The 143766-nt window shown below is 41.7% G+C and overlaps 3 protein-coding genes across 9 annotated transcripts; 1 reads left to right on the forward strand and 2 right to left on the reverse strand.

The window, feature by feature from the left end:
• Positions 1-608: 608 nt before the first annotated feature.
• Positions 609-76571, reverse strand: HECTD4 (HECT domain E3 ubiquitin protein ligase 4). 4 transcript variants are annotated; one of them, XM_074606488.1, is made up of 76 exons: positions 76081-76571; positions 63698-64215; positions 61069-61158; positions 60591-60721; positions 58201-58309; positions 57416-57554; positions 56287-56457; positions 54824-55016; positions 53295-53456; positions 53086-53199; positions 52097-52237; positions 51479-51711; positions 50898-51043; positions 48830-48900; positions 48050-48155; positions 47296-47416; positions 46293-46415; positions 44952-45076; positions 44120-44273; positions 43714-43814; positions 42468-42666; positions 40964-41083; positions 39668-39772; positions 38696-38859; positions 38089-38322; positions 37646-37838; positions 37370-37474; positions 37195-37283; positions 36421-36596; positions 35828-35963; positions 35533-35674; positions 35252-35418; positions 34530-34676; positions 34028-34212; positions 33342-33495; positions 32734-33014; positions 32314-32503; positions 31120-31201; positions 30223-30425; positions 29911-30046; positions 29050-29232; positions 28606-28776; positions 28027-28196; positions 27479-27594; positions 26635-26738; positions 26196-26357; positions 25924-26072; positions 25574-25653; positions 25293-25456; positions 24519-24756; positions 23938-24074; positions 23638-23764; positions 22888-23025; positions 22622-22758; positions 22288-22448; positions 21547-21728; positions 19879-20084; positions 19441-19571; positions 19004-19209; positions 17816-17995; positions 16195-17498; positions 14261-14468; positions 13184-13407; positions 12951-13102; positions 12629-12735; positions 11628-11751; positions 10636-10826; positions 9862-10008; positions 8579-8698; positions 8280-8435; positions 6271-6374; positions 5092-5313; positions 4471-4637; positions 3794-3989; positions 2804-3026; positions 609-2353 (listed from the first exon to the last, which is right to left on the reverse strand). In XM_074606488.1, exons 1-76 carry the CDS (start codon positions 76249-76251, stop codon positions 2217-2219), a joined length of 13251 nt encoding a protein of 4416 aa, XP_074462589.1. In that variant the 5' UTR covers positions 76252-76571; the 3' UTR covers positions 609-2216. The 4 variants fall into 4 exon arrangements, with proteins under 4 accessions (XP_074462589.1, XP_074462587.1, XP_074462588.1 ...); XM_074606486.1 differs by having other exon boundaries at positions 40964-41110; XM_074606487.1 differs by having other exon boundaries at positions 46287-46415.
• Positions 76572-94613: 18042 nt separating this feature from the next.
• Positions 94614-99576, reverse strand: RPL6 (ribosomal protein L6). 3 transcript variants are annotated; one of them, XM_074605865.1, is made up of 7 exons: positions 99168-99576; positions 98188-98454; positions 97972-98070; positions 97002-97145; positions 95921-95969; positions 95315-95499; positions 94614-94809 (listed from the first exon to the last, which is right to left on the reverse strand). In XM_074605865.1, the coding sequence occupies exons 2-7, from the start codon at positions 98452-98454 to the stop codon at positions 94657-94659; spliced, it is 897 nt and encodes a 298-aa protein (XP_074461966.1). In that variant the 5' UTR covers positions 99168-99576; the 3' UTR covers positions 94614-94656. The 3 variants fall into 3 exon arrangements, with proteins under 3 accessions (XP_074461966.1, XP_074461968.1, XP_074461967.1); XM_074605867.1 differs by having other exon boundaries at positions 98578-99172; XM_074605866.1 differs by having other exon boundaries at positions 98554-99172.
• PTPN11 (protein tyrosine phosphatase non-receptor type 11) lies at positions 99567-128395 on the forward strand. Of its 2 annotated transcripts, none has more exons than XM_074605863.1 (16): positions 99567-99787; positions 104353-104475; positions 105623-105817; positions 106999-107191; positions 108412-108528; positions 109043-109156; positions 112970-113066; positions 113663-113742; positions 113869-114027; positions 117244-117375; positions 118238-118392; positions 118643-118710; positions 119369-119520; positions 123201-123313; positions 123542-123643; positions 124682-128395. In XM_074605863.1, the coding sequence occupies exons 1-15, from the start codon at positions 99774-99776 to the stop codon at positions 123609-123611; spliced, it is 1782 nt and encodes a 593-aa protein (XP_074461964.1). In that variant the 5' UTR covers positions 99567-99773; the 3' UTR covers positions 123612-123643; positions 124682-128395. The 2 variants fall into 2 exon arrangements, with proteins under 2 accessions (XP_074461964.1, XP_074461965.1); XM_074605864.1 differs by having other exon boundaries at positions 123542-123639; positions 124682-124936.
• The last annotated feature ends 15371 nt before the right edge of the window (positions 128396-143766 follow it).

Genomic DNA, 143766 nt, shown 5'->3' on the forward strand with positions numbered 1-143766 from the left:
GATACGCTCCACCGGGCCGCGCTCTCTGGAAGGAGCAGACAGACATTAGCAGCAGTTCCGTGCTCACAGCTGTAGTGGGAGCCCTGGAAGCAGCCGGCCACCGAGCCCCCGGCCCCGGCCAGCGAGAGACACGACTGCGCCGCGACTCCACCCAAAGCACCAAGGGCTCAGAACGGGCCATTTAAACCCAACACAAACCCCCCATCCCATGGCCAGGCAGAAACCCCAAACAGAGCATTGCCAGCAACAACCGTTCTGCCATGAAATTCCTCACGTTTCCTTGTGGCATCTGTTTGGGAACGAACCCGCACCAAGCCATTCCTTCCGCTTCGTTTTCCCCTCAGTCTTGGTGACCTCCAGCTGTGTTTGCGCTTTCTCCCCGTGGTCTCTCAGCTCCACCCATGCTTCTACCAGGAGACGGACAAGAGTCGAGTAAATATTCTTCCCAGATGGATCTGTTCCTTTGAAAGGGCGATACGCAAGGGAAGGGGAACACGGCTTTCCTAACCACGGGATTTGGAGACTCTGAATGCCAACAACTACCTCTACAGCTGTTGCGCACACGTTTTCCCATTCGCTCACAGAAGAACAAGAATATACACACTTGGTTAGGCTTTTCTCTCTTACTCACATTTTATCTTCCACGTACCACACACTCATCGTTCCCAATATTCACAATAATATACAATAAATACAGCTTTTGCAATTCCCATTACACGGAGACAAGCCAAATTAGCGTATGCCGTCTTCTCAAAAGAGACACCAACCTTCAAGTACAGTAACACGCACGCCATCGCAGACCCCTCGTGCGGCTGACGTGCGCTGAGCACGCAGGAAGGAAAGTAACGAGCTGTAGCTCGGTACTGGCCCTTCCCTCACAGATCGTGCCGAGCCGAGCAGCACAGCAGCGACCTCGGCGTGTTCTCTCGGGTTCTTCAGCACGCAACGCAGGGGACTCTCGCTCGTGCCGGGTTCTGAGCGATGAATGCAGCATCGCCGTATTTTCAAACGCCCCCGCTGCAGGGCAACCGCTTTCATACGAGTAAAGGAAGATACAACGCGGTGACGTGTCGTTCGGGAACCACCCCAGAACGCATTTCACAACGTACAAAAGTTAAACCTGGAGGATTGTGCTCTCTCCGTAGTCTGCTATTGTCTTTCTGTAGAAAACAGAAGCTTTATCTTCAGAGGCGTAACTTTGCGCCTTCCCCCCACCTCATCCTCCTCTCGGGTGTCACATTTCCAGGATAATTTTTGCTCTTAGATCAAAGATCATTTTTGAGTACAAAAACGAGTTACAGGTGTTCAATCACACGCTGAGTATTCTGAAAGCTTGTTCGGAACTAGGATACAGTCACAGATGAGAAGCTTGAACTGTGGTATCTTACACCATACAGAGAGAAGCCATTTTGTTTCCGCTAACATTTTAATTACAATAAATTATTTTGTTACTAAGCAAAGCAGACATTCAAGAACATCTAGGGCAAGAACCCAAGTGAATTACGGCCCTTTCACTGTTCTTTCAGTTATAAATCTTCCTGATCAAAAGTGTCGAGCTGAAACCCCAAATGAACGGTGGCGGCTCCCTGTGTGCTTGCTTCTAGTTTAAAAAGTTACAAGAAAATGGTGGAAACGTAAACATGCAGTTTGGCAGCGTATCTCCTGCTCCAAGACTCAAGCAAGTGCTAGAAATCCTGCACGATCCCTGCCTGCGCCGGACGAGGCAGCACGCTCTGGTCCTGCGGGTGCCCGGCGGCGATTCCCTCCCCGCACACAATTCCTTCCATTTTTGTACTCAAAAACGTTCCAGGGGAGAGCGATCTACGAGCCTTCACCTCCGAGTGCTCCCGAACTCCCAACGCCCGCTCTTTTTGTTGTGTTCGCATGGGTAATACCGTTCTAAATTACAAAATTAGAAATGTACATGTTTAAAGGTTTTTCAAAATTAAATTATACACAAACTGGTCTTTACTAAACTATCCTACAAATATTCCACAAACAAGGCAGCAAAAGAACCAGTCCACCACAAAGTCTACAAATACAAAATGTAAGTCTTCCAGTAATTATTGTAACGGGAACAAAAGTTCAGAAAATAAATTAACCTCCAGCTCGTCACACAGTGTTACAGGAGGTATCGTTATGTGAGTTGAAGGGTTTCCATCGTTAGCAGAGTCACCGAACAATCCGGTCCCCTCTCGGCGTCCCCGTCGCCCAGCTCAGCCGCTGAGCGGATCCTCCCGGTAGTGGATGGCGTAGCGGAGCTTTTCCAGCATGATGTCCAGCGAGGAGTACTGGGGAAGCTTGATCATGAACATGCACGTTTCCACGCGGATGTACCGAGAGTCTGGAGAACCTGCGGGGAAGAAGCGCCAGATGGGGCTTGAACACACCCTCCGCCTTTCACCTCATTCTCCAGAAGCGTCTCCTCACCAAGAAGCATCAAAATAAAGAGATTCCCGCCTGTGTCTCCCGAAGCTCAGATACTGCTGTGCTTCCCAGTCGCTCCTCAGGCCTGTATTTTTCTGATAGTCAATCGTTTTAAAAGCATACGAGACAAATATTATACGAAGATTCTTTTTGTCTCTAGAGGGTAATGTTTTAAATACTTAAAGTTTATTTTAAGTCTTAATTTTTTACATGGTTTGAAACAAGGTCTGCTCGCTTCTTATTTACAGCCATAACTACCTGCCTCTCCTTTGTCGTTCCTCCTGCATTAAATGCATGTTCAAGTTAAAAACCAGGGGAACTGAAAGCTCGAGCAGAGCTGCTTTTCTTTGCCGTAGCAGACAGAGGGGGAACATACCTGCAGCTCCGTCGGGGGGGGCTATTTTCATGGGGTACGGCGGGACGTGGGCGGTGTCAGGGCCCCCGTCTTTGCAAGGACAGGTGAAGGGGATCCGCTCCTGGTTACAGGCGAACTTTATGAACTTGCAGAGCTCCTCCTGAGTGAACATCTCCAATGCGCTCCAGAAAAACTCGATGTGCTGATCGGTCTCCATCAGCCCCACCTGGTACATGGTGTGTGCCTAGGAGAGAAAAGAAAGCCGGGTGTCCACCGCTGCTTTCCTCCCCCACTTAGAGGACAGAAGGGGAGGGTAATTACACCTCTCTCCCCAGTTCTCCTGCCTTTTCAAAATCATTAGGAAATTCAGCCATGGCAGAGTGTTAATACGCGTGGGTCTGTATCTTTTCAGCCGATGAGCTTCTGTAACAGGGCTGTCTCGGTGTTTCCCCCGCAGTGCGGGTACTGTACACTGCTGTTTTGTGCAATATGCAGGGCTGGGGCCGTTCAGCACTGCTGCTGTTTAAGGAAAACACAAAACAACACTAACACCCATGGCTGAGAATATTCTACAACTTCTGACACAAGAGAACAGTTCTTCTTACGGCATAATTCTTATGGTAATGAGATTAAAGCATTTAGGAGCAGAAGATGCCTGTTACAGATAAACTTCAGATCTTCAGAAGTTATTTGCAATTCAAAATAGGGGTGGTGGCTCTTTCAGCCCTTAGCTCAAGTGGCAAATATTAAATAAATATCAATAAAATGGAGATAGATTTAAAATGTCATGTTAAAAAGTAAATTCATTATTCCTCTCTGGAACAAGCCCCACTCCTAGAATTTCCTCAACCCAGTGAAATCTTAAGTTTCCTTGGGGCCAGTGCTCCCTACGGATTGTCCTGGCTGTATCGCACGCAGAAGGTTCTCCCCTAACACCTTCCACGTGGGAGGCTCCTCTCCGCCACGTGTCAGAGGGGTGAGTTTTGCCAAAGCAGCTGCAGTTCTTCACACCTTGAGAAACTCCAGGTTAATGTATGGAAGCCCACATGTCCTCAGCTCCATCTCTAGAGGGGTCAGCGTAGTCAGAAGCTGGAGGGGAATGATCGACCCAAGCCCAGCACGCACTGCAGTCATGCACTCCGGAGTCTGCAGCTCACGCATCCTCAAGCTCCGGATCGCTGTTGCGTACACGTCCTTGTTCTCCCATCTGCAAGGACAGAGATTCAGGACGAGAAAGGAGAGCGCGTAAGAACCTTCTTTCCCCAACCCTGACCGTTACATACAGGAGGGATTCATGGGGAGATTCCACTTTTGAACAATCAAGAGTGAGCACTAAGCTATTTGCATTCTGATGCTTCACAATTTAATTCCACTTTCCTGAGCTTCCTCTCCCTCCCTCATGCTTGTCCATCTCTCTCACGCCTCCTACCTGTGGGTGTTTACTGAAGGCAGCGAGCAGCTGATGAGCGCTACTCCTCCACTGTCTCTTTCTTACAGAACAAGGGGCAGTAAATAGCATGAGTGATTCCAAGCTCCTGCCAACAAGTGTAAAGCTTTCCCAGATCGTTCCAGCCTTCAGCTTGTTACAAAAGCATCACTGGAGAGCCCGGTGCTTGGAAAGTTATTCCAGAGACGCTTCTTCCCCATGTAACCCAGTGCAACGTCCTGCCAAGAAAGCTGTTGCTTACCCCACCGGGATGTGCCTGCCCCTGGGACAGAGCTCCACCTCTTCCCCCGTCATGGTCAGGTAGGTGAATTTGCAGCACGGCTTGTTGGGACAGTCGGGGCTCTCTGTTGCCAGATGCTGAGAAGCAATTTCTGCACACAGAGCTTCCAGTTCTGTCTCATCGTTTATCTGTCACGAAACACAAGAATAGTACCTGATGACCACCATGTTCGCAGCACGCTATTCTTGTGACTCGCTAAAGGTATCACCACAGTGTACAGAGCGCGCTCGTTATATCATCTGGAGACAGCACAGACAGCGAAAGCCGGTAATTGCTTTGGCGGGTTATTTTCTGGTTTAGTACTGCCAAGTTCCAGTAAACATTTCAGAAGCCTTAATTCCACTGTGCCTGGCAGCAGAAGAGACTCAGCAGCTTTTTCAAGCCATCAGGAGGTAGAGTCCTGCACCCGTACGATGAGTCAAGACACTTCACGACCCTGCTCACACGAACAACATCTGCCAGCAGTGAAGCCAGCCACCACCGCGTAGGGCAGGCAGCGAAGCGAGCAGCTATTAGAACCGTGTGCTTATGGGGGTTACCCTGAAAAAAAAAAGCAGGAGGGAAAAGAAAGAAGTTACTTACATTTTCAAATTTTTTGACGTAGTTGTAGGTGAGGATGTCAGCTTCCTGGAGATCAACGTCCGGATCCAGTGGTTCTCCTACCAGCGTCTTCCAGAAGGAGGGCAGGAGGTCAAGCGGCAGAGGAACATCCGCCCGAATTGCAATACCCAAGAGCTGCCCAAAGAAATGGAATAACTGCTCCTCTGCATAGGTTATAGGGCTCGGCGTCAAAATGTACTTCCCCTTCAGAAGAAAAAACAGAACAGAGCACACAAACCAGTATTTAACGACTGATGCACACGCTGCAGGTCCACAAATTAACAGGCTTGTGCAAATACCGACTTGAACATGACGAATACTGATTAGTTGGCTACAAAAGGATTGGCTCAAGTGTGGCATGGAGTCTGTATAATATGCACTGATGTTCTATCACATTATCCTAACGATCAAAAGCAACACCATTAAGACGGTTTCCTTGGGAGCCCCTGCTTTTACAAGCTCTGTTAATCAGCATTCACAAGACTTTTCTGTATTTGTGTTACCAGTTCGATATCTAAACCTTGCAAGTTGTGGGATGTTTCTGAAATACAGTCTGGATATGCAAAGTCAGGTTCGCTACGTAGCTGGTCTTGAAGGAAATGAGCTCTTCCTACCTTGTGGACATTGCTAGGAAGGAACTACCTCAACTGCTGTAAATCCTTTGGGCCATAAGCTTTATCTTGTTTCTATAATAGATCTACTGCACAAAATAGGAGGACGCTAAACACGCACTAAATAGCATGGATGGTGCGTCTTATTCTACTATCAATGCAACTGACTCTCCTGGTGACACTCCTTGAGTAATACCAACAGAATGACTTCACTAGTTTGGGACTGACAATCTCTAAATCAGACAACTGCACCACATTCACTCGGAGGGAACTTTGACCAGGAGTCTTAGTTCTGCTGTATTTTGCAGTCTTGACTACTTGGCTACTTCATCGAGTACCTGTAGTGCCACTTGAAGTGCAACAGGGGATTCATCAACAGGCATTTTCAGTTTTATCAGGCACGTGAGACCTCTCTGGTGAGATGTGCTAACAGGGGCTGTTGGGCTGAAGCTTCTCTCTGTAGCGCTAACTGACTGTGTCCTACTCCTGCTCAAACACATGCATTCAACACGAGAAAAGCAACTTCGTTTCTTGCATTGAGATATCACACCTTATTCTTATTCACTGCAGAGCTCGGGCACAACAGGAGAAGGGAGAGCGAGGAGCTCTGTAACTCTTTACAAACTTGCCAAAGGAAGTGACGGAAGGATCCACCTGAAAAAGAGAGGGGCACAACAATGAAATGCCCTCTGAGGCTGGTTACCACTGCCTTCTCATCCAGAATTTGTCGTTCTCCTTGAAATCGCATTTCGAGCCTTGGAGTACACACTTCACCCGACTGCACAGATACACGGCTTAAACAAGGGTGGGGTAGATGCCAGACTACTATTTACACGCGAGTTCACATTTAAGTAGTTAAATTACATGCAAAAAATAAGTCACTGAGTTGCTGCCTGCTGAATTCCTAAGTGCTGCTTTGTCTTCCATCACTCTATGGGTAAGACTAGCACAAACGCTTGTTACACCAGTTGGCTTGCAAATGGAATTCGTTACTTGATTAGAAGATGAATGGTGCTGTCTTCGTAACAACAGGCCGTTCCCACAGCCAAAAGCAGTGAGACAATGCCTCAAAAATCATTACAGATGCTGAGCTGTGGCCATAACATTTATCTCTTTATAGATACCGTCAATAACCACCGCAGACCTTAAAAAGAAAGGAATTCCCCTTGAGAGAAGGCATCAAGGAGCCCTTTGTTCAGCTAACAGGTGCACCCTTACAAGAATTTTCCTTTACGTGATTTGATGGATGACACTCGTAGGCAAGACGTGAAGTGCACTTTGGGCTTTTCTGCTCTAACTCCACATAACCCCATGAATCTCCAAAAAGGACCTATTCCGACCAGCACAGACTGCATTCATTTAGACAGCAGCAATCAATTCTCTTCTTTGACACGCAGTTGATATTTGCCTTGATGCCCTATCAATTATTCAACAGACCTGCAAAGTAAGATTTTTCCCGGCTCTTACTTAAGTCCGGTCTCTTCCTGGCGTACGTGACCCCAGGCACCACCCACGGGAGCCAGCACCCCCAAAGAAACTAAACGCCCAATGGGGCTGGACTGCGGCCACATAAAAAAGATCTTACAAAATGAAACCACACAAATTAAAATATAGCATCAAGAGAAGGCATAATGCTCTTGTTTAATAAAGTAAGATTATCGTTTAACGCTTTCTGGTGAAAAGTGGTACTCCTGTGTCCCGAGCAGTCTGTCTGTACTGGTTAGGTGAAGTCAGGGCAGTTAAATGTCTATTCCTTTCTGAGGCTTATTCTTTTAACGAGTCACATGAAAGTTATTAAAATGATTACAAGAAATACTGTACGCTCCTCTCAAAAGTGAGGAAGATGCAATTTTGATACTGTTTACTGCAAAAATTAGGGACAGTTTTTAAGGCAACAAAGCCCTTACCATACTCACTATCTCTTCAGCTTGGCTGGGACAAGCTGGAGTTCATGCTTCTGATGTCAAGTTGAAAACAATTCTCAAAAACCCCTTGCTTGGGCATGACCATTTTTAATTGTTAACACTCGCACATTCCTTGACAACTACGTTTGATAATGTATCCTATACCACTATCTTAATCTATTGGCTGTGCAATTGCGCATCACTTTATCAATAAAAACCACTGTAGCATTTACCCAGCTCATTACTAATAAGAACGAACTTAAAAAATTAAAAGCCTTTGTTATCAGCACAGTCTGAGTTTACCACAGCTGAGCATCAAAACAACCTCAAGTGACATTCTTACTAAATGCTCTCCCCATGCTTCAAACAACTTATTATAACTTTATTTACTTGTTCTAGGTAAGAGAGTCGCATGCCCAGGCACTCATACTTCCTGCTGTATTACCTACAATGTGAAAATTAACTATCTGGTTTGCTTAATTCTTGGAACCTTCATTCTCTTCCACCTGCAGGACTACAAACACCACAGAGGTAACGCTGCTCCTTACAGTTAGCAGCAGCCACATCGTGGTGAGAACTTGGATTCCAGCTGGAGTAAGCTCTCACAACTGTACCCGAGGTCCCCCCCGCTGGTAACTCCGTAATCCCGACTTACTTGTGCCATGAACCTCCTCCCCCGTGAAGCGGATGTTGAACGCATACGTAGGGTCTCCACCACTGGCAAGTTTAACACAGAGCTGCGAGGAGGGCACGCAGGCCAGCTGTCTTGCTGCCTGACAGAAATAGGAGTTCTCTGAAGAACGGATCTCCCCTATTTAAAAGCAAATGAAAAAAGAATAAAATCCCCATACTCAGAGTATTTTGCGTTAATAAGCATCTGAGCTTGGTTAAAACAGATCTGACTAGTTGCAACGGATTAAAGTGAATTTTGAAAAGGATCAGTGTGTCCTGTACCTCCAACTATTTCCAGGGGATCCAGGGTGATTTCTGGGGCTGCGTGATCAGCAGTTCTTTGGACAGTGGCATTCAGCACTCTGTTCATGACAGTCACTTTTGTGTCATAAAAGATTAAACCTAAATAAACACACACATATTTCAGTATAGTTAACCTATCCTTCTACAACCCTATTTTCTGAAATTCTCTAACGGACAACGGTAGAGTAATAATTTCATCTTCATTAGGTAGCTAAAATATGGCTAATCCACCTTTTTCTTTTTTTTTTTAAGTATTGTTTCTAATGTTTACTGGAAGAAGCACACTGGGTTAGAACACTGATGAACGCAATTCTAATGTTACATAAATAGATCCTAGCAACTCCACCAGAATCTCTGTAAATCAGAAACACTTTGCCAAATAGCTTTCAGAAATCTGAGATGTTTTGACAGTAATCCTAGAAGCAAGAAAACATGATAAAAAAATAGGGCTGTCACATTGCACCATAAATACGGGCTCTATAAGAGACAAAATCTGAACATTCCTCCCTTCTCCACACTGGGTTTAGGTGGTGGATTTATCTTTTTTTTAGCTGGGAAATCCAAAAGCCTACTCACACACAGACACCTTTGGTGACTTTTGTATCTTCTCCTTCTTCAGAAGGACACAAGTTTGGGAAACATAATGACCTAAATCTTGGTTTTGTTTGTTGTCTAACAAAGGCTTGTAAAAACTATTTTAAATGCTGATGCACGATAAGTATTTTCTTGATCTCTCTAATTCTACAACTTCAAGGACAATGAGGATGCCAACATGTCTTGGAACTTTCACCTGAACTGCTGCTTGTTGACTAACAAAGAATTTTAATTTACGGATACCCCTGAGAAGATAAAGGCGCATTTGAACACCCACAGACAGAAAAGATGGGCCAGCTCCCTCCATGGTCAAGAGAGGTGCACAGTGTCTATTAACTACTTGCAGGAATAATCCCCCTCGCCTTTAAAAAACAAGCCAAGAAAAAAAACCACAACTCCCTCACTGAGAAGTGCCCTTGGGTTAAAGCCAGGTTTTGGCTGCCACCTCAGAGAGACCGTATGCCAGCTTATCGGGTGGAGAATGAAGCCAATAAGCCTATGTTAGCACACTGAAACCACCCACTATCTCGCTTCCCCTCTCCCCTCCATGTTCTCCTTTCTGTCACACGTATACACGCACTAAAATCTTCTGCAAAATATGCTAAGAAATTGAGTGTGTTGCAGGGTGCACCCTCTCAGGCCACAACCATGTTCCCCAAGAAGCTGACCTTTGGCCTCTTGCAGTAATGCAGCAATACTATTAGTGTACATCTCCGTCTGCCGAAGCTCCACCAGTGGCAAGAAGAAGGTCTCCAACGTTGTATTGAGAGACTGAAGCAGTGCAAACCGTAGGCGTAGACTTTCAACAGGAACATCTGAGGTGGGAAACATCCAGTCAGAGAGAGAAAGAGATTCCCTACCTACTGCAAAGTCTATCTTCCCAGCAGATTCAGGCCAGGAACCACAGAAGCTTCCTTCTAAAGCAGTCCCTCCTGATCTCTGTACATCAAGAGGGCTGAAGATGCAAGAACATCCGAGATCTGTGATGTTCCTTACTGGATCTCGAGTCCCTGGGTGTCTGAGTCCAGTATCTTTCATTATCACTGAATTTGCATTATCTGAAGATCCTCTTAAAGGAACTTAGTGCTTAGAACAGGATTTAGGTGACTGAAGCCGGCCTAGGTCCAGAACTGAAATCCAACCTCCCTTCACCCTGCAAGCTAAACTCACCGGATATCTGCCTGCTCCAGCCTGATCTAGGAAGTACGCTTGGAGAGCGGAGAACAGTTGCAGTGCCTTTCTAACAACCCTGCCAAAGGCACTGTGGTGCCCAAGCACACCCAAGGAGAGAGAAGACCTAGACTCAGTGCTCGGCCCACAGAGGCTCCAATTTGCAACCTCCAAAACAATGTCCCAACTACCCGGGAGACAGCCAGGTTGTTCAGGAGCCCGACCCAGCTCCTCCACTCGAGCAAGCCTCTATGCAAACAATCTATACATACTCAACAAACAGGAAATTCTGGGATCTGCTGCATCAGCTGGATCCAAATAAACTTCGTGGGGATGGAGTCGTGCTGGTGTAATTGCAAGGTGACGACAAAGCCTGTTGATGTACTGGACAAGGGCTACATCCATTTCCAGTGTCCATTTCCGGGACGCTTTTTGAGCATGTCTTGCATCAATGCAGGCACACCTGAAACGGAAAAGGCATAGAACCTGTTGAAACCCAAGTGCAATACTGCTTACTAAGAGCAAGTACTGCTTACTAAGAGCATGTTGAGCTTGTTCTACTTCGTTCCCCTTTTCTTAAGCAGAGCTGTTTCATTACAAAAATTCCAGTTTGAGAATAAAAACTGATTTATCCCTTACCTTGCCTCACTATTATTAAGTAATAAGAAAAAAGGAACTGTCCTATTAATCTTACTGCACCGTCTTCTTTACACTCCGAAGCAGATAACAGGGGAAGGAGATGTGGCAATTAGCTTGTGGCTTGACACAGGGAAATATGGAGGATTCATTTAAGGGACTTTCTTCCTGTACTACATTAACAAGGAAGTAACTGCTCCCTCTTCTACATTACTACTGACTCAGGAATAGTACTGCCAGTATAAACAAACACCCAGCGCGCAGAATAGAAAGCTGTTGTGGGATTAAACCAGAGACAACCAGATGGATCTACAATTCTCGTCAGGCCAGTTTATTATACAGCCTGGAAGCTACAAAGGACAGTACGGCACATAATTTTGTCAGCTATGCTATGTACAAGAAAGTCAGGAACCTGCATTTTGACAGCATAGCGACTCTTTTAAAGCACTTTTTAAGAGAATAATCAACAGTTTTGTCTACAGGCCTTGCAGCCACGGGTAGAAGTTTGCACGTTACTAATACACTGGTTAAAGCTACTTGGAGCAGGAACGCTTGGGATCAAGTTTTTTTCTTTAAAGCGAGCACAATCAATCAGTATCACCTTTACAAAGAGATCTGCAAAATTTACCTTTCAAAATGTAGATCATATCCACAGGACAGAATAGCTCTCCACACACTACGGATATCCTGTTTAGATCGGTCAACCACAAATCTGTGAAATCCATCCAGCGTCAAATACTTCTCCTCAGGAACTGGCAGCAAAGATACGACCATCAAATAGTTAACGACTTACTAAGAAGTCTACACACCACACAGGAAAACGGCTGGTGTACGAGGTGGCTCCCTGCCAGCTTTCTCCTGGTTCACATCCCACCATGGCTCACTTCTTGAGTAGCTCTAAACGTAATGCTGTTCAGGTCCAATCTGGCCTCATTCTTTCCTCTCAAGGATGCAAATCCCCCAGCTGCCCTCTGGAATAGCTCCACCAATGTATCTAACCAGGTCTTAAGGATCCAGACTCGGCTGAATGCTGGATTCCCCTCTTCTGAGCTAATCTGGCATTTCCTACAGTGAAGAACAGAGTCCAAGCTCATGTCTATTCACTCTTCCACCTGACTAGAAAAAGAAATATCAAGCAAGGCCCTGGAACTAAGCTCTGTTATAGCATGGCTGTGCTGTCTCCTCCGTGGGGAGACTAGTTATGAGGCATCTGAAGCTTCTCTTTCATCCTATTTTCCTCTTGTAACTTAGCAATTTTCCTATAAAAGTTCAGAAACAATTTAAAACCATCTAGTTCAACCCCATGAACCTCCCACTGTACAAGAAAAAGCCTTGAAACTATACCTCTTAGGAAGCCAGTTCTCTACCCAAGGTATTCACGTGGCCTGCGCACACTGCTGCGTGAATTGCATGAACACAGTTTGCTCTCACTTACATTGATGAGTCCAGATTTACAGATATACAAATAAAAGCAGCATTTTAAATCACTATTTAAAAAAGTTAAGTTAGCTTCATTAAAAACAAAGTCAACCAAATCTATCAAGGCATCATGTAAGCATGCCAATATAAAAAAAAACGTATTTCTTTTCTATGACGTAATACTATAGAAAAATTCTATACAGTTACTACCTTCCTGTTTCTTTGTGGGGGACTTTTCAGGGTCCTTCTCTTCAGGTTTGCTCTTCTCAGGAGATTTTGGCTTTACAGTAGGTTTTTTCTCACTTAAGGCTGTTCGGCTAAGGGACAAAGTGAATGTTAGGATTAAAGTTTTCTTTTGTCTGTTCAAGAAACCAAGACATTCCTTGAGGGACTTTTATAATATCGAAGTTGCATTTCCCTCTTCCAATCAGCACACAGAAATATGGGAGGAGGCGTGGAATAAAAAAAAAAATCTAGATTGTTAAAGAGAAATCAAATGTTTTACAACTGTCACAAGGCTGAAGACACCAACCTGACACTATTGAGCATAGACTTTTCCTTTGTAGGTGGTTTTGTAACCGGGCGCTTGGTGCTCACAACTTTCACTGGATGCTGTTCTTTGCCTGCTTTGTTGTACTTGCTCTTGTCAAATTTCGGCTTGGGCACACCGTATTTCCTTAAAATCTTGCAACACAGAAAGTGAATAATTACCCAGTGCTTTCAAGTTACACAAAAAGATGCTGTAAATAGTTTTCAAAGCATTACCTGAGTAAGCTGATCCTCTAGCACCTTCTTCGGAGGACGGACGTTTGTGAAGAACACATGAAGGAGGTTGCCAGGAGTCTGAGAATTTATCTGCTCTTTACTAAGATAGATATCAGCAACCTTAATGGGTTTTGCTGGAGTTAAGCTCAGCATTTGCTCAGAATGGACGCAGCTTTTAAATATTTCTGTGAGGACTTCCCGAGCACCCGGGACCAATTTTTCACCTAATAAAAAAATAAAAAATAATGCAATACAGTAGAAAATACCATGACAAGCATTTACAATTTGAAACATGAAAAAACCATTCTGCATTCAGCTAAAATACTGTATGACATGCCACTTGCTCCAAGATAAAAATCACTTAGAAAAATTCTACTGGCAGACCTGACCTTTCTGCACCCTAATACCCCATTTATGATAGAAAATGGAATGCCTTCTCCTGTTCCGGCCACATACTGTAATGATTGAGTGACTGTAGTGGTGGTGAAAAAGTAGATTATTTATGATGCCAGTATAAAAATTACATCACATAGGTACACGCCAACACCTACCAACTGAACTAGTAGTCAACTGAACTTCCTCCAAGTATTATCCTCCCCTCTCCCCTGATTCAGGATTCTGGCCCATTCCAGGTGTATCAGGGTGTGTACAGCTTTCATGTTGTTAGAGAATATAAACTACCAGCTCTTCTACTTGGACAGTTTCTACTCTAAAATTATACTGTGTCTAACAGTGGTAAATTTTGAGAAAATAGCCACTGTAATAAAAGTCACTGAACAACTCAGTTTTTTCAGTTGGTGGGAAGTTTTTTTTGTGGTTTTGCGTTGTTTTCCTTTTTGATTAGCTGTGATGGCAGTTAAGCAATATTCAGATTGCAAATAGCTGCTTGCCAACTGATGAGAGCGAGGAAACTTGATCTGAAATTACTCCCTGGCTCCCCCTCATTGTCACCCATCAATTAGCGAGTCATACTGAATTTACAAGCAGAATCTGACCCCTGTATGTGTCCTCCCTTCTCCCCCCCTCAAAAAAAAGCACACTAGAAGTGAGATGTTTGCCAATATGAAAACCACATACCTTTTATTGATTTATCATTGAAATAATCTTCTAGTGCTGGGCTCCCTTGTGTATCAAATAAACTCTGATTTACAGTAGAAACAGTTAAAATTTCTTCGGTTGACATTTCCATCAGTTCATCTTCACCATCCAGACTTGACAAACCAATGAGATCACTACTATTAAATAGACTGGCTCGGATTTTCTCTATTTTAGCTCTTGACCTTATCTGTACAAATAACGAAATTAGTTAACAGGAATTCTGACAAAAATCAACTTCCATTTATATGAATTTGGGTATTAAGCTTTCCCCCCTCCCCATGTACATAATCACTATTGCATCTCTTCTACCTTTCTTCTACACCAATTATTTGATACCAGAATTCAAGTTCAGCCTAGAAAACATCCTTTCTAAGAACATCTGGCCACTGAAATCACCATGCTGTGAGTTAATCAGGCACAGCTCTGAACAAGCTATTCCATTTCCTGGTCTGGAGACAACCCTTAGAAATATCAGATAAGAAGCCGAAGTTTCAGATAGGTAACCGGTCATTATTTGCAACTCTGCGGTCCTTGCTTCAGTTCTCTATTTAGAAAAAAATGGCTGAATTAGCACAGGCCTTGAAGTCTCAGTTACACAAGCTGGGAACAGGAACAATAACTTCCTTTCATTCCAACAATAATCCCCAGGCATCATTATCAAAGCAGCTACAGACCTGGAGTAGGTTTCAATGTGAACACGCTGACAGCTTTCTGTACTCACTTTATGGTTTATTTCAACTCTGGTGTCTTCATGTCAATTAATAGCTTAAGAATAGCAACTGAAGATTTTCTATCTAAATAAGCTATTTTTCTTCTAAAAGGGAAAGTGAAACAATCCCAGACTATGCAAAAACGTCTCTCTACACTCACAAGCTATCAGAAATGGCTGGGCTTTTGCAAGCTTCTGATAAGTCTGCAGCATGCAGTTGGTGTAACAACAGCAAGGAAGGGTTCTTGTGCACAGCTGAAAACCTGGAGTGATCCGGCATCAACGACAGCCACCTACAATGTCTTTAAGAATTAATTTGGAACTAGATATCAACAAAATTTATCATCTCTTTAAAGTAACTTTACAGAGAAATCTGTAGATGGTTTAAAATATGTGAAAATGTAGTCATTAAACATTAAATAATTGCCTTGTGGGTCAAATCAAAGGGCCGCTTATCTCTAAATTAGTCTCCAGCAGTGGCCAGTAGCAAGTCTTTGAAGAAAGTTACATGAAAGAGGAAATGAATAGGCCTTTTCCTTTACATATTCTCTCAGTCTCCAGATATCAGCAGTTTAAAGATTTCCTAACTTGAAGGCTGCATTGACTGCTGTGCTTAATAGTTACCAATTTGCACATCCTCCACGAAGTTAATTTCTTATGAATTAATTTATACTCTTGGCTTCTGCAACCCTCGCAAGCCATGAGCTCTACAGCTTGCAACATGCAAGGAGACTTCCAATTTAAAATTGCCACTTGATAACTCCACTACTAGGTCTGCTCCGTCCTTTGACAGACAGTGAATCCTTCCAAGCCTGAATGATACAGAGAAAGTCAATGGGGAATAAAGCTCCATGTTCCTCAGCCATCCTGTCCAAGCTGAGAACTCCTAGTCTCCTTAGTCTTGTGTGCACATTGATATACATTTATTCTGCACCCATGAGTTATGCTGAGCTACACCTTGCTGACAGTACCTTTAACTCTCCATCATTCAAGTTGTGGCCTCTGTCAAGCAGAATCTTTACAGAAGAAAACATACAGCACACCTTCTCCTTAAGAGTCAGATCACGGTGTTACACACAAACCACAAAAAGTGCAGTATTTCTCAAAGCCAGAGGTTAAAAAAAGAGTTACTAGAATCAGATCTCATTCTTTTAGAAAAAAAACTGACCCCAAAGGCACCCTTCTCCTAAATGAAGGCTATTACCTCCACTACAGCAAAACCTTTGATTGGCCGTGACAGAAGCGGCTGGTTGTCCAGAGATGTGACTGTGTACATTGATCCAACATCAGACACAGACGCTGTTTCTACATTGTCAAGCGGTTCCCCGAGGCTCCCGAGGCTGCCGAGGCTTCCAGTACTGCAGTGTGAAAGATCCAGGCTCTCCTGGCTGGAAACAACATGTGGTTCTAGCAATCCTGGTGGGATGGCCAGTTCCAGTCCAGCTTGAAACTGGTCAACTGAGATATCACTAACGGTCCGAGATATACCCTGCGAACTGCAGAGGGAAGCCTGGCTCGTAGATGCTGAAGCACTAACACTCATGGCAGGTGTGACACTGCTGGAGCTGCTGATATCCAAACTGTCTGCACTACTTGAAACAGTTGGTTTTTCCAGTTCAGTTCTGCATTCTCCTCCTTCTGCTTTGTCCTTGACTTTTTTGGGATCCTCTTCCTGCAAAGGGATGAAGATCTCATCTTTGAAGACTCCACCATGTGCATTACATGCCTTTCTGATTGCATTTCTGACAGTACTCTCCTCCAGGTGAGTTGGTATTCCAGAAATGACAAGCAAACGGCTATGAGCTGTGGGACCTACTAGTGCTTGACACGCATCTGCTACAGCATCATTTGTCACACCCAACCCTTGTGGATCCTTTTTAGTCAGGTGCCTGAGAATTATAAGCAGAGTCAGTGCTCTATGAAACCATAACATGTCCTCAGGCTTGCTTCCTCCTATACTGAGGATTGCAGCATCTGTTTCAGCTGCTCTGGATGAAGACCGTTTGCCTGAAGATGATGTCTTTTCCCGCTTCATTTTGACTTTTTTCCTCTTTGACAGCAAGCTTGGACTCTGTGGTGTCTGTCCTGGAGACGATGAAGACGAGGATGAAGAGTCACTAAGATTTGGGGCGCTTGTTGAAGACATCACATTAGCCGTTACACTCATGTTGATAGGTAACGTTACTTCTGCTACAGCAAGGCAGACTTCCATCAGAGCGTGAAAGTATGTTGAAAATCTTCCTTGGTCAGCCGCTCCAACGCCAGACCCACCGCACGCATTTCCTGACACCCAGTTTTGCGTTTCTTCATCGTACAACTTGTGGAGTTCTGACTGCAGGGCCATAAGCATAGCTAGACAGGGATTTAGCTGAAGGGCAATAGAAGACGACAATCCTGCTGGATTTTTTTTCTGCTCCAGATTGTGAATTTTGCGAAGCAATTCAGCCAAGAGATGAAATATTAATTCCTTCACACATGCTGCCATGTCAGTTGTCCAGAGAAAGTTCCCTGTGTGTGGAAGGCAAGACATGGGAGTCAGCAGTATGTCACTGTTAGTAGCTTTATTACATGAGTTGCAACAGTAACATTAAAAAAAGCACAAGAAAAGGTTGTTTCAGTGGCTGTATGCCATCAGTAAGACAGACAGGAAGGCTAGTTCAAGAAGTGCGCATCAACAGGAAATTTCTGGAGTTTGAAGAAAATTTCAATATAATAGAAGAGCTCAGAAATACTTTGTGATTGTAATTTTTCTTTTTTTCCTAGAGCTCTCCATCTGAGCCAGCACATTATTGGTGCACGTTACTAAGTAAATACTGCACACTCACCTAAAAATTCCACTACTTGCAAGAGAACTGAAGCAGGAATAGTATCCAGTTCATCTTCTGATTTTCCATCCCCGTCTTCCAGTTTCCAAGTTAACAGCTGTTCTGTGAATGCCATCGCCAGGGGGAATTCAAGGGGAAGAGAATGCAAGACCAACACAGCTCCAGGAGGAGGAGATACTCCTAAAGCAAAAAGGTCAAAGAAAATACTTATCATGACTCTAGGCATTTGTAAAATAAAAGTAGTAACATATTTTTTAGGATTTTTTTGAGGCTAAATTTATGCCAAATGAGAATTTTCTCTATTAAATACCTTGTAATAAACAAATAGAAATGCTTATCTATAATGGTAAGTTGATGCAATCTATAGTTATAAATGTACAGATAACACCTCGGTTACATGACATGAAACAGAACTATTTTTAGCCTGTACTTATCTAAATACATATAGGACTTCCACAAAACCATTTATTGGTAGTATGATGTGCCTGATCAGTATTGAGGAAAACATCAGAGATGCTGTAGTTCAGCAAGAGAACTTGAAGACCTCCAACGGGAAGTTTTAAGAGCTCACTGCAGCTCAGTCACCTTCGCTGCTCTAAATAAATCACACCGTCTCTCCCTTAGGCTGGAAGGGTAAAAAGAATATTAATGATTGCTCTTGCTTGAGGAGCTGGGATGACTTATGTGTTACTATACTGTATATATATTACTTTGTGTATTAAAGGACCCTATAATCACCTACAAAAGAAAAAAAAATTAATCTCCAATCTCCATCTGCAACACAGCACTTCAAATAGCAATAGCACCAACTTGAACACCGCAGTAACATTCAAAAACACAGCTTTGTCAACTCCTGGAAGACAAAATCAGGAAACAATACAGATCCTGATGGATTTAACAGAACTAACAAAATAATAGTCAGATGGTTTCAATGTTTATTAAACCATGTCTGTTCAGTTAAGAACAATGGCATATTTCTTTTAGGACACGTTTCTTAATACCTTGTACAAAAATACTGTCAAAAACAGTGGTAGGACTGGAGACGATATAGGAATTTCCTACAGAGGCGATGATGACACATGTCTGACTTCTGAGAATACAGTTAAAAAGTTTTGGGGTTTTTTTTGTTTGGTTTTTGGTGGTGGTGGCTTGGGTTTTTTTTGTTCTTTGGGTTTGGGTTTTCTTTACCTAGTTTGATGTGGACCTTGTCCGTAGGGGTGATCACTGAAGGGTATTGATTGGTTGTTGGGGGAGGCGTTAGGCCTGTGTTGGTTGGAGAGGCATCTCGAGGATAGCACACTGCTTCAATTAGGTTTAACTGACCATTCCTTTTAACTTTATGCCCAAGCCCGTAGACAAGCACTCGAGCCCAAGGAGCTTTATACAGGGATGAACTAAGAAGAAAGCAAGAACAATTTGGTTAGATTGTAGCTGGCTACTAAAAATCCCAACCCAATCACAGAAAGATTAAACACTCTGCAGTATTTACCCCACCACCCACAAAATGAGTCTCTGAGAAGAGAAAAATCTAAAAAAAAAAAAATGAGCACCTACATACTCAGGGCTCACAGAGGCTCAGAAGCACATCTTCAATCTTTGTCACCCTTGGATACTCAATTACTTACTCTTTGCGGAATCCAGACTGACTTTCCTTACAGGACACAATTACAAATGCAGCCCCAGGAAAATTAACATCCATATTGACTTTGGATTCTGAAATTGGGAATTCTTCAGCAGGGAACTGTTCTGGTGCCGTCTGTAACATAGCATTTCATAATGAAAGTCCCCAAGCAGCAGCAGCAAAACACCTCCCTCTTCTTTTCCAAATAAAACATAGCATTGTAAATAACATAGTGTGAGGCCACTTCATTTTAACACAATCCAGAGTATTGCTATCGCTTGTGTTTTCAGCGTGCCCACTATGATCAGAATAGGAATACAAGCCAACCAGAGGAACAATTCAGTGTGATGGACAGTATGATGGCAGCTAGAATCACACACAAAGCAAGGGCTCCTTAGAAAGAAACCCAACACTGCTCATAAAACATGACTAAATATTTTACCTGTAAAAAGGAGCAGATCTGTTTAGTGAGGTCTAACAGACTCTCCTCTCCTTGATGCAGTGTCCGAGTAATGGCAACAGTAAGCCACTCTCGGATGGCTTGTGAATTGCCCTGGTAGAAGAGGTCTGTGGCAGCACAGTTCTGGGAATGGACACAGTGTTGCAGGGACTGGGCCAAAAGAATAGAACTTGAACTGATTGTTCCATCTGTAATAACAAGTAAGGTAAGACAAATTTGGAGATCACTTCAGCATGTTTATGTAGCCTGTGAAACAGACAGTGGAAGGAGAAGTTTGAAAACACTTGGAAGATTACAAGCCTCTACTTTCACTGCTGAGCAAGTGCAAACCTCCTCCCAAAGGGAGGATCCTTTCTACTGCTGACCAAGACCAAACCTGCACCCCTGACACGGTGGTTGCAGATGGGATGGGGCTCTAAATGCCAGCTGTACTCTTCACCCGCCTTAAGCCAACCCTTAAGGAGGCCTGCCGTACATACAGAGCTGTGCATTCACAGCTGCCTCATTTTGTCCCATGTACGAAGGCCGGCGTATTTCAATTTAAGTACCATGAGAACAAGTGACCAGAAATGCTCTCCTCCCCACTCGTTCTAGAGGAGGTGAAAGCAGCTTTATCCGTTCTCAGGCTTTCTCCAGATACAAACTATATAGCTTTTGGGTGGCCCCAAGTGAGTCACAAACCTCGACATGTCATGGATGTCATTCTGGAGCTAATGGGAGAAGTCAAAGAAAGACAAAGTGTAGTACACAAAGGAGAGGGCAATTCACCAAAACGTCAGTTTGGAAACTGTATGTATTAGCAGGACTTGAATTAGACACGTTTTAAAGAGGGAAAAAAATAAATAAAAGCTTGTAAAATTATCTTAAAGCCATGCAAAGTAGTGCTGTACTCTGCAAGAGGACCATTTACAATGCGGCATCTGTTAGAGGTAGCCAAGTTCCAGAGTAATTGGAGGAGGGAACAGGACTCTTTCCAATGGTAAATAATTACTTTCAGTTATTATTAGCCTATATTGAGCACTTCCTATTTCCTCCTGACGCTCCAGCCACATTACACACATTTCTTTGCATGCAGAATAGCTTTGTCACGATAATTGTCTTTGTTAACACTCACTTGAATTAGCCAAAGATTCTTTTCCATGATTCAGCACATACTTTCTCTAATCAGATCTGTGATTCCAGTAGGAAAAGGACAAACCACTTTGTGAAACGAAGAAGAGTTGAATTTTGAAAACTAAGACCCAACTGGCATTTAGTTTTACTACCCTGGATTCAAACTATAAGACATTCTCAACTCCTTACAAGTATCCCATATGGATACTTCCCTGCCCGACCCCCGCCCCAAAAAAAATCCAAACCCAGAAGACCACTGATGACAAAGGGACAGAAACACACTGAATGCAGCCTTAGAAGGGCCTCTGAACTCTCTTGAACACTTAACTAGATCATTAGCAAGAATTTCAGTTTAGTACCCTATCACCAAGGTCAGGAGTCCACTGAGACATTTTTTCAAATCCCATCATTATTAACCAACTAATCAACAAGTGCCAAATTGATTAATTTATTTTTTTTTTGTCCCCAGAAAACTACTGTACCAGAAAAGAGCTGTGATAAAAAAAAAATAATTAAAAAAAAAAAATCAGTGTTTACCAGGAAGAGGTGGTGCAAGAAGTTGGTTGGATAGCAACTGCAGGTGCTCCAGAGTGATATCACGGATAGCAGGAATATGAAACAGACGAGTAAACATATGTGGAGATTTGGGGGCAAAAATGTTGAGGAGAGCCATGCGGCAGTATAGCTTGGCCAGAGAAGCTTCACTTCGCAAAAGTTCTCTAGAAAACACAAACATCAAAACATAAAATTGCTTCACCATGCTTAAAATAAGCCATGTCCAGCAACCTGCCCCTGAATCCAAACATATATGCCTAATTTATTCTTATTTAAAAGGTTCAGGTAGACCAAAATCTTTCTTATTCACTTAAGGTAGCACTCAGCCCACTTAATTCTGGTACCAAATTAAGGTACCTGAATTAGAAGCCAACACTCCACAAAGTCAGTCAAGAGTTCTTGAGCTTTTAGATAGAAACTAATGGTACAAGAAACCTCAGCTTCAAGGAAACCTGTTAGACCAGCATATATAAAAACACTGTTGCATGACTAAGTAAAATCCTTCCAAGACGACAGTTACAACCAAAGAAAAAATATATCAAAACCCTACTACCCATTAAAACAAAGATTCAATGAGTCTTTGTCAGCTTTAATCCAACAACTACAATAAGATTCAGAAGTTTACTACTACTCAGAACAAGGTTGCAGAAAATAATCGTACTATAAGAAATGCTATAGATCAAATCAGATAATACAAACGCCTTCTAACATCTCTGGTTTTACCTGTGAATTTGGATATTGGTGTTATCCAGGGTAACCAATCCATTTGTTGCAGTCCTCCTATAACCAGCAGGTGGCCTTTCTAACATGTCAATAGGATACCAGTATCTTACCAGGACTCCTTCACTTCTGAGATATGTCTCCACTTGTACCAATTCATTTACCTGGAACACCAAAACCAAGACTGTCAATAAACATAGTAATGATGACGATAGTTTGAGTCTCCTTTTGAAGGAAAAGAGCTAGCATTCTAAGCAGGGTAGTGCACTTAAAACGTATTGCTCACAGATGTGCGATGCTGATGCATTAAAAGCCCTCCCAATGTATCTCTACTCACTGAATCAACATCCAGGACCACACCATGAAGACCAAACGTCTTCAGCATCCCACGAATGGCAAACTTGGGCAAAGCTGTTCCAACAGCACTACTGGTAACGTTGTTACTGTCCGGAGAACGAGTCACCACTGTGAGACCTGGGCAAAAAAGGGACAACAGCTTTAAGATACAGCACTTCTCTCAGACTGACGTTTATACAGTAGATCCCAAACACTAGAGCCCCTTAGCTCTTATTTTCCCCTCAAGATCCTTTTTTCTGACCTTACCTTTTCGTACTTTATCAATTGTAAATTTGTTTGCTTCATCTTTGATATCCTCAATAGTAGGAAGGTAGAGGTCTCTTGGGATGCCACCATTTTCCTCATAGAGGAATTCTACAGTTTGTCGTGCTATATCAACCATTCCTGGCAGACAGAAGGGAGTGCTAGTTATTTTCCCCAGCCACTTGAAATAAGCTCCTATTCTCAGTAACGTCAAAAGCAGATGAGCTAATTACTTAAATATTCTTTCAGTCAGGCTGATAGATAGGGAGTAGAGCTTTCCTGAGACACGCTTGTACGCTTCTCATTATGGCTCAGAATTCTTACTTTGCTCTTACCGTGACTTTCCCACAAACAGGTCATTTTGCCAGAACTGTATTAATTTACAAACAAGCCCCTCCTTATTAAACTGTTCCTCAAAAGTTTTGCATTGATACAGTCACAGACAGAAAACGCACATAGATAATTTCTTCCCAAACTGTTATTCCAAAGTATTTCTGTATCCACAGCACAACAAATTCTACCGCTATTTCTAAAACCATTTTCCCCTATTTAAATGGTCCAACTTAAAGTGTTAAAGAAAAATCATGACGACAAAACAAATTTTAAGTACTTAACGAAAACAGAAAGTGAATTATTTTTTTTTAATTTAAATTTTCCAGCCTTGAATACGGTAAAACTTAAGAAACACAGGTGTTATCTGAACACTTACTGCACATCATAAAACAAGACGCGTGGAAATGAACATAGCCATACCTAACTGTAAAGCTCCTTTAATCTGATCCAAGCCAGACTTCCTCTCAGCCTCATTACGGAATCTTCTTCTAATTGTAGGGAAAACTTTAGTTTCCCAGGCTTTAACCAACAGGGCATAGTGATCCTCCTACAAAGACAAAAGTCATTTAGAACACCAAGGAGAAAGAAGAGTTAACGATAGCTATATTTTCCTTAAGGAAGCAAGGAAAAACCTTGTGCGGCAAAACTTAAAAATCTGAATTACAAGATCTGTTATTTAGACTGCAAGTTACAGCAGGCAGAGCTTGCCATGTTCCTCACCCGGGGAATATCATCATCGTCATCATCATCGCTTTCATCATCTGCAATAGGAGGGGGATGGGGATCGGGGCCTGATGTGATGAAGTTCTCATAGCTCAGTTCCATTTTATAGTGGCAAGATGTGTCACTGTCATACTCTGCAAAACGCACATGGAAATAGTGAGATCCTAACGCACGAAACGGCATGCAAAAATATTCCATGAGGTTTTTGAAATATATTGCATTCCATGGTCTCCAATCAGTCTGTGGAAATGTAATGCATTCTAACATAGCATAACCAAATGGTTGATTCCATCAACTATAATATCTTATTGTATTCAAGGCCCTAATAAAATAATCTCTCATTGCAGTTGCATTAATTGAGAATAATTTGTGCATCCATATAAACGAAGACTAGGGTAAGGGGTTTTTTAATTACCTTGTCTAAAAATCAAATAAGCATGTATTTGACAATGCTTGTTGTACTGCTTCACCTAAATAGGCAGTACCCAAGGACTGCAGCCAGGATGTGCTTAAATCCTATTTAATTGATTACAATTTCTCCTGAAAGATTTTTAAAAAAATGTTAGTCATCACTTTACGTTGTTGAGCTGTAGCAACAGCAGCAATTCTACAGGGAGGTCCATGGGTCCCAGGATCAGAAGCTATGCTGGTGCCAGCATCGTTATCACTATCAGAAGCCATGGCAAAAGGCAAAGCTTCAAAGTTGGCACTTATTTCTTCAGCTAGGTCAATACACAGATCAGCAGCATTCCTGTGAGCCTGTCCTTCAGCATAGGCAAATTGGCGAGATCCAAAGTTAGCACGGACTTTTGTGTTCTGAAAGAAGATACACATAAAAGCATTAAGATGAGTTGTGGATTGTTTTGATCCTTCTCTTTGCTCTTTTTAAAAAACCTCAGCCAAAAGGGATAAGCTGATCTCATCTCCATGCCATACAGTTTTCCCAGCATCACTAGCCATAAAACTAGCTGCAGCAGGGAAAGCATTAAGCTTCTAAACATAAACTTTGAACTTGCCTTTTTTCTAGCTTCAAGATAAAGCATACTTAGCTAGTACACTTTGAAGCAAGGTCACTGCTGAGAAGGAATACTAATAGAAGGGCTACTAGCACAGAATAATGCCATCTCATGGAGCCAGCTACACATCAGTGTCCTAATGGGCAGAAAAAGTTCAAAATAATGACAAAACATATGCACCCGGGAAGGGTAACGGAATACCTCAACCTACCTCAATAAAGATAAAAACTATCGCTCTTTATCATACATAGGTAAGCAGGCTCAATACCTTCTATACAGTTTTTAATGCTTCTGAAATAATATACATCAAGCAAAATATTTCTGTTAAAAACTTGCCTTTTTCTGAATATGGACAACCGGCCACATCCCACCAGAGACATCTTCCAGATACGGCCCAAGTCGCTGCCCACAATACGTAAAATAAACTCTGCCTTTAGCTGGCTGCCCTGGAGGGGGCGGAGTTCCTTCTGTTCTTTCCCATCCAATTCCTGCCACATCACCTGTGGAAATATAAAATCATCAAGAGAAGAATATGGATTTAATCTGTTTTCTCACCCACTGTTTCCCTTACATTTTCCGATTTACCAGGTAAGCAAGTTAGCTGTACTCTTACATACCAGGAGAAAGAGTCACATCCAATCTAACACTCTTCCACTGTAGCAAGCTGGAGCCGTTGTAATGCACTGCTCGCCCATTGCTGAGAAGTAACACAAGAAGAAAATTAGAAAGAGCACTGAAACAAATAAGGATACAACTCACTACCAGCTGAAGTCTAGGTAGCTGCAATACTAACAAAAGGCAACTCAACTCTCCGTATTTTGATAAGGAGATATTCTAGTTCATCATTTTAACATGTCAATTAAAATGTACGTGTTGCCTACTACAATGCGTTCACAATACTCCTCCCTAAGAAGCTTACAAGGGTACTGAGCAAGGCCATGATTTTTGATGTACACCTCCAACGTACTTGTGAAAAAGACAGGTGCCCACTGGGTTTGTCCAAGCACCATCCCGTTTTTCCGCTTCTGTAGCAAACCCAAATGAAACTATTGGCCCAGTGTCATCATCTGTATCTCCATAAGAAACTATTTCAATTTCCCAGTAGAATGATGGTGCCTAGAAATAAAATTTAAAAATTATTTACAAACATAGGTAAAATAGAATATTTTCTTTCCTCTCCTTTTCACGGACTATTGCATATTAAATGACACAAACCGTCATACAGTTGCAAGTTCTTACCTGTACTGGAACTGGTGAAGTAGCATAGATAAACGTGCCCCGAGGAAGCCCCCCACCTGCGCTAGGATCAGCCAAAAAGGTCACAGCTGTGAGATGCGATGAAAACATGCATGCTCGCACAGGGGGAAACACTCTTGATGGACTCCAAGTGATTTCTTTGGGCTACAAACAGGAACAGAGCATTTTATTCTACCAATTACAGTTGAAGCCATCTACTGAAATCCAATGATACATTCTTTTATGAACTGCACATTTAATACAACACATATAACTACCACAATCACAACAAATCACAGCCCATTACAGAAATTCACAGTCAATGAAAGGTTTAAACAAGAATCCAACCAGTTTGGCTCCAAGACCACAGGCAGACCCTCTGCACTCAGTGGCTGGCTTCATTTGCAAGGGGCAGAGGACTCAGCACTGTTTCTGTGCTCACCTGCCTTCTGTCTGCTTGGAGTGGAGGAGGGGGAGGTCGAGCACAGTCACGATACAACATTCGTAACCTTTCACACTGCATTTCTACAACAAGGAGCCTCTCCCCTGTAACAACAAACCAAACCAAGCCATGAGATCCCAAGTAAATCTAGTTACTCAAGTCCAATAATACAGTCTTAATATGGGTAAATAGAAACAAACCTGACATTTGCATTTTAAGATATCTGATCTAATAGTCTCACTTACCTGATCAACAAAATTAAGGACAAAATCTAAATGTACACAAGCAATTGTTTTCCTCATGTTTAATTTATATGTGGTTAGCAAAGACATTGTTATGTTAATTAAGATATACTGAAAGGCTCTGACATATTCCTAAAACTTGCCCTTGAACTAAGACTGGGCCTACTGCTTAAACAAGAGGGAAGGAAATCAAGAGCTCAATGATAAGGAAGAAAGCATTGTAAAAAACAGCAAAAAGGTCATAAAAAGAAAACATACAAGCAATAACATCAAACAATACACTAGGTTACAGTGGAAGGAAGAAAAGTGGAGAGGGTTCAGAAGCACAGTAGTAGAGAGCCAGCCTCAGGACTCGCATCTTCTGTGATGCACAGTGTAATTGTGTTCTGGCCTAAGCTTCATGCCTAATGTTTAAAATGATTTAGTCTGGTTATTAGTTACTCTTACGTTAACAGCTCTGCAGCTATGACAAGACATGCTCTACTGTGCTAGCTATCAAACTCTAAGTAGCTGGAGGACAAAACACTGGAAAGATTTTAAGAGCTGTTATGTCTCCAAACTGAATATGACAATGAAGCTGCAAGAATACGTTGAACACCTACCAGGGCTGCACTCCTGTGCTACCAAATTAAGAACTTCTACAGCAGCTGGACACTGTTGAATGAATTCTTCACAGAATGAGCTGTCTTCTAACAGCTGAGCCATCACCAGGCATGCTCTTAATGGAAAAATAATACGTTTAAAGCATTACAAAAGTGCATGCTGAATTCAAAGTTGTCTTTACATGTATTGAATTCAAGACTATTGTTAAGAGACAGCACACTGGCTGATCTATTTCTTTGTCTGATTGCTTAGCTATCCATGGGAGCTTCTGCAATGACAGCTTCCCCTGTTTCATAACATTTACTTACAAGAAGCATTTGCTCAATGCATTGTCAGTGTTACAGGGGGCACTTTATTTTTGGTGCTCATTTTAACAACATCTAGACACCAAATGTACTTAAGGAAGCAAACAAGAATTTTTGCATTGTCCCCTGCTGTTGCATGTCAAACCCACAGAGGAAGAAAACAAGAACCCATGCAATTTTCTTGAACATTTGTGTAGGGTATCAGAACAGACTGAGGTGGTGCACAAAAACCGACGACTCACCTGGTTCTTATTTCAGCAAGAAGACGGACCACTGCCATTACTGGAGTTGAGCCATCTCCTGTTGCAGGAAGTGAGGTGTGAATAGATAGACTTCCCTCCTGAGGAAGCAACATGGACTGGACTGCCTGTACTACCTTCTCAGTAATGGACAGTTTATGAAGAGGCAATGCCTGATGGTGGGGGGGCACGGTAAAAAGTTAAATTCAAGTAGTTAGTTTCTAAGAAATGAGGGTGTTTTATTACCTGGAGTTAATTCTTATTTTGTACTATCACAAACCCAGCACCAAACATCGGTCAAAAAAAAAAAAAAAAGAACAGAAACAAAACGAAAAAACCCCCGAACAGTATGCAATGGAACATCCTTAAGCACCAAAAGATGAATATCCATGTTATTTGAATGAGAACTTAAATATATATATTGTTAAGATATGTTTAAAACAATGAGGCAAACTTTACAAATAATTAGTCAAAGACGAAACAAGACTTTTTACATGCTGCAGATTAATTGCAGGTATGCTGTGACAGAAAAAATAAATAATTGATATTATACTTAATATTGGATTCTTAAAATTACCGTACCTCAGATCTTGGAACACAGAGCCTAGATAATGGAATAGTTAATATGTCTGATGCTTGTGAGGTCTTTCTACTGTCTATACTGGTAGGTGGAAATTTGACCGTTGCTATACCTTCCTGTTCATTAATAGATGCCACAACTCCAATGCTTCCTGCTATTCCTTTACCTAAAACCTACAACCAAAGAAGGTCTGTGTAAGATTTAAGGCTTTACAAACAAGAAACACTGAGTGTTTAACATCACACACCAACTCAACACACAATTAGAGCTGGGTATTTCAGGAAACAGGAGTAACATACAATAGCAGTCTCCACAAGTGACACTGCAACTGCTTCACAATCACAGGCAGTCTGCACACTGCTCCACAAGGATTCCAATGCAGGTAAAACATCGACGAAAGCACCAATTCTCGTTTAAGACATAAAATGTGAAAAGCGCTGAATTACCTGAACTTCAGAACCTATTTTGATAGTCTCCTTAAAGCCACCCAGAGCACAAAGGGCAGCTACTGCTTGCCGAGCAATTCTTTGAAGTTTGGCAAGTTTCCTTCCGCTGCTACTCCCATTCTCCAAAATACTCTCTGCATATTTCCCGAGTTGTGGAATGTACATCAGAGCCCGAGACAGAACCTGAAGACAGAAGCAAAAATACCAGAGAATGACTTCAAAGCACAATTCAAACAAAAACCAACGCCCCAAGCCTCCAGCCCACACACAGTCTCAGAAGAATTATTTTTGTTCTTGAAGAGAATTACATAACTCCGAATATTCTAAGTTCTCTGAAGTGTGAACACCATCAAAGCCAGCTCCATTCCCTAATAACTTTTAGAATCACAGTTACATATAAAATCTTAGCAAGAGTCTTCACTCAAGGATTTAGCCTAAGCAATAGATTAGGAGCTACAGGATTCAGAGGAACATAAAAGCAATGCGCTATATTTTCCAGCCAACACTTCAGACCCTCAGAGGGTCTAAACGCCAAAGAGGACTGAATAGCAAAGGTAGAATAACTACCTGGCAAAGGCAAGATAAGTCCCTAAAAAAACCAACGTTATTAATTACTGAAAAGAATGACAGGTTAATTATAGAATGACAACACATTCTCTAGTGCTGGGTAATTTTTGATTATTTATTCCACCCTAAGACATCAGAAAGGGCTGCTTCTGTGCAGTTACACATCCCTGTTTGAAGTGCTGGAAGTGGTAAATTGGAAGGGAATAGCTTAGGAATTTGCTAATAATTAAGTCATCTTAACTACTCAATACATGCTTGGTGTAGAACTTGATGCTTTATCTTCTGTTTGCTTACTTTTTCAGCAGTTGTTGTCCATATCTGAGCTGCATTTGATTCTGGTGCCATCAACAAGCTATGTAGCAAAGCGATCACCTCTGCTGCCATGCTGTTTGCAACATGACCACTAATGAACGGCCTCACAGGATCCGTCCTATACAGAAGAAAGCGATTTGCCCGTTCATTTCAGAACAAGAAAAGGAGAAAAAGCTTCAATTGTCAACAACAATATACAGCACAAAAAAGGGATGTTTATGAAAACCGAGATATTTTTTCTAGAGCGCTACAAATACTGGTATACTGTCTAAGTACAGAGTTGTAGTGACCTACCTGGCAAGCTCAGAATTCCTCTCTCTGCAAATAGATGTTTGGGCAGTCTTCTTTTTGTCCCCAGTAGACAACCCACTGGTAGTTTCTGGATTGACAGTTTCTATGGGTGGCCCAACACTAACTATTAGACCAGACTGCGCCCACTTAGTTGCCTTTCGAAGGGCTGCAGCAGCTTCTTCTGTAATAACTTCACAGCAGCCGCTCTGAAAATAAAATTGCCATAGAAGACAAATACTAATGATAGCTCTATTTGGCCACACTATGTGACGCATTTAACTCTCCTCCCTCTGCGTATGTAAAAGTACCGAGAACACATCAAAACATCCTCCCGTATATGTATTAGTCACAGTCATAAGACAAATTCTTTCTGTTGCTTTTTCTCATCTACAAAAAGATCAGGGATCAATGTGGATTCATTGCCTTTAATATTCTGTTCTTAGCTTAACAGTATAGTTTCTATTCTCTGATCAAAAAGCCACACATGAGTATTACTGGTGCAAACACTCAAGAACATGTCTGAAAATATACAAGAAAATTCAATTTAAATATGTGGTTTAAAATTCGTACTATTAATATGCATTAAACACTTCAGGAAAGAGACTAAAGTGGCTTAAACATGAGCTACAATGGTTGGAAGAAGCCTTAGCTGAAATTATTTTTTATTATTTATCCTTGTATTTACATCAATAACTATATAATGCTAACATTACATATAAAGTTATCTTTCTGAACAGTTCTGTAAATTAAGCAACATTTAAATCCCATTTGTTAATGGGATTTAAATCCTATGTTAAATCCCATTTGTTAATGGGATTTAACATCAGTAAAAAACAAGAATTTTGACTGCCCACTGATTTTAACGATGCTGAATAATTCTTTAGTTATTCCTTTTCTTACTTTTGTCATGTCTCGATCCATTTTCACTACTTTCTCCATATTGGCTCCAGTTCCTAGGCGGAATGGACGACCTTCTGAGCTACTATTACAGTGAAAATAAACCACATTAGCTTTGTTTTCATTGGTGGAAAAAACTATCTGAACTATACAGTCCAATTTAATATTATGCATGTTTCTAAATTATTTGAAAGCAACCCTTGCAACCTAATTGCTTAACAATAATAGAAATACTTGATAGTTAAGGACATACACAATTGCACTGTACAAGAGGAATTTAATACTATTGAATGTAGTTATTTGCATAGCAATTTAACCATTCCCCCCTCAAAAAGTAGTATCACGAAACTGGCTTTTACTGAACACAAATGCCTGAGGGCTCCGAGTTAACCTTTCACCGAAGAACACCCAACAGCTCTACTTTTTAACATCATTTCTGGGGCATGGGTTCAAAACCAACTTGGAGTGGGGGAAGATTAAATAAATAGTACAAAATGCAAGAGGCAATAACGTTTGTTGTTTGACATTCAGCGATCACAAAGTCCAGATGGGTACTAATACTAAAGAAGCTGTAATAGCAAATTATTATCCAGTGTACGCATTATTAAAAGCTAAGCTTTTAAAGCCATTTTGCTTTGATAGTTCTATTTGTTAGTCGTACATAGTCTGTAATACCATAACAAGATACATTCAGTTTTTTATGATGGAGTATCATGAAGTAGCTAATTTTTCATGTGATTGTTTTCAGACAGATTAAGATGTTTTTAAGTTCCTTTGCTAATGTCTTACATGGACGCCAGAACCAAAACATCACACTACATATCCTTTTATATATCTGTATGCTCCATTTCATCTTCGCTGCTCTCATCATTGCTAAGTTGTCTTCTACAAAACAGCCAAGTCAAGGAAGCATTGAGATTTAGATTCTTTCTGCTGCTGCCTCACCATGAATTCAGTATAGTGGTATGCATTTTTATCAAGGTAACAGTATGCTAAGCATCAGCCCTATATGCTATTTTTGCATTATCTTATTATTTTGCAAGTAAACACAACAAACTGGGAAGACGTTTTGCTTTCCCATTTACTAGTATGTCTAGGATGCATTTTTCTACAGCTGTAGCACTAAAAAAAAAAAAAAAAGAAGAAAGGGTACTGGCGAAATTGGTTGCTAATTCCAATCCGGTGAGTTAAGATTACCTTAGTAATGGCTGAAGGACTTCATGGGATGACTGGTCTTCCCGTTTATGAATAAAAATAGAAAGTTTACCATCCACTGCCTCGCTTTCTTCTCCAGGATCTTTATCACCTTTTATGGAGTTTTTAGGGCTGGCTTTTGCTAAAGTAGTATCCGGCTCAGAGGCAGTTGGAGAAAGAACCGTCTGGCATCCTTGAAGTAGAAAAGAGAAAAAACAAACCACAGAGCTGTGACAAGCACCTTAGTCTGAAAACAGTTAAATTAAGAGGAGGATGGAAAGTCAGACATATCCCATCTTTCAACACTGACATATCATATACCTTTTCCTACTTGAGCTTGCTAAAAATACTAAAGCTCCTTGCAGAAACATGACTTGCTTGGCAATTTCTCAAATTAGCACGACGCCAAAAAGATGCTGGTACCTGGTACTACATAATCCGCCAGTTTTGCCAGCAACAGAGAAGCAATCTTGGAGGCTGGGTCACTGGGATCATCCTGTTCACTGTTCAGAGAGGGGACCGAGTAACTCCAGGGAGGCAATTCCACATTTCCACAGTCCTCAACGCTCATGAGAGGCAACGCAGCACGACACAACTGGAGGATTATAAGGACCAACTTTGGAGAAGGACGCTGATCCAAGAGAAGTGACAGAAGCTTGGACACGCAGGCTGGCTGACTCAGGATTGCTTTACCTATGTGACTCCTGAAAGGGAAAAAAACAGGTAACTTCCATTAGAAAATAAAAAAAATCGATTGTTCCATGATGTTTTTTGAATTAAAAACAAATTAAGTTATTGTTGACAAGATGTAATTTAAAAAAAATTTCAATGTCTGACAAAACCTTATCTGTAAGAATTCTTACATAACCTGATAGCTCTGATTAAACACTAAGATTGAGTAATGGTCAGTTTACAATCAAATTTTAGAATGGCTTTCGAAATTATCTTACCTTCAACACTGTAAAGAAAATTCCCACCCCCATCTGCTTTCATACATAGAAAAAAATACTCCAGAGATAAAGGCCTAGTACCTTGAGAGGTCATTAAGAAGACTGAGAACATCCTGAAGTGCGTCATTTCCTGCAGCTTGATTGCCACAACACTCCGTAGCTCGTGCGAGATGGTTGGTAAGAAGGCTGGAGACCTGGCGAGCCAGACCAGAGTGAACAGCTTCTGTTGAACCACCTTTAAAAGTAATGCAAGAATACACAACTGTAATTAACAAAACCAAATGTACACATCTACAAATTCCTTACCCATAAGTTGCAAACGGTAAAAGTTTTGCTATAGCAAAACAAAAATATTTTTTATATATAAAATGTCTTTTATTAAAAATAAAATCTAATACAACATCTATGCCTCATTAGCCAATAGCAACGTGTCTGCAAGTTTATGTATGTCATGGGTGAGTCCTATCACAGCAGAAATGCGGGTCTTTGAATTCTCTGGTTATATCTAGACAGAACCAAGTGGCAGACTTGAAGTTATCTGCGACATAAACACCCCCATGAGGATGAAAAAAGTTACAATTAAAAATAAATAAAAAACCAAGACGAAAATCAACTTATTTTTGTATCTACTTGTGTGTTCTTTAGAACCCACACAGTATTGAAGCCATGGTGAGTGAATGCCCTATTTTAGATCCATTTAAACCACTTCTCAGGCACTTGAGCAATTCTAAAGCACGCACTGGAAATACATCTGGCAGTGTTCCTACCTTCTTCTTTCTCCCATTCAACACAGCGATTGGCTAGCACCTGGAAGGCAGCCCAAGCCATGGTGGCCACCTTCTGTTTCTTAGTCTGTTTTTCATTCGAACTGGATTCTGTCTGGCTGCTTAAACTGCAAAGCCGGTCCATAAGTTGCACCAGGCCACTACGTACCAAACACTTCTCTTCGCTCCTGTACAGGAAGAGAAATTCAGATTTTACTTCAGCAACTTTTCAGTTGATAACAAAAGACAGAATGAAAATCCAGGACTTGCTGTTAACTCAGCAATTAATTACTTCAATCTGCAGAAAGATGGTTCTGTCTCTCCCTTGCCCTCCCCAGATGAAATTCTGTATTCTGAGAAAATTTAACAGAATGTTCTGTGATGCTTCTTGTTATGAATAAAGGGAGTATTATTTATACTATTATAATGCTTTCCCTTAAGGCAAAACCTACTAAGGACAGCTGTGGATGCCCTCCTTCCCTTTCTGAAAGAAATACTTTCATACCTTGTGTAAGGTATAGTGCACAAGAGGCCAATGCTATTTGCACAAGCAATGGGGTAGCGAGCACACAGCGAGACCACAGACGTCATCGTCTCTCCAAAAGCTTCCTGGACTTGTTCCACCATCCCGCCACACGTGAGCTCTTCAATTCTGTTGACAGTTAGATATTTGAAACGGTAGGCTTTCTAGGTTAAATAAAATGAACAAACTTCCAAATATAGCTTAAAAAAAAAATCAGCACATATTAAGAATTACTCAAGGAAGATTTAGAAGCAAAACTGCAAGTCACTTAATGCTTTAACATGAAACATACTTAAACAAGATAGTATGGTAGTTTTACCTCAGACATGGTAAACTGAAATTTAACTACAAACAAAGTACTTACAAAATATTTATCAAAATTTAGATGACACTATTACTATCAGCGAAATGAACCACTAATACCTAATTAACATGAATTCAGAATTAAGTCAGGAAAGTAAGATACATATTTGTGGACACGTCATCCCAGTACAAAAAGGAAAGCTGATCTACTGCAAAATAGAAGCATTTCTTAGAAGTTTCTGCCTTTTTATCCCACAAGGGCCAAACTGGTTCTTGCAAGCTTTGTCCTGCAAACTTGAGCCCTCACAGCTAGTCACTTCTCAGTTTTTCTTTGCACAAAGCAATTTACTATCTTCTACAGAGAGCAAAACATTTAATTGTTTTCAGAGAAATATACAAACCTTGGTCCTCCCTGAAGTACCATGGTCACCGGGCCTACAAGATGCGTCACACCGCCAACCCGAACAGCTGCCGTCAGCAACTCTCTCATATGCACCAGGGCTTGCTTCCTTGTATTCCCACGACGCCACCTTGTCTGAGCTGCCAGCAGAAAACTGCTGCTGGATACCTAGGAGATTTTGTTTGGTTGGTTTTGTTAATGAGACACAAGCAAGGCACTTCCCTTCTTTGTGGAAGTTTGAACTTGAAGACATAATTATTTAGCACGTTTCAAGTGACATACCGCTTGGTCAGGATTTGTTCCGATGAAAGCGAATAGTTGCCCCAGTAAGACGCTGTATGTGGGTTTATCTCTGCTGTCCTCAATGGTCAGAGACTGGAGAAGAGTGAAAGAGCTACTTCTGTGGCTGGTAACATGACGGCGCCTACGAGAATACAGGATAATTACACCTGGCAGCTCTAACCTCATCCCATGGAAAAAACCCAAACAAAGTCCTATGCTTGCAAAGTTTATGATGATTTTAACAACACAGGCCACATTATTGTAAAACAGCTTAGTGGAATAAACCCTTGTGTACCTTTGACTTGATCTAGCAAACTCGATATCTTCGTTACCAATCATTTCTAAGTCAGATGGTGCTGACATACTGCGAAGGAAGACAGGCTGGCGGACTGCGTGAGATATCACTTTTGTTTCGGATGCTGATTTGCAGGCTGCAACGTTATACAATATGAAAGAATGTCACTCCTGGTGTAGGAGGTTATTTACAAACTGTTTTTAAAATCACTGTGGACATTTCAATGAAAGCTATAACACAGGGTGGGGAAAACACAGTCTAAGCAAGAACTTGCAACTCAATTCTGAGGACTTTACTGTTTTCAGGTATTGTTTCAAGTTAGTTTTGTTTTGACTGCGCTAAGCATATTTTCCCCCCACTAATTCAGGAGACTAAAGTTTAAATTACACATATTATTACTCAGACCTTAATCTACCATCATTATGCCTACCAGAAAACATAGACTCAACTTCATTTACTGTAAGAGAATTTATTTAATTTGAAAAAGTAAAAAAAAAAGTTTCATTTTAATTGAAGTGAAAGAGGGAAAATAAGAGACAGGGAATAAATTCTACCTTTAGGAAAAAGAACAATGCTGGTAATGAGATATATACCTGGCGTCTCTGCAGGGGTACCAGATATACTTCTTGTGATACCAGACTGTGCTGCAATGGTGACATGTAATAACAGCTCTGCTCTGTTCATCAAGCTCTTAACTAATGTTTTTGTTTTTGCTAGGGGATGAGAGGTCTTCTGTATCAGTGAATTCACCTCTTGAAAAAACTTCTCCCTAAGATTATGAAAGAAAAATAAAAGAAGCAAACTCAATTATGTTTTAATGCCTTCTGAAATAAAGTGTTACTGTGAGAAAGGTTATTTTAAAGAAGACATATAGCATCAATCTATTCTATGCCAACAAGGTAGAAAGCAGAAAAAAATTAAAGAAATAAACAAGTGATTTTTTAGTAAGTACTCGTAACTGTAAGTACTAATATTAATATATTTAGCACAAATGTTTCTAATGCTTTAATCAGATATTGCTAGACAGATGGGAAAATTAAGTTTTAAAGTATTTGCATCCCTCATTAGAAGTTGATCTGAATGTTCCTGCCCCTGAAGATCGTTTTCTTTCTATAGGTCTATTAACCTTTAATGGAATTAGACATAAAACTTTTTCAAACATTTAGTGCCAGCTTCTATTTCACATCATTAAGCATCACAGGGTACAATGAGATTCAAGTACCTGCTTCAATAAGCTTTTATGTACGTATGCAACTTTAACCCCGCATACCTACTTTTGGAACTCAGTGGAATTCCACAGCTGCTTAAAACTTCCCTGTCTTTTAAGTACCTTGCCTAAATGATACCCTCCACAGCCAGCTACTAACCTTAATGCCAGGACCACATTCTCAAGATCACTTCCGTCAAAAGAAACTTCTTTCATTGAACACAGAAGTTCTAGTTCTTTCATCTTGCTCTAAACAAAGTGAAGGAAAAGGATGAACATGTTTGATTGAGAGAGCAGCATGAAGCAGGAGCACCCACAGCAGCCACAACGCTTACCTCATTGAAGTGATAATCATAAAAGAATGGGACATTGTTCTCCAGCTTCCCATGCATGGCGTCATCTACCTCATTCTGCCATTTCTGTTCCAGCTCAGCCACACTCTAATAAAGAGACAAAAAAATAACACTTATTGCAGTTATTCGTCTTAAGGAGTAGATGAGATCTTAAAAGAAGAAATCTGAGTACATTTTGTATTTCTATGTTTCTAAAATGTTGATAATACACCTTTATTCCCAAAAAGGACCTTCTATTTTGTGTAATTTTAGTTTTACCTGCAATTGTCTCTCCATGGCATTTAGCTTCTTAAAGGTCTCTCCCATAATTTTACAAAGTAAATCATATTCTTCGGCATGTTCTTCCTGATATTGGAAATTTATCAGGGACTGGAGTGCATCAACCAAATTCAAATGTTTAATCACACATGAAACTACCATCTCCTCCATTACTTCTGGCTGAATCACTTCCCTAGGGTTATAGGTAAAGCCAAACTGATTAAGCAAGAATAATGGACAAACTTTGACAATTCATATTTACAATTTGCTAGGATGCTGCATTCACAAACAAGTATTTACAGAATATTAAATGCATACCATTGTAGATGACACACATGCCGCACCCTTATTCATTGCTTTTTTAGCTTGCTCACTTTGGCACCAAACATTACAAAAATTAAAAGTCAAATTGGAAAAATAGAGCAAAAACAACAACTACTTACTTAATACTGGGCCTAAATTGAGGCCGAGCACGTCCAGAAATTTCCCTGAGTTTTATCATGATTCCTGGAGGCAGCCTAATCCTAGGCAAATCAAAATAGTGTCCAACAGGAGGCACAAGAACATCAGAAGGATATGTAAATTCTCTATCTTCATCTATAGTAAGAGGCAATGGAGAAGGACTTGGTGTAAGGGCTGGAGATATTACACCATTTGCTTCCACCTGCCACTGGCACCTGGAAAAATAAATAAAAACAGAAGAAAAGGATTTTCAAATATTTGTTTTTTTCCTAACTCTTCTCCCTCATTCAGAAAGACACATTAGTCAGCAACACATCAGAAAGACAGGCTACATATTAAGGGCTACATATTAAGTGTGGCTGGTACCAAGCATACATAGCCCAATCCTCCCCTACTTACTCTAAAGAAACCCTCTATTCTAGAGAATATTTCCTTAGTTTTAGGCAACACAAAAGCGCTGAACAAACTCTGCAGGATAAGTTAACAAAACAATCACCTTAAAATATGAGGCCTGAGCACAAAAGTCACCTACCCTCAGAAAAAAAAAAACCCACACAGGGAAACTTAGATTAAATATTGGGTTTTTACCTTTGTAATAGTTTAGATCTTAACAGCTCTTGACAGGTTTCTTCATCTTTGGTAATTTCTGGTCCATTGTATAATATTCGCAGCATAGAACAAGCTAACACAGAAAGGCCAAGTGCCAGGTCAACTAAGAATGGCAAGCCTCCTGACACGTCCTCTGAAGACTCCTGTAGTAGGAATAGTGATAAGTTGCACTAATCAAACAATCATGAAGTCCTTCCCCAACATATTTCAAGATAGGAGATTTTATATTTTTATATATAATCTTATATATAAAGATATATATAGCTCTCATACGTCTCTTACACAGAGGTATATTGAAAAAATGCTTTAACAATTTAAAGCAATATGTAAGAACACCTCAAGACAAAAAACAAAGGATTTAAACATTATTTTCCTGAACCAAGAAAGAAAACGAAAAGTTATTTTTGGTTCAGTCATTTTCTGGCCTGCAGATCTATCATCTCGCAGACCTAGTCCTAGCTTCCTGGTACTGGGATTCAAGTTTCCTTTTGTTTGATCCCAGTGTCCCTTCCCACTCTTCTTTATAGGCTGGAATCATTAATCCCTCATTAGATCTCCAATTTCCAGGTTGTTACGAGATAGCCATCTATTCAAAGAAATCCTGATCTACAAGCAGCAAGTGAGATTTAACGGGACTTCATCCAAGTCCAGTGCCAATGACGAGAGCTAGGTAAGACATATTTGATAATAACTACCTGAATAAACCCCTAAGCATGCTACAGACCATGCCACAGGCTATCTCTAGCTAAGGAAGCCAAGCGTCTAAAACTTAGGTCCTTTACATTGGAAAAAGATGATTTGTCTTATTGCCAAAATAAATAATCTTATTACTGTTTTAGATTTCAAATGTTAACTTCCAAATTTGAAGTACAATTCCATTTGATCTGAAGTGTGTAACAGAAGATAAATCGAAGCTGAACCTATCCCATGGAATCTGTCATGTTTGAGTACCTGTGCTCGAACAGTGCAAGCAAAGCCCCACATAGCTTTGTCTGGAGTGTTGTGCTCACGACCACTCCGCATTTCAAAGGAGAAGGTGACTGTATCTCCTTCCACCTTAAAATTTTGATGGAGAGGAGGGGGAAAAAAAAAAAAAAAAAAAAAAAGAGATACATTTAAGAATTGAGGCAAACAAACAGGCTTCTCATAAATGTGACTTATTTTATGGATTAATGTTTTTAATGACAGTTATCTAAATAGTATTTTTAACTCCAATTATATACTCTGATTTAAGATTTTTCCCTTTTTGTAAGGATATCTTTTAGTGGACAATTTGATTTTAATTTTGCTGCTGGCTAACTATAGTAAAACAAAAGCCACCACTGTAGTTGTAGAATCAAAACCAGAATATATCAGTCTGTGTTACTTAGCCTTAATTTTAATCAAAACGCTTTCATTATTTGTCTGCAAAAAACCAAGCAATAATCAACACTTCTTTTCCTGATAGAAGACAGACAAGCTCTTAAATAAGAATGTCAACACATTAATACAAGATTTTGCTGAAAGAACAGTATAAAAATCTGTCTGACAAAAAAAATAAAATCAATGACATTCCATTAATTATGAACAATGGAGTGCTTGTCTGAAATTGCTTTCCCATTTATTACTTCTTGTTTTCCTTTTTGAAATCATTTTGTTATACACATAAGCCCCGTTTTAGTGTGGGATAGTATAGCAGCACAAACACATAAGAAAAAAAAAATCATACTGCATACAATCTGAGGGAACATACTGCAAAATTACTGAAATACTGAAGTTTCATGAAGTGTAAGGGATTTTTCTGTCTTAGCTTTACTGCCAAAAGCATCTAAAGTAATTTTAAAACTCAACACAAATGGTTGAAAACTGCTACATTTACTACTTGTTATATTTGTGGGCTAGTGCTAAAAAAATGCAGTCATGCCCACAGACCTTAAGAAAATATGCACAGCCCCAGACTGCACAAGAATTTCTCCTAGGAAGATATACTTATGAGACCAGTTGTGCCATTAGAGATTCCAGGACTGAAACATACCGATAACGCATTCCAGTAAGACATAACAAAACAAGATAAACTCAAAGAGAAGCCTTACACATAACACAGAGTTTAAAGTTATCCCCCAAGGACATAACAGCCCACTTATGAAGTGATCTCCAACCGTACACTTAAAAGCTTGGACTTCATTGCTATAAGGATTAAAATGGACTCAGCATGGTTTCCAAAGGGGATTTTTCTACACGAAATATTGTTGGATTATAATACTGTACCTTTACTAAGTCTTTCGGCCAACCAGTTCCTAAGACACTACGGCTGCCATATCCCAGTGTATTGCCTCCATACTCAGCAACCTTCCTACTGTTTGTGTTAGGACCAGCATAGATCACCAACTTCAAAACATAAAATACACTGTTAGACTGTAAGAGAAAAACAAGAAAATCTAATAATAATAATAATACTTAGCACTTACACCGCGCTTTATATTTTCAAAGCGCTTTATCAACATTAACAAATCCTCACAACAGCCCTGTGAGGTGAGTAGGCAAGTATTATTATCCCCATTTTACAGATGGGGAAACTGAGGCAGAGAGGAAATTGAGTGACTCGCCCCCAAGGTCACACAGCAAGTCAGCAGCAGAACTGGGAGTAGAAGCCAGGAGAAATCCTAACTTCTAGTCCTCATGCTGGGATAACTAGAACATACCGCCTCTCTACTAATAAATGGATTACTCCTGCTCCCATCAAAGTTAATAATTTGTCAGTGACTTCAGCAGGAACATGCCAAGGCCCAAAGTTTTCTGGAGGAGTTTAACCAGCAATGGGTGACACTAATATTAAATTTGCTTATAACTAACTAATGGGAGTGAGTATCGCAGGACTTGCTCTATGTTGAAGAACATATGGCAACAATTAGTAAGCAGCACAAGTAGCTCTGATTATACAACGTAAATAAGCACTATCAGTTGTGCTCTTGAAATTGAAAATACTTGTTGATATTAATCCATGTAAACAAGCCATTTATCATCAGGGGGAGGAGGGAAAAGTAACCCTTCCAGTTCTGCCCAGTTTAAACAAACTCTGCTGATCTGAGTCACCATGAAATGAACTACTAAGAAAAAAAAAAGAAAAAAGGAAGAGTTGGTATGAACAAACATAACAAACTCCCCTGCCCCCAAACCCCACACCTCTGTAGCCTACTACATTTCTCCTATTTCATAACTACCACTACTCCTGACATCTTTTCAGAAAACTTCCTAATTAACAGAGCCTGACTCTTAACAAGAGACCCTCATAACTGATAGGATTTAAACACTGAAACAATCGCTGGATGTTATGCTCTGAAACAATACACAAGAGGAATTAAGTATACAGTCTTTTTGGATTGTTTCTTCAAGAATAATAGAAATTAAACATGAACCACTTATTTTCATCTTCCTGCCTTTCATGTCAACTCTTTGTACATTTAACATAACATATTGAACGTACACATAACAGAAGATGAAACTCAAGAATTCTTTTCAAAAAAAGTTATTCACACTTGTGCCACACAAGAAATAGCCTCTCTGCGTCCCTGTACTTTACAGCCTTTAAGTAAGTAGACTGGGACATTACAGCATACACTAAATAAGATCCTGTCATTAAAAACCTCCTGCATTATCCTGATCACTGGAAATAAGATGTCATGAAAGACAAGGGGTAGAAAAGATGAAAATGGGAAATACTGCTGACGGAATATATACAAAAAAAAGAATTTCCGAGTTGGCGCTTGCTTACCTTATCATAATCATATTGTGAAGAACATCTGTTGTCAAATCTAAGATATAAACAGCGGGCTCCTGGAATGTGTACAGTTTCTTTAAATTTATAGTTATCCCTGACGGGGTGAACTGTTTCTACAGTCTTCCCAGCAGCCCAGGGAGCAGGGATTTTTAAACCCGTAAGAAAACCTGGCTCTTCTTTCTCTTCCAGCATTCTGAAATTAGAGTGAAAAATTAGTCCTAAAATTCAACATGTAGATTGCTACTATATATTCACACATCAAACTATAAAGCACTTAAAATCACCTCTCAGTATTGATACATAGCAACACAAAGTATTGACTCTTTGTTTTAGGCATAACATGCAGAACTTAAGTAGCGTGAACTCTATACAGAGGAAATAACTATGCCAATCTCTGATCTGTAAAATCTGAACTTTTCCCCATGCTTTCCACTTGGCAAATGATGGTAAACAAGCTAAGTACCACCACAAAAAAGTAAACGGTACTATATATGGATTCTAATGCACAACTGGTAGCATAAAAAACCCCTTCCCTCCTGGGACAGCGCCCAAAACCGATTATACTGTCATAAAACAATATGCCTAATATTCCACTGAAGTTTATAATTTGGAGGAGGATTGAAAATAAATCCTTCAGGGTTTTAACACAGTATATTACACATTATCACAAGTTGTTTAACACTACAAACAGCTATGATAGGCATTTTTTATTTAATTTAGCTGCGTGTTTCTGCTTCTAAGCAGAAGCTGTGTAACTTTGAGCTGAGACACAAGATTTAAATGCTGAGACACAAGGACTTAGAAAGCATTATATTTCTATGTAAATGAAACCATTAATATCTTTCCAATAGTTTTAATACCGTATCTCATGCTGCCAGAGCAATTTAATCATGATGGTCCTCCTTAGCCCAATTTATTGTAAGAGGAAGATTTAGAATCAATTCCTAATGTTTCAGGTGAGGGAAAAAACAAAACAAACCACACCCTGTGCAAACAACCTGAAGATGTTAATCATTTCATTTTATATGCAGTCTAATTTTAGAACTAATTGCCTTTTGTAAAGGCTTATATATCTCTAAGACAGTGTTACAAACCATTACAGCTTTGCCTTAAAAAAAAAAAAAAATAAAGAAAAAACCAAGATTGCTGTTTTAAGATTTATCCCACGGCAATGGTCAAATGAACATTACAGCCAAGATATTTTATCCCATGAAGAGACCCAAATGTAAAGAAAAATCACCTCTCATCAGGTAGCAGCTTCCCTTTCTGTTCTGATGCACTACTGGGGGAACTGTTCAGTTCTGAGAAAACTGGAGACTGAGTTTTAAGCAGCAGTGCAGTCTGCGGCACAAAATATACAGCGTTAGAAACATGCAAACAGTACATCATTTTAAGATCTCGTTATTGAAATATATTAAAAATCACACTGTACATGTTGTCATTGACAATAAATCATGACTTAGTAGCTGTTGTACCAAGTCAGGTTTAATATTCAGCATTATCAGCTGCTGTAGCTGTTGAGCAATTCTTAAACTATGGTCTGTGAATCACTCACCGCAGAAAGTTAACCAAGATCTACAGCATTTTAGAACATGCATGCCACATCTTTTTTGCTTTGTAGACAACCGCTGACAGAAAGACTGTACCTGACTTGTGTAAAGAACCAGCTGCACCAGCTGAGGCATCAAGGCATCAGCCATAGTTAGAGTCTGCAAATTTGGATGCATCAGAGATGTCAGTAGGACGGGAAGCAGATGACCAAGCATAGTAGCCTTTGTAATTTGCTCCAGGCCTTTTAGTCTGTAAAGAGAGTCAAGGTTTATATAGTAACAATTATTTTCATGGAGTATCCCTACCAGTTTTAGTCATCTGTTTAATCTTGTAACAAACAGTGTAAGTAGGCAGTTCAAAATTCAGCAAACACTCGCATTATATTTAAAAAAAACCAAACAAAACCTTACTATCTTGAAAATATTACAATCTCTCCAAAGCATCCTAGTCTTTGCTGTCAATTCTTACTAAACAATGATAGACAAGACAGTAACTCAAGAGTTCAATAATTACTTAGAAAATTATAAACTCCCATGGGCAGGGGATTAAAGTCCGCATCAAACATGAATGTATTTGTTCAGCATGTGTATCAGGCTCCTAGCACACGTAGCTCAAAGTACTTTAAAAGAATCTCTATCTACAAAGATATATTTGAGCATAAAACCCATCTGAAAATATCCCAAAGGAATTGCGTATTGTCAATAAACAAAAGTAATCTTGCAGGCACAGAAAGCGTAGAAACCAAAACCTGAAACACAACTGGGAGAGAGAGGTGTTTGTTCAATGAGAGAAAAGGTTCACAGCTTGTGTTTACATCCCATTCAAAGCTTAAGTATGAAGTTATAAAGAATAAGTAATGCTAACTGTACTTGCACAATAAGCCACAACAAGCAACAGTTTACTGTAGCATACTCATACTTGTCTTACCTTTGCTCTCTATCAGAAATGTCACTGTTTATTAGTGCTGTAGTGACTTGTTGCAGCATTTCTAATACTTCATCACATCCAGTCAGAATTTGTGTAGCAAGAGACAAAATGCTGGTCTTTAGCTCCTAGGTACAAAGAGAGTTACAGGATACTTACATTCTTAGAGAATACAAAAAAAGGACAACAGAACAAAACGATGGATTTCCAAATTAAAATAATGATAATGTGACCTGGCAGGCCTGCAGCAGTAGATTCATCCAAGACTTAAATTTGATTAATGCTAAGCCCCAAAGTGCTGGGAGAAACTAGGTGCATGTTTTACAGGATGCACATCCAGTTTCTAGAGGGAAGGAATCCCCAAGTCCAGCACAGGAGAGAGAGCTGTCAGCCAGCCAAGGTACAGCATTGGTGACAGAATGTCCTAGCACGTATGAGGATCACTGTAGAGAGAGAAACTGAACAATGAAAACATGGGTGAATAGTGAGACAAGAAAAGTACTACAATATTTAGCATTTACTCAATGAGCCTGAACAAATAGCTTTCAACTGCAACAGATTACAAGCACACAAAGTCTCAAACAGTAGCAGACAAAACCAGCTTAACAAACAATACCAGAAATTCAGAAGTCAATACCACTATAGAAGAATCATTACTGTTACAAAAACTACTATGAGAATACAGCCTGTGCACCAGGACAAATCTGGCTTCTATGAGTTCATTAAAGACTATTCCAGCAGTAATACGAAACGACACCATTTTAATAAGCCTTACACTAACAAAACAAACACTGTTCGCAAACGTTGTCCTCTAACAGTTTCCTTGCCACAAACATTATTCACACTATTTCAGACAACAGATGTAGGTGGTTCTACGTAAGCTTTATAAGTTAAAATTGTGAAAAAGCAGACACCAGATAAGTCAAACGAGAAAACCCTTTCCGACTTAAAACTGAAAAATATTTTTTTTTCAAGGACCACCTAAATGATTTGGAAAAGAGAAAATGGGAGGGTAATGCATCCAGAAAGGATTCCTGGCACATGAATTTTCTTACTAGCACACATTAATTAAAATGCATTTTAAAGCCTCATTATATGTATATTTAGGAAAAGAAGTATCTGCTCTCACTGACAACACAGAACCCAAGCTGCAATACTGAACACACAACAATTGCAGACTTTAGCTGGAGAACAGGAAAAAACTGCCTATGGTAATTTAACTATATCAAGAGGAAAAGAACCAACAAAACAGTGTAAGTAGAACGCACTGCAGAAACAAGAGGTGTCACAGGAACACTGACTGAAGAGAGCCATACTAGAATAAAACTTGGTGTTTACCTGTACCTTCAATGTCTCTCCCTGCAAGGAGCTGTCACTGTCATCATTTTCATCAGGTTTAATCAAAATAGTGTTACTGAGGAGGTGGTTCTGTACAGCCATCAGATACCGCAGACACGAAGATGCAGCCTTTAACATAAATAAGCACACTTTACATTATCTAAACCCTTTAATCAACCTTGATTCAGGCAATCCTCGTACTTGAGTTGAGAAAGAAGAAGACAAGCAAAAGCAAAAAATAATTTCCCTTGAACTGAAATTTTTTTTTGCTGATTTAACACAAGCTTGTTAATAGATATTTATGAGAAGAAACTGGTTGAAAAACACTGAATTTTGTGATGTAATTTGCAAGACATATAAAGAAGCAGCACCATTTTATTCAAATATGTACCACTATAGCAATACTCAAGTACTGTAACATTAACTAATTCTTGAAAGATAATGCCACCATAAAGCTAAATTTAATTCACATTCCCGAAGGTGCTGGCAGCGCAGGCCATGACTTCGTGTGCCCTCCCCAGTGCCTGCATGCAAGCTCACCCGCCTTTGCCACCAGCCAGATCAGGGAGCTGGCCCTGCTGAAAACACCTATTCATTCTTTTACCATTAAATAATGTCAACTTTCACTCAGTTTTTTTCTGTAAATGATAATCCTTTCTGATTGTATGAATCATTATACACAACTGTAGAAAGAGTTAATATTTTGTTTTTAAGTCGTTGTAATGCTTTGAAGATGGAGATACACAAACTTCCTTTAAACACCTGCCAGAGCAATTGGAAAAATATAACCACATATAAACCTGTTTTATCGTTACTGTATGATTTACTTTGCTGCACGAAATATTTCTTCCTTCCCTGAACAACATAAACAAAAGACATTCTTTTCCTGTATTTTTTAAGACACACAACTATAAAAGTTTCACCTCTATATATTCAGCGAAGATGATGGATTTAAGGAGGAAAAGCCACCAAAGGCAAATATACTTTTATCAAAATACATTTCACTTACAGGCACAGTTGAAAGAAGCCTTTGAAAATCATCTTTAGATACAGTTTGGCACTTGGTGATTAAGACACAAGATTCTCGGACAACAATCTTGAGAATGTAGTGCAACAGCTCATCATTTAGTCTTGAAAAAATGCAAGAAAGATGTTAAATATTAATAGTCTAGTTATGGTGTATTTTGTATAGCTCATCTCAAATGTCTCTGCAAGCTGTATCACAAACTATGTGAAACCAAAACAAGTATCTGTTCAACTTTAGAGATTCAGACATAAAGAAAACTAAGCCTCACATGTTTAACAACAATCAATACAACAGATCCCCAGTGATTTCCTGGACTGCATTGATGTAGATTTATGACATCTAATGACTCCTAAAAAAATACTCAACTTGAACAGGCACTTGAGATTGACAGTTTTGCTGCTGAAAAGTCACCTAATGTGGTGATATGGAGAACAATGTCATAATATTGTAGTTATGAATTAACATCCACATTTACCATAACGATGGTAAGTAGCAGGGAATCCAAAACGAAGTCTGTGTACGGAAGTCTCCAGAGTTTCCCCTAAAATGTCAAACCTCCCTCTCCCTTGCCCTAATGAAATTCCACCCACTATGGACACAAAGATAGTATTTCAGGTCACGCTGCCAGTAAGATAACAAGCAATTTCAGCAGAATTTTACACAAGTTTACCTAAAGCAAATAACAGAAACATACATTATAATTGAGGAGGAGGGGGAGCATGTTGTTGCATTTTACCTATAATGATCATCATCTTCACTTCCAAATCTGTTGTTCTGAAGCTGTTCAGCTAAATTAGTCAGGATAACGTCACGAAGTTGAGAGAGACCTCTGTTTCTCTCTCCTAAAATGGAATGCAAAAACTTTTGCACAACAGCATTTTACAGAATTATTTTTATTTCCTCTGATATCTTGCTTAATATATGCTACTTCTCAGAAATTACTATATTTACAGTGTAACCTGATTCCCTGTTGATATTACAGGCTGTTAAAACTTACTCTGCACATAGCACTGTTTTAAATTCCAAAGACTCTGATGCACAAACGTGTTCCTATGAAGTAACAAATTACTGTGCATCAGCTGCTTCTAAGCCCAGACTCCCATTTCATGGTGAATGCAAGTAGATTATTACTCTTTCACTAAGGACTACAATTACTTCTGGTTACTGTGTAATTGCTGTGGTTAACACTAACTGCTAACTAGGTGTTCTAAAACACAACCTGGACAAGAAGCATTACCAATACTGACAAAGAGAACTTTAATCCTTTTTGATTTCAAATTGCTGCCCAATTGAGACAGATTTTCCTTTTCTACACCTTACATACGCTTGACCATAGGCATTCAGAAGGCGGCTTCAGAATTTGAAGCATTCTATAATTTCCTAGAATAGGAGAAGTTTAAAGCAGACTAGCGCTCAATATTCTGAACTGTTCTCCCTCCAGAGGTTGAGAAGTATTTTCACTTTTTGTTTTCAGTTAGAAAAAACACACTCTCACATGTCAATAAGACGTTCTCACCTTCAGTTAAGACCAATTTCAACAAATTATTGATTTCTGCTTCCCCAGGATACAGGATATTTAAACCAGAGCTAAAGAAAAAATAAAACCACGTATTAATGAATGTAATTAGAAGTGAAGAAAATAATTTCAACGGACACGTAAAAAATGGCATCACAGAATCTCAGTTTAGTATATGATGTAACATTTAGAATGACTATGTAATAGCTTCTTCCAACTTAGAAAAGCATCCTCCATATTTTAACATTTGCATTAGTCAAAATGCAGCTGTTTTCTCCAGAAATCTCTTGTAATCAAGCATATTTTATTGTTTAGGTCCCAAAGCAATCTTCAAGAGCTGTTTGCTTCCCTCTGAGAAACTCCACATTAATCACTTGTATACATGACAGAAGACTAATTTTTTTTCAGGAAACAGATTATGTCAGAGAAAAAAAAAAGGGATGAAGGCTTAGAGAACGACTCAACTCATGATGGGGTAAGAGCTATGGCTTATCTGCGATAAGAACAATGGAAAATGCAGGAGACAGTAATCAAGAAGCCAATACTGTTACAGTTTTATGCTTATTAAAGAGTAACTCCTTATAGAAGTCTTAGCTTAAGCTACGCAGAAGATTCTAGAACTAGCATTTTGGAAACAACACAGCTCTGCATAAATGCTCCTTGTGGAGATATTTTTCCCCTCTAACTTGTGATGAACTTTGTCCTTTGTACTTGAATTACCACATCAAGATAGAAGATCACAATAACTTAAAAGGAGTACTTCGTGACTGACTGAAGTGCTGAAACTATTATGCATACTTTTTCTTCTTTTCTTTTTCTCTTTCCTTTTTAAATAACACTCTCAGAAAAGAAAACTGGTATGTTTTTCAGCTTCACACTGAGAGCAAAGATCATTGCAGCTTCCCTCCCTCTGGCTCATGCTGACCAACTTATGCTACAAACATCAGGAAAAGTTATCACACGTTGCAAGCTAAGTTTGAGGTTTCTGTTGGTATCAGAGTCCCCCAATGAGAACACAGGAGGAATGAGATATTACCTAATACCCACCTCTGATTTTTATTTTTTTTATTTTATTTTTTTTACAAGTCATTGGAGGATATAGGGTTAAACAAGTGAAAAGTACAGCAGCTGTCCATACAGTTGACAGGATACACTTTTCCCTGTCAAAAATCAAGACCCTGAAAATGCTAGATAATCATACTAAAGATGTGCTGTTCTTCTTCACTTAGAGCTGCATAAAGTCACTGAAATTTGGAATGTCGTGATTCACACACAAAAAAAACACAGGTTGAGTTTCAGAAGATTTTGTTCTCAACCTTTGGAGCACTTCCCACTTGAAAGCAGATTATATTTGTACTTGGGACATTTGAGACAGCGTTCCTTGTCCTTGAGATTTACATTATCTCGTTTTCGTGATACACAATCACACTTTTTGCTCGCTTCCCCGTACTTAGTCATTCTGCTATTTTGACAAGCCAGAGAAAGGAAATTACACAGCAGCTGGTTCAAGAGATGCAGTAACTAATACGATGTGGAGCTAAAGCAAGTGTTTGATGACCTGGTGTACCAGCCCAGAGACAAAACGCCCACCCCTCTGCCAAAAGAGATTCCCGTTTTCTAAACATAAACCTGGCTTTCTCCAGACAGTCTTACTACCCCCTGCCAGCGTTCTTCCTGTATCTTCAATCTCATAGCATTCCTCAAGTATTATTCGTTCTGCCTCCCCTTACATTCCTTTTGTTTAGGAGACTTTGCTTAAACTTAGCAACTGTATTATAATAAACATTAAAAAAACCACTAAAGAAAGCTAATAGAAAGCAACAAATGAAGTATGGGAAGTAATTACTCTCTGTTATTTCATTGTCATAATGAAAGACACATTGTAGGGAAGGGAAACCTTCTTCCACAGATACAAGTCATAGTAATTTTATCATACTATGCTGACCTAAATGTCATCATGTTAATTTTAAATCGAACTGCTGAATACAATTTGAATGTTCACCTGTAACAACATTTTCAAATAATCTAAAATCTAAGTTAAGTTTAATTTGACAAAACAGATATTCACCTAATAGCCAGGCAAACCTCCTTCTGAATTTCAGAGCAAATCTGATCCCTTGGTGCCATCAGTAACTGCCAAAGCAATAAGCCAGACCTTCTAACAATATCTCTGTTTCTTTCAGTTTGTGGACTGAAGAAAAATTTAAAAACCACCTAAGAAAAATTAAACACAACAATATTAAAAACTTAAACATTGTTCACATTAACTCATTTTCTGTAGTCAGTTTCTCGAACTATGTATCACTAGAAATCTCAGAGTCAGAAATTGACTTTGGATTTCCAAAATTTGGGCTAGTACTTTTTCAAGAAGAGACGCACTTTCTCTTTTTCCATCCCCTTGAGAGGAAAGGGAGAAAGAAATAAGGAAGTAAGCTCTCTGGATTTGATTTTAATCTGTAAAGGTGGCAATTACATTTAAATTAGGACTTTTAAATGGCTGTATAAAATACTACAAAGCCACTGCTAGGTCAAATGCAATGGAGAAAAAATTAAAACTAATAAAATCAAGTGGTTGCCTGTATTCTAAACCAGCTTTTTTTTTTTTTTTTTTAGTGTTTATTGTGAAGTACAATTAAGATGCCCTTGTACCTGAAAGACAACAAGGATGCAGCGTATTATACAGGTATCTCCATTCACCATAGCTTTCTCCATAATGTCACAAATACTGCTGAGATGGTGTGCTTCAATTGGATGTTGTTTGCCCAAAAAATTTGTTATGGGAAGACTGTTGCTGGCTGCAAGCAGGTTGAGTTGGTGGATACACATGGCACCAACATGGTGCAGTAACTGGTTAATAACCTCATTCGTGGTTGTTGCATCCCCTAGGAGGAGAAAAGCAGTTCAAGTGCTGTCTACAAACACAGACTATAGCATTAGCATTTGCTTCTAAAATGCAATATATCATCATCATCTCCTCTAACTTCAGGACATCCACCAACACGATAAACAAAAGAATTACCCTCATCACTTTTTTAACATGCTAAAGGTAGCAAGAATCTGGAAACTTCCAAATACTTCTCGCTTTTGCTTTTTCCTTTCTTAAAGCAAAGACAAACCATGACTAATATTTATATAAACAACTTTTCAAGAATGAACTCAAATTTTAATAGAAAGTTTCAGAAGATAGTTTCTGTGTATTTAATTCTACGATAATTGTCCATTTCACTTCCACTTGGTATAAAATGCTGACTTGTAGGTTTACCTCACCTTTGGGCTCTGTAATGACATGACTCACTCCCAATCTCTGACAGACACAATGGAACGCCTGGTTCCCAGGATTACACCACTGATCAATATAATCATTAGAGCACGTCCATATCATGTTATTCATAGTATCATAACAGGCACCTAAGAAAAGGAAAATATTTCACACATCAGATTTGAGAGTGTTCGTTAGAAAACCTGACTAAAGTATTTTTATAGCTTTAAAAGTTCTGTCACATGACAGCAATTTAATAACAAAGTATGAGAATGAAAAACATTTGAAGGAGATTTCTTAGTAAAGGAATGAAGCGAATGCACGTCTCTTTTGATGTTTCAAGTAAATGTATAACAGCAACTGTTTCAGGCAAATACTCCAGTGCTCATTATTTATAAGTACATATCATTCCCCCACAAACTTACACACTGCCACAGTGCACAAACTAAAAATCAGTGAGTCTGGCATCAGATACTAGTAACTCCTAGAAAACGCAGAAGGAAAAACGTTCCAAATTTATTTTACTACAGCTATTGACAATTAAACACCTTCGAACTTGTTTTGAAGGCCTTGTGGTAAAAACATAATAGCTTTAATAAAACTGACAGTCTGTATGGTGCAAGTGTTAAAAAAAAAAAAAATTAAGCTTAGAGACTCATCTCCTGAAAAGCTTAAAGCCTACTAACACTAGCAGGGTCAAAACAGTAAAAGGAAAGGTATGAGTGGATTACAGACACTTTACCGTATCTTAAAGTTAAAAAATAACCCATTTGTCTACATGTTTCAAATGGCTTGCAAGGGCAAGATACTGGAAGTTCCTTCAGGGAATTCTGAACTTTCAAAAATGTTAAATTTACAGAATTTCACTACAGACATGAAATCCCACCAACTGCAGAGCTGCTTACTGCAAATTAAAATCCAGACAGATTATTTAGAATCTAAGGGTTGGATATGTCTAGTTCTGAAATATTCCCAGAAAAAAAGACGTCCTTCTTACCAAGTCCTGGAACTAGAGCACCACGTCCAAGTGAACTTCCTGCAGCATCAATGAGATCTGCTCGGCTCGTGAACTGCCCATCCGAAATATTGAACACCAAGCTTGAAGCAAGAACTACATAGAAAAAAGTCTCCAATAAATTTCTGAGAAGTTTATTGTATTTCAGAAAATCAAGGACTTAAAATCTGCCACAAATGTTTCCAACTTACTTTTTAAAGATGACAAAGCACTTGTTCCCCCAAAGAGTGAGCGTGTTGCAGAACTGCCTGATCCACCTGGGGGTGGGACCAACATCACCAAGTATGTTCCGCATGTGTATATCGGAGTCTTTCTTAATACTTTCAGTGGCAGCCCACAGCTAGTGTTCGCAGCTGAAATATTAAACAGAAAAATCCAACACAAACATGTATTTCTTCACAACATTAAAAATTCGTAACAGGCAGCAAACAAGGCAGATTTCTATTTAGGACTTCAAATAAATCAATATGGAAATTCATTTAAGCTACATTTTGCAGCATTTAGAAGTTGCTTTAAGAAGTTGTATATAAGGATGGCCTCATAATCGCACACATTCAGCATCGATCGATACAAACAGTTTCACAGGTTATTAAACTAAGGAGAATAACTTAAAAATTAAAGACAGTGTCATGGTTTAGGCTGGGCTGGACACTAAAACAAGTGACAGATGCTCTCCCTGGTTTCCAAACCAGGAAAATTAGGAGCCTAAATTTAAGTATAAACGAAACTGTTTTAATAATTGTATGGTGGTAAATACATTGAAAGCAGTTTCTTAGACCCAAACAGTCTTTTACATAAAGAAATCATTTGAGATTCACTATGCATTTACAATTTTAAGTTCTCCTGCTCCACATGAAACGTATACAGTCATAACAATCTAGCTCCTGCCACAACTGATCAACACTTTTCTGAGCACCGACTAAAGAATTATCCAAGAAAAACCACTTATTCTTCTTCTGTAGCACTCTAGTTGTTAACTGGCAAAACACAGCCTTTAAAATAGCTCTTCAAGCTAACTCTCTGCCAATTTCCCTGTAAGTATATTTATTTCCTGTATAATTTATTTTTATGGAAATATCTTTCATTGTTTAAAATTGAAGAAAGAAACTCATGTACATATGAAGGAAGGAGAGAAGTAATTCAGGAAACCGAATAAAATCTTATCTTAAGACAAATCTTAAAGCTCCAAATCACCCTGAAAACCATCAATGCTGTTCATTCACGAATCCCTAATTAACTTGGTAGTTTCAGCAAGCCCACAAATATTGTCCAACTCAAAAAGGCAAAATTACCTCCAATGGACAATATTCAACTTACTTGTGAAACAATAGTTTAATTTTCTAAACTGCAGTCCATTTTTACATAACAACTAGAAGCCCACTTGAACTGCCAGCAGCTAAATGCAATTATCAGTTTGATCAAATGTGGCATAAAGCAGTCCTATAATTGAATACATGGGGAATAAAGGCTGCTACAGGTAATATTCCTGTTCTTCATTCTTAAACTTTTTTCACAATCAATGCCTAATTTAGCAAAGGAACTCATAATTCAAACATTAAGCAAATACTGCTATCTTTCAAACACTTATTTCAGGAAAAAAATGCAAGCTGCTTTTTTTTTTTCTACACGTCCTAAGAGGTTATTAATTACTAAAACTGGTAAGATATGTGTTAAGAAACAAAATATGAACAATTACTGAGTCAGTAAAACCTCTTCTGACCTGCTTGGTCCTCTTTCAATGTATTGGAGATTGTAGAGCCAGTGAGAGCAGCCAACGTTGCTGACGGGGACGCTCTATACCTAGACAGCCTACTTAGAAGCATCTCGTTTATACTCTTTGCAGATTCACCCTCTTTTCTCATTAATATAATTCGTTCCTGTAGAGGATTTGCTATACATACACCATTTTCAACCTATTAAAATAGGAGGGAAAAAAACCTTTTAGATATTGAAACCTGTAGGAGACAGATTACCTTAATTGAACAGTAAAACTGAACAATACAATATATCAAACAGGATACAAACATAAACCCTGCTGGGAGAATTTCTTACAAGAAAGTGTTATAAAAGCTAGACAGATAAGTATTTGTTTTGTTTGCAACTTTGTCATTCAATATAGTATCTTTTATTTTGTCTGTCCTCAAAGACAGAACTGCTTGTCATAATCTTATTTATGGAACTCTACTTAAAAACATTTAACATCCCTGTGCTCTTAATGATGTTTCACTGGCAAATTTTGTAAAAGGAGGCCGTTAAATCATTTGCCAGACAAGAAGCGTATGCAATGATTTTTCTTAGACTGTAATATTCAGGGGATATGTTATTAAAGAATCACCTCTTAATGGAGAAAGATCTAATTTACAGCATTAAGCGTTTTCTAGAAGTTGTACTAATATAGCCTGCTACTTCCAGCCCCATCAGTGCAGCCGCTGTACAGCAACTGCTGAGCAAATGTACAGACATTGCACCCAAAGTACTCCAAAGCTAAATCCTCGTACAATTTCAATCATCGATACTAGAGATCTATGAATTCCTGTAAGCTCTGCTGTATAAATGAGTAAAATTTTAGACTGAGGTGCTTCATTGTTAAATTAAAATACACGCACATATACAAATGCAAGCATATATATGTATATATATATACACACACATACATAAACCATTAAGAGAAAAGGGTGTTCAAACTACTGATACATTTCTCTAGACTTAATATTTTGAAATGCATTTGTTTTTACACTAAAAGCAGTGACTGTCATTCAACATAAAAACATTTTAAGCTATAAAATGCAGTGTAGACAAAACAATTGTATTTGTAACTTGTGGCACCTGAGTGGCTTCTAACACAATGAAGCAGATCTACAGTAAACAATGGTTTAAATCCTAATACACTGAATTACTGTCCCAGCATAAAGCTTAATTGCTAATTATAATAAAATACGTTTTATGTTACAAGACAATTTATACTGCTGGAGTATATGATGGTCATACATCCTCTGAATATAGAGCTGACCAATACACCTTCTGTCGTGTTAAAAGATAATTCGTAAGTACATTACAAACAGCTATCCAGATTACATACATGAATACTCAAACCTAATATATTGATTTGAAAATGTTGATACTTAATCAGGCAGTAGTCATGCTACCAACTCCAGACTCATAAAAAACACGTAATTTGCTTACTATAAGTTCAAAAATATCCATAAAAACAGAGTGGCCTTTTGGTGTTTTTTCATTGAGGCTTGCAGGAGACCAAATCCAGTAGAAATATGTACCATCTGAAGAAAGATGCACGGTAGTCATAGTACTGCCAACTGGGAAGTGATTTACTGGCATTGGGATTATCTGACATACCTACAAGAGGAAGAGCATCTTAACATTTCTTATTTTGAAATCTGTTCTTATGAGTACTAACAGTGTGCTTAAAAATAAATAAATAAATTAAGATCAAGTGCAGTTAGTCTGTTAAGAGGCTTATTATTGGACATAATAGTACTATTACACTCATTTGTTATGAAGAGCTGTTCTATGATGTTTGCCAAATGGATCTACTGCATACAAAACAGCGTATATATATCTAAAAATTTAACGTATCTAAAAATAAAAGGATCATCTCCTCTGTAATGATTGAGAACATACCCATAGTACCATAATGAAAAGATACATGCTGAAGAGTTATCTACTTTCTGCAACTTCTCTGAAACATTACTTGAAACTTTGGAAGAAAAGGGGAATTCAAACGTTCTCAGTTTCAGGAAACACACTGGACATAAATGTACATATCCAGACATAAAAAACCATGGCAGGAAAAAACCCAAAGTAATTAAACTATCCATTTTTACAAAGGATGACAGTTGTTTATCTACAAAACACAAACAGAAACAATACCTGAATTTTATTATAGTAGAAGAATAATGAGCTGTTCAGGAAGATTATGTTTTCAGTTTAAGTCGAAGTCCATTTTACTATTGCTTGATTGTTCTATAATGTGACTACACTATAGTCTAGCTCTTACAATACTGTAACATAGTACAATGCAAGTCTGTATATACGCATATATACACACAGATATACATGCATATATATAGATACACACACACTAACACACGGAAAGAGTAATATCTATAACATAACTTCCAAGTTCTATCATGCGATGCTTTCAATGGATATTTATAAAAAGGCAATTTCACAAAGTAAAAAGAAGAAGCTTCAAGGACAAAACTAATTAAAGCTAGAAATTATTGTAATTACTTAAGAACATTTTCTTACTCTACTCTAACTCTGCAATGAACATCCTAACTGTTCCTTTTACCTGAAGGGTATGCTGATCCACAACCTGGAAAAGGGAGTGAGGCTTATTATCAAAAGAGACAGGCCGATGGAGAAGTTTGCCATTGCCAAAAGCAACCCACCCAGTCTCCAGCTCCTCATTACGGCAGTACACAAAACCTCTGGCAAAAAAAAGCAGTATATTAAAACTCTTTAAAACTCTGCTATTTTTTGTTTTTCTAAGAACAACTCACAACCACATTCTTGAACTTTGACTGAACTTAAATTCAAGTCAGCATAAGGCAACAATTGCTAGTGTAAAACACTTTAAGCATAATGAGCCCCGTGACTTCCAAGCAATAAAGAAGCAAGAAGGTACAGTGAGTCACATCTGCACTAATCATTTATATAATGAATGACATAATTAGAAAACAAATACATATTCGGCAATTGTACAACTATAAGTACAAGATGACGCAACTACTCTAAAGTATATTTCTCTCAAAGACTAAACCAACTTACTATCCATTAAAAAAAATAAAATCAAATCTAAAATACGAGCTATTCTGCTAGTATATCTCTTTGCAGGAGGTTGGACTAGATGGCCTTCAGAGGTCCCTTTCAACCTAAATTATTCTACAATTCTAGAGAAAACATACTCAAGAAGAATTTCAGATAAGGAAAAGAAAACATTAAAATAGCATTTAATGATAATGCCTAATACGTTCTAGTCATTACATCTAACTTCTGAAAGGTTTACCAAAACAGTAAATTTTTTTTTTTTTTAAAACAGATCTGCAGAATAGCAAATATTCAACTGTCACTTACCGCAAAGTACCATGTAATCCAGATCCTAATTTGCTTATTCCTCTGCCCACTGAATTTGTTGTATAAAGATAGAGCCCATCTGCTGCAAGACAGCGCCCTAAGTCTGCATCTGAATCAGGAAGAAAGAATAGAGCAGAGACCTCCTCTGTAACACACAAAGCTGGAAATTCTCCATGGTCATTACTTTTCTGTGGTAGCTACCACAGCAACTGAAAATCAACAGATGCTGATGACAGGTCATTACTGACAGGTCAGAACCATTTTTTTTCCTACCGAATTTATTATTCAGTGTTCTAAGAGCTACTGTAACGTAGTCAGAGTCCATTCGTTTTACATTACTTTCATGCCTTACAGAGGTGCCCAGATTACACCTAACTCACTCACACTAATACTAGGGCTATTTAAATCTCCTGTCATTGCTAAATAAACTTAACAAGAATTAGGTGCTAGTCATTCAGCTTCTCTTTTGAGATAGTAAGTGACATCAGCACTGTTTTTTCATGATTCAAATGTACATAATCCATTTCTGAATAATTTATTTTTCCTGTGTTGTGTTCTCATTTCAGTATTAAAGACCTGCGTTTTGGTATTATGGCCCAAGCTTCTGTAAAAAAAAAAAAAAACAAAAACAAAAAACAAACAAAAACAAAACAAACAAAAAACAAACAAAACAAAACCCAAAAAACCAAAACACCAGTAAGTTTGAATGGGCTTTTTCTGCACACTATTCAAAACTGTAAATACAGTAGGAACTAGACTAGCATACCCAACCATGCTCAGGAACGCAGGCCTACTCAACCAAAATCAGTTCAAGTGGAAAATTCCTTTATTCAAATATAAAACAACTTGAGTATTTGCTATTAAATGCCTTCAGAATGATGCAAAGGAGCAGAAGACCATTCTCTTCTGGTTTTGCAACAGGTAATGCTGTTCAGAACTCAGAACTGGCATCAAGATAAAATACTATCAAGGCTTATGACTATGCAAGCCTTTCTGCTCTGGACTGCTGGTATAACACACTGTTTGCGAGGAAGGAATAATCTAATATTGAGCCTTGATCTAATTTCTGGTACAACTCTGTGCTTCTCTTAAAGCTCATAAGCAGACCCTTCCACCTCTGAACACTTAAATTAAGACAAAATGTATTACAAAAACATAGCTTTGTCACTCACAAAGTAGTTACTATTAACAATCAAGACGGGATACACAAGGCAAAGCTTTGTAACAGGAATGTCAATAAACCAGTCAACCTACTTAAGTTCACAGAATCTGAACAGTCAACTAGGGAAAGGAAAAAAAATAAATCTAGTCACTCTCCTAGCAAGAAAGCCTCTTCAAAATACAGATGTCATCAATAAATTTGCAGATAGCCTAAAATGACAATTTGAATTTGTAAATTCCTATGGCTTCCATTAAACTTAATGAGATCTCACCAAATATTTCTAAAGCAATGTGAACTCTCTTATTTAGCGCAAAAAAGGTAAGCAAACAAAGCAATAAAAACTGAGAATTAATTCAGGGAAAGAAATACAAAAGAAAGCATAAAAAAAAGGACAAACAGACTGGACAGAAACAAAAGTAGAAGGGGAAAAAGGAAAAAAAGCAATGAATTTTTACTTCTAAAAATAAAGATGCTCTGACAGTGATAGCTAGCTACTGAATACAGTGATACTGTACAGGACAAAAAAGTTACGCTTACTGAGAGACTAACAAGTGGATCATACCCAAACTCAGTTTGACCTCCCTCCAAAATTCCCACTGAAGTCAACGAGGGTCACTGTATCTACTGCTTTTGATTGTTTCCTACAACCTGATTACTAAACCAATTTAAATAGCATCTGATCTTCAGCAACTGAAAAGCAATGGGTTTTCTGAACCCCATTATACTATCATTAACACACCAGACTTAAGGTTTAGCCTCTTAATATAAAACAGGATAATTTTTTCCGTCTGATCCCCAGATCAACTTTAAAAAAGAAGCAAACAAATAATTTACGTATCAAGTTAGATCAATTTAATGAGAATGGGTATGACAAACCAAACAATGTAAACCATTTAGTATTCCTGTAAATTCGGTCTGTGTTTTCAAAACTTCAGTTCTGAATGTAGACTAAGACAACAAAGTACCCACACAGTTGCTGCCCTCCCCCCTCATTCTATATCAGGCTTCAAGACACTCCTGTGATGCCCAGTTCTCTCTGCAGACGGTCCTTCTAAACCCGTCAGCTTTCGATTATTTGATATGTGCTGTACGTGCTTTTACATTGCTTCCAACAGAAAAGGAGAAATCCTTTCTGTCTCTAAAGCTTTACATTAATTTTTAAACAATTATCACCACTAAAAGCATCTTGTCCTCCCCTGCTAATACTGATAGTCGTGAAATAATTCACCTTTATTTTCACTGCTGGAACTACTGTTGGCATCAGGTGCAGGTAACATGTCCTCAAAGCCCCAAGACACTATATGCTTTCCTCCAAGCAAACAAGAGGGTGATCCAGGTCCTCCCTCCAAAAGCAACAACCTTTAAGTAGAAAATAAAGTAAGATACATAGAGATCAGTGACAGCAAAAACTAGCCAAATCAAAAGTTAAGATGAAGATGTATTTTAAGTAATTATTCTCTGTCAGAGTTCATAAGCCACTTGAAGGAATTATCAATATTTAATTAAAAAAATAAAAACTTAACACCCAAAAACCAATTAGTAAATCCTTTTAGATTTGACTTTCGAATGTCCTCGTTCTGCAATTGACTAAATTTCGATCTTTCCTAAAGCCTTTTAATCATGTTTAAAGACATTTATCTGTAAATGCACTTACACATTTTCAGAACTGAGGTAAAAGTGCTACGATTAGAAAAGTCACTACAAACCTGTATAATACATCAGACACAGGCAAGGATCCTAGATCAGTTTGTTTCTGTAATAGATGCACTGTATGAACAAAGGTTTTCAGCGACCCTCTAAAAGGATAAGAAAAACATGAATTAAAGATGTCTATCGAAACAAGACTGAATACAGACAGACAACAGCATCTATGTAGAATGTAATATCCAGTACCATAAAGAGAGAATATCCAAGATATGTCATCAAGCTTCTTTTCTAATTTGCATTTCGTTTCTGGATGATTTTCATTCTTTTGTGGAGGAAGTGAAAAGAGGAAGAAAGGGTAACATAAAGGAAGAATGCTGGCAAACTGCCGGTCTAAATCGCGCATTTTGGAAGAGGATGAAGCACCATGCAGGTAGGGAGATCAGCAACCATGGCTGACACAGCACCCAGGCTGAGTCCAAAACAACATGTACAGTAAATGCAATCTAGGCACATGATAAAATACCTCAATCTTGCATCTATTACAGACAGCTACTTTCAGTATTTCTTGTAGCTGATTAATCATATTTAGATCTTCAAATACAATTTGTGGGTCTTCCTGGGGCTGAGCCAAAGTATTAGTGAGAGCTGCTGCAGACATAGCTAGAGATGGCTTTCTGGATTAAAATAGAAAAGACCAAACTAATTAATTTATTATCAAGAGTCTGATTAGTTTTGCTTCCAAACACCAATTTGGAAGCCTTTCCCCTTCTGAAGTGATGCATTTAAATGTATATAAGGACTAGATACTTCTGAAAACAAAATTAAATCTAAGTAGAAGTTGTTTCCAATCTTGCCTAAAAGTGTGTTGCTTTAAAACATTATTGCGATATTTACAAACAGATGGAGTTCGTAACTCTAATTATAATCTTCATTCATAAGTTGAATACTTTTTTGGAGAACCTATGAAGTCTGTATGTTAATATAGTGGAAAACACCTGGGGTTTTTTGTAGAAATAGGGACATGTAAAAGTCTTTAAAAATATATTTTACAGTTTCTGTTTTAAAGGCCAGGGTATTAGGAAGAAGTCGTTTTCTGAAAGATGTGGTGGCTTTACTTCCAGACATAATAGCCTAGCTATATACAAGAATCCTGACTGCATCTTAGACGTGATAATAGCGAGTTATGAATTGATTTCTTCAAAAGCATGACTGATCAATTGAAAAGATCCTTTCCATGCACTCTGCTGAATATAGCCTTTTGCTTTCTGTCACACATGGTCAGTCTTAGCTCCTTAACTTTCTAGCAGCATCTCCTTCCTCCACACCCCAAATCCTGTTCCGCCCCCCCAACCCATTTTCAGCTCTATGCTCTCACTGATAAACCTCAGCTTAGAGAAAATTGACACTGAATACTTCAAAGCACCTCAATTAATTATTTAAAGCAATATTCACCCTGTTGTTTTATTCTTAGTAATATAAAGCGCCCAAGATTGCAACTAGGAATCTCAGTAATAGTCTAATTTTGCAGGCTTTTTCTTCATAAGCGTACCCAACATACGACTTACATATTTAAAGGAAAAATGCAAGGCTTTCATAAGTGAACAAAGCACGTCAGGGTGTTACAACTCTGTAAGCAATGCAAGACAGATTTGCAAAGAAAACATAAGATCGACCTTCATTTCAAAAGCTGTATTTGAAATTTAGCTCTTAGACAAATTCAGCTGCAAAAGAACATCCCATACTTCCTGAAAACTGACATCTGGGGAAAAAGTAAATGAGATCATGTTTATCAAACCCAATTTATCCGAGCTATGTTCAAGTACATTGCCTTTTAGATAAGGCAGTTGGCAGTGCAAAAGTTTGCCACATAGAGTAGATTTCTCATTGACTTCATTAGAACAAGTACACTAGAAATTAAGTGCTTTTCATTTGAATAAACCTTTTTCTAAACCAAATCATGACATCTGAGAACGTCAACATCTGAAATCAGATTTAAACTTGACAGACAAGAGTCAAAAGGCAAACAGTGACTTCATAAACAGGTTCATAGGGCTTTGCAGAAGCTGTTTTGTATGCTCCTCCCCCTTGCCCTAAGCCCCATCCCCTAAAGAGTAAGGTTTTATTAAAAGCTGTAACAGCCACTTCATCCTCAGTCACCTGATGCTGTGCTAAACCCATGCAGGGCATGGGATAGTTCAGCCTACACTGGTTGAACTCATCACTAGCAATGCAGTAAAAAAATGCCCCCAGATGTTTCACAGGCAACACTGAAATCTGAAATGAATTGCCCTGAAACTTGGCAGTAATGCCTTCTACAGACAAATGAAGATGCATAAACTACAGGATTAAAGGGGCAGTACAAAGGGAAAGTGAGACAACTTTCCTCTATGGTAAAAACATTTGGAACCATTCCTACAGCAGACCACTGCAGCAGAAGCAGCAATACGCACAAGAGGCATTTATAAACTAGATCCTTCTGGTTTTACATAAGCTAAACACATGCAAAAAATAAATGCTTAGCTCATCAGTTTCACCCTTTCCAAACCAATATTTAAATATTAGAAAGACTAAAGTAAACCAAAAATTAGTAGTAACAAAGCAGTCACATCATTTTGATTCTTATGTTTAAATATAAACACTTACTACCAATATCAACCACAACATGTCATTTCAGTACAGTTTCCTTACCTTGCACAAGCCAAGGCAACTAGGGCAGCAGCAGCATTTTCTTTTTGCTTATATGGAATCTGTTGGCCTGAAGCAGAAGTGTCTTCCAGCCAGGAGCACAGTAAAGACTCTATCCCATTGAGACAGTCAGCTGGTTCCTTAGTCAAACTCAAAGGCTGGCAGTCTCGAAGGCAATTCAATAGCACCTCAGCAGTTATGTTACAGAGAGAAGGGTCTGTTCTACTTTGAGACTGAATGAGGGGAAAGACCAATAGAAGCCCCATCCGTGAAGTAAACGGCGCCTGTTCAGGCTGCTGTAACAAGCCTTGACGCTTGAGCAAGGCCAGTGCTTCTTCATCCCCCGAGCTCTCCCGGTCATGCTGCTCCTCCAAGGCTAGCTGGCGCTGGGCATTCCAGAGTCCACGCAAAGCATTGAGTCGGTACTCCAGCAGCCGAGCATAAGCATTGCTCTGGTTTCCACACACAGATCGTAAGCGCTCAGCAAGCTCCGTCGGATTCTTGGTCTCAAATGTTAATATCTGAAAGAAATTAAAAAGATGGTATTTATATAGGCTTTTATTTTCCTTAAGGGAAAAAAAAAGTAACATATGCCTATAGTAAGATTTCTAAATCAGCTGTCCTGTACAACAGATTGTGGGATTATTTTATATTTTTTTAAAATTTCTGGGCACGGATAAAGTTACACTGGAGGCCAAAGAGCATGCAAGCGGTATGGAGTCTGTTATTGTTGAGTCAGCACTGTCACTGAAGCCTGGGCTCAAGGATTGCTGACAGATTTTTAAACTTTCAATCGTGATGCTAAAACAACAATAATATGGATTGCAAATAAAAATACATATGAAATAGTATCTTTGAAAATAAAGACTCACCTCCCCTGGAGCATTTTTTTTTGTTATTTAGGCAATTTTGCTAAGAACTTCAAAAGGACCGAGAGGGTAGAGGGTCCCAAGGGCTGAGTTTAGAGCCCTTCTATGGAAATTAATAAGTCAACAATATTTTGTATTAAGAATGTATATGTTCTAGTTTTAGTGCTTGTCAAATAAACAAACCAGTAATCTAAAATGAACCAAGAGTTTTGTTACACACTCTCCCTTCCCTGTTCTTTTTTTCCCCTCCTCAATTTTATCATATTGCACTTAGCTACACCTTTCTCAAAATATTTCCAGTTGCTGCCACAATTTAAAAACCTAAAAGTCTCATCATCATCACTTCAGACAGAAGAAAGAGGCCTTTTTGGCACTTCTAAGTAAAACTGGAGACAAAGCTGGAACAACAGAAAACAAGTAAACCATGACAAAAAGAAACATATTTATGGGTTAGTACCAGCCCAGTACTTGAAAGAAGTCAGAATTAAGTAATTTACAGACAACTTTTCTCCCTACAGCATACAACAGTTGAGATCGGCAAAGTCACTTAAGCTATGGCAAGCTCAAGGAAATCAATGAGGCAGACATTTTCTGATACTTTGGATCCAGCATCCACAGGGCTTCTGCCTGGATGCCACACTGCCTCATCTCATCCCACCCCCAAACACACTCTCTTTGGCCCATTGTTATGCTGTAGAACTGTCCTTCCCTAATTTAATTAAAAAAAAAAAAGGCAGGGGAACGTGAGAGATTAAGAGACACAATGGGTAATTTCATTCAGGGTTGTGGGGTTTTTTTATTTTTAATTGGAGGCAGTAGTCATACAGAATACGAAATAGATGTTTATGTCTAATTGTACAATTTTCAACAGCTTGATAAAACGCTTCAGGACAAATCACATCTGCCATTTCTACAAACACCATTACTAAAGTCAATGAAACAGCTTTCAGTAGAACACTTATCATTAGAGTCATGAAAAGTTCACTTTAAAGTAATTCACATAATAATTACACTTGAATAGATGTTCATATAGAGCTCCTTAAAACTCAAGAATCTCTTTTAATTAATTTCTTCAAAGAGATTAAGAATATTAATACCTAAACCATATATTATACATTTAAAATAACTACCTCATATTAATTTGTGTGTTCTATTGTCTCCAAAATAAGTTTAATTGTTCTCTATTACAGATGCAATCTAAAACTTTCTTTTGACTTCCTTGAACTAAACTAAATACATGATGGATCCTCAACTAAGCGATAACAAGCTGCAGAAATGGAGGCAAAAGAGAATGTATGTTTTCACCTGGAGAGTTAAATGCTGAAGAAAATAGGTCTACAGTCTTTGGCTATGCTAGTAACAAAGACACCACAAAAGACAAGTTGTGGTCTGCTTAGCTGGCTTTCCCTTTAGGTGATACTTCCATGAGGCAGGGTGGTGGTAGTGGGAGGCTGCCTATAGTCTTCCCCCTTTCCCATACGGATAGTAGAACCCTGCAATCCATGCCAGATAATAGTTCAAAACATTGTGCCCACCTAAATTATAAGTTTACTACTATGTTAATTCACAAACTTTGTACAACCTCATGTGGACAAATCTGTACCCAGTTACAAGCGAAAGGTTTAAATATTCAAATATTCAAACACATGAGAATTGCTTTATTTCAGCCATATTGCAAATGCAACCAGAGACTGAGTTCCAATTGCAACTGATGAATGTTTTTTTCAGTTTCCTTCAAGTCACCAAAGTTATGTTTGATGGGTTCTCATCAACAAAATTGTAACCAAATTGTTGCAGAAAGGTCCGTGTTTTGGATATAGTTTAACCTTGCAAATTTTGTCATTCATTTGGGTCCAACTAAAGGTACACATGAAAACTGGTCGCACTGTGTTACATGCTCTTGTCCCTCAGGTCCCACAGTTTAGCAGAAAGATGGATTGTTTGTTTTTGATACTGCTCTACATCTCTGAGTCTGTCTTGTATAAATCAAGACAAGAAGTCAGTGTCAAATATTTGCAGACGTACTGATGAAAAGCCTTTCCCTACCGAAGTTTTATTTTCTCACTGATCTCGCAGTTTATAATTCACTTTATAAGCATAGTATGGTGTGTCTGGAACCGTTAAGAGTGTTTTGCTTTGGTCTTTCATAAAGCAAATTTGCACTAATTTGGGTTAACAATATATTAAGTATACTAGATTCAATAGATTTAGAAGACAGTTCCAAAATGGGACTTACTGATTTTTGAAAATAAAGCAATTTACATCATCTAGTTTTCATACACAGCTTACGGAAGCAGTGAAAAAACCTAACCATTCAACCTCATATGAAGGTCTAAGTAGGCATTCACACTTCCAGGAAAGTAACAGGATATTAGGAGAAAGGCATACGGTCATCTACAGGAACCTTCTGAAAATTTTGTTAAAGTCTGTTTTCCTCAAAAGACATTTTACTGACAAAAGGTAAGTACTCAGAGCTACCTCCAGAAAGGAGCTTCAAGACCAAATTTTCACAGTGACTGTCTGTGACAACCAACCTGGGAGCTTTCACAGTTCAGACACGCTCTTAAGATCTTGCCACACACCAGGGAACCATTCTGGTTCTCACTGGTTAGCAAAACACACCTCTTTCTAACCAAACACTAATGACAGAGCTTCACTTGGCCCATGTTATATATACTGCTTCCCTCTGGATAGCTGAAAGACTTCATAAAGGAATCACAGCCCTTGCCAAGGTTTCCTCAGCACACTGACTAGTTTTCTCATATCTTCAGGCAATGCTTGTTATCTTGAAGCTACGTGAAGTCAAAGCAGGTTAAAATAAAATGTAAGAAAAAAGCCCCACAACATTTACTCACAAATTCTGAAATAGACAATACAACTACCAGTGTTTATAAAAGACACAGGTGAAGAAAGGAAATAGAAAATCTATGCTAAAATGACTTGTACGAAGATTGAATCAGAAAGGTCTCCCCCATCCTTTACCCAGCTGATTTACTGCAGACCTCCCTGGCACTCTCCAGCTGTCAGAGGCTGCCATTCTGAACACCTCTTGCCCGAGGCTGCACCCACAAAAGACGGTTACTTCAGGCTATAAAAGCTGGTGTACTCTGCCAAATCTCCCTTTTTAAATCCCCCAGCAAAATTTAATCCTCCCCCAAATTAGTTTATTCTCCTCCTATCCAGAAGATCTGACCATTCTCTTTGTTAAAATAAGCACCAATTCATTTCCCTGCAGATGCACATGTCTGTTACTCAAGCTCTCCTCTACAATACTTCATTGACCAAAACTATTCCTCATTCAGCAAGAGGTAAAACCCCCTTCCCCCTGCCTCCTTGATGTCTCAGTATTTACACTTGAGTTTAAGCTCTGATTTAAGACTAATTTCCAGCATCCTTTTGTTAGTGGTATTTGGGCACCTTGCCTCGATATTTACCTATACTACACTTGGGGAGATCTCGGAAGCAGACAACCAAAAGCGAGCACATTACAGGCAGCCACCTGCACCATAAATAATCAGTGACTTCACAGCACCCATCACTTTTAACTATCAAGGCTTAAACAGAATCTAAGAGGATGAAAAGGATGTAACAATTGCATTGCTTTGCCATAAAAGTTAGCTAAGTATCTCCTTACATCTCAAAAACTCCCTAACAGAAATAGCAGCTTGACAGTAACACAATCAAGCTAAAAACATAAACAAACATATGCTTAAAGGAAGAATACTAAACAAGAACTGAACATACAGATTATATTCAGGATTAGAAAAAGATAACTAGCCAAGCTACAAAAATAATGCAGATGAATATACTATGAAAACAAGAACATGAAAGAGATGCATAGTGGCAGTTAAAATAACATAGTTATTTTATAAAGACAAACATAAAGAAAATTGAGAGAAAACTTAAAATCTGTCTACCTTACGTACATTGTTAGACTTAAAATAGTCCATTTTCTGCTTTTATATAAGATGTATTAACATTTCCCTTAGGAACAATCAATAATAACAAAAACCACCCCTTCATAATAGAAACGTAAGGTTTTCAAGAATAACTTCTAATGAACAACAGCAAAAAATGCTGTGTCAGTGCAAAAAAGTGTAATTCTAGTATAACCAAATAATTCTATTATAAATTATAATGTAACCAAGACACTAGAATTAGGGGAAGAAATAAAACAACATTGTTTTTAAAGATCTTTTTCTATAGCTGATTTTGTAAGTAGGGTAAACATCACATTGACGTTTTTTGCAAATGAGAAACCTGCTCTTCAGTCACTTTGAAATTACAGCTCATGCACCATGACTGTGATCATTACCTATTTTCCAGCTTTGTCTGCTTCCAGTTAGCAAAGACTACCTTTGAAAAGTTTTGATTTTTAAAGTCTCATGCTCAACAGCCTGAAGTTACATATAATTAAAAATTGTGTTATTAAGAAGTTTAATTGTCACTGTTTTAATTTTGCAGTATCTTTTCCTTAAATATTATTTCCCCGTTTATTATTTTAAACAAATTTTAATAAATATTTTAATTAGAAAATGGCTGATCTGAAGTTCAGTCACGCTAATTGGTCATTGACAACTTCTTCAACATTGAGAGACAAGAAAGGTATCTAATTATAGACCATCAACTATGGTGAGGATGTCATCTTTCCTACTGTATCCATTTTTTGTCCTACAACATGACCTTAACCAGATATTGTTCAATGGGAAGCAATATTTTTGCCAAAACTGCTCCAGAAAGTAGTCACTGGCATTCACTATTATTAAGGTAAAGTGTTTCTCCACTGTGCGTACTACAATTAAGACACGCTAATCTACGTGAAGAGTTACAGCCTGAGCTTTTATGACCACATTAAGAAAATTTGGAAGTGAGCTGCCACTTTAAGGCAGCTTTTTCCTCTTGCTAGAACTTCTGCTCCCTTTTCCTCTCCAGGCAGCAGGGCCTGGTTTTTGGTTTTGTTTTGGTTTTTGGGTTGGTTTTTTTTTGGGTCTTTTTTGGGGTGTGTGGGGTTGTTTTACTTTGTTTGATGCTTTTTGTTTTGGTGTTGTTTTTTTTTTAAGTTAGATTTTCTCTTCAGACCAGTTCCCTGGTGTGAAACAGCAGATAGAATGGAAAGAAGTAGAATGGAAAAGAAAGAAGAAAATGCATGGGCAGTGACAGATGTGAACAACAACTTTTTGCAATAGCTCTCCCAGCTTTCTAGCTTAAACACTGCTCTTGGAGTGAATATGCTAGTTTCATTGATCAGTTTCAATTCTTCTACATAGGGAACTGATGAGCAACGATGCTGTTCAAAGGTATATTTTTTCCTAAAGTTACATATTGCAAGTAAAAGCTTTTAAATCTCCAGAAGAGCATTTAATTTTTTCTCTACATAATTAAATTGGCTCAACTTCGCACATCAAGAGAACAACTTCTTGAAGATGGTATATTTACCAACATCACTTAGATACATAATAGGCCCCTGAGTATTCATCTCACAAGAGGAACAAACTATACAGAAAACTATACGCAACCTCAAAATTCTTAACAGCAGCATGAAAAAAATTTAACTATGTTACTTTCAACACCACATTACACTTATAAGGTCATTCCTCTTGCACCACAGAGTTAACGTATAGGGTATACCACTTGTTTACTTGGTTCTTTTGTCTCTAGAAATACAAATAGAATTACATAAAAAAGACCAAATGACATGATTTATAGATTATTTTATAAGAGAAATACCAGGATTGATAGTTTTAAGGCACCCTGAAAATTGAAATACACATCAAAATTTAAACTGTTTCCATAAACAACATTGTATACATACTCCTAGTCCTCCACTTTCTGTTGCTCTGCTGGGTAATAGCATTTCTACTTATGGCAATTTCTGAAGACACACAGTAGGAAGCTGTCTTAGTGTAAACACTGCCTTGATTTCTTTTAAAACATTTTTCTAAACCCTCTATAAAGGCTTTTTGTTTGATACACCCATGTGTTTGTAAAATATATAAATACGTGCAAACATTTTCATCCTGATGTTTTAGACATTGAAATTTTATAGGTTCTTAGGGGCTGCTGCATACTTTACATTATGCTTTTAGTGTTGCACTTGAAAACTACAAGTTTCAAGATTGTTCTGATTTTTTCTGCTCCAAGAAATTTTAACCATATCACCTTGTTCAAAGCCTCTACTGATTCATAATCTTGTATACAGCAGCACAGCTTTTTAACAACTCAGCTAAAAGCATGAATTATTTTCCCTTGTGAAAGCATCAGAAACCTAATTACTTGCTCAGAAATAATTACTAAGAAACCTGCATCTTCTGCTGCATAAACAACATTGTACCAAATACTTTTTTTTTTTTTTAGAACTGTACAAATTTGCCAAACAACCTTGATACCTGAGATGAATTACAGTACAGGCAAGCTGTAAACATATATCAAAAGAATGCTATGAAAGAAACTGTTATTTCTTTGTTCGTTCATTTGTTTATTAAAATATTTCTCTGGCTCTTATTTAAGTAGTGGATAAAGATGTCTGCAAAAGGTAAAGAAAAATCATCATTTAAACATCCGAGTGTGCAGACCACTAATCAGCTGCAATTGGTAATAAGAACTATATTTGGGAAACATGTTTGCAAAATCATCCTTTAGAAGAAGCTTCCTAGTATTTCTCTACTAGGATAAGTAAAATATGACTTTAAAAATAAAAAGCCAAGAGGCATGTTGTCCATATTATAGAAGTTTAATAAATTCAAGCAATGACAACTGATGATAACAACAGCAACTCTGCTGGAGATTAAATCACACAATATTCATGGTTTACACAGATTATCTAATGAAAGCGAACTCAAAAGGAAAGCGAACAAGATTTCAGAGACCTCTCAGAAGGCAAGTGAGAGACTAACGGTGATGCCTGAAAGAATGCCATCAACTCCTGTGCAAAAGTAACAGCCAAAGCTCCCATTCATAAGGTTATCTTCCTGCACAGAACTAACTTCAAGAACTACCTTCTACCTGGTGTTACTCTGAAAGCTCTAAACACTCTCAAAGACCAACACTGGAGTATTTGAAGTGGAAAGGGATGCCAAATGCAGGACTAGGAAAGTTACAAGCCTGACATACATGCCTGGGTCAGCAGTTCCCAAGCTAGAGGTCGTAACCCCAAGAGGGGTCATCCACTTAGTAAAAAGTCAATTGTTTATGCTGGCATTAGGGATTTTTATCTTGACAGAGGTGAAGCTTGTTGATGGAAGTAAGGTCACAAACAGAAAGATTTGGGAAGCGCTGACCTAGATAATTACAGAGAACCACTCTCTCTTTCAGCAATCAGGGAAGAGTGACAAAACAGTTCTAGTCTGGGAGGAAAATGGATGAAAGCTTCAAGTTTAGCAGATACCTTCAAATCTAAATAATTTGCAATGAAAACACAAGTTAGTCACAGCATCAGTACACCCTGTTAAAACAGCACTGGACTTTAGTTGTTCAACTTCTCCCTAGAGAGCTAGCCTAGACCATACTAGTGGAAGAGGAAACGACACCACTTTTTTTTTTTTTTTTTTTTTTTTTTTTTTTTACAGTGGTATCTCTTACTCTCTCCTACAGTAACAGAGCTTGACAAGAGTCAAAACATCAGATGAGGACAGATACATACATGCTCCAGATAGCTATTGAGGTAGGAGATACACTTTTAGCTTCTTGTTAAAAATATATTAAAGAGGAAAAAAAAAAAAAAAGTCAGGTATTTAAAACTTTTCCAGGCTATGCAGAAGAGTAGCAAAAACAGCTATCCAAATGACTATTATCTCTGTTAGGCTGTTATGTAAAACAGAGTGCTTATGAGTTAAGTGGAGTGACACGTAAGGTTGCTCTACTTTATACTGTGACTATATAGTGAAGATTTGTCTTTCTTCCCACTTATTTCCTTGTGGAAAAAAATAACTGAGCCTATCACTAGTTAGCCAAAAAACTGCCAATGATGCAAATTTAAAACTAATCAAAATACCAGATGCAAATGTGAAGATCAAAAAGAAGGCCTCCTCAAAAGGAAGGATTACAATGGTAAGGTATGTCAACCAAACTAAACTGCGTAGAAACAAGCGAATGCTTTTTTGCCATTAGATGGCCTTGTTCCAGTCTATGTGAACAACCACTGTTCAGTACTGCCCTGCTTATTTTGTTAACAAGGGTTAACACATCAATTTATATTGCTGGCACTCTCATAAATCTCAGCATGTTGACTCTGCCACACTGGCAGATTAAAACCACGTGGTTTAAGGGACCTCTACCTTCAGACATACCTCCTGCCCCGCTCCCAGGGGTTATTGTATCTGGGAAAGATGTTTGATAGGGAGGATTGTGGCAGTGCTGCAGTTTCCACTGTGGCACTTTAAAGAGCAGCTCATCTTCCATTAAACTGTCCCTCCTGTGCAGGCTTTGACATCCAGGGCAGAGTCCAGACAAAATGTCATGACGACTTCTTCAGTTGTTAGTCACATAAGGTTGTCTCCAAGAAGCAGAAGACTTTGCACTTTGAAAGTTATTTCTGTGTATGAAAGGCTTTAAAATAAGGGTGCAAAGGCTTGCATATTGGCTAACTAATGTAGGTCTCCTTTGACTTAAAGATTTTGTTGGGAAACCCGTACCAAGAACAGCCTTTCTATGCACATCATTACAAAGTTCTATCAAATAAAAAAATCCAAAGTGCCTCCTTTCTTTTTGGTAATACATACGCTTTGTAAATATGCTGACAGACAGTCTAAGAAGCTGGCATACATCATTTACATCACATGAAAAGTAAAAATAAAACAACCCTCCACACACACTCTTTAAACTTAAAGGTACTCCTAGAACAAGTTACCTTCACATAAAAGAGAATGTTAACACTTTCATAACCTACCATTGAAGAAAAAAAAATAATACACACACACATATATAAAAATATTTTAAAAAAGTAAAAGTTTCATGGGAGTCAAAATAACAAAATAATAAATTTTCATAAGTCTTTCTTGGTGTAATACTAGTACCGCAATATTTTTCCTCTGCTCTTCTTTTTATAAATAGCAAAATCTTTGAACAGAAGGACAAGGAAAAACATCCAAATACACTGACATTATTCACCAACAAGCTCTTTAAAGGGATATTTAAGCGAAATAAACCAGAATGATACTTCCCCACTAAAAAAAAAAAAAAATCTGTTTAAGTATACTTCATTTTTTAGTTAAGCATGTGATATCAGAAATTCAGTCAAGGTTCTGACCACCATTGATGAAGCACAAGAAGTGTATTAAAGAAGTTTACTAATCAAAGCAGCAGCTGCAGCATCTCCTACCCTTGTCCAATAACATATCCCAAGAGACTTCTATTTGGACCATTTTCAAATATATTTATTACATTGCAAGCAGGAGTAGAAGCAGTGCAAATGAGCTATTCAGTGTATTAGTCGATTGCATGGCCACTTCAATAAGATGCATGCACCTATTTCCACAAAATGGCTCCTCAAAGCCATTCCAATTTACCAAGGTAGTCCTTTTCTTTTTTTTTATGTTGTTTTTTGAAATTATCAGCTAAATAATTTACACTTACACCACTTGAAATTTCACTTTTTTTTAACCCTCCCCCCTCAATACCAAAAACTACAAGCCATTTTACAAACGAGATCTGAAAAATAAGTCACTTCTGGTCATCAATTCTTTCAGTGGAATAAAATAAAATGCTGTGATATTCTGCAACTTAAGACTGACTATAAATCAAAATAAGCACCATAGCAAAAAGTCTTATTTAGTTAGTTAGTTTAACATTTCACAGTGCAAATATGCACAACAGAAAAAAATAATCTCTGGAACAGGAGAAATTATGTGAATTAGTGGCACTGGATTGCTGAAACGCTCATTATAGAAGTGTCATAAAGGACAAGACACTGTAACACTAACTCCATCCCTCTCTCTCCCAAACAATTATAGTTTCATAGACTTCCCTAGTACTAACAAAAAATTCTCCAGAGCTAAAGCGTTTGTCAAGTGAAGCTGTGTGTCAAGTTTCATGCCGGAACATACTTCTGGTCTAGCTTGCAAGATCTTAAAAATAAGGTTTGGGCTTTTTATTATTTTTTTTTTTTTGAAAAGAATATCCTCCTTTATTATGATGTAACACAAATCATGCTGCGGAAGCATGTATTTTTCAAAGACAGTTATTAGACTCGATGCTGCTTCTAGAACTATGTAACAGAATTGAAATATTTTCTTGAATACAAGCTGCGCTGAATGCTAGAGTAGACTCCGATCACAAGAGAGAATCGTTCCATGTTTCTACACATAGAGATAAGTCATCCACCTTAAATTTCCTGATCATGCGGTATTTGCCAACATCCATTTAATGGGAGCAGCTAATATTCCCATTCCAATCCCCAGTGTCACAACACATAGAAAAGAGAATGCACGTTCAGCAAAAAATATCTTTCCTTAGATAAGGCTGTGGGAAGTTTTCATAAACACCATAAAGACTTCACATCGCAAGGCAAACAATGATGTTGTCAGAACTGCAAGTCTGGCTCATGGGTTCTTCTTAGCAACACTCCAGTTAGCAGTCAAAGCCTCACTAAAGGGTTTTGCGGCCTAAATGCTCATGACCTAACATAGCACACAGATAAAGCTCCTGCTGAACCATCCTCTCCCGGCTCACACCACTCAGCTCCTCTGACAAAGACCCTGTGTCATTGCAAGCCACATTGCTGGAGAAGAGGGCGGGGTGAAAGAAGAGAAGGGAGGCATACGGGGACGGGGAAAAAAAAAGCAGTCTACAAAATAGATGCAACCTACAATCCATGACATTCAGTCCTTCACCATCTCCTCATAAGATAAAACAGCTGTACCATCTGCCTGCAGCCAAAACCACCAGCAGTTCTGAGAAGGTAAAAAGCTGGAATGAAAATCTCATCTGCCCTCCTCACTCTTTAATCATGATCACTGTCAACAGCCTAAATACAACACCCGGACACCCCAGTACCCTAAGCATCTTATTATAAGGCAGATTGATTATAAACCTCCTAAAAGTAGCAGCAAAAAGATACAAAACCATAAACAAAAATAAATGAACCAAAGGCCTCCTTGAAATACATCAGCGTGGCTCAGATTTCCTAATCCTACTGATTCAGAACAAGGAGGTAGCACCAATACTTCACCCTCCATCTTCATTAGCACCTCACCAGCCTCCTGCCCAGTTCCACTTCCATCATTATTTGAAATAAATTAGATTGACTTAAAACAAGTAAACTGCCTCAATACCAGTTGGCTCCATACCCCAGATCTTTCACCCTGCACCCGCAGCTACCATTCTCCATCCCGGCCCCCCCATCCCCCTCTAGTCATTCTCCCTGCGCCCCCCTCCTCCCCCGCCCCCCATACCACCATCCTCCTCCTCGCCTCAGGCCCCCGCTGCCACTATCCCCCCTCCCCCGAGGGCACCCCCCTCACCACCTCCTCACCCCTACCCCCGTCCCTCCCCTCAGCCCGGGGGGCCGCGGGCCCGGCTCACCTCCAGCTCGGTGTCGCCAGGCTCGGCCACCCCGATGATCTCGCTGGGTAGCTCGGCCAGGTCGGTGACCCGGATCAGCCCGTCGTGCAGGAAGATGGTCTCCTCCTTCACCGACAGCCACTGGGCCGAGTCGGTGGCCGCCGCCGCCGAGGCGCCCGCCGGGGACCCCATAGCGCGGAGGGCGGGGGGACTCCGCAGGGCTGAGGCGAGGCGGGTCCCGCTACCCCCCCATGGCGGGGGCAGGGCGGGGGCAGGGGGGTCCCCAGCGGCCTGGGTGCCGGACAGCCGGAGCGCGGTGGGCAGCAGCGAGGAGCGGCGCGTTGCCACCGCGGCGCCAGGAGAGCGGGGACCTGCGGGAGCCGCCGTGCCCGCCCGCAGCCACCACGTCCCGCTCCCTCCTCACACACACAGGTGACAGCGCGACGCCATGTTGGGGGCTGAGGCGGGCCCGGCATGCACCGCGCGGCGAACAATACACCCTCCCCCCCCCCAGCCCCGCGGGGCCCCGCCCCCGCCGCGCCCCTCCCCGCCGGGCCCCGCCCCCCCGGCGCCCCTCGGTGCCGCCCCTCGCGCCCGCACGGCGCCCCCCGACAAGGCGCCCTCGAGGGCGCCTCCCGCCGGCCCGCGCCCCGCACCCCGCGGCGGTCCCTCAGCGCCGCGACCCGCACCCTCAGCTCCTCACCCCCGCTCCCTCCCGGGGCCACTCCCCTCAACGCCTCGCCCCGCACCTAGGAGCGATCCCTCACCGCCTCACCTCCGCTCCCCCCCGCCCCGGACTGCCCCCTTCAGCGCCTCCGCCCCCGCATCGAGGGGCGATCCCTCAGTACCTCACCCCAGTTCCCGCCGGGGGCTGCACCACTCAGCGCCGCGCCCCACACTCAGGGCTGCTCCCCTCAGTTTCTCACCTCTGCTGCCCCCCGGGGTCGCCCCCCTCAAGCGCCTCGCCCCGCATCCGGGGCCGCTCCCCTCAGCGCCTCGGCCCCTCACGTAATGGCCGCCCCCGTCAGCTCCTCACCTCCGCTCCCCGCCGCGGCCGCTCCCCTCAGCGCCTCGTGCCGCACCCGGGGGCGATCCCCTCAGCCCCTCACCCCCTCACGCAATGGCCGCTCCCCGCGGTTCCTCACCTCCCTTCACCCAAAGGCCCCTTTCCTCAGCCCATCCCGGGGAGCTGCTCCCTCAGCCGCAGGGAGAGGGTTCGCCAGGGGAACGACGAGGGTGAGGCCGTTCCCCTCAGAGTTTCCCTCTTCAGCCTCACCTACTTGGCCAGGCAGGGCCCCTCTTCCTTGAGGACCGATCCCTCTTGGTGCCTCACGTTCCCCACAGGGTAGTTTCTCCCTTCCTCGCACCTCTGGTCACCCCTTTTTTGTCTGCCCCCCTCTCCTTCCAGAATGACCTCCCTTTCTCCCGTCCCCTCCGTCATCTCCTCGGAGGAATCCTGTGGCCTCTCGAGGACCCTTTTCATGAAGGACTTGTGAGGAAGCAGGTATGTGCCTTAAAATCCATACCTCCAGATTTATCTGTGTAATGAGGATGCCAGAGGGTGTGAAGCAAAAGGTTCACAACGCCACAGTATGTGGGGGAAAAAAAAGGAGATCCAAAGAAAAACTGACCCTTCTTTCTCTCTTTTGGGCGGCATTGGGTAACCTTCCCCATTTCCCATCAGCCTAATTTCACACTCAGTTGCCTCAGACCTTCGCCCGGGCCTGTTCAGAGAGGCACAAAGTGTCAAGGCATCTGTACCTGACTGTTCAGCAGAGTACGTGCTTGTGAGACAAATCATGTTAATGAGAAAGACACGATGATAAATGTTAAATATTTTTAGTGTATAATTACTGTGGGGATTCCCATTGCAAGTGTCTGCTTTTCATGAAACGGTGACTGTGCACAACAGAACAGAGATGGAACGCTGCAGATTTATTTACCTGTTTGATCAGATTAAATTATTTAATATATTAGTGCATTATAACGAATGTGCTGTGGTATTGGAGGAAAAGTGTATTTGGAGCTGTAGGAAAATGAGATCTATTGCCAATGCTGTATGTCCTATTAAATCTGTCGGAGAAGAAGCATTTTTTCCATGTAATGGACCAGCGCTCAATTTATGACCCCACACAAAGCATCTTCGTATCACTGATTGAGCAGCACGAGCATTCACAAACTGCGCAATTTGTCTTTGAGGCCAGTTCAGACAACATAGGGTTCAGGTAAGTTCATAGGAGCAGTTGTTTACAGATCTGTGTGATAGCTCAGTACACTATATTTGGTAGGATATCACTGCCATTCATGTATTGAAGAGCAGAAGAGTCTCCAGGCTTGGTTTTATTATAGAAATAGGTATTATTTGCCTCTGTGCTAGAGAGTGTCAGTTTTGAACAGAGTATGCAGATTTGGGATCAAAGGTTTTTGAAAGGGTGAGATCGTTCATGGGCATCTGTTATTTTTGGTCAAGGTGTGACACAGAGAACAACGGCTGCAGATGGATATATCCATAGATATGAAATCCACCCTGATCCTCCTGCGGGAGCACTGCAAGTGCTCACAAGAGAGAGAATGCTGAGATTTGAAGATTTTATGGCAGGTGGGATGTGGCAGCTGAGTTCTGGCAGTTGAGATAAGCAGTGCTCACAAGGTCTCCTTGGAGGAACGGGAAGGCTGCTGAGGTTAGATTAGTCAAAATATTTCATTGCGAGATAGTGACTGGTGTTATTGTTTTGTTACCAGAGAAGGAGTTTTACATTGTTTTCATTCATTCACAGGAGACAGGAATAGTGTGTATACGTTTTAGTGGGAGTAACACTGGAAAAAACTCTCTTTTAGATTTTGTAATACTGTCATGGTACTAGTTGAATATCTTCCACAAAATCAATACAAATAGCAGAACTGGGAGTAAAACAGGTTGTTCACTTCACAAGCAACATTCATGCCAGGAAGGCTTGTCAACAGAAAGGATTTGCAGTGTTTTGTAGAGGTGGCCGAGTTTTGGATGTATCTGTTGTTCTCCAAAGGACTGTTTCATAGGCTGGGTAACCCCCAGGCTGAAAATTCTTTGTCTCCAGCTCTCATGTGCTTTTTCCAGGGCCTTCTGGACTGCTTTATCCCAGAGGAATATGGTTGTCACAGTAGCTTCCAGATGGAGAGTCAGGGTTTGATATAGCTGTCGATTCAATCCACTAATTGCTTTGAAATACAAACCAAGGCCTTGTATTTGAGTAAGGAGCTGACTCAGAGCTAGAAGAGAGGTATGTGTAACTCTGGATGCATTCATACCAGGCTAAGCACAGAAAGAGGTGCTAAATTATATACTGGCCAGAGGCTCTGCTTTGTCATTTGACTGGGGGTCAGTGAACAGTTTCTCACAGCGAGAATCCTGGTATATGTGTTTTTCTGTGGTAAGTAACCTGAGCTGCCCCAGAGTGAAAAGCACGCCACTTAACTGTGAATTGGAGATTGTGCGGACATTTTAGAAATCCCTTTTAGCCGCATTTGTGAGAGGACATCCCAAGCTGAACAGAGGGGATGTTTACCATTTTATAGTTATTTATTTGCTTATTTGGAGTTCTTCTGAATTGTATTGATTTGACAATTCAAAGTTAAAAATCAGTTATTGAATTAATCTAATGCCGTAAAACTGAGAAACGTGTCCTGTTCTGCCTCAGTGCAGGCAAATAAAATAATCACTAGTAAATATAAGATTTAGTAAATTATTTTAGGTGCCTGCCATTCAGGACTTAACAGTATGTTGTACAACCTACAAGCTTACATAGCATGGAATGTTGACATAGCTTCTAGGGCCCTGATCCTGCAACAAATTCAGCAAATGCAGTTTGTCGGGATATGGTGCAGAAGATGTTGTATAATATAATGAAAAAAATATATTATTTTTGTTCTGCATGTCACCAGAAAATGTCAGCCACTGTGTCTCCAATGTAGCATTCAGAGGTGTACTGTATTGTACTACATTCTGGGAGATGGTGTGACTTAAAAAACAGACTAGAATAACTCTGTGACATAAATCATCAAGCTGAAGAAATAAACCCTTAATTTGCAAATAGGTTTATACAGAAAACCAGTCTTTTGCTGTAATTATTTTTGAGCAGATGGGTCAGCTGTCTAGAGCTAGGTGGCTGCTGCTGTGGCTGTGCTGGCATCTGCCTCTGGCGGCCGGATTCTGCAATGAACTTCGTTCTATGCTGGTCCCCGGTCCTGCAGCTGAATGTGGCCCTGTGCTTCTCTGTGCATCACAGGAGATTTAAGAGAAGATGCTTATGGTCTATGGGCAAAAATTAAGTTCTGTGAGCTGAAACTGGAAATTCACTATTCATGCTTCGAATTGACCATTTGCCTATTATGTAACGGAATTTAAAGGAACATTGTCTCGCCCTCCAGTTTAATTTTGTATTAACAGCTATAACATATGGTGGAAATTCTTTACATCCTAAGGCTTTGCTGTACATCTTTCTGTTAATTTAGAAATGGCAGTTTCAGTTTTAATGACCATTGTGGCACTAAGAAATGTGTGAAACACAAGAAGTAGTTGCTATTTTTATGTGGTCTGCAATAACCAGATTTCCATACTCTAAATCCTGGCTTCTCTACCTAGTACATGTTATTTAGAGAGCCCAAATGCCATCATTAATAAGGCCACTATGCAAGGAATACTGGCATTTCTTGGCACACTAACTGTGATTAAAAAATACAGTTTCTTCATTTTTCTCCAAGTAAAACTTAGAAAGGACTGAAGTGGAAAAAAATCAGTATTTGACAGAGGAGAAAGAACAAACTAGACAGCGAAATAAAATAATTTCAAACTTCAGAGATGTATTTTAATCGCAAAGGAAAAATATTAATATTTTTCTCATTTTGATGTATTAGTAATAATCTCTGAAGAATGCTCTGACTGATAGCAAGGTAGACTAGAGGAAGGAAGAACAACTAAAAAGAGATTTTTATTAAAATGAATAAGGACAATTTCATTATAGGAAACATTGGTATGAATCACTTACCTTGCAAACACAGCCTTCATTAAATGGGACATGAAACAAATGTAAATTACAGCATCATAGTAAAAATGCTGGAATGTTTTCTTAGAGTCAGTGTAACCCAGTGTTGTGACCCAAGCTGTAACTACACTACTTGTGACACATACTTGTCCCATCTACACTGATGGACATTCCACCTGCAGTCTCTTCCATTGTTGAATTGTCATTACAGTTAGTGAATTTCCTAATGCTTAATTGAACTTGTGTTACTGTAATTTAAGCCTTTTCATTTTTTTTCACGTTTTGTAGGCACAGAGAACAGCTGTTGTAGGCACAGAGAACAGTTTATTTCCTTCCTCTTGTGTGCAGTCTTTTTCATGGGTGAAGGCTGTGACCACAGTTCCTCTCCAGTGTGTCTGCATGAAATAAAGCCCATCCTTGTAGACTTTCTGTATGGGCCATGTATTGAGGAAGTCTGATCATGCTTCTGCTCTTTGGGATTTCCTACAGCTTGTCCATATCTTTTGAGCTTCTGGTACTTTAGATGAAGCCTTACCAGTGTGGAATGGTTTGGGCAGATTCCTGTGTCTTCTATGCAATACTCCTGTTAAGTGTCTCAGTAGCATCTTTGCTTTCTCTGCAGCTGCATGATATTGTCGAGTCATACTGGGCTTGTAAATGAAATAACAACTTACGCTTAAACTCTGTTTGCAGTATTTCACATGCAGAAACAAAGAAAGCTGGTATTTAGCATTACTCTCTGTAATCTCATGTCTCATTTTCTTATTCAAGAATTTAATGCAAGTAGCCTTTTATGGAGGGAAGTATTTAAATGCTGCCCATCAGTGACGAAGAGTGGTTGTGAGCTGAACAGATCCCTTAGTGGTTGTCCTGAATTTCTGAATCTCTAATGTCTCAGAAGACTCATTATTAATATCCAAAAATAGGTAGGTTTTAAACACAGCTATTCAGTACTGTTTTAAAATTCAACCTCCCTGAAAACTGGTGCAGTAAAAGGAGGAAAAAAATAAATGAAAAAAGTCTGCTACAATATTCTGCTTAATATTGTAAAAATCTAAATGTAACAGGGCAGATTTATGTAATTCATACGAATTATTACAAGGTCCACTTTATAAAGTGTTTCTCGGGGTTTGTAATGTTAAATTGACAAAATCCCTAATAGCTTGGTTGAGATCTGAGGATTTTAAAATTAGTTCTTGACAATGAGTTACAAAACCGGTAGCTCTTTGGATCAATGTATGCTGCAAGATCAGCAGTGTTTTCTTCCTCTTGTAAAAGAGAGGACTGCTTGGCAATGCTATTGTAATGCTGAAAGTGGCCAGCATAGAGATGGGGCTGATACTTAGACACAAATACAAAATATATCTTTCCTCAGAACTATCTCTAGCTTCATGTTTACCCCATATTTTACATAAAGTTTTATTTAAAACTCTTGTAAAGAAAAAGCGTCATAAGCTGGTTTTCTGTTAGACCATTAAGAAACAGTTTGAGTTTCTACATTTGTATTTCAATAATTTTCTATAATTTTCTGAATAAATTGGTTGACAGTGCTGCAAAGCTCTGTGTTTGACAGCTATTAATTGATAACAAGAAAGAATTCCAGTTACTGACACAGAACATAGACTTTTTTTTTTTTCATTCTAGGAGCATCGCCTTGTTAGTCAAAGATGTCCTTTGTTCCAAGGCAGACATCCAAAATGTCCATTTTGTGTTAAAAGACCTCAGCTTTAATTTTAGTAAAATCAATATAAGTCCCACTTGGAGTCACGGCCCTGTATCATAATTTTAAATTTCTGATAGTTAAAAAATGAGAACGAATCAGTTAAACATGTTAAAGCCCTTTCATCTTTAAATTAAATATATTTTCCTCCTTTACATTAAATAGTGTGAACACAAACTGTTTTACTTCACGCTAGTAGTTCATGGGGAATTACAATGTAAAGTCGTCCTATGATATCATAGAGAAAATAAAATGCATTAACCTCTGGATCACGCTGATGTCCCAGTGCAGGGCCCCCGCGTACGGACAGGCAAACAGGGTGTTAACTCCCTGTCCACGACTCCCACAGGAGATGGGTGCGGTGATCTGCCGGTGTTTGTGTCTGATTCATTAGACTCCCTGAAATCTTCATTCAGCGCTGATTGAAGCATGTTGTCAAACCTGCCATCAGACTTCCTGGGGGAAGATAAGGATGTTCACATCACCAAAGCCTGATGGAAATGTGAAACATGGGGATGGCAGCTGCAGCTGCATCGCAAGGCAGGGAAGCATCATACCTGGTACTTGCAGGTTATGAGGAGGCGAAGAGCTCCCTGTGGCTGGGCCACCAACACTCTGCTGTGAGAAATGTGCTCCTGGTTAACTAGCCAGCTGGCTAACTAGCTGACTAACTTCATGGGGTGGGTGGGGAGGCTAGGTTCATCTTAACTTTATATTGAACAAGAGCTGTAATGGACAAGATCTGTATTTTACAAAATTTATATCCCTGGGAGAAATGAGTTCTCTCTCCCCATCAGGATGGCTCTAAACAGACATTATTTTAAGGTTGACTGAGAAGTGGGCAGAGTTTTATAGAATATTTGTCCAAAATGCTTAATCCCAGTCAGAATAAAAAGATAAAATTTTGACATTTGCAATGTAAAATGTCAGGGGAAAAAGTACATTTCAGGACAATTAACTTACTTCATTTTTCTTTTTAGTCCAGATTTACTTTATATTATGTAAGATTTTTATTTAATCCATATGTTATGATGGTTTAATTTATTTTTATTTTATATCGTTTCTACATAATTTTGATACTGAATAAAATTAATATTGAAATGAAAACTACAAATATCTGTTTTAACATTATCCTTTTTTTTTAATGAAGTTTTGTTAAATATGACTCATTCACAGGATGAGTTGATTTCAATTACTGGCAAATTGTCTGCCAGCTGTACATTTTCTTAAAAATCTCCCACATCATTAAAACTCGCATAGGGACAGTCTGTATAGTGTTGCAGAAAAACATTGTTGTGACATCTACAGGGGCTTATTATTTATTTATAATTTATTTATCCTTATTTATATAATTACTGGCAACAGAGGAGATTTTGTAATTATAGTACATACATTCTAGTATCTTTTTACATCTTTTTCACATCCCAGTCATCCCATCAGAACCATGAATAAAATTTCCTGGGAGGAGCTTCCCAGTACAGCAGTTTCCTTACACTCTCACCTTGGGATGGATGGTCTGCACTGGCACAAGGCACAGGAGGATTGTGTCTACTTGTGAAGGTATCCACCTAGCCTGAATTTCCCTAATTCTGACAGACACTAAGACACTACACAGTTCTGTCACCTTTTTTTTTTCCTCCTTTTTTTTTCTTTTAACATTGTCAACAATGCCTCATTGAACCAAATTCAACTGGTAATTGGAAGTAAGTTAAAAGTCAGAAGAAGGGATAGGTAGGCCAGTGTGCTCATATCCTTTGTACGCTTGTGGAAAGACATATTTCCCATGAACTGCAGAGGTCAGGTCAAGAAACAAAGGAATTAACTATTGTGGGTATTCTGTAACTTATATTTCTTCCACAAATATCCCATCATATCTGTTTGTCTCATGTCTAAATATTTGCATCAAACTTCAGCTTTTTTCCACTACAGTAATAATCAGTTTACCCTGACCAGATTTCAAACTATTCCAGTTCAGGAGCTACTCTTTGCAAATAAGGATGCTTTTCCTCTGTGACAAAGAAGAACTAATAAAAAAAATGGAAATGAGTGCATCTTGGCTTTTTCATTTCTTGTTGATAAAAGTCTTGATTTGTACAGAAAACACTTTAGGAGTAAAATAAATTAGAAGCTTTCATGGCTTTTTAGAGTACTGGAAAGTCAAACTATCTAGGAAAACTTATAAATATTAGGCTAGTTTAATTTCATTCATATATCTCAGTCTAAATCCATCATATGGTAAGGTTAGGAATATTTTGACATTGAGAGTTTAAAATATGTATAATAAATACAGCAAAATGAAATGTATGAATAGGTAAGTGGGTGGAAAGCAAGGATTACTGTGACTGGCAAGAATTTGTCTATACTACTTAGTTTTTTTTAATCTATAATTCTGTAGCAGCTATAAGCTTCATTCAAAAACAAAATCTTACCGTGATGTTTTACAGACACGAACAGAACTGCTTAAAAGCTAAATATGAATCACCACCTGGATAGCTGCATTTGGAATTGAACACTGTGTTTCAAGAAGCCCATGGATGGGCTGGGGAAAGTCTTGGTGGGAGCAATCAGGCATCTTGAAAGCACAGCGTATGAGGAAAGCGTGACAGGATTTGGTATGTTCAGTCTAGAGAAGAGAAGGCAGAGAGGAGACACAGTAACAAATGTGTGAAAGGCGGAAGCAGAGAGAGAAGTAGTAAGCTGCTGTTGGCATGAAAAAAGAAGTCATGGGCTTAAACTGCGCCTGGGGGGATAGAGGGCAAACATCAGGAAATATTTCCCGTTGGTGTGTGTTCAGCAGGAGACTGGGATTGCCATTAGAGGCAGTGGGATCTCTGCTGACGGAGGGCTTTGGCAATGCACTAGACAAGTGTCTGTAGGGCCTGATGGGCACTTAGCTGATCTCATCATGAAGGATTAGATGGTTTTCATAACCCATTTGCTATTTTCTATATTCTGTTCAAAGTAATTTCCATACCAATAGCAGGGAGAAAGCAGAATGACCTGGAGGAACGAAAAAGACCAAAAAAAAAAAAGAGCATGTTTGGGAATGTCATGTAATAGCTTGTCCACAGGGAGGAGGAATGATGGAGGGAATGATGGAGGAATTACTCAAAGATGGCAAGAAGCAGAATTTTGCCAGCTTGCTTCCATCAGCCATGTTTTGTAGGTGTCATGCAGAGTGAAAGGCCTGAGGCAGCTGTTTACTACAAAAGGCTAGAGCTGGGTCTTTATATAAGTTTTAGAAAAAGCTATGCCAATCCTGACAAAAAAATCTATTCAGTCACCCATGCCAAGTTAGCAATATAGGGAAGAAAACCCACAACTCATTACATGTTATTCATCCAAAAATGACTTGTCTTTCATAAGCACATCTCTAAGTAAGGATAATTTGTGAGGATGTTATAAAAGAGATAACAGTGACTAGAGAGTCTGAAACAACAGGACACCAAAGAAAAGAGTCAAAGCAAGATTTTAAATGAGAATTTTAAATGAGGTGGCTTTTGAACTTTTATCATCTTTGTCTTTTACTGAAATTCACAAATCAGTTTCAAGATCCTGTGAAGTCTTAATTAGCAGGTTTTCACAGGCATTACAGCACTAACTACCCTTTTTCCTAAGAAAAGGAAGCCGGGTCAGTGAATCCCTGGCCTGAGAAAATGCTATAGTCTGTACCGGTTTTCTCTTCAATGGTGACAGGAATTCAAAACAAACTTAAAACTGAAAGCCGCTAATTGAGAACTGAAGCCATGCAGTGCAAATTGGAATGCTTCTTCCTCTGGGAAGAACAATTTTGCTCTCTGCATGGTGTTGTTTTGCAGCTGTAAGTGCCCACATCTCCAAAGGTGCTCTTCCCATAGTGCCTGCCTCCCCTTCATTTCTTTCTTGAAGCATTTCTCCTGTTCTTTCAAGTATCTCTTTCCTATATAATTTCCAGCCAATAATCTACTTTTAAAGGAAGAGTAAGAACTATTATACCATAAAGTCACAGCTAGTGAACGAGTTGGCTGGATGTAAGTATGAGGGAGAAAAACAAAAAAGGATATAGATGTCTACTGTGGTTTTGTTAGTAAAGGGATGTTGCAGATTTCTGCGAGAAGTGCCATCTTCCTGTGCTCACTATGACTCACCTGTTTTTCCCTCTGTTCCTTACAGCCAGATGGCATAAACCAGTAAAGGCCAAGTAATTCATCATTCCACGGACTTGGGATGGACTGGCCTTCATATGAAGCCAGGATGGTCAGAAATCTTTTCATGCTGCTACAGGTAGGACAGTTTGTTTGTAATATTGTAGAGTTGAGTTTATGAATGCTGCAGTGGAGGGTCTAGTGCAAATAAAATCCTGGTCCTGACAGGTAAAAGTCAGTCTTTTCTGGAATTATTTTATAAACCCCTGACTTTATGCTTAACGACATAGAAGTGTTTCTTTAAGAAGAACAACATCACAAGTAGCCTGCAGATAAACCATGAAGAACAGTTAATTGCCCTTCAACTAAAATAACTCCATGAACAATCAATCAACAGGAGAACTGACAGCAGCACTATCTGTCAGTCATCCAAAGCCAACTGACTATTCGGAGGACTATACCAGCATCACTATCTTCCTTAGATTATTGGTTCACAATTAGACAGCAACAGCCCAGCCCTTCACATGCAATACAGTGACTGTATTACGTGTGTTGTGCTCATTCTTCCAGATCGTTGTCATATGGCTGTCGATTGTGCGTGACAAACACATAAAAAAGCCATTTCTTAGGCTTGATTATCCAGTCCCCCCAGGCTTGGTGTGGTGGCCAATTGAGTGACGTGAAAAGTTGCAGCTCGGGGTGACAGGATGGGAAGAATGATAGAAATTCTAATAAGTATTCTTATAAATCCCCAGGAGACAGCTGCACTGGCTGGCTCATGCTGGGACACCCTTCTCAGGTACTTGTGATATCAGCTGTTACTTCAAGTAAGCCCAAGCCGTATAATTTGTGCTGTTATTTGTATTATTTTCATTTTTTTGATGTAAGCTGTTAGCAATTTTGGAGATTAATGGGTTGCCCGTATTAGAAGAGAGTTACATGATTACGTTAGACATTGCCTTGATGAAATCATGTTTATTTACAAAGTGTTAAAAAGTCTTCTTTCATAGAGTGTTGGATTAAGTAAACCACAAATTTTTGTGCACAGTTCTTCGACCAAAGCCTGTATTTTGACAAAAAAAAAAAAAGTTCTCCTACATTAGCAGTCTCAAAATGCAGTTTTCCTGTTTTCCTTCTTTTTATCTTCTGTGTCCCTAGGATATGCTTGTTTGCTTTTTTTCTCTCACCAAACACAAAGCTCCAGACTTCAAATGCCCTTTTTGCACTTTCTGTGTCAGTCCAGAGGGAAGCCATGCGGATAATGTGCAATGTACAGAAGCTTTGCCATGTGCCTGTCATTTGAGTAATAGTTGCTGTTGTTTCAGTTCTCTGATTCTAGAGGGGCATTTGTTTATTTTTTGTGCATATTTTAAGGAACAGTTATGGTTATACACCAATTTCTATGAAATTCCATGAAACAGATCTTCATTTCAGCTTAGTAGGACATTGACATCAGTAATTTGAATATTGATTTTACCTAAACATCTCCAGTGAAACATTTTGGGGGTGCATCATTCTTTTTAGGGCCTTCGTATGTCCTTGTTCTGAAAAATAACCTTCCTCCCTTGTATAGCAAGGACATAAGATTGCTGCCTAGGACTGTTTTTGCACATTTTATCTTTGTATTTTATTTCTTCATGTGAAAATGGGCATTTTGAACAATAGGATACCATGTATAGCACATGGTGATATCTGAAAGCCTTAATTTTAAAAACAATTACATCTTAAGTGCATCTGTCAAGCTAGTGGAAAACCTCTGTATCAAGCAGGACTGACAAAATAGATGAAAATGTAGTTGCTTCTGGTTTAGTCTCCTATTTTCTTTGTGAGGCTTAAAGCCTTTCCTAGTGCTAATTGATGTAGTTCTCTGCATCCCACTGACTTGCTCCAATGGACTGAATAAATCATTTTACTTTTGTGTACAGTTTCTCGGTGTTATAATGGCAGATTTTACCTCTGCTGGGTGTCAGGAGGCCAATGTGCTCGGTGTATGTGAAGTATGAGAAGTTATTTATTATGATCAAATGCAGGCAAAGTGTTAGGAACTGCTAATTGGACAAAATCAGGAAACGCAGAATGTCACCAGGGACTCTAAATCTTTTAGTTGTACTGTCCTGTACAAATATAATGGACTAAGTTCTGCAAAAAATTACATTACAGCTGATAAATAGGACTATGAAAACATTTATTCCTCATGCCACCTGTGCCAGTCTTCAACACGACACAATGTTTTTATTTTTTGGTATCGATTGTTGATGTGATCTCAGTAGGGGAAGATCAGAATAATGGTCAGGTCCCCTGCTCAGTGTCATCCAAGCATATACTTTTTATTTTTTTATGTACCTTAGACCATTGTCGTAAATTGTACATCTGCAGAAGTTTAAAACTCTTCTTGAGACCTGATATGAGAAAGTACTACTGCTATTCTGCAGGTATATGAACACTGACCTCACTGAAATTAAGTTACTTGCTCAGGATCACACAGAAAATCAATAGACCTGAGGAAAAAAAATTGAATTTCTTTAATCTCAAGTAATACTTTGACTACCGTGCTTCCTCTCTCCTTATCATTATTACTACTAACAAGTATTTATGTCTGGTATAGTGTGAACCATGGTTAGGTCATAGAAGTCGCTGGCTGTGTGTAGAATCCATCATGTAAAGTCATTTCCACTGAGAAAGATAAATATTGAAATAATGTGGAAAAAAAACAGGATAAAATTACCCAAAAAGGCAGTCAGCTGACAAAAATGTTTTTTGGCTTTTCATCTGTGAGAGGGTCAAAACTCGTCTGACCTAAAAAAAAAAAAACCCAAACCAAACAAACTATGAAAAAGCAACTAAACAAGTGAGAAATGTCATGGTTGCTTATTGGCAAGCATATAAATTCCACATATAACTATCACAGACCAATCCTCTTGTGTGACTCAGTGCAAATGTTGACTACAGTTAGTGGGACTGGCTCCCTTTGTTCAATTAGTGGCTTCCTGAACAATGAGGGGGAAAAATAGCTATTATGAACTACTATGAGTAAGATACTTATAAAAATATGGATATAATTGCTCTAATTGCTTAAACAATGAGCTGTCAGGTGCTTAGTGCAGACTGTAATGCAGGAGAACCGGAGAAATCAAATTAACAGGTAAATAGTTCCCCTTTTCCTGTATCCTCACATTCCCGCACAAGTCACTGGGAACTTCAGATGCTGTCTCCAAACCAGAATAGGAGCAGGAGCTCTTAATGCTGTACTCATACAACTGTGTCATTTATGTGACCTGCCACTTCAGGACAATAATGACAGAAGAAAGTGTAGTGGAGTTTACATGACTCTCTGATGTAGTTCTAGATCTCTTAGACTAAACTGTCCATGTGTCTGCTTTGGAACAGAGTAATAGCTGATAAAATTGTTGGAGCCACTGATATTTGTAGATTGGTGTGCTGCTTAATCCCCTGAACAGCACAGGGAAATGGTGTCATCCCTTATCCTAACAGGACTTTAAGAGACTTCAGTAACAGCCTTCACAGTGAGCCAAGGACAGGGCAGAACTCTGCTGTCCGGTTTCAAACTGAGCAGGGTAATTACTTGCCTGGAGTTTTAAGCACTGCTTAGAAAACTGTAAAAAACAGTTTTGATTTTAAAAACCAGTTGATTTTAATAAGGAGAGACCAAGAAGCTCTATTCACTGAAAGACAAGAAACAAAATATACTGAAAGAATAGACAGAGAATCTGTAACAAATTCTGTTAGTCAAATCCATTTGGATGGGTTTTCTAATGCTTGACTCATTTAAAATGATATGGTAATCAGCATTTGGAAAAGAGTGGAAGAAATTACCTAGCATTTGCTAGAGAAAGGCTGCCTAGGCCAGCTCTTCCCTATGAATGGCTTCTCAGCTGATCTTGCCTACATGTTCTATGAGGCTAAAGCAGAAGACAAGGTGGTGAAGACAAACAAACTGTCCTCAAACTCTATTTATTCTTTATTGAGCTTGTGGGGAGATCCAGAATAGCTTTTTGCAGAAGTGGGACTGGGTATACCAGTGGCAATGGTTCTGTGAACTACAAGGAGAGGAAATATGCTGGTGGAAAAAGGTTCGGCTGCCCCTGCATGACAAGCGGCATCCTATAGGTATCCTATAGCATGGGTGATGAGTAGCTGATCACTGGGTATCTGGGCATTTGGCATATTTTCCTCAACACCTGGCCAAAATGGTATTTGTGATAGTCCTGTAAAAGCACTTTCACATTCCAGCCATAGTGTCTTTTAATTAAAGTTAAAACCAAGTGTGTCACACCTGAAATACCAAAGATAACTTTCTCCACAAAACTGGCACTGGGAAGTACCTTGTCTTGCAAATAAGGCTCAGTTTCTCTTAAGCCTCCTGTCCCAGAAGCAAGGCTTGTGTCTGCCTCCCTGAGACTGCTGGCCAACACGGCAGCTGGGACACAGCCTCTCTGGACTGAACTGAATCCATCAGTTCATTTCACAGAAGCAGCTAATAGGTAATAATAGGTGCCTGTAGATAATATGGCATTGCATCTTATTACCAATTCCCTGAGAAAGCCAACATCCCTCTGTCTTTCCTCTCAAAAGGATGCTTTATTATAATTACATATCACTTTATTAGGCAGCTGAAGCAAAGAGCACATTTGATGCTAATGAAGTGCTGCTGTGGTTGAGTCTGTCACTATTTTTGGACCTGCGCATCTCCAGCACTTTTGATTGGGCGACCGAGGCTTTGGATGTCTCTAGCTTCTTCTGTGGGGGATGCTCGGTGAAAAGCAATGACTCAGCTTGCCAGGACTGCAGAACTGTTTACATGCTCAGAATGAGAAAAGCTGCGGGACAGCAAGAGTGCACACAAAAGCTCTTTATGCGGTGGAAGTATTTTTCAGGTAGTGGACAGTATTATCTAGATTGAAAAATCCTTCTGAACATTCACTTTGTTTCTGTGTTGGTCATCTGTACAGTCCTTGTTTTTCCTCTTTTCCATCCTCCACCCTAGAGCATTTGAGGAAGACGCCGGTTTTCACGGAACTCAAGGAAAATATTTTAGAGGTTAAGAGACAGACAAATCACAGCTGTCCACCGGCTGCCTTTCCTTACGAAAGATGAGGTTGTGCCATCTCCATTTTCTGCAGCAAAGCCTGAGGAGCTGCTCAGCACTGTGAAGGCATGATTTGGTGGTAAAATTTGAGTTAACAGCTAGCGCCCCCAGAAGCAGGCCTGCTCCCACGCCCCTTTGTGCCACCAACACTCAGCTGGTCCCACGGTGACTCAGTTCAGGGTCTCAACCCGCATGAAAATATTCCTTCCTCCCTCTCTCCCCCTACCTTGCAGGGCTGTGTTACTGGTCACCACCCAGTCAGACAAGTGACAGGAACTGGGGCAAGGGAAGCAAAGGCAGCATGTGAGACCGTTTCTCCAAACCAGGACCTATTAAGACAACTTAATTATATTACCAAATTACTTCCTGACAGCACGCTGGGAGACAAAACCTCCCCATTAATTAAACAAGGTTAATGGTTCCAAGTATCATTCCATGTCTTCTGATACACAAACGAAGAACGTGTCAGAGTAATCAATAATTATAGAAAATGCTGTTGTATCTAAATGCCTAATTATCCTTCAGCCAGCCCATAGGGCTGTTTTGTTACTATAGCTTCTCCCTTCCCAGAGGGGAAGGGAGTGACTGATGCACTGGTACCTCTTAAGTGTTCTCTTAGACCGCAACTCTGCGACCAAATATTGGTTTGCAGACTACGATACTATGTGCTGCTACAAACTATTTTGATCGAGAAGTCTTCTTGGTGTTTTTGGACTTTCCCCATTTAAGTGTTCCCACATACAATTTTTACTTTAACTCAGATTTCTAGGCATATTGGGTTAAGATCTTTCTTTGGTAGTATCGATAAACTTATCTTAGTACTAGCAGCAAGATGCACGACACACTTTTGTATCTTTTTAGAGTTGATTTATGTAAACAGGCCAGTCCCACCACTGCAGTAAAATCTCACATCAACTTAAGAAACCTCTGACCATACCCATCATCCACCAAACCACATACAACAGAAGACATAACTCATCATAGACATAGTTCTGATGACAGGGAAAAATAAAGAACATCTGCACAGGGCAGACTATAGTGACATGAGACATGCACCCAGCCAGGTCTGCATTTGGACAAAGCTTGCTCACTGGCTCCCTCTGCTGAACCACCTAATATTTAATATGTTAATTATCAAGGGGAAGATGGTGGAAGAGTAACAGTGCTATATACTACCATACTCTTTAACACCAGCCAGCGTCAGCTATAAAGATGACCACAGCCTCTTGGTGCAAGAATCCACCAAGCCAGGTATTCTGCAGGTATTTTGAGGTTTTTTCATTGGCCCTGGAGCACTTGAAGCCAGATTCCTCCTTCCCAATGAACGTGGCTAGTACATGTGGGCTTCCACCTCAGTGAGGGTTGTATTACTCCCCTTTCTATCCCCTTTTCATGAATTTGATGAAATCTCTACTCCCCATCAAGTTTGACCCGATTGGCTACTTTCAGCTAAGAATTAATGGGAAGACAGATGGTGCAGTTATATAAGCCTTGTTTCCTGCATAAGTCTGGCTAAGAAAGAGCTCAAGCGTGCCAGATCTGTTTAATATGTACATCCTCATTTTTTGTAAGAGCAGAGCTATTGCTTCCCAGGCATCCTCTTCCAGATATCTGGTAACTGACCTCAACAGAGAAAGAAAACAGACAGGGCTAACTTTCTCAACTCGCTTTCTGCCAGTTTCTGATAGGAAAAAGTGTTGAGACTCCAGAAGTCTCCCAGGATAGAAAAATACTTGCCTCTCACAGAAACAGCTTCTGCTTTTTAACTCATTTCTAAACCTACAGAATTAAGAATCATGCTTTTGCTTTTTGATCTAAGCAGGTATTGTTCCCTACTAAAAGTGTTACATCCCACATGGATAAACAAAATCAGGAATAGAGTATTTGGGAAGGGACATACATTCCAAGTTCCAGGGATTAGAAGTAACCCTGCAAAACTCTAAACTCAGAAGTATTCCCAGTGCTTCCACTTCAAAATGCATGGCATTGCTCCTGAAATGCCTCTAAGAAGTTGCTATATTTGCTGAGGTTTATGTGGTGATTGATGGATCAAAGCTGTTCATCAGAAAAGCCATCTCAACAAAGCTGTACACAAGCTTTAAAATGCTAATGAGTTCCCTAGCAGTGGTTTGTTGCTAAGACCTGGCTCTTCACAAAAGATACCCGAGGCACTGGCTTCAGCACAGTAAGGGTGCAGAGAAGTACGCCAGCACAGACATTGGGCTGGATTTTATTTTGCAATGTGTCCTGATGTGCAGTCAATCCAGTATTTATATCTGCTGTTCCCAAAAGAAAATCTGTTGGGTTTTGTTTGTTTGTTTTTTCCCCCCAACTCATTCATAGTTAAGAAAGCTGAATTCCTGTTTATACTAAATAGTTAAAAAAACCCCAGCCACTAAAAACTCAAAAAAACAACCAAACAAAACCCCTACACCCCAAACCTTATACGCTCACAATTCTAGTCGTCTACATACAGCCCTTCAGGATTTCATGCCACAAGCAGTTTTCCTGTTAAATAACATGCATTGCAAGATTTGTGCAACGTGTTCTATTATGGATTGCAATGAAGACACCAGAAATCCTTGCTTTTTTCCCTTCAGATTTAATGTGGTGCTTTCAGAACAGTTAGAACACCAATTTGTGAGGATAGACTCCATTTGAAAGACAGAATGTAGAACGCAGGTACCCACGGAGCTGAGGCACCTTCTTGATTCGTGCAAGGATCTGTGAATCCACTGCCTTCTGGTCTGACTTGCGTTGCTCCGTTATCTCGTATTTCTAGAAAGTATAAAAGAATAATGTTAAAATCCTGCAGAGTGACTTCAGACTCTTCTACGGAGATGAGAAAATTCAGGGCAAACCCTGAGTTCTGGCATTTTCAGGAAATCTTTCCTCCATTTGTTCTAAATATGGTAAAGGTGGTAGGAGACCGGAGGTGGCAGAGAGAACTGAAAGGCACTGTTTGGCTTACGTAGAGGATGCCAGAGCCAGCAGCACGCTACTGGCAGTATCAAAACAGTAAAGGTGTTTCTCGGTCAAAAAAGGCTTTTAACTGGAATAATCATTGCTGCTGTTCTGCTAAGGCAGAAGCAGGAAAGAATCCCCAAATTTAAAAGGGATTTATCTCAATGCTGGTATATGAATTCACTTTAACAGCATTACCTCACTTTAACGAGTACCGATTAAAATTCAATTGTCCATTTCTTTCATGGTATTTCCCCCTTTCCAGCCTGGCTTTAAGTAACAAGGACATTCAGAAAGAATGAACAATCATGTTCCTTACTTCTTTTTCAGTGTCAAAGATCTCGCCTTCCTGGTGCTTGGGCTTACGCAGCCTCTTCTTCTTAAAGTATGCATCAGTAAGATGCTTGGGAATTTTCACTCCAGAGATATCAACCTTTGTAGATGTAGCAATAACAAATTTCTGATGGGCCCTACGCAGAGGGACACGATTGATAACCAAAGGTCCTAAAGACAGAAGAGAGAACAAGGTTAGCTCTCCTGGCAACAGCCACTGCTTTTAAGTTGAATTTTTGTAGTGTACAAGATGATTAGTTTCTTCAGAAATGTCTACAGCTGAAATCTGAAGAATCAACAAAGCCCTTCCCCACAGCCTCTAGAAAAGCCAAAAAATGCTTCCTCATCTTTTCCAGGTATTGAAGCTTAATTACCTCCCCTCCACCTCCCTGGAAAGCCACAGAACAGGATTCCACTTAGATACATAAACACGTAATGCACCAAATCATCTGCATGCAGATCTGTAGTACTACTGACCCCAGACAAACCTGAACTTAAAAAAAAACCCCAAAACAACCCACACACACCCAAACCCATGAAAACCTCCAAACCAAATGAAAAATATCATCACATTCCTGTAAAATTTTCTTACCTGTAACAAGCAAAAGGCCAGTACCAAGCTGCTTCAAGAAGACGACGCGCTGAAAAGACATGAGATGTGAAATTAGTCCTCAGGTCCTGGCACTCTGAAATACTGCAACCAAATTGGGACTGTGCCCACACTCGGCCTGTTTTACTGGGACAAGCATCGATAAAGCATCTGGGCATGAGCACAACTACGCGACTCGAGAAGCCCCCCCACAAACCAAACTACCAACACTGCTCAGAGTACAGCTCTGCCAGTTACCACATCTCTGACAGATCACAACTCTCCATGTGCTTCATCACTCAAGGCTGAGCAAAGTCAATTAGTACGTTTTTTTTAATCTTTGCCTATTCTACAGGATGGTGAGACAGCCATCTCGTCACCCAAATTCTTTGTATGAGTTAAAGGCAAGAACTAGATAAACCCCAGAAGGGTACCACGACATATCACGTGGTCAGAGACACCTCCGGTTGCATTTTTTTCCTTCTGGTCAAGATTTCCTTCCCTGAACAGCTGCCTTAAGTAACGTAACACTGATATCAAGGAATTCGACAAAATAAAGGAAGTCAGTTAAGACCTGTTAGTAAACATCACTAAGAGGAAGAACACAGCTCAATGTAACAATCAAGTGTTACCTTGATAATTAGATTAAGAATAAAAATGTAATTCTTCCTTTGCAATAGGTAGTCTAGGACAAAATTTTGACCGCGTTACAACAGTAATAGGAACAGGCACCACGTCTGCCATTCTGCACTGCAAAGTCAGTGTGACACAAATCTACACGCTTTTCTGCCCTGCAGGAAGATTCCCTTAATTTTTTTCCAAACAACTGGACCAGCCTGTTTTACTTCCCGCTCTGAGCAGAAGAACAGTACTTTAAAGACTGTTTCCCCTAAAGGCAGGACGAGAGAAAGCATCTAGACAGAATTCACAGAAAAGCAGCTTTGCAGATTCGCATCTCGTGGCTGAGCAGTGTCTTGTGATACCAGCTGGTAAATACAGGATACCTCTGCTCAGTCGAAACGGCTCCAGGGCAGAAATGCTGCAAATCCACTGGGAGAGTCAAAAGGAAGAAGTCCCCAGTTACCTTGCCCCTATGACGACCGGTCAGAAGGATCAGAACAGTCCCTGGAGTAATTGAGGCCCGCAGCCGCCTCTTGTGCTGGGAAAAGGGCTTTTTGCCATGACTCAAAAGCTTGCGAGGAACATCTTCAGTGGGATAGTATCTGGGCTAGAAAAAGAGAAACAAAACATTGTACCACCCTGTATTCCATAAGACAGAAAGCTTTCACTGCAGTTTAGATTCTACCTTTTGTAAGAGAGTACCTGCAGAATTTGGGGGTCTTCAAAATGCAGAAACTACAACTAGCAAGTGCAGAAGCCTACACTGTAGACCCTTGCTCCTTCTGACATTGAAAATACCCTTCTCTCCATCTGAGGAGACCAAGCACCACTGCTCAACAGTCTTCGCACCAAGGCCTGGGTGTCCCGGGGCACGGAGCTACCTCTTCCCACCCTGTCAGGGCAGTAGGGAGTGTCACTAAACAGAAATGGGAGTTCAGCCATTTGTAATGGGCTGTGGGGTATGAGGTAGGTTACAGGTATTGGGATGCATTTATTAGGTTTTCTCCTTTGTATAAAGAGACTAATGTGGAAAAGTAATTGCTAACTTCTGGAAGCACGAGATGGTTTGTACTATTTCACTAAAGCTGACCTTTCCAAAAGATTTTTATTTTTTTTCCCCTGCTGCATTTCAGGAACACACCGAGTATTTTCCATACAATTATGCAACAGCGGAAGTTGAGACCAGCTCTGTATTTCCCAGCACGCTTCCAGTTCAGCACAGCCAGAGGAGGAGCAACCATTCTCTAAACTACCGACGTCTCCATGAGAAGGACAATCACTGGGTCCATATCTCGAGCAGACAGCTGCCAACAACTCAGTGCGGCACAGCACAGGCTGAGGCTGCTACGCCGCCCCAGCCAACAGGCGCATCATCTAGTCACAAGTTACACGCAACAGCCTTGAACTGCGAGCGTCCCAGTTCTTTTTCTTACCATTTTGCGGATTTTAACAACACGGCTACCTCCATTCTTGTCTCCACCAACTGGCTTGATGATGGTTGCGCGTGGCTTTTCTTTCTTTTTCTTTTCTATCTGTAGGCAAATAAAAGGGAAAACAGTAAATTTCAAACCAAAGCCACCACGATCGTGAATAATCATCAATAAATAATGAAAACCCTGATTATTTAATCACAATATTTATTGTCCTACCTTTGTTTCTGGAGCAGTGTACTTGCGCTTGTACAGTGCTTTTCGGACATACATGGCTGACCGGGAATATCTCCCGATTCCCCGGGCCAGGACAGGGTTACGGCTGGCATGATGCCTCTTAATCTTCTTTTTCTTCTCACCTACTGCCCTCTGGCTTGGCTTCTGCTCAGCCGGCTTCTTCTCACCTGTCTTTTTCTTGCCTCGCTTTTTCTCACGAGGCGCCTTCTCACCTGGCTTTTTCTCACCTGGCGCCTTCTCGCCCGCCATCTACGGATCCAAATAAAATAGGAATTATGATTTGTTACAAGGTGTGCAGAGGAGCGTTTAAGTTGCAGAAAGTAAAAGAATCAGAACTCGATCCTTTACACCACTCTAACTGTTGTCAGCCACCTCTTGCAGCCGTGGCTAATCGCGACGCTGCAGAGTCAAACGCCATCCTACGTGCTGCACGCCTGCCCGTCGCACAAAATGCTCCTCCACGCCGGCAGAACAGCGACGAGTTCACCGAGACCGTCTAAGCCCTCCTCAGCGGGAAGCCCCGCAAAACGCAAACAGGCGCCGAGGCCGCCCCGGAGGTGGCCACGGTCGCCCCGGGCTCGGTCACAACCACCCTGGGCACAAGAATCCCCCCGGCCCCGCTGGAGCTGCTGGGCCCCGCCACTCCGTCGGCCCTCCCCGAGCTGCCGCTCCGCCCTGCAGAGGCCTCCAGCTCCGCTCCCCTCCGAGTCCGGTTCCCATTCTCAGCTGGGCCCCGGGAGGCTCCGGCTCAGCCTCCGCATCCAGCCGCGGCCTAGCCTGACCAGAGGCGCCTTCACCTCCCGCTCCACCCCCACCCCCATATCGGTCCGCAGGCCTCATCGCCCTGTCCCCGACGGCGCCGGGCCGGGCCGATGGGCCCAGCGCAGCCACCCGGGGGCAGATGGCGGTGGATACCGCCCGCCGGGCCGCGGCCCGGCCCGCCGCCGCTCCGCCATTCTTACCTTCCGGGGAGGGAAAGGGACCTACATCCGGGTACGGGCGGCCTAAAGAGAGCGCGGCGTCTGACGTCACCGCGCCGGTCGCGGAGCACGCCGGGACTTGTAGTCCGTGGGGGTCCTGGGCAGTCCCGGCTCACCCGAGCCCGGGGGCGGCGGGAGGGAGCACCGGCCACGACGATCCGCCCCGGAGGGGGCTCTGGGCGCGGGGGTCGTGGTCCGAGGTCGGGTGCACGGCCGAGGTAGGGCTCCGTGCCCACCCCTGCCGGGCTTGGCGGGACAAGGCTCCGCTACTCCCGTGGCCGGTGCCACTGGGGCCCGCTCCAGCGGATGGAGCCCCCGCTGCCCCCCGGGGGTCCCAGCACCCCCGCGCTCCCTTTGGGGCAGGGGCGGGGCCGTGTCGCCGGCCGATGACGCAGCGGGCGGGTGACGCAGGGCGGGCCGCGCCGCGCTCCGTGCGCTTCCGGGGCCTGAGGCGGCCGTTGTTCACGCTCCCCTCAGGGCGCCCGTAGGCCGCGGCCCGCGCCGGGGGGACCCCCCCCCTCCATGTGAGAGGCGGCCGTCGAGGGGGGCGGCCGGGCGCACCGCGACCCGCCGGCGCCACGGGAGAAAATGACATCGCGGAGGTGAGGTGGGAGCGAGCGGCGCCGAGCCCGGCGGGGGAGGGAGGAGGACGGGTGGGGGGCCGCCTGCTGCCGGGGCGCGCACAGGGCCCGGGCCCGGCCACCTCAGCGCCGGCTCCTGGGGGGCTGCTGGGCCGCGCCGCCTCCCCGCGGCCGGCCTGGCCAGGCAGGGCCTCCCGCGTCCCACGGCTGCTCCGGGACCCTCTCCCCGCCCGTTCCTGGGGCGGGATGTCCCCGCTCTCGCCGTTGTGGGGCTGCGACTCCAGTCGGGGCCTGGCTCGCTCCGCTCCTCGCTTTCCCCGGCGGGGCCCGGCACGGCGGGGGGACGCCCTCCCCGGGGTGGCTGGGGACCCGGTGGGGCGAGGGGGCTGGCTGGCTTCGGGGTCCAGAGCTGCCCCAGGAACATTGGCTTCCTGGGGGAGTTCGAGCGTGTCTCCCCGCGCCCGAAGGTGCCTTTGAACCGGAGCTGAGAGATGGGTTTTATTCGCGTGGCAACTCGCTCGGTTCTCGGGCCAGAATCCGAGGCTGGGGAGGGTCGTGTTGCTGTCGATAGTTCAGCTCTAGTGACGTTACCGAAATTAAAACACGAGCCAACTCTAAAAGGAGTGTTAGTAAGCTGACCTGAGGTGGGCTCTCACTTTATTATCAGCGTTAGGTCTAATTTCAAAACCTTATGGCGTTGCAAAATCAGGATGATAAAGAGTTAAATCAATTTCTTTGTTGTAGCTTCTCACTGTCCTTAATGTGTTTTGATATTTGTCTAGCATTAGCAGTCCTTTTTGGGCTGAGAGGATAAGGTAAATGTTAGACTTCAGAGGAATTACTGTCATAAAAAGGAAAAAAGATGTTTCTATTCTTACCTAACATACCTATTCTGAAAATTGATACATCTCTTTTAAGTAATATCTAAAGTATAATTTCTTCAACATTGGGTTGTCCTCTTTGTTGTTCTGCTTAAGATGGTGAAACTAGATGGGTTGGTTTTCAGTCCATGGCCACTGATATTTGAATTTGCATTTGGGGTCTTCTGAAGTGTGTGGAGCATCTCTAGTCTATGTTGGGTTTTCTCAATGTCCCTTCTCACACATCAGAACAAGCGTGCAAGTTACCTTTTCAAAACACTTTCAGACTTCCTCGTCAACAGGAGTAAGCCTCTTATTCTGCTCAGAAGTTTAAATTGTAACTTGTGAGGGAGACTGAAAAAAAAAGAGAAATATAAACTGATGAGCCTATAAATAGGAGTAATTAAACTACCAGTCACCACCTCCCTGACTGCTATGGTTGTGACAGCTGAGACTCACAACTGATTTAATCTCTCCTGCTCTTGAAAAGGTGATTAGAAAAGCTCAATCATGGCTTGGAAAAATGTATTGATTTTTTTCTTTTCTCTCTTCAGTTTGGTAAGAGAGAAATAGGCTGGACACAGATCCTGCTGATCTTTTCTGGACTATGTCACCAAAAAAAAAAAGAGAGAATTGTAGCAAGGCTGTATTTTCTACTATGTATTAGTTTTCAACAAAAGGTTCCTGCTTAACTGATATTCCCTGTTTTTTTAAATGAGACCCCCGCTATTTAACTGCTTACTTTTCTGCCAACGTTTTCATCTTACTGTAAACTAATAAGGGACTTGGAATGGTATGCTGCTGAACCCCCAAATCTGAATTGCTGTAAGGAGTGTTCTGTGCATAGTGAGGACAGCTAGTTTAATTAGAGCGTGGGTTTATGTGTGCGTGTGTTACTTTCTTGATTATATTTATTAGCTGTGATGTCCTTTGCTTGGGATAGCCTCTGCACCTGCTCGTAATAGACATTGAAGAAGGAAAGGAAGAAAAAGTCTAAAATGCATTCCATCCCTATAAAAGGAAGCATAAGAGAAAGTCCTCTATAGGGCTTATGTTACTGGTGTCTCGAGCCCCTTTGCTCTCTCCTCCGGTTTTGGAAGGGATGCAGCCACGAAGGTTCAAAAGCGCACATGTGATGGCAGTACTTCAAATGATGCGATCTTGATCACCGGTCCGGAACCATTTAACAGAGATCACTAACACCCCCATTTTTCTATTTGGGGTGGCTGACAAATGCATCTTCCTACTCAAAGCCAAAAATACAAAGATGAGAGAGCAGGAGTACAAGTTACCATTAGAAAAAAAAGTTACATAAAGCGCAGTAAACTCCATCGGTTTCCCAGATGCAGCTTTTCTTTTGCTACAATTACTTGCTTTTTGCCATCTTCAGTAGGAGTGTATGCATGCATATCTGGGGGTGAGATTTTTGGTTTTAGACAATCTATCATCTTTTTACCCTCTCTTTTAAGCACAAGGTTTTTGTAGTCCCTTCTGTTCATTAAACTATTACGTTTCTGTAATTTTACATCTCTTTAACAACTACAAGTACAGTTACTTCCAGATGCATTAGGGTTTAGGGTAAGATACAGAAGATATTATATTAATTAAAGTTTATGGAATGTCACCATATAATAAATCTGTAGGGCGATTTCCAATAATTTCTCCTTTGTGTGTTTATGCTTTTTTGGATATAAACTCAAAAATTTGCAAAGATGTCTCTTGAATCCAGTGTGTATTTAAAAAGCTTATAAACTGTTCAAAATGTTGCTGCACTTTTTTTTCTGTTTTCTCCTAATGGAAGCAAAATGTTGGAGGTGGAAGTGCAGTAAATACATCATCAGCTTCTGCAGACCAACCTATCTTATTCTGAAATATATTATTTAATGTTCAGTTCATCCCAGGTGCCAATGCTTGTGCAGTTTCTGTTGTGAGACTGCATCAAAGTACAACTTTTCTTGACCTTTGAGTAGTCATTAGATAAATGTAGCATTATTTATTAATTCATTCCCATTTGCTGTACTAAATTTGAAGTATTTTTTTAATACATTTTTTCATGACCCGTGCTGCATAACTTTGATTTTTTTGTTGTTTTTCAGTTAAAGATATGGTAGTATTCACTAGGTTTTCTTGGTGCAAGCAGAATATCCTTAACTAGAAAAAAAGCAAGATTTACAAGAAGAATTCTGAAATGGAATTGGCACATAAGTAATCCTAATTCCCATCTGAATGACTTGCTAGAGGTTTGGATATTCTAGAATCTCTAAAAGTCCAGAATGTTTCCATGAGAATCCGTGCCTGAGGAGAACAGGCTGGATAAGGCATTGTTTTTTTTGTCAATTATATTGTCAGTTTTTCAGTATAGAAGGAATTGCTGAAAAAAATTAAGTGATAACCCTAAATTTAGATGTGCACTTGCATATTTTGCTGTTTTAGCAATTTAGCATGAAATGCTGACTCTTATCAGAAATTATCAGAAGTGCTATTCGATTATTTTTTTTTAGAGATAGCACTCATATCTGTAATGACATTGGTTGCAGAGTCTTTTGCCTTAATGTTTTGCTTTACTTCGGAGAAACTAAGAACCTCATGTACAAAGCAGAGTAGCCTGTGTTCTTGCTGCAGATACGGATGTGCGTTTTCACTTGCGTCTGTGCATAGTGTCTGATTAATGGCAACTCTGAAAAATAAAAGAGATCATTTAATTGCCAAATACAAGTCTGACAAAGCCATAAAACAGTTCTTAGTTGCTGTGTCCGCATCTCTGTCCATGGGCTTTGTAGTGGTTTGTGTTTGATTTTAAGTTTGTCTTCTAAAATTGTGTCTCATTAAAAACTCCTTTCATCCAGAACGCACAGATGTAGTTTAGTATTGCAAGAGTGCAGTAAAAATCCTCAATTATAGATAAGAGAAAACGCAGATGTGTTAACTGAAGGGCTAAGAATAAGTCCTTCAAAAGTTAATGCCATAGGTGGGGACACTGAGCTTCTTGGGTATAGCCCATATACAGCTCTCCTTTGGCAGGGCACTATATTCGTCCTTCAGAAGGCTGTTTGTGGGTGGTGAATATCAATATGAGATTCCTCGGTGTTTGTATTTAAGCGGGATATATTCAGACCAGAGGAATTGCCATGGTGGTTGGAAGACGGAGCGGTGCTCTTGTGTCTGGCAGCAGTCAGCACCACGTTCTCTTGAGGAAGGTGGAAGAAGACTGGGCAACCAAATAGCTTGTCCACAAGTTCCTTCCTGGCCCCTATCAGCTGGTGGTCAGCTTGTGCCTGAAAGCATGAGGTTTTGTTAAATTTTTAACCTTTAAATTGTTGTCAAGTTTCACTTTGGATGTTTTGTTTTATTTTTAAGTGTTTTTCTTGATTGTCTTTTGGTTTCTTTGTGTGTCCTGTGTTCCTGGAGTAAGGAAAGACTTGTGGTCTCTGTTTACATTGTATGTCTTTTGATATCATTTTAATCCAAGCAGTCTGAGTATGTTTAGGTATAGCTCTTTCCCTTACAAAGCATCTCTTACCAATACATAAAAGTGTAGTGCAATATGAAATGAATAATTTATACTTTCTGCTAAGATAGAGGTTCTTGTTAATTTAGGAACAAAACTCAGTACCTCATGGTTTTGAATCTCTTGGATTGTTCTGTTTAGTCTTGTTGTGTAAGTTAACTCCGAAAACCAAAAGATCTAGTTATTCATTAACACTCTTTATTTTTAATCTTTTATAGATGGTTTCATCCAAATATTACTGGGGTGGAGGCAGAAAACCTGCTGTTAACAAGAGGAGTGGATGGCAGTTTTTTGGCACGGCCCAGCAAAAGTAACCCAGGAGACTTTACGCTCTCTGTTAGGTAAGTTTAAATGTTTTTTTGTCTTTCTCCCCAAATCGGTAGGGGTCTTCATTTGATGCTGTTCTGTGGGGAAAGAATGGTAAATGAAGTACTTGTAAGAGATGAAAGAAGGCATGGGTCACTTTTTAGTCTGTTGTTTGCTTTTTTTCCTCTTCTTTTTCTTCTTTTTTTCCCTGATTAAGTTCTTAAATACTTTTACACAACTTGAGGAAACCGTAGGTTGGAGAGTAGTGAATTCTGATTCTGCAGAGAGACAGAAAAGTTAAGAGGAAGCAGCAGTTTCATTATAGCATTACTTTGTGCCCTTTAAAAATCTATTTGACAACAATGCATAAGTAGCAGAGATGATCTGAATTACTGGTCAAGCGCATGCAAGGAAATGCTATCCAGGCTCTTCTTACAGGAAAAGTCAGCAAGTTTTTAAGGGAAACTGTGGTGCTATTTCAGCTTCCAAAATAGGCCTTTTGTAATGCTTGTCCCCCGACACTGTGTGTATAGTGGTAGGGATGGGGAAAGGACAGCAAGAGGAAGTAGATAAAGGAAAAAGGAAAAGTGGGATTGGTGATAAGAATAATGCTGCTTGGATACCTTTGAGATAATGGGCCTTGTTGAATAGAAGGGGACTCTTTCAGGGAGCTGTTCTTCATTAATAGAGACTGTGGGAGCAAATAACTTACAGCAGGCAAAGGCAACTGGTCACTGAAAGGGGATCTTAGCAGTTAGTGTGAAATTCTAGGGAAAGGAGCAAACAAGCTCTGACGGGTGTTTTGACAATGCTTGATTCTTTTTACCCCTCCACCCTTTGTGATTGTGTGTGCAATTCTTGGGGGTTGGATGGACTTCTATTGGAGATTGTGGGGCTGCAGAGCTTAACCCTGGCTTCAAGGATCCCTTCGTTATGGAATTCAGGTGGCATTTTTTTTTTGCCTATTCTGACTGTTGGACAGCCATTTCTTCTTGCAAGCCACTGACATGTGGCTGAAGCACACTTTAGAGGTGCACTAGCCTAGCTAGTCTGCAATATTTCAGTTGTAAAGTGATGCAAATGTAAGTATGGATTTCTTCATCAGAACGCTAAATATAAAAGTGATTGCTTGGAAAGCAGCTGATTTGTGTGGGTTTTTTTTCCCTTTGTTTCAAATATTAGACGAACTGGAGCTGTCACCCACATCAAGATCCAGAACACAGGAGACTACTATGACCTCTATGGAGGAGAGAAGTTTGCTACGTTGGCTGAGTTAGTCCAGTATTATATGGAACATCATGGACAGCTCAAGGAAAAGAATGGAGATGTTATAGAGTTGAAATATCCGCTGAACTGTGCTGATCCTACATCTGAAAGGTAAGAGAAATAGTGGTGAAAACCTCAGGGTCTCAGCATTCTTAGTAAATGCCTGTATTTATTCCTGTTAACATTGCATTCAGCTTCCATTTGATGAAAGGGTGGCCGCTATATTGTACTAGAAGTGGTCCCACTGATTTCAGTGAGATTACTTGCAAAGTAGACTAATAAACATGATGAAAGGTAAAACAATCGAAGCCCCAGAACGAACCTATTTTCTTCATCCTTCTTCCTGGTGTGATACAATACTGAGAAAGAGGGCATAGTTTCCTTTATTTTTACTGGGACAATGTTTTGTTATAGAAGTTCTCCTAAACCTTCCTGAAGCTGTTACGGCTGCAAGGAATTCCCAGGTATATTTCTGGGCATAATTTTATACAATTTTTACAGCAGTGGGCATATGTGTAAGAAAGTGAGTGACATGCCAATCTTCAATTTGCTCAAACTCATGTTTTTAGGAGCATGGCTAATAAGGAGAATCTGAGACATTAGACTTGACGTATACTGAGGAAGCATGTGTATGTCAGAAATAAACCTCTATGGCCAGTAGATATCAGTTTATTTTCAGAAGTGAAAAAACAAGGAAAAATGTTAAAACAAGTTCTCTCACTCCTCAGAATGACTTACATTTAACAGTAGTGGGGAGGTTTACTGCCTTTTTTTGGCCATGTTTCTTGAAGAAATGAGATTGATGTGATTATCCTTTCCAGTTCCTAATGTGATGGAAGGGTAAGGTCTCAAAGATGCAAAGTTCCCACAGTCCCACAGGTTCATCAGGAAAGTGCATCCTCGCGAAGGAAATAAAAGAAGAATAAATGTCTTGACTGAGGAAAAGGTTGCAGCATAAGCTTGTGTTTATTGAACACCAGGGAATCCTGTTGGACTGTTGTAAAAGATCCAGATCAAAGCTTCATTGGAGGCTTGCGTGAAATGCAAATTTCGGTGCTTGTTGAAGTGCTTTCTTTGAAGTGTTTCTGTAATTGCTCGTGTGCATGTACAAGCACACTTCCAAGGCTTATTTTGTTTTTATTTTTATTAACTCTGAGGCTTTCTCTGGACCCGGACACTGTTGTTCAGTGTACATAAGTGTTTTACTTTATAATAAATATTTAGAACAAGCGGATTCAGCCATGGCTGGAATGACCAGTAGGGTACCTGTCTGTATCTTACTTTATTTAAAGGTGGTTTCATGGACATCTCTCTGGAAGAGAAGCTGAAAAACTATTAACAGAAAAAGGAAAACATGGAAGCTTTCTTGTGCGTGAGAGTCAAAGCCACCCTGGGGACTTTGTTCTTTCTGTGCGGACAGGAGATGATAAAGGAGAGAGTAATGATGGGAAATCTAAAGTGACACATGTCATGATTCACTGCCAGGTATGATGAAGCATGAGCTTCTTTAACAGGGCTACTTCCATGGGCAGCGGGTTTATTCTAACAGAAGGGCCATCTTACACTTCACTACAGAGAGCTGAATACATTTCCCCTTTCCCTGTGGTACTGTATGTGCTACATATCATCTGTTGGATTGAATTGACTAATTTGATAGCATCAAAATTCTATTAGTGTGTTTTTGACTGCTTGCCTGACTAAATCATGTCATACTATACTATGCTGTCAAGTACCTTCTAGTAGATTTGCTTTCGATTGCGTCAGAAGTCTGTCTCAAATCTTCTGCTGATGGAGCCTTTCATGTTCATGAATCTTCTTAAGTGAGTTGCAGTCTCCTGGATAAATTATATAAAAACATGAGTAATTGGACAAATAGAGATCCATCCGAGTATATCTGTTTCTCCTGCCAGTTTATGAAGTTGCACCTGATAAATGATCAACATTCTGTGAAAATTTTGAGTATTGAATCCAAGGAACAGTTTTAAATCTGAAACTTGAATTTAACGTAAGGTAGTTCTTCACTGAAGTACTGTTAAATCATAGTCTTTTGATATTTTCATATATGCCCATGGATTGCTATTAACGAAATAATAATTCTTCTGTTACCCTAAAAGACAGTGCAACATCCTAATTGTTTAAAAACAACTAAAATGCAATAACAGAAATAGTTTGGAGATAGAAGTGATCTACCAAGACTGTAAAAGCTAAAGTACCAGATTTTTTTTTTTTTTTGAGAAAACCTCTTTGATTTGCAATTAACTACTCGTAGCATTTATGACATTGAGGAAAATAACTTAGCATTGCTTCCTTAAAATAGGGATGGTGGCAGTCAATGCCAGCCTTTGAGGACCCGATGATACGCTTTTAGGAATTTGAGTTGATTTCCAAGGCTATTTCCTGGATTCTAATCATGTAGCTCAGATAGCCTGATTGAGCTGACTGAACCTCAGTTCAGAAGGAATCAGCTCTCCTGAAAAGGCAGATAAAATGATTTTAAATTAGATGACAAAAAGGGTAATGTCCTCCATAGTGTGTGTTTCTTTGCATTAAGGTTCTATCATCCCTTACCAGAAGGATTTTGCTAGATTCTTCTATGTATAGGTTTCAAAGATAATTTCTCATATGTTGCATAGCCTAAAGATGATATTAGAGTAGACTTCATCATTCAAAGTGCATTTATTTTGATGAACCATCTGTCTTTCAAGGATCTAAAGTATGATGTTGGCGGAGGGGAGAAATTTGACTCTCTGACAGATCTAGTGGAACATTACAAGAAGAACCCTATGGTAGAAACTTTGGGCACAGTATTGCAACTCAAGCAGGTGAGTGAATGGTGAAGGCACCACGAAGCTTCGTTACCTTCAGCACATGTTGATGAAGTGCAGGCTTTTCCATGTATTCTGCAAGCCATCGTTTTTTTTCTTTCCTAATGGAAAAATGAAGAATTAAACTTCATGAAACTGAATGATGAAGTCAAGTCATTCAAACGGTAACAATTTTTTATATGCCTGTGAGGGATAGACTTGTGTCTCTGATGTGTGCAGAACTTCTCTTGGTTTCATTGTTGTCCATAGGGATTGTAGGACTAATCGAGAAATAAGACAACTTGATGTAATGAAGAACAACCATGAGACTATCTAAAAGCAATTGTTCCCTGCCCCCTTCCTCTCTTCTCTCACTGCCCTTCATTGTTTGAATTGTTTTGAAGTCCTAAGACATGCCTGGATCTTAGAATTGCCTATATAAAATATACTTAATGTAGGGAATTTGTGTTTTAACTGTCTTCTCACAGTTGTCATTTCTTATACCTTTGTTTAATATTTCTCTTTTTCTTAGCCTCTGAATACTACCCGTATTAATGCTGCAGAGATTGAAAGCAGAGTGCGAGAGCTAAGCAAGCTAGCAGAGACTACAGATAAAGTCAAGCAGGGCTTCTGGGAAGAATTTGAGGTACTTCATTACATTCCAAGTGTTATGGTATTAAATCTCTACACTACTGAAAAGTTAGGTTTGTTACTGCCTTCCTGACCTTTTCTGATCTCCCCCTCCATCACTTCAGATCCCTGTTCTTGCTTCCATCTCCTGTGTCATATACAGCATGGGTTAAAATTTTATCCGTTCCACTCGTGTCTGCTAGTAAAATGATTGAAATATTTACCTTTTTTCCTGATTGTGAGAGCTAATTATGTTCTTCAATGCTATTCATTCAGTACGTAGCTCAATCCCTCCTGAATATCTTCCCCATCACAAGGGAGCCTTATATACAACTGTATCTGGCCCACCGGGACGATTAATCAGATCCATTCCTGTCGTCTTTTCTTCATGTGGACAGGATACTTAACATTTGAAAGAAAATACAGTTGAAATTTTAAGCAGAGCAAATTAAATATGAGTGTTAACTAACATGTTCCATACTACTTGAGTCTAGCCTGGGTCCTAACCCTTCTCTGACAACTGGAGTTCCTTAACAGCTGCATGCATGTGATGGTCGTAGCCAAAAGCTTTAGAAATGTTTTAAGTATAATGCACTGCTTTATACCACACACATGTAAGAAATCCACAGTGGAGTCTGGAACTCCACCAGCAGATGGCAACAGGAAACTGGAAAGGACTGATCTTTGACAGAGAACTGGTTTTGGCTGTATAATGCTATTTTGAGAAACGTCTTGAATCGTGACGGATTTGCAAAGCAACTGTTCTTGAAGAAACTCTTTTTGATCAGAAATATTAATTAGCTGAATGTACGGTCCAGTCTGCTCCGAGATTATTGTCAGGAGGAGAAAAATAAATCCATGAAAAGCAAAAGACTCTTACCAGAGAAGTGACATGTTTCACTACGAATGTGGTAGAGTGTAAGAAGGTGAGGTCACAACAGTGGGGAAATCATAATATGAGGATTAAGCTTTTTCCTGTCTCTTCCTCTGTGCCCAGTGCAGGGGGGACAGTCCTTTACCCAGGACTGCTGAATGGTCAGAATCCCACCTGGAGGGGGAAGGAAGCCCGCAGAGGCTGGTCTGGCCATTGCTGAGGACTTCGGACTATGTTTTACCCTATCATTAGAGTGGTGAATCCCGTGGGGAGCAGTTCTTATCTGTTGCTTGTGAACCTCACCGGGAGGTAGACTGGCCTCAACCTTTGAGTTGCTTCTCTTGCGGAGTTCAACACCTGAACTTTGCTATGGGGCCTGAAGGGTCAGGAAGATTTGCCACATCTGCTCTAATGGCTAAAACTTGCATTTGGGAATTAACTGCTTTTTAGAAAGACTGATATCATGATACAGTCATGTGGATTGTGCCTGTGATCACTGTGTGGTTTAGCCTGAACACACATTTGCAAGTTAGCCAAGCAAAGGGTGTCTGTTGGCTTCCCTGTAGAGTCTAAGCATACCTTACTCTTATTCAGAGGGCATAAAAAGGAACAAGTGTGCCCTGTTGGCTTGCCCTTCTTGTAATTGGTGTTGGCTTACTAGAAGCTATGTGAATTAATGGTTGGTCTTGTTTTTTTTCTTGAGGGAAGCACTATTGTGCAGTGCATTTAGGAATGGATTGTTGATTTGTCAAAATATCACTGAGCTATTACTTGACACTGTCTTCTTTTCTGACCTCTGGTCTTTGTTGAGTAAATTTGTCTTGTAATGGATTTATCAGTTGGTCCTTTAGAAGCAAGGTGTTTTCCTGTCTTGTGACATTCCTGAAGGGTATTTGCTAGCAAGCCAGAAGCCTTACAGAAAAAGTAAATGTAAGAAATGAAAGATTTTACCTGTGAGACATTCCACTTCTTTCCCCTTCACTGCTGTTAGTGAGGCCAGCACTAAACCTTAATTTTTTCCCCACTGTTTTTGGAAATGGTGCAATCTAGTAGCAGTTTCGGTGTCATGCTTTTTCATTCACCTCAGGTAAGCTATAGCTGTCAGCCTTGGTGGCAGGAGGCAGGGGAGCAAACTCCAGGATGTCCATCGATCTCTGCCTGTGGTGTTTATGATTTGGCAGGCCAGATGGTAGTTATAAATTACTTGTCTTCAGGCATATTTAAGAATGTACCTCTTGTCCCGTGAACCACTAGACAGAATTGTTAACAGTCCTTGTAATGTTTTTCCTTCTGAAAAATGGCTGTTTCGTGAGCTTAATGCTTGGATGTTGTAGTGAAATTGAGGACTGTTTCAGATTTATTGTTGCATCGTGTACATCTCTTAATGGGCTTGTTAGAAGTCGCTGTTGCTCATGGATCTCTCCTCAGGGATGCTCAAAGCAATAACAATTAACTGTATGAAGTGAAGATGTGTTTGAAGCCATGGTTTCCACACACTTAATTGTTTCCATTTTTTTTTTTAACTTGCTAGCATAGTTTAACTTTCAGTTCTTTTGCTTGGTGTTTCACTTGGCTGAGACTCAAAAGTGTTAATATTATGTAAAGGTGCTGTGTGATGATGGCACTCGAAAGACTCTTGCAGGGTGGCAAGAGGTGAGCTTAGTGCAAAGTACTGTTTCACCCATCGCTAGTAGTAGTAAGCAATGCTTTATGGGGATGTGTTTTCTGTCTTTGCTTCATAAGCGTGAAACTTCACAGCTCTCCTGTATTGCTTTTGTTCTTTGCTTTCCCTGTCTTTAGGATGAGTCTAATTGTCCAAGGTCACTAAGTGATGCAGTAACAATAACTGAGACTGAAATAGAAGTGAGTAAATGTGCCTGATGTGCCCAAGCTTTGAAGTAAAAGCAATCTCTGCAAGAGTATGAAGGGTGGTAATAACAAGGGGAGCAGCTTCCAAAGCCTGAGTGTTCCTTTTAGTCAGGCCAGTACTGCTTTTGGGATTTAAACTTGGAACAAAGACATTGAGATTCTGGTTTCTCCAGCTTCATTGCAAGTACGGAGTCTTGCACAGACAGCATGGCTGTGAAGCGTGGAATTGCTGTTGTCCCTGTGATATTAATTGTGACCCAGGCACTGAGAAATTAGCTCCTTGCCAACAGGAGAAATCCCCATGCAGATTTATTGTTTCTACACTGGATTGATCTGTTTGTAGTTACCTCATGCCCCGCCTCTTCCCCCAGCAGGGTAATACGAGAAAGTCAGTGCAAATTTTTTGTGCTGGTTTAGCGAAATGGCCCTGTGTTGGTAGGAGAGAAAATTAGAGCACTTAAAAAGTGGTACGTGGCTGTGGTGTGGTGGTTTGTGCATTGGCACTTTACCTATCCCATCCATACCTTTGAAAATACCGTAGCATTCCCGTGTGGACTTTTGTTATGGGGGAACAGACAAGAATATCTTTCTAATACTGTGCTTCTAACTACTGAAGGACTTTTCACTGTGCTTGTTATTTAAATACAGTTGCTTGTATTGATGTGTTTTGTTGGGTTTTCTCTGTGCTCCTTCCTCCTCTTCGCCTGTCTAGAGCTGGTCTGGCAGCAGCTTGCAAGGATCCTCTCTTGTGGCATTGCTGTAACGCAGCCTTTGTAATCTCAGGGATTTGTTCTGGGGGCTTTCCAGCAGCGTTACTACAGATTTGCTGTAGCTGAAGGGGCAGAAGAAAGCTGGAGGAATCCCGTAGTTGTCACTCGCACTCCTGTGTTTCTTACATACCTTGGAAGCAATACTGTCCTAAGTCTGAACGGAGAAATCCAGTACCCCTCTCTCTTTCTTTGACCTTCTGGCATTATAGTCAAGTATCATCACTTTTATGAGAAAGGATCGCTATAATGATGGTGAAACATCCATACTTTATCTGTGCTTTATCATTTAAACTTTATTTGTGCTGTTTTCATTTAGACTTTACAGCAGCAGGAATGCAAACTTCTCTATAGTCGTAAAGAAGGTCAGCGTCAAGAAAACAAAAACAAAAATAGATACAAAAACATTTTACCCTGTAAGTATTGATTTCTTTCATTATAATGTAAGCCTGCTACGTTTCTGTTCTTTATTTTCTTAGCTCGTAAATACAGGGTTAATTAAGCACCACTGTGCTTTTTCTTCTCTTTAGTGATAATTTCCCCTCTTACGTAGTCAGTATGAGCCCATGCAGTTTCCCATTTGTTTTCAAGCATTTGGACTTTGTAGATACTGATATTTCGATTCCCAAATACTGTTTTTATCTTCAGCTTTCATTTAAAAGCGTCACATCCAAACTGGAATGCGTAAATTTAAGAGGATTAATTTGTGGTACGAAACTGCGTGGCGCAAATCCAGCGGACATTTGCCTTGACTTAGTGCTTGACTGTCGTGTGCTCATGAGTTACTGGGGGGCACGAGCACTTGTTTTGATCTTGCTGTGAACTGGCCACTTGTTTTAAGAAATAGCAAAAGAGGAAAGGTTGAATATTCTAGCCACTAATTTACTGAGTTTGATAATTTAATAGCTTCTGGTAGCCGTAAGAAACGTACCTCTCTGTGGGTTATTTAAAAATAGCTGTGTGTTCACAACTGTAGGATGCAAGTGCTTAACATGCATATATATTCTTCCAGTTGATCATACCAGAGTTGTTCTACATGATGGTGATCCAAATGAACCTGTTTCAGACTATATCAATGCTAATATTATTATGGTAAGTATACTCCTACCTGCAGGAGTCTTGTTTGCAAAGCCCATGTCTGCTCTTTAACGTGCTCACCTAAATTCAAGTTAGTCTTGTTACCATTTGTCACCATTTGTTAAATTGTTTTTTCTCTAGCCTGAGTTTGAAACCAAGTGCAACAACTCGAAGCCAAAAAAAAGCTACATTGCTACTCAAGGGTGCCTACAGAATACAGTGAATGATTTTTGGAGGATGGTGTTTCAGGAGAATTCTCGAGTTATTGTTATGACAACAAAAGAAGTTGAAAGAGGAAAGGTAAAAACAGACTCTCAAACTGGCCTTAGGAAAGGTCGTGACATTTGAATGCAAGTAAGGACTAAACCGACTTGGTTACATTCATTTATACGCTGAAATCTGGTGCACCACCGCTGCCTTTGGAGACCAGGAAGGTGCTGAGTGTCCTTTTTTTATTGGTGCCTGTGGGAGTTGAGGGTACACTCCTATCATATCATCAGACCTCCCGTTTTCAAGGCTTGGATGATTAAGTTTTAGCTACTGAATGTGAATCTATGTATTTTAAAATTGTTCAGGGAATGAGGCACTGGAATGCGAGATGTAGCCAAACAGGCATTCTGCTTGCTTGAAGGGATAAACTGCCTGTTCCTGTAACAAAAGTATTGCCATTTATTTTGGCTTTCCAAGCTTGTGTAGACTTTACTAGAAAAGCAGAATTGTGGGACTTTATTACTATAAGAGTGAATTTAGATGATATTGCTTCTTATCTAAAAACTACAATATAATGTGAAAGCTCTTGCCCCAGAATCACCTCATTCAAGTCACAGTTACTAGACTGTACTAGAATGCTGTTCGCTCTTCTGGCTTTACTTTCTGTGCTTGAATTTGGTAACATTCTTATTACGTGCTGAGCTAGTGATTATGCCTGAAACTGTAGCTGGTTAGGAATCCCTCAACCAGCTGTGATTTAGCACTTTTATTCCTGAAGTTGGGTCGTTTGCCCTGTTCTGCATGAACACAGCTGCCTGTTCAGCCTCAGGAATCTGCGAGCCCCTTGTGGACTGCTCTGGCGGTATTTAATGCTCTGAAAGAGGAAATTTTCCTGCAATGGTGGATCCCAAGAACGTGCATTTTACCTTTTAAGTGCAGAGATCTTGTCTTATTTGCTGTCTTCTGGCAAATCTGAGGCTATTACTTTGTTTCTGGGGTCTAATGACATATGGCAGGAAAGAATAGGAAATAGTTGAATACTGATATTCTGGCAATGGTCACATAGCGCCTCCTGTGTATAGTATAGCTTTATCCTTGGAATGTGTCACTTCTGATCTTTTTTCTGTTTGGTAAACAGTTTCTATTCTTTTTTTTTTTTAATTTTTTTTAAGTTTCTTTACTTTTTCTACATACCATTGTCCACTTTTTCCAATAATCTGATGATCTGGTTCTGAATAGGAAGTTGTTAGCTTGTTAGATGACTGTCACTTTTGAAAAAAATTGAATTTAAAGGATAGCTAATGTTTTTCTATGGGTGACTGATAATTGCAGGGGTTCCTCACCACTGCCACAGAAAAAGAGGCTTTCTATATGTGTTTGGAAGACAAATAGCAGTAGATTTTTTTGGGCTTCTCTTCCTAATCTAGGTATCAAAGCTGCCATTGGTGGTGGTTGTAGAAACCATTAGACTCTGTCTTATGGATTTTTTTAGGCTTTGTAAACTTCTGCCTATTCGTCATCTTTATTAAAGGGCATGATTTGTGTTTCCTTCCTGAGGCTGCACTGAATGACGGAGGTGCTACTCCTTCCCGGTGACCTTCGTCTTAGATCTTTCTCTTGGAAGAAGAGAAATAAATGACAGGGTTGCTTTGGAAGAGTTGACTTGCATACTCTCTCTCTTCTCTCTTTTTTTTTTTTTTTTGTGGTAACCTATGGAATGACCTGTGCTCTTCTGTAGTTTCTCCATGATTCTTCCCAAATTTTCCTAAGCCTGTTTTCTGTGCTCTGGCTGTATAGAACATTTCAATGTCTGATTACTTAATTAGTGCTACATGCATTGATTTATTTTTTTATTATTTTTTTTTATGCCTATTTCACTTCTTTGATAATTGCAAATAACAGTCCTGATAGAAAAGAAAAGCTTTTTATCTCAGGCTAAGATGCATTCAGATGTGCGGGAAGGAGACAAACCTCTGCATCAGAGATGACTTCAAGAGCATGTTGCCTAAGGAAGTGAGGAACTATGAAACATCTCAGATCTGCACAGAGTTCTGAATATTGCTTTAGAATGCAATGTAGAAGCAGCAAATACTTAAAAATTAAATTAGTGGCGTTTTGGGGGCAGTCCATTGAGCTGATAATGCATGCATCCCCTCTGTCAGACTAAAGCTTGCTTTAACATTGTGTGTTACTGTTCAGACCTGCTGTACGAACTGCTCTCATGTTCACAGTTCCGTATTGAGACTGCAAGTTATGTTGGCATGTGCCAAGACCAACATCTTTTCTTCAGCTTGTACCTTTTTGGAGGTGGCAGGGAAAGAAGGGTAAAAGTAACAGAAAAGCATCTTGTTGCCTAAGTAGGCTGGAAAGCATGTGTTCAATCATCTCTTACTCTATCTTGTGTTGGCAGAAGGGACTTTCTTCTTGCCGTGTTTTCTCACAAATATGTAGTAGTAACTGCAAATAGGAAATGTTTCTCGGTAGTACTCGGGGTTTGGCCTGCATTTGCTGTTGCTGGAAGCTGTATCTATGTATACAGGTACACTGTAAGTTCTCATTTGATACCATGTGGACTTGTATTACATTCAGAGGCTAACAGGATTTGCTCTTCCCTGAGCTTTTACAGGAACCAAATAAAAGTAGTAATAGGTGAGCCTGTTCTTCAGTGGATGGAGTATATCCCTGGCCAAAGATAATGTTGAGAGAGAAGCAGCACACCAAAAGCTCTATACTTCAAAACCTACAGATGCAGGAGGCTTCGGTCCCCTGCCACAGGGAGCAATTCTTTGGTGATTGTATCGGAGAGCTATGTTGCGCTTTCTGCTCCAACTGATGAAAAAGCAAGCATCCAAGTTTAATTTCTGCTAAAAACGGCTTATACCTTTGACCTGTATTTATTTTACAGACTGTTGAGTTTTGTTTGTAGAACAGCCTGTAAGACTGCAGCATTCCACTGGAAGTTCTCAGTATTTCGAAACCCGTAGTTGGGTTGGAGATACAAGTAACAGTATTTTGGTCCCTGGGTTTTGAAACTACTGAGGCAAAGCAGGTACTAGGATGATCATGAAAGCTGCTAAAAGGAGAGATTGCCTGTACCTCTTTGGAATCATCTGCTGTTTGTCATAGGGAAGAGAAACTTCCCCCTAAAATGTACTTTACCTCTTTACCGTGTCAGCCAGCTGTTCAGTTGGCGCTAGTAATTGTGCTCTATGTATTCAGAACAGAAAGCTTCAGAAATGTGTGTGTTAACCAGTTTATGAAGCAGCTGCCTTCTTACTGATTACTCCTTTTTTTGTAATTTTGCAGAGTAAGTGCGTCAAGTACTGGCCTGATGAATATTCCCTAAAGGAGTATGGTGTTATGCGTGTTAGGAATGTTAAGGAGAGTGCAGCACACGATTACACACTAAGAGAACTTAAGCTTTCTAAAGTTGGGCAAGTAAGTATGTTAGTAAATCTGTCCTTTTAATTCAGGTTGCAGATCACAAAGAGAATTTTCAGAAGTAGACCGTTTGTTTGGAATCAATAAAAGCACTAAGAGACTAATAAATTGAGCCCTGTCTCTTTCTTTGAAGCTCCAGGTTTAGTTCCATACATCTTTCTCTTTGTCCTTGGGATAATTGAAGGTTCTTCTACGTAAGCACTTTTTGGCAGGAGATGCATGGCTGCAGAGCTTTGAGGAAATTTGGAAAGAGGGATGATGCTTTTAAGTAACTGCACTGAAGTCTAGCCAGGCATTTGCTCCCTTACACAGAGATAGCTCTGTGTGGGTCCAAGTACACAGGAAGTACACTTAAGGGAAGCAATAAAAAAGATGAGGAAGGAAACAGTGAACTAGTGTCAAAATAGCACTTCTTTGTTAAGGGACAATTTGGATCAGGGTGCAAAAAGAATTGTGTAAGAAGCAAGCAAGCAGGATGTATTAGATTGGTATGCCCATGGGATAGAACTGAGTGGGAAGAAGTGCGTAAGGTAAGTGCCACTAGGAATGAATGATGAGTATGGCAGATGAAGCTCTTGGTCACCCTCAGATGGAACTTTGCCATGGCTTCTAAAGGTGAAGATGGAAATGTTGTTGGAAACAACTGCATGTGAAAGAGGGAGCTGAGGAAGCAGGTGGTGCGATTTGACTTGTCAGGCCAGGAAGAACTCTGGCATGTTCCCTCCTTTGAGAGTTGTGGTGCTGTGGATACTGATCAGCAGGTTGGAATATGCCACCTTCTGATCTGACTCAACTTTAGCACATAGATGGATTTTGATCTGAAGGATGTTGTTTTCACATGTTGGCATCTTCCTTCTAGGGGAACACAGAGAGAACAGTCTGGCAATATCACTTCAGAACTTGGCCTGATCATGGAGTCCCAAGTGACCCAGGTGGTGTACTTGACTTCCTAGAGGAGGTGCACCATAAACAGGAGAGCATTTCTGATGCGGGACCAGTTGTGGTCCACTGCAGGTATGGTGATGCACTGCACCTCTGCTGCTGCTTGCTGTCTAGGCCCATGGAGTTCGTTAGTCATAAGTGCTGTTATGACTTCTGTCTCTTCCATCTGACGTTACTTTTGGCTGCGTGTGGCTTGGTTTGACTCTGGCTATAATTCTGAAGTCTAATGTCTCTTAATGTTAAACTCTTACTTGGACTAGCGTTTTGGTGAGTGTTCAGAAAGAGCAAAACAACTAACCTTTTTCCCCCCCCCTTTTTACAGTGCTGGGATTGGGCGAACAGGAACTTTCATTGTGATTGATATTCTTATTGACATAATCAGAGAAAAAGGTAGGTTTCCCCCCCACACTTTTATTTTCCTGTGGGACATTGGCAGATACATCACAATAAAACAATGGGAGTGTTTGTAGAATAGAGGGATTCTAGTGATGCCACAAAGTACGCGTGTGTTTGGCGTAGGAGGGACTTGCCCATTCTTCTTGACTTAGCTGGAGTCAAAGTGCGGGAACACTGCTCTAGTTCAGCATAATGAAAACTTTCAGCTGAGGATTAGCCAGGAGTCTGATTATATTTTTCTGATTATATTTATCATTTATTTTTCTTTTAAAATGATTCATGAGTGTGTGACTGTCAATGTACTCATGCACGCTGAATTTGAGTAACTTGTTTTCGGAGGATGGTGTTGTATTTATGTATAAACATAAACACAAAGTCGGTGTGTATGTTGACCTGTGTTGGATTTAAAGTCATCTTGGAACAGTGTGAAGTGATGCAGTTTTCTCCCCCAGGACAGCTTTCCACATTATGTTACAGTTCTACAGATCTTTGTATTAGTTGTAAAGGACAAATCCTTTGTGCTAAATGTTAGCAGTTTTGCTTATTGCAGGATCATTCAACTAAACTGTGTTCTGCCGGAAGATGAGACTAATCTCTTGTCCAAAGACAAAGTTTATTTTACTCTTCTTAACATTATGATGATTCTTCCTAGGTGTGGACTGTGATATTGACGTTCCAAAGACCATTCAGATGGTGAGATCGCAACGGTCAGGAATGGTTCAGACAGAAGCACAGTACAGATTTATTTACATGGCAGTACAGCACTACATTGAAACGCTACAGCGCAGAATTGAAGAGGAGCAGGTACGTTTGTCCCAAGTATAAAATGTTTTACAGGAACGTGTTATCATTTGAACAGGGAGCAGAGTAGCTCGTTTGCTGCCTGTGACTTTTGGAGGCATGATTGCTGACTGTATAACCAATGCCTCGTGAAAAGGCTGTGTCTGTAACCTGTTAACCCTATTTGGAGAAGTTAGCCTATATTTCCATTCGTTATGCTTAAGAATTACTTAAACTATGAGGTGGAATTAGAAAACTCTAAAATAAAAACTGCGTTTGGCCACTGGCAGAGGAAGAAAATGAACAGTCTGAGAGACTTCTACATATGATTGCAACCAGTGCTGGTTTACCTTCCATGAAAATGCTTGCGTGTATGGGACTTGTCCCCCAGCCCCTGCACCCCAGATCTCAAATTCCCTTAATATTATCTAGTTTTCTATGCAAGAAGAATAAAAGATAAGGCTCTCTTAATTAATACAGAACCTTGCGCTCTGTTGAGTTTTAAAGAGATTTCAAATCTGTTAACTGTATTTCTAAATTTGATAACCAAATTCAAATGCCAATTTGACCGATTTTTGAGTCTTAAAGTACATGTTTATTAGTAAGAGGTAAGTATATCAGACTGAAAGATTACAGAATGAGCGTGGTGATCTTGCAGCGTAGTGTCCAACAAAAAGCGGTTAAAGGCGTGATTTGGTATAGTAAGATGAGGAAAGTTTTGGAACATGTCGTGGCAACCACAAGACGTTCACTTCACTCTTCCTGGTTAAGTACTTCATTGCACTCAAATTCTTTTACTGTTTTTTAGAGAAGTTACCTCGTTTTGTAATAAAGAACTGACGTTCTACTCACTGTTGCTTTCTCTGCCCTAACCTGTGGTCATTTGGGATTTTTATCTTTTTGTTTCGGAATTTCAGTATCTTTCCTTCTGCAGCTGGCTTGCTGCTCAGAAGGACATAAACCCCCCAAGTGATGGGGCAGCTGTGGGGAGCTGCATGATTAGCGCAGTGCCGGGTGTGAGATGTCATCCCTCTTTAGAGATGGAGTGTGCCAGCTCGGGCTTGGCACTCCTGTCTGGCTTCTGGCTGCTTTGGAGTGTGGCAGAGCTTATTTTGTATTTTCGTACATGATGTAGATGCACTGTTCAGCAGAGAGGATAGAGACTTTATTCCTCTCCCCAGGACAGCTGTTGTATGCTCTGATGGTGATTAGACACAAAGTGAAGAACAAGAAATCCCTCAGGTGTACTCTCTTTTTTTCCTGGCTTTGTTGTCTCACTTCGCTTTAGAGCTGCATCATATCTCTGTGTGTGTAATTATGGAAGCCTTGTATCCTCAGCTTTTTGAAAATGGTCTCTTTCTGCTGCTGCCATTTACAAAGTAGATCTGTAACTCTCTCTTGATCATTGTAATGGGTTTTGAATAGTATTTTGATATTGTGTGGAGCAGTGTATTTCTCCTGTAGTGATGAGGCTCAGTTAGTTCTGTTTCATCTTCTATTCCGTTACTAGCTCAGAAGGCACAGGTATAAAAGTTTGAGAAACTAGAAATAGAACATTGCTTTATTTCAGGAGGTTTTGACCTCGAACTAGGGCTAGTGACGGCTACAAGAATAAAACAATATAGAAATTCTCAGACAAAAGCAAAGCTTTGTGGTGACTATAGGAACTAATGTCCTGAAAGAACCATGGTGAATTGGGAATGCTCCAAAGCACATTTTGATAGAGCAGAAAAACCAAATTGGCTGAGTAGTAGAATACTGTGCAGAATGCTTGAATTTCACCCCAATAAGATAGTTTGGGAATGAAATGATGTATTTTGAGAAGCTTTTAACTTCAAGAACGTTCTTCTCTGTACTTGCTTTAATTGCAGTTGCAAACAGTGACAGCTGGGGAAAAAAAATGATGTCAATTAGGGCATCTTTGTAGGAAACAACATGAGATCGTGCTCCCTGTCTGCTTTTCAGTCTGGATGAACACAGGCTTTCTTTTTTGATAAGAAACGTGGTAGTCACATTAGTTAGCCTGTTGTAGGACTCGCAACCAGCTGGACTGAAGAAGTGGGTATGTGAATAGCTGCATCCCGTCACATAGATATGCCTCCTTTTTGTTTGGAAAAAAATTCCCTGCTCTCCCAGCTTTCCCTCTTGCATTGCAATGCTGAGAGCCTCAAGTTTTCAGAGTTAAGTGTTGTGTTAAATATTGCTTGTCTTCTTACAAGCATAGAAGAAAAGCAAAGTTAATGTGGTTTAGGCCCCCACCCCCACCCCGTGGAAATGCGTATATTCTCTTATAGCTAGGAAACAAGTAGTTCTTACCACATTTCTCTTATTCTGAATTAGAAAGGATAATTACAGTGAATGAAGCGGAAGGAAGAGAAGACGGATATCTACTTTTTCTTGGCTTGTTTTTATCTGTTTCTATCAGCTTAAATACTAGAAAAACTGACTGATTCTTTTAAAATTGCTTTTACTGTACTTGTTACATCTGTAACTGGAACTGCCATTCATTGTGCAGTTTGGGGTGGGAGGTGGAAATCAAGCCCAAGTTTTGGGCTTCAGAATTATTGTTGGCAGGGGAGGGGTTTGTAGCCGTAACACTGTAGAATGCAGCAGAGTTTGAACCTTTGCATTTTGTTTAAATCTTATCTTTTAGCATTAACCTTCCAGGTAATTGAGCTGGACTGGTGGTCTATTTCAAAGTGATTTGTCAGGGCTAAGCAGGAGGCTGAGAGGGGAGAAGTTCACTAAAACAACAGAACAAGTTGAGCAAGTTTTGAGCAAGTCTCAGAAGACTGTCTTGGAAAAACTTCAATCTACATTGCTACAGAATGTTCTTAATGGAAACTCGGCAGCCAGAACTCCCCAGAGGCTCTGACAACCTCTGTTGCGAGATTGATTCGGGCCGGTTATTTAGTACTTGTTTGAGCATTAAAAAAACCCCAAACAACCACAAACAAACAAAAACAACCCCCCCAAAAAACCCAACAAAAATACCACCACCCCCCCAAGCCCACTATTCTGAAAACTTTAAAAGTGAGGCTTTAATTTATATGTAGGTTTCAGTGCATGCGTGTGCTATGAACGTTTATCTTGAAAAGGAAAAAGAGCCACATCCCCTTTCTTTCTAGTGTAGCTTCGCTTGCTGGAGCCTTCAGTAGCTTCAGATGAACGCCAGCACAATTGGCTACAGCTTGTAACATATGCTGCAGAATACAAATAACAGCTTGGGTGCTTTTTATATCAAACCTAATGGGCTAAGATGGTATTTTATTAGAGATCTTGCAAACAACGTTGTTACTCTTTTGGCCACATCTCCAAGCTGGAAGTAAGGTCAGTGGGAAGCCCACTGGCTGGTGCCGTCTAAATATTAAAGAATGAAGTGGGGTTTCTTCTGCCAAGTAAGATGAACACTGTGTACGAGTGTTGGTTCATAAGGTTGGTACGTTCTGCTGGAGATGGTGGTGGAAAGAGGAAGGTTGAAAAGTGCGGCTTTTCAGGTCTTATAACAAATAGCTAAAGCCAACCTTTAGGTCCTGTCCATGTTGTGTGTGTTATCTACAGAATTGAGCTCTCTTCCATTCATAGACAAACCTTTCTTCTAAAAACATACATGGGTAGTCATACATGTAATTTCTGTGTTATTTCATTGATTGTTTTCTATTAGTAATTCAAAACCTGGCTTTTTGTTGTGTTTTGCTTCACAGAAGAGTAAGAGAAAAGGTCACGAATACACAAACATTAAATATTCTTTATCGGACCAGACAAGTGGGGATCAGAGCCCTCTTCCACCCTGTACCCCAACCCCAACGTGTCCAGAGTAAGTTTACTTCTGTTGTTAGTGCATAAGTTTTGAACTGTACTAAGTAATCTTCAGGGACCTCATGAGAATGAGTTATCACAGAATCTGCCCTAGACTGTTGTTGCCCTGTGCTTTGCTCTTAAACTAAATTGAGCACAATAAATTATTACTGAATTGCATTGGTGTGTACAAATGCGGTTTTCTCAAACTAGATTCTTTGGACTGTAACTATTTGTTTCATTTCAGAATGCGAGAAGATAGTGCTAGAGTATATGAAAATGTGGGGCTGATGCAACAGCAGAAGAGTTTCAGATGAGAAGATGTACAGAGACTTCCATGCAAAGGCAGGTATGTGTGTTCAGGAGTGAGCGTGCTTATCCAGCCTGGAGTTGTGAGGTTAGGAAAAAACGTACACAAACCTGAACTATGAGAAGAACTATAGGAAGGACTTTCTGTTGCCTGAAATGCACGCAATCTAGCCCCCTTGGGGCATTTAAATACCAGAAGCTAATTTTGATTGAGTTGTGGCTGTGACTACCTTTTCAAAACAACGTGGAATATCAGCTTGGTAGTTTGGCCTTTGTTGTCATGCTCTGAGTCACCCGTGACAGAAGTTGAAAGTCTGTATTATTCAGGAGGCTGAAATTCGGCATGCTAGCGAAAGATGAGTAGCAACTGCAGTCTGAATTTTCCGTGTCTTTTGTAAGTGATCTTTGCTCCTGGTCAATGCTAAGGATTTGCGTGCATCTAAAGAGATTCAAAGAACACTTAATCTCATGCTCAGCCTCATAAAAGATGCTATGAGCGACGTTGCTGCTGTGCCTGTGTGCTGTGAGCAGTTGTAGTATTTTTGTCATGCTAGTAAAAATTAAATCCTTGGTTTTGTTGGGAGAGAAATCTGTAGATTCTTGTTGTTAAGTTTTAAATATCTGTTATAATTTGGTTCTTGCAATCAGACAACTGAATATATATCTATATTATCGGTTATTAGCTAATAACCAATATCTGATACTTTGGTTATTGGGCTGTGAATGGGCTTTGAATTTAAAGGTGTTTTTAGTCATTGACTTCTTTTGGATTCTAATCTAAAGCCTTTCGTCACCTTCCCCGCTGTGTTTTCAAAGACCTCAGAAATCTTATTTTCCCTTTGCCGTTTGGTAACCATCTTTCATCATTTAGTCCAGGGATCTTCTTCAAGTCTATACGCAATCTCATCTTCTACTGACGAAGTACCACGTGGTTTATAAGCAAGGTTTGAGGCTTTTGGTTGAGTTTAAGGCTTTCTTGAGTCAAAATTAAGCACTTATATGTATAATGTCAGAATAAGAAATAACTGCAGGTTTTTTCCCTAAGTAACTTTTATTTTCTTCTCCCTTCTTTTCCCAGAAATGAATATGGTTTTTAAAAAGGTCAAGAAAGAGATAGAAGAAGCTTCACATGAACGGTGAACTCTGAGGGCTTGGTACCTTTTTATTTACGGTTTTAATCCTTCAACAGTAGGCAAAACTTAAGACCATCTAAAGATTGTTTATATCTCTTCTCTCCAATACCTGATTTACAATTGCTCATTTTCCAAATAAAAGGAAATCGTTTCTACAATGTAGACAACTACTTTGTAGAGTCAGTTTTGAATCCAGCAAACCATTGGACTGTCATCCATTTGTTTTTTAAATAGTATTTTTGTTTCACAGTATGGCTATTAGTTGGGTTTTTTCCTTATTTGAGCAGTTGTGGGATTTATTTTTTTTTTTGGGGGGGGTGGGGGGTGGGGTTGGGTGGTGGGAGAGCAATGATACAGATAAATCCGTTACACTAATGTAAAATACTGATGGGAACAATACTTGATTGTTTGAAAACAGTGGATCACCAGTGTGAATAGAATCACCTACATGACAAAATTAGTCCTAATACATTTCAAGCTCAGACTGAGTTTCATAGGGGTGGGCAGTTATTGATATGAAGGTGCTTTTTGTGATAATTGATGGCTTTGATTACGACTTAGCTGAGTGGCTGGATGGGCTATTTTTGACTAATTATGCAAGGTAGCCTTTACATCAAACAAAATTTCTTTTACGTGATCTCTACCCAAAATAGAAATTTACTGTATCTCTCAAAAGCCGCAGTGGCCTGGTGGTTTGTGAGGACACTGTCTATGTTAATTTGTCTGTGTTCGTCTGTTGAGCAAGAGATTGAACTTGTAGAGTTAAGGTATTTTTAAAAAGTTGCATGATGACACCTTGCCAGCATATTAAAAACAGTGAAACAAGTAACGCACCGTGCGGGCTGTTACCTTAGTATAAGGTAAGCCTTTTCCCCTTCTGCTGGGGAGGTGGAAGATGTTGAGCCTTCTGTTTTTTTAGTAAGGCCTTATGCTAGTGTCAGTGGCTAAATTAAAGTTGCGCGGGGAAAGCAGTGCATGGAAGCTAGCTATCCACTCAAATTGCCTTAGTTGAAAAGGGCAGCAGGGGCAGGAAGGCCAGCAGGCTTGTTCTGGTTCGTTCCATCGGGCAGGAGTTTATTACCCTTCTACCTGAAGTGCCTTTCAGAGCTGCATTGAATTTGCTGTCCCTGTTAGATTAAAAAAATCACGTCCATCTGAAACCACTTCCGATTGTTGTCAATGAGACAAAGTCCTCTTCTAGAGAGCCTAGAAGGAAGAACTGCTGTTAAACTGCCACTTAATTGGGTTTCTTCACTTTGCTCTGTCCAATTATCTGGACCAGAGGCTCCCCTTGAAGCCATTAGCAGCTGCGCGTGTGCATTAATGGCAGAATCGGTCCCTAGGAGTGGGTACCGCTGGTGTCTTACCAATGTCTTTCCCCGTGTTTCTGGGGAAGTTCTGTGACTTAAATGGTGTTAAGGAATTATTGCCATTTTCGTACAGCAGGTGCAGATGGTGAACGCTGCATTAAATTGCTGTATGCAAGGGTGCAGGGCCAACGGAATTGCATTATTGGCCTTACTAGTGAAATTATGCTAAAGCCTGGAATGTAATTAATGCAGCTTTGTGAAAGGTTAAGTGGGAGATTACATTACCTTTTCCTGAGAATGCTTCGCAAAATCAAATATTTGAACACTTTGTTTGAACTGAATGAAGGTGCTTCTTTAATGTTTCGCAGAATTTTGTTACTTTGCCTATTGTCCTTTTTGTCTTTTGAGGCTTTGGGTTTTTTTTGGAACTCCTGTCACCAGCGTACCATAATACGTGTTCTAATGTCATAGCCTTATACTTTAGTCGTAAATACTGGTGCCCTTTCTAGATCTAAAATTTCTAGTCGTGCTGAGAGAGAAATCTGTTCGTTAGGTAGTGAGATACCTATTCTACATCACCTGCTTCCTCTCCTGTCCCTATTTACAGCTTCATCCTGCTCAACAGGGATCAGTTATGAGTGTTGGTATTTGTATAGAGCAATTGACAGCAATTCAATACTTGTCTAAAACTTTGTGCAAAGTTAGACAAATTCTATGCTTCATACGTTATCGCAAGGTGGAACACATGTTCAGGTTTGGAGCTATTCTGCACCAAGCTGAAAAGTCAGGGGAAAAGCCAAGAGAAACGAGAGAAGGATCCTGAATGAATCTGAACTCAGTTAATGTGATGTGTCTTAAAAGATTGACCTGTATAAGCAGCAATCAGTTCCATGGCCAACATAAAGTTGCCTCTTATGACCTCATTTTAGCTGTTTTAAACCTGCCGCTGTAGGATTTCTTTTTTTTTTTTTTTTTTTTTCCTTCCCTTGGAACCAGGGAATTCTTACTGCAGAATGCGTATTAATCCTGGGGAGCATATGGTGGAAGAATGTCAACGAGGGGGGAACAGAATCTGAAAGATTGTGAATAAATACTCCTTTCTTCACTGGAGTGTTAGGCCCTGCTGAGCGCCAAAGGGGAGACCTTGCAAAATAAAATCTGCCTTTCATGCACCAGCAAGAGAGGGATGATTCTTAAAGCATTTTTAAAAATTCTTTGAAAGAATGGCTGGGGTTTATGACGGACGAAGCAAGAAAGAGAAACGTCCTTTGGTTCAGGGGAGATAAATGAATGTGGGTTTCATGTATTTCTAGTGAGTTTTTAGAGAATAAATTTTAAGCATTGATTTGCAAGCTTTTACTGTATCAATGGAATGGAAAAGGGATGCAGTTCTGAAGTGTTCTGTTGTAGAAGACTTTATACCACAAGGGAAACTTTAACCCGAGGCACAATAATTTATGCCAGCATGAATTTGCTGCAGACTTCATTTACTGAATGTTTTATAGCATACACTTTAATTTCAGCTAACTGTTGTTAGGACTGATTGGTTCTCCTATTAATCCTGACCAAACTTTACTTTTTCCTCTTAAGATATGTGTTTGAAACACGATTAACTAGGGTAAGGCTAATGAAGTTATAAAACCTGTTTCCTTTTTTTGTTGTAGGGATGGGAAAAATCACAGCTGGTACTAGGATGTGTTGTCAGGTTTTGATTTTCTACCCATAACTTTCTTATTTCAAATTAATTTTTAATTTCTCCCTTCTAAATAGTGAAACGTAATAAATAATTTCAAGCCTGTTTATTTATGACATTATTGTGATTTTTTTTTTTTATTACAGTACTAAAGACTAATGAAAAAGGATCCTCTTACTAGGTGGAATAGACCTTGCATTTATTTTTTTCCTGCAATGTATGAAGTATTGTACCAGAGTATTAAATGAAATGTAATATTTTATTGAAAAATCTCTATCCTTTAAAAGGAATACATTTAGGATGTCATCAATTTGATGTGAATCATGTAAATGTTGATAATGCGCTGTTTATTATACATCTAGTGTTTCAGAAGACTCACTTATTGCCTTTTGCCCACATACATTCTGTAGACCATTTACAATTGTCAAAATGTGACATTAAAATAATAGTTCATGTATAGAAATATTGGTGGTTGTCCATTGTTTTCTGTGCTGGTATTTATGGGTCTTAGTTCAGCTGCTCTGCTAGCTGCATTGTGATTTTTATTGCTGCGAAGCTATATTATCAGAAATAAAGGTGTATCTGTAAACATCAGATCTTGAGAAAAAGGAAAAAAAAAGAAATTAAAAAAAAAGAAATAAAAATCATTTTCTTAAGACGGTTTGTCAGTTACTCTGTTCTCCAGCTTGCAGTCAGAAGAGATGGTGTTGGGTGGGCCCTAATCTTCAACTCTAGATCATAGCGTTTCCCAGTTGTATCGCTGAGCGCCCCGCGGGCTGAGATGCTGTTGCAGGGAGCAGCTGTCCTTCCGGAGAGCCACTGGAGCAAAACTCTTATTAAATATGATGTATGAGAGCTTTTATCTTTGTGTTCCTACCGTCCGCTGCCAGCTGGCCACCCCGTGGGAGCTTCTTCATGCTGGCCAGGTCCTGCCTCTCCAGTTCGCCCTCCGTGGCTTTGTCCTGGGGGTCCTGCGCTCGTGCTCCTGCAGTGGTCGGGTGTCCCTGCTGCCTCCTGCTTTCTCTTTTCTGCCCCACCTTTAGATAATTGACCTTCAGTGTTTCTTTCCCAGTATTTGAACTTGGTTGGGAAGATACTTAAAACTGGTATGGGTTGAGGATTGGCCTCTTTTTTTTTTTTTGCTTTTAGTTTGTATGTAATCAATCAGTTTTAATCGGAGCAAAGGAAGGACAATGTTCTTTCTCTGTCCACATCATGCTTAGCTGCAACCAGCTCTTCTGGGGTGAGGGAGAAAGAAGCTGTTGCTCTCACTCCTGCTGCTCCTTCCTTCCACATCCTTCATCTCCTGCACCATTTGTCTTCGGGGCTCTGCTGTTTCCCGAGACCCTTTTATGGCAGCGCCATGCAGTGACTCAAAGGAGGGAATGGCGCTTTGAAAAGGAGCTGTGTTACACCCCAGGCTCCTTTCTGCCAGCTGCCGCTACCGTACTTCAAAAGCTATCAACATTTCTGACTGTCTGTAGCACTTGGAGCTAGACACTACCAAAAATGTCATGTCCTACCTGTTCTCTAGGCTGGAGCAGACGAGCGTACACCTGCCCCTAAGTATTGCATATCAGTCTAATTTTAGGTCCATTAATACCGCTTTTTCTTTCTTAAAGCCGTTGGGAATGTTCCCACGAGGCCTGTCGTTGCTGGTACTGATCGCCAGGGCCTAGACAGCTTGAGTGGCTTCACTAACGTGAAGGGTTTTTAATTCAGGGAAAGGTTCTGCTAAGCGTTAGCTCTCCCCTTGATCCTGCTTTCGGGATTGCGTGGTGAAAATGCGACGGAGCCATCCTGCAACTTTTCAGGAAATAAATGACGTGTGTTGTAACACAGGCAACGTGAGCGGTGCCGCTTGAACGCAGAGCAAATATCAGCTGAATTTGTAGTAAAACAAGCTTAATCTCAAGGCGATGGCGAAACATAGAGGTAATCTACTGAAATGCCAGGAAGGAGGCGAAGCCCCGCGGCGGAGGCCTCTGTATAGATTCCTTTGTATAGATTCCCATACAAGCGGAATTCAAATGAGGACAGTAGCTATGTAGAGCAGCTTGGTTTTAAGGCGATTATCCTGCAGAGTAAGATTTTTTTTATTTATTTAATTTTTTTTATGAATGCGTCTAACAGTTGGCGTCCATCTCTGTGCATAGCCATGGTTTTATAATCTGTTTCAGGGTTGGGGAGGGAGGGGGACCGGTCCCATCTGAGAACTTTGACAAAGATTGATAGCGATGCGGTGACACTTACAGCCCCTCCTGCTTTCTCCCAGGCGGCCGTGTTGCATTTTTGCTCGCCCCACGGAGGCAAGTATTAATAGAATTTATTCTTGCAGCACTCGGAGTGTTGATACAAACCCAGACGATCGGCGGTTGCTCAAGGACAAGTTTATCTCCGTAAAACCTTGAAACTTTGGCTGAGTTTTCTTCAGTACGCACTGCAATGCAGTTAGTGTTTAGGTTAGGTGGATTCTGAAATGCGCCTCCTGTTACGCGGCAAGACGTATACATCGTGCCGCTCTTCTGGTCCTGTGACGAGCTGAATGGGGCAGGAAGGATGAAGGTGTCCTTCAGTCAACCTGTTTGTTGTTTCTAAAGCAAATCTTTTTCCCAGCGCGTCTCTCTGGTGCGAATCAGGTTCCGTTTCCAGGGTAGCAATTCTTGTTTCGTGTCCCCGTGTGTTGCACCTGGTTGTGCTGTTTAAGCCTTCACGTGCTGGTCCCTCGGCTTGGGATCACCCACCCTTGAGCCCATCGCATGGCGCTGGTGCTTCAGCTCTCTGAAATCTCCCTTTGCCTTTTGCCCTTTGCCCGAGGCTCAAACGTGTATCTTTTTTTTTTTTTTCCCCTCCCCTTTTTCTTTCGTAGTGGTTGGAAAGGATACCTTCAAAGGATCCTTAATATGCTGATCGCTTCCTGTTTCCCCCACGGAGTTACGACTCGGCACGACAATTCGTAGATCAAAACGTTTGATTTGGGAAAAAAAACAAAAACCAAACAACCCAGCTCTCCCAATGGATGCCTCCAAGTATTGGAGGGGCTGCTACGTTTTTAGTGGGCATCATCTTGACAGCTCACTGTTTTTCCTGACGTTGTGCACGTTTGCTCCTAACGGAGGAAAGATCTTTGGGTTCTTGCGCTGGTGCTTTTCTCGGTTTCCTTATTTGTGTCAGTGGATGTGAAACGGGAGGGGGAGGAACTCCCTTGTCTCCCTTGTGCTGGAAATCAGGCCAGAAGATGCTACGGTTCCTCCTGGTCTTTTTATTTAATAGTCCTATGCCTGAGCTTAGTTTACGATTGTTTTTTCTGGCCGCAATCTTTAATTTTATAGCTCTGTGAAAGGCCCGCGTATATTTACCGCTATGAATGATAGCTAAAGGGACATAAAGTGCTGCGTAAGAAACAGGAAAGAGAAATAATATCGAAGTGCTGGCTTTTTTCACGCTGATCTCCACTTTATCTCACGTTTTTAAGGCTTTGTATTTGTCGAGCGGGTGAGTGTCCTTGTTGAAGGAAGGGAATGGCTCTGTCCCTCCTGGTGGCTTGGCTGCGGCTGTGCAGAGCGGGTCGAGGGCTGGCTGGTGAAGGTCGATTGCCCCCGCTGTTTTCAGATACGTCTGTCCTCGGCTCCTGCCCCGCTGCAGCCATCCTGGCTTGGTCTCTACCCATTTGGCCACCCCGGCCTTCCCGGGGCAAACGGTGTCTCCCGGGAGCCCGTGCTTTGGATACGGACCTGCCCACGGACACGTCCTCCCGCTGCTTTCCCTCTGCTTCTGGCCTCCTTTGTCAGCAGCTGGTGGTACTTGTAGCACCGTCCTAGTTTAGCGTAGCAGAAAGCTGCTTTAATTGGGGTATTCTTTGTGTAGGCTTTTGTGCAAACAGCAGGCCTCGCCGGGACGTCTCGGCCCCACGGGCTCCGTGCTTTGCAAGTCTTTCCCCCAGCAGTGTCGAGATCCGAGTTTTCCACGTTCCCCCACCTGGGCTGCAGTACTGGGTGGGCTGTGCGATCTGCTCCCCTTCCTCCAGCCTCCTGGAGTCCTCCCGGGAATCACAGATGCTTGCAGCCACTTGCGTTCTTGTAATTAATGACCTTTCTGCAGGTTGCAGTCAATTCACATTCCTCATGGCTCACGAGCTGAGGGGAATGCGGCGCTTCCAGAGCATCCCCGCCGGATCGCTCCGCGCTGCCGTCCCTGCAGGTGTCCTGCGCTAACCTCTGTGTACCGTCAGCCTTCCCGTTTCTGCGGTACGGAGGCAGCTGTTGTCCCCTAATAAAGAGATTTGACTAAATACTGTAGGAAATTTGCAGCCAATCTCTAAAGGTTCTCCCACAAGGATCTGTCGGAAAGTTAACCTTTTGATTCATAGCAGCTCATAATTGTACAAATCGTGGGTGGCCATACTGAATTTCTAGTAGCTTTGGTCCGTTTCCCAGGCCTAGATCTGCATAGCAGTATCAGCCTCTGGACAATCTGCTCCTAAAATTCAGCTGGATCAATCAAAAGGCTTTGAGTGGTGACTTCCCGTGCAGGGATGCATTTCTGCATCACATGGAAAAGCTCCGTTCCTCAAATTGCTCTTCCCGGGCACGGGTCACTCCATGGGCTCGGTCTGGATCATGATGCTTTTATCAGAGGCACGAGAAAAATCGGAAGTTGCCCTCCCAAATGCTCGGTGCCTGCCAGTGATGAAAACCAGAGGACGGAGCCAGCGCAGTGGTGTCACCCAGCATGGCAAGTAAGTGTGTCCTCGGGGTGGTCAGCTGTGACAGTCTGTGCTCCGTCCTTCCCGAAGGAATGGTTGGGATCCCGCTCCCTGCAGCTATGTCTTGCCCTTCAAGCGTGAAGCTCTTTTGGATGAAATAACAGGGTCTTAATGGTAACGCAGCTTGGGAAAATAAACGGAGGATGGAGCCCTCTTCTTGTCCCCTACCTGGGCTTCTTCCTCTCGGTCAGCATCACTGTGCCTTAGGGCGTAGGACGGGAGGGTCCCAGGAGGACTGATGTTGGGAGGGATCTCTTTCACAGGGGCTTGGAGCCTTATATTCCCCCCTATTGCATGAAAAGTGTGGGAAGAAGGGCTGCGATAGCGGTGGGCTTCCTTCTGCAAGGCTTATTCCTTTTTCTTCGGCCGGTCGCTGAGTGTTTCTGACACGCAGGCACGCTCAGCGTGGGATCAGAAGCTGCGGGGAGAGGCTTTGTTCCAGCCGGTGCTGCAAAGGGGCTGGTTGCTGGTGCGGAAGGGCCCGGAGGCTCTTGCGCGTGAGCGCTCGTAGCTCGGCTCCAGGAGCCTCTTTGTGCTTAACGCGTTCAGCTCCTCCGTGCTTTGGGCCAAGGGGTTGAGTTGAACAATTCACTGGCAGGCTCTGGCTCTGCTGGGTTTGACCCTCGGAGATGTGGGGGAATAATAGACCGCGCTGGCTTGTCGGCTGGGTTGTGAAAATAAACACCGTGGAGAGCTCGGGCCTCGCCAATATTACCCCAGCGGGCACCGCGATTACCTGGTGTGAGACGGTGATGCATGGTTCCCCTGGCTGGATTGCCGACTCCGCTCCCCCTGGAAGCCCCTTTTCTGGAGCCAGGAGGTGATTTCGTAGCCTGGTGCCATCAGCCCCAGCCGGGGCTGGCTGCGAGCCCCCGGCATCGCCCGCGGGCACCCGAGGAGGCGAGAGCATCCCTGTGCCAGCGCAGCGGCGCCGTTACCCCCGTCCCTTCGCAGCATAAGGGCTCGCTCTTACGGCCTCTCGTATTAATTATTTGCATGTTAAAGGTGCAAAAAAAAAAATGGTGTTCATTTGTGTTTTCCTTTGCTGAGCCTTACTGACCCCCCCTGCCTTCCCTTTTGCTGGAAGGCTGCGTTTTCTTCGCGTTGTCCTCGGCGTTTAGCAGTGATGCGCAGGCACAAAACGCGCCCCGTGTACCATCAGTCTGGGGCCAATACGCGCTCTGGCTGTTTTATCTCTATTAATAGTTATTTCCTCACTGAGGATTTTTATGCTTCCGTGCACTTAGGGAAGGTTGCTTTCAAATTCTCTTCCTATCACTCACGATAAATGGCGTGTCAGTTCCAGGATAAATAGGCAGGATGGGAAAGGTGTTGCCATGGTAACAGAGGGATTTCAGTGATTGGTATCCATGGCAATTGTTGCTAAATTCCGAGAGATTTTAAAAATTCTTTATTTGAAACATAATGAGCGTGCTGCTGCCTACGGTGCCGGCGCGGTGGGGAGCCCGTGTGTGTGTGTGTGTACGCACACGTGCATGCACGGGCACACGCGCTTTCGGGAGGAAGCTTAATCATGCATAAGAAAGGAGGGGAAGTTTATTTTAAGGCCGTTCGGATGCTGTGTCATGTGGCAGCGGGACAGTCCTATTGGAACCCGCCCGCGCAGGGTCCTTGGGGGCTCCACCGCCGCAGGGGGATGCGGAGTGACCCCGGAGGCCCCCTGGGAGCGGGAGATGCGCGTTTGGGAGGGTGTGAAGGATACCCAGGTCCACCTCCCCGTGGCGGTGATGGTGGAGCACCTCTGGAGGTCTGCGGACAGGCTCAGAGCTGGGGTACGGTGCTAAAACCTGCTGAGAAAACTGGCTTATGCCCTGCGGGTGCCTGTCCCGCTGCAGAGCGAGGCTTTGTAAGCACAACCCCGTCGCCCCTGGGTTTGTCTTTGCTTTTCCTTCTCGTGGAGGAGCGGTGCGGGTGGAAGCTGCCCTGCGCAGGCGAGGCGGGAGGGATGCTCCTGGCCCCGTCACACGCAGCGGCGGTGGGAAGGGGCAGCCTGTCGCCACCTGGGCTCCGCTCCTTCTCCAGCGGTCCCCGGGCTGGGAGCGGGCAGCGCGGGCTCCCGGGGACGCGGCGTTGGCATCCGCCACGGGCTCGGTGAGGGAAGCACCACTGTGTTTCCGCACAGGCTGGGAACAAAAAATCCCTTTGCCGTAAGCCCGGCGGCTGCGTAGGAGCGGTGGGGGAGCTGGGCAGGCGTCCCCGTGCGCGGTGGCCGACGAGCCAGTGGCCTGGCGCTGCCTCCAACCACCCTGGTGTTATGGCCAGCGGAGCAGGAGCAGCTGCTGCCCGCTTCACTCGGTGTCCCATCCTGGCAGGAGGCGGGAGAGCTACCGCAATAAGCGCCAATTAAACACCTCTCCAAAATGACCCTGGACGTGCCAGGAATTATATTTTATTAGCAGGGATGGGAAGCGTCAGAAAGATCATCCTCAGGGGCCCGCCTGGCGGTGGCTTGGTTTTTGCTTTTGTATCTGCAGGAGGCAAATATTTAACCCGCTCCCTTGGAAAAGGTCCGTGTAAGGCAAACAAGGGCCAGGAGAAGGTCCACCCGGCTCCGTCTGCCAGCGCGTCTCCCCCCGGCCGGTGGGGGGTCTCCTGGGCGCAGGCAGATCCCCGAGGTCCTCGCACGGTCGCTGGCTCCCTGCCCCGGCGCAGGGGGAGGTCTGAGCGCACCTGCGGGGTTTTTTCTAGGGGAAAAAAGCGCCATTTAGGAAAGAGCAGCCAGTAACAGTGTCTGAGTCTTAGTGGCTGGTTTGGTTTAATAGGTGGAATTTGTCTTTCCCCCTCTTGGTCCAAATACCCTTTTTCTGAGCCGGAAAAACTCTGGTTTTCACCCCGGGTTTTTGGAGGGCGGCAGCGCTGGGATGCAGGGCTGGCTGTTCTGTTAATCCGCCTTGGTTTAAGTAGCGGTTGCTCGTGCAAATGCCTCCACCTTTGCTGGCAGAAACGCGGCTGCCTCCTTCCTTTCTGCGCTTTAGTACACTGCGGGCATGAAGCACTTCATAGCTCCTACAAAATAACAAGTTCATCTGATTACGCTTCCAGCCGCGATCTTGCAAACGCTTCCATGCAAGACGAGCGGATCCAGCGTGGGAAAGCTTTTTCCTTTGCTTTTCAGTGTGGTTGTGCCAGGGATTAAAAATATAGCTGATTTTATTTTTGTTGTTGCTGTTGGGTTTTGGCGGCTTGGCTCCCATTAGCCCTGCGTAATCTTGTGCACTGAACGCTGTAGTTTGTACATCGAAGCTGGGTATTTGGAGGGGTTTTTCGAGGGCGTCCCGCATTGCAGCCTGACCCCGGGGGTTTTCTGCCACCATCTCCTGGGTTGGTCTCAGCGCGGTGGCTTCCCGCCAGGCTGACGTTTACTCCCACCGCCCTTCCAGCGCGCTCTGCTCCGCCGGCCGATGAGACACCGGGGGTAAATGTGCATAAACAAAATACATTCAGCCTCGATGGACTCTATTAGCGCCGCTTCGCATGCCGCTGCGTCTGGCCGTAGTGACTGGCTGATCCCCCGCTTCGTCACCTCGGCTGATGTGATTTTGGGGGGCAGTCATCGCCAAGGGCAATGTTTGGTACCTGGTTGGGATGTTAAATTACTTTGTATTTTCTGATTGAAACGGAACCTGGGCTTTATGTCTCAGTGCCCAAAGCAAGTAGCGCTGAAGCGTGTCAGCTGCTGAAAATGAAAAGATCCGTAGTGTTTTTAGGACGGATGGCTGAGCCCTGCCTGTGCTGGTGGGAGAGGGAGGTGATTGTGCCCCTCTGCTCTGCTCTGGTGAGACCCCACTGCCTCCAGCTCTGGAGCCCTCAGCACAAGAAGGACACGGAGCTGTTGGAGCGGGGCCAGAGGAGGGCCACGAAGATGATCCGAGGGCTGGAGCCCCTCTGCCGTGAGGACAGGCTGAGAGAGCTGGGGGGGTTCAGCCTGGAGAAGAGAAGGCTCCGGGGAGACCTTAGAGCCCCTTCCAGTCCCTAAAGGGGCTCCAGGAAAGCTGGGGGGGGGGACTCTGGAGCAGGGAGGGGAGCCATGGGATGAGGGGGGAATGGTTTTAAACTGAAAGAGGGGAGATTTAGGTGAGAAAGCAGGAGGAAATTCTCTGCTGTGAGGGCGGTGAGCCCCTGGCCCAGGTTGCCCAGAGAAGCTGTGGCTGCCCCATCCCTGGAGGGGTTCAAGGCCAGGTTGGACGGGGCTTGGAGCAACCTGGGCTGGTGGGAGGTGTCCCTGCCCAGGGCAGGGGCTGGCACTGGGTGGCCTTTAAGGTCCTTCCAACCCAAACCATTCTGTGATTCTCTCTCAAGCACCTTAGCAGATGGGGCGGAGGGGACAGCAAAGCACCCAGAGCATTTCCCTGGCAGAAGTGCTTTTTCTTGGGGAATACATCAGCTCTGGCACACGCCGAGTGCCGGGGTTTCTTCTTTTGACATTTGGTGCTGAAAAATGAAGTGTGTGCTAGTGCTCATTACAACGCCCGCCAAGTTTGTTAAAAGATCTTTTTATGAGCCGATTTGCACAACTCCCTTTCCGGGCTGCTAGGCATGATAAAATACTGCCGTTCAGCCTGTCACGGGGATAATTGGTTGGCATTATGAATCATAAAAGTATGTTCCCCCCTGGAATTTTATCCTGACATTTGATTTAATTTTTCGTGACATCCCATCCATTATATTGCATCGCCTTGCCCTCGGTAGCTGAATTTGCACGCTGGGAGTGAGGAGCAAAGCGGCGAAGAGCAAAGCGGCTGTTAGTGGGAGCGTTTGCTCTGCGCAGAGCAACCCCTTTCCAAATGAGCTAAAATGTTGTCAAAGTGACGGCGAGGAAGCAGGATCCTCCCTCCTGCTTAAACCTGCCGGCAGGAGGAGAGACGGCTCCGCTTTCCGACGGGGATGGGATGGGGCTGCGTCTGAGCTGGGCTCGCGGGGCAGGAAGGAAAAGGCGTTGGGGGGTTGTTTCATCCAGCCTGGCTCCGCGTTCCTGTGCTTTCAACAGTCCAAAAACAAGGAGACGGGATAACTTCTACACTGGCCACCGGAGACGTGGAGCAGAGGTGGTGTCCTCCACGCATCACCCTTTCCCCGGGACCCTCCTGGCACACGGTGATGCCCTTGGCATGGTCATGGTGTGGTCTGCAGCCCACCGTAACCGGGGAGGATCATGCCCGGGGCGGGGGGGGGGGGAGCTCGGGTGCAGGATCAGCTCCTTTCCCCGTTTAACCCCTGTGCGACCACAGGTCTGGGGACAGGCAGCGATGCCACCGTCAGGGGGTTTGGTTTGCCGGAGGTTTACCAAGCTTTATGCAGGGCCCTGAGCGCCCTGGGGTAGCTTTGGCGGCAGGAGACCCCCTCCAGCTTCCCGGTCACCCCCGCCACTTCCATTTCGGCACGACTCTAGATGGGACCCCCCACCCCCGTAGCATCCGCAGCTGGGGCCGGGATCTGCCCCCCCTCCTGGCACAGCCGCCTCTCGTGCAGACTGGTAATTAGCGCAAGTGTAGGATCCTATTAATTGCGGCAATTGTGATGTTTAGATTTCTGGGTTAATTGCTAATATCTGGCGTACTATTTTTCCCTCTGGATATTTTTGATCACAGTAATTAACCTCCCCCATTCAGGGGAGCCGACACTCATCGCTTTGCTCTCCAGCAAGGGTCCTGGTGGGATCTCTCTCGGCGGGTGCCGTGGTGGGCTCCGTGCTTTCGGGCAGAGACTCGCTGCGGAGCATCTCCCCAAGGCATTTACCTGATTCATTCTGGGGAGGCTCAGGAAAGCCGAGGCCGTGCTGCCTTGCCTTTCAACCGGCAGCTGTAAAGATGCTGCCAATGATGCATATTTTTAGGAAGACGCTGGATCGTTACAGCCGGCTTCGCTTTCTTATTATTTCTGTGATGACAAGCGGGAAGCGGAGATGGGACCATGAGCACCAAACACGGCTGCCTGATCACGGCGCCCTTCCGTTTCCCTTCCTGGTCCTCTCCCGCAGTCCTGATGGTAAACGATGATGAACGTCCCACTCCGACTGTGGCCACGACAGGAGAGCAGGAGATGGCGGGGGGAGAGGGGGGGGAATAGAGGTTTGTAAAGGTCAGCGTGGCATTCTGGCGTGGCTTTCTGTCTGCTCTGTCATGCTCTGATGGGATCTGTAAAGGCAGGTTTGCTCTTAAGCCTTTCTGGGCGGGTGTGTGGTAGTTCTCCAGTGATGCTGGTTGAGCTCCTCTTGTAGGGCTGGGGCCAGATTTTAGGTTTAGTTTGGAAACTTCTCCCTGCCGATTGTGGAGCTCTGGATAAGCAGAGCTGTGTTGAGTCAAGTCTCATCTTGTTCTCCTCCAGCTCACGGTGTGGAGATGCTGCTGAGAGCAGCCTTGAGCTTTGCCCATGGGTCATACAGCAAAATGCTTGGCTCTTCTGAAATCCCTCTCAAACAGCAGCTTGTAGGCAGGACAGAGACCAAGGTAGGACTAGCTGGGAGTAGGGCAGGTTCCCCAGTTGTTTGTCAAGAGCTGTGTGCCGCTCAAGTCCACCTCTGTGACGAAGATCATCTGCTCCTGGAAAAAGCCCGACTTGGATCATGTTTTACTTAAGGCAAGAGCTCTCCTGGGTGAGGTGCAGGCTACGTACCTGCCCCGAGCAGCCTGTCAAGCCAACACTCCATCATGCTCATAGTCCTTGTCAGGATAACGGCTCTGGAGGGAAGAGCAAGGGTCCTTCTTGTGCATTGGGTGGGTCAAACTCATCAGAAACTTGATGGCTTCTGGAGTATTGTCTTTATGAGCTCCCCTGTTGAGAATGGTCTTTATTGAGGAAGATGGAAAGATGCTGCCAGCACTGCGCTGTGGTTGGTGTCTACACTCGAACACTTGTATGGCAGCGCATCTCAAGGGCTTCATGGAGAACCACTGCTGCCGGTGAGACATCAAAATTATTTAGTGTAATGAGTCAATATCTCCCGTTGTTTTTTTTCAGGAATATCTGCTTTCTAATCCCAGCTCTAGACCGTATCTCTAAATCTGCTCCCTCTCCAAAGCATGGGGTACATCTCCGAGCAGCACAGGCTCGGCGGTTGGAGAGCCAACTCCTTGGCCAGCAGGTCTACCTGGGTGACTTTTTATCCTCTTAACGGGCATTTGGATTTTCATAAATTTTCTCCCACTGGGCACAAACCGGGAGCTGTAACTACAGCAGGGGATGGAGAAGCCGGGACGTTGCCCTGGCAGCGCGTGTGGCCCTGTTTGAGCAGGCAGCGTGACCATTCCTTGGGGTTCCTCCTGCTTTCAGCTCAAACCCGGATGAAAGGCTGGGATTTTCAAAGGCATTGAATAGAAACCGCTGCGGAGCTTCATTGCTCCTGGTTTCCAACAGGCTGGGGTGATGTCCTTTGAAAACCGCAGCTTAACCCAAGGCAAACCACAGCTTGCTTTATTTTTTTAATTGGCGCTTTATCCAGTTTCTATTTTAAATTGGAGGAAAAGTGAAAAATCCAAGGAGCAGCTGCGCTGGCGTGGCTGGGCAGGTGGGAAGGGGAGGCCGGCAGGGGACGCACGCCTCCCCAGCAGCGTCGGACCAACAGGGGCCCTCGAACAGGTGAACGGAGGACAGGTTTCATGGAAATCCATCACCTAATTTTTCAGAGGATTATCCTTCATAATCGCCTTTTAAAATAATTTGGGTGAAAGCAATGCTGCTTTGTGATTTTTGAATATTTTTTTTTTTAACCTTCCCTATTCTTGGAAAATAACAAAAGGTGCTGATCTTCGCTGGGAAGGTGAATCGAATTAATTGCCTTTAGCAAGGCCTGGAGAGCTTTTGATGAGAGACGAAGTGTGAATACGAGGGACGTGGGTTTGATCCGTGCCTGCCGCTGGGTTGTCTTTAGGTACTCGCCTGGATTTCAAATCAGCTTTACCCTCCGTAGCTGGTCCGGTTTTCCACCGTGGCAGTGGCCCATCCCCGCGTTGTGTCTGTGCGGTGTATGTGACAGTCGCTTCTTTGCCTGGATTTCGCAGCTCGTGAGGAGCAGAAGAGAGAAGACGGCACCATCCTGGCTCCCTGCATCCTCAGGTCCCACTGGTGATGGGGAAATGGGATGATTTCGGGAAACGGGATGATTTCCATGCTCCCATGGGGCTCTTGGTGCCAGGGCTTGTCCGCGAAGGGCCAGAAGGTTTGTACCTTGCCGAGCTTCACCCAGCGACGAGAGCTCTCACCGGGCACGGTTACCCGTGAACTCATCTAGTTGGGAACGCAATTACTCTCCATCCCAATAGCTGCGGTCTGCCGCTGCCACGTCAGGTTCCTCCCCCGAAGGAAAGATGAGGACCAAATGCTTTTTCTCTACCCGGAGAACACTCTCGGCTTGCTTTCGGTGGGGATAAGTGATGATGAGGCAAGTGGAAGTAATTCTCGACTGTCTTAAATTTATTGACTTTGCAATGGTGCCGTGAGGATGATGATGATTTTTTAGTTAGAGCTGAGAGGTGTGAGCTGAGCTGACTGCAGATCCGTGTCTTCTAAGGGCCCGTTTGCCAGCCTGTCTTTAATCATTCCCATCATTAGGGCTTAACTCTTTTGTGTTGTTTTTTTTTTTTAAAACAAAACAAAACAAAACAAAACAGGAAATCTCCCCCCCCACCTTCAACTAAACTAAAACGGCACTTAAAATTTAATTGGCAACTGCCTGATTAGTTGCACAGATTAATACAGGGAGCTGGAGGAAGCTTTATGTATAGAAGATAACTGCGATAATTTACATTGTGGGAAGCTGTTGGTGCGAGTTTGTCGTTTGGGGTCTGTGACAAATCTCGAGCAGGAGGGAAGGGGGTGGTCACTGGGAAGCACTGGAAGTTCCCAAAAGGGGTCGGTGGGCGGAGATGTGGCTCATCTGGTCTCTGCCACGTGTCCTGATGGGTCCAAACGCAGAGGGACGAGGGCTAATGGGAAGGATGCTCCTGCTTTTGGGAATCAAGACCCTCTGCTTCACAGGGTGGTCCAGCACTGGGCACATCCCACCTGCTGCTTCTCCATTCCCTGGAGGAGTCAGTTTCTGGCCAGTCTCACATGGCTTTCTGCTCCGCTGCCAAGTCCTCCGCTTGGACTTGCCGTATTGCAGCATTTAGGTCAACTTCTCCTCGGGAGCATCTCTCCAGTGAAAGCAGAGCACGTAAATGCAGCCGTGGTGGAGCGAACAGTGTATTTATGGGTCATTGCAGCAAGAGCGCTTGGGTGGAGACCCGTAATGTGCATCCTTCGGTGTCCTCCCTTGGGTATGAGTCATCTCTGGAGGCCTTATCTGACCAGGTTCTTCTTGCACTCTCGCTCCGGAGCCTCAACGTCTCTGAGCATCAGACCAGGTGCCTGGTGTGACACGTGTCCCTTGTGTTCCTCTCTCTTGTTTTTGCCTGGAGGAGGAGGAGGAGAGGGAAGCAGGGGAGGACCAGTGGTGACCACAGCCTGGGGATGAATCAGAAGATCGTGCCTGAGTGTAAAACTCTCCAGGGAGGTGCGATGAGAGTGTCTGGGCTTTGGGAGCAGGCTGGTGCAGCAGTCTGGGAGCATGGTGGGGAGGCGATGTGCTCCTGAGCCGCCAGGAGGGACTGGCCTCAGGCTGTCACTAATGGGCTTGTAGATGGGCAGAAATCAATCCCAGTTTGTGACGGGTCTCTGGGACAGGAATCGGTGTCCGGGCAGAGCCGAGGAGGGACGATGTGAGGACGGGGGTGCATCGCCACGGGGGTGCTGATGGGTCCCCGCTGCCCCCAGGACCTCGCACAGCCCAGGGGGTGGGGGATGCTCCAAAATCAAAGGTACCAGCTGAGCTTCCAGCATGAATTCCTCCTCCTCTCACCACTCCCTCCAGACAAGAGTGCTGATGAGCCGCAGCACGGCGGCCACCCCCTGTCCTCCTCTCCAAAGAGGTGACATTTGCAGTAGCCGCCTGGCTCAGGCTGTCCTATTATCCCTGCCCAAAGGCAAAGGAGCGCGCGGGCTGGGTACAAAAGGGCTCATCAGCGTCGGGAGGAGTGTTTGCTTCTCCGCCTGCGCCTGGTCAGAGACGTGAAGGTTTTGCAGAGGAGGAGCGGGAGGCTGGGGAGGAAGGTGCCTCCGCTTGCCCACGAGCACAGACCTGCTTTTTTTTGCTCCCTGCGATGCTGCTCGCAGGCTTGCAGGGGCAAACGCGGAGCAGGAACTGGTTGCCCACCCCAGCCCTGGTGTGCTGGTGACTCTGGGAGAAAACCTTCTCCCCAGGTAGTGTAAAGGCACCGGAGTTTGAACAGGCGCCAGGGCTCGGCCGGGTGCTTGCCCTGCTGCCTGGCTGCTTCCCGCAGCTCCTTGTTCCCGTCCTTCCTCCCGCCACCCCCAAACTTCCCTGTCACCTTCAGCCACCATGAGACCAGGCAGGACAGTGGCCTTTCTGTCCACCCCCTGCCACCGGGGTCCTCCCGGCAGCCCCTGCATGTGGCTCGTGTGGCTGTTACCCTGGGGCTGACGTGACATCCTCCTGCATCTCCCCCCAGTTCTGGGGCTCCAGCCATGCTTTTGTCCCCATCCTGATGTTTTTTACCCCAAAGATGTCCCCATCCGGCCACCACTCTCCTTCTCCTCCGTGGCTGAGGGTGGCAGCTGGAGCTTTTCGTGCATTGACTGCACCCTTGGTGAAGGTTGTAAAGCATCAAAGGGACTTTGCAAGGAGATGGCGATGGCAGCCGGCCAACGCGGTGCCTCCGGGCTTCGGCACGTCCTTCCCTTGGAGATGGAGACGTTGGAGGGGAGCGTGTGTGCGTGCAGAAGGCTCCCTGCAGTAATTAGCAATGATGGAGAGTGAGCTAAGCCAGGGCATCTCCTAGGTAGGGCAGTGACTTCTTCGGGCTGTGGTGGGTCCATAGCTTGGGCAGGGAGCATGGGCATTGCATCTCCAGGGAGTCATGTCCCCAAGACCGGAGCCTGGTGGCCCTGGGGAACCCCCACACATGGGGAGGAGGCTTCTGAACACCTGCAATTTAGGTAAAAAAGAAGGTCGAGCTGGCCCTGGTGTGGCGGCGGGACTTACCTGTGTCCTCTCCAGGAGGGAAAACGTGTCGGGGACAAAAATGTCTGGGGCCAAACCCAGCAGTGCCCAGACGCGGGCGGTGCCACTCTGCCACGTCCTGCCGTGCTCCCGCTGCCGTGGGGCGAGAAAAGCCCCCGTCCCAGGGCAGGGTTTGCGTGTAACCCGTGAGTTGTCCAACCAGCGTGGTGGCAACTACAAAAAAA

The sequence above is a fragment of the Larus michahellis genome, chromosome 13, assembly GCF_964199755.1.
Source record: "Larus michahellis chromosome 13, bLarMic1.1, whole genome shotgun sequence".
Taxonomy (NCBI): domain Eukaryota; kingdom Metazoa; phylum Chordata; class Aves; order Charadriiformes; family Laridae; genus Larus; species Larus michahellis.

Bases quoted from the DNA above. Each gene is read 5' to 3' on its own strand.
- HECTD4 (XM_074606485.1), bottom strand. From the start codon at position 76,251: ATGGGGTCCCCGGCGGGCGCCTCGGCGGCGGCGGCCACCGACTCGGCC. The intron at 39,773-40,963 runs GTACAGTATTAT...CAAAATTTTAAG, and splicing joins GGCCGAAAGACTTAGTAAAG to GTGGAAGGAGATACAGTCAC. The intron at 24,075-24,518 runs GTAAAGTGATGA...TGCGTTTTGCAG, and splicing joins TGTTGCTACAGCTCAACAAC to AGTATGACAGTGACACATCT.
- RPL6 (XM_074605865.1), bottom strand. From the start codon at position 98,454: ATGGCGGGCGAGAAGGCGCCAGGTGAGAAAAAGCCAGGTGAGAAGGCG. The intron at 98,071-98,187 runs GTAGGACAATAA...ATTTGCCTACAG, and splicing joins ACACTGCTCCAGAAACAAAG to ATAGAAAAGAAAAAGAAAGA. The intron at 94,810-95,314 runs GTAAGGAACATG...TATACTTTCTAG, and splicing joins TCTTTGACACTGAAAAAGAA to AAATACGAGATAACGGAGCA.
- PTPN11 (XM_074605863.1), top strand. The intron at 107,192-108,411 runs GTATGATGAAGC...CTGTCTTTCAAG, and splicing joins ATGTCATGATTCACTGCCAG to GATCTAAAGTATGATGTTGG. The intron at 113,067-113,662 runs GTAAGTATTGAT...ATATTCTTCCAG, and splicing joins ATACAAAAACATTTTACCCT to TTGATCATACCAGAGTTGTT.